The sequence below is a fragment of the Lithobates pipiens genome, unplaced genomic scaffold (assembly GCF_037356315.1).
Source record: "Lithobates pipiens isolate NorthernLeopardFrog02 unplaced genomic scaffold, aLitPip1_a1.2 Scaffold_25, whole genome shotgun sequence".
NCBI classification, from domain to species: domain Eukaryota; kingdom Metazoa; phylum Chordata; class Amphibia; order Anura; family Ranidae; genus Lithobates; species Lithobates pipiens.
Window position 1 is genome coordinate 109,116,180 of NW_027507787.1, and position 113,123 is coordinate 109,229,302.

The following is a 113,123-nucleotide window of genomic DNA, read 5'->3' on the forward strand; positions in this document are numbered from 1 at the left end:
CAAAGACTAGAGGAGGCGTTTCATCGAGACCCCTCACATGACACAGCAAATAATCTTAAGATTCAGTTACGGCAGGTCTCCCAACTGCATACGGAGAAGGCCAAGCAGCGCATTTTTTTCTGTAGGCAAAGGATATTTGAGTACGGGGAAAGATCGGGCAAACTACTTGCTTACCTCGCCCACTTAGATTCCCGTCCCCCAGTTGTGGTATCACTGAAAGACATCCAGGGGAATGATGTTACTGATCCACAACAAGTGGCGGAGGAGTTTGCGAGATTTTATCGCGCACTCTACGCCACCCGGGTCACTCATACCCCCCAAGACACCAGAGACTACTTAGCGAGAATTACATTTCCCAAACTGACAGATGCCCAACGCGAGCTCTTAGAGGCCCCCATTACTGAGGAGGATATTTCCGGGGCTATCTCCTCTCTGGCCACCTCTAAAGCACCTGGACTGGACGGTCTACCGCTTGAATTTTATGCCACCTACTCTGAAATTTTGACCCCTAAACGTCACAATCTATATGAATCGATATTTGACACGGGAATCCTACCCCCCTCTATGAGAGAAGCTCAAATAGTAGTAATTCCCAAGCCCGGGAAGGACCCACACTATCCGGAATCATATAGACCCATCTCCCTACTACAGGTCGACATTAAAATATTGGCTAAGATTCTTGCCTCCCGCCTTAACCAGGTCATCCTTTCACTGATCCACCCAGACCAGACTGGCTTTATGCCAGGAAAACAAACCGCCATGAATATCCGCCGTTTACTCATGAATATTCAGGGATCCCATGATGAAGTCGGCTCGCGGGTCGTGGTGGCTCTAGATGCTGCCAAGGCCTTCGACTCCGTGGAGTGGAACTACCTGTGGGAGTGCCTTTCGGGATTTGGACTTGGCCCCAATTTTATTCGATGGGTCCAACTCCTGTATCAATCCCCTAAGGCCAAGGTGTTAGTAAATGGCTGGCTCTCTGACCAGTTCCCGCTGGAGAGAGGGACCAGACAAGGCTGCCCCCTCTCTCCCATGCTATATGCTTTGGCTGTGGAACCACTTGCTATTATGGTTCGCGCAGACACCAGAATCCGTGGCCTTAAGATAGGGAGTCTGGAGGAAAAGATCGGGATGTATGCTGACGATACACTCCTCTACTTAGCCGATTCGGGTCCCTCCCTTCTTGCAGCCCTTCACACCATTGACATTATTGGTAGTCACTCGGGTCTGAGTATCAACTGGTCCAAATCGCAGATCCTCCCACTCGATCATTTCCCCCCTGTACCCACTTCCCCTCCTCTGAATCTCCCTAGAGTCTCTGTGATCAAGTATCTAGGAGTGCAGGTCACTAGATCACTGACAGACTACGTGCCTCTAAACGTTGAACCCCTGTATACCCTGATCAAGAACAAGACACAAACCTGGGCCAGACTACCTCTAGGTGTTATGGGACGCATCAGTCTGGTCAAAATGATACTTCTACCTAAGATACTTTATTTGGTGTGGCATGCACCCCTATACATACCACAACATTTTTTCAAAACAATCGAGTCAATTCTTAATTCATTCGTATGGGGTCACAGCAGACACAAATTGTCTTGGAACATTCTGAAGAATCCAACGACATTGGGAGGGGCTGCTCTTCCAGATTTCCAGGATTACTATCTTGCCTCCCAATTGTCCCACTTTTATCATTTTGACAAGAGCGAGCTACCAAGATACCAGACACTACTTTGCCAACGTCCGGGCGACCCGGCCCATACCCCACTTCAGTCGGTCCTTCTGGCCCCATTGTCAGGACATTCCCCCCATCACAAAGTAGACATGCTCACACATCACCGGAGGATCTGGCGGACGGCCCTGAAAAAAATCGGGACCCCGCAGGTCCATTCCTATACACCTCTCTGGTTTAACACTCATTTGCCCGAACTGTTGTCCGTTCCAGACCCTGCAGTCTGGATACGTTATGGGATCCTATACGTGCACCAAACTATGACTAACGCTGGGCTCAAATCATTTCAAACGTTAAAGGAAGAATTCTCACTCCCTAACCATGTCCTTTTCAGGTACTTACAGCTCCGACATGCTTTACAGACTCAATTCGCCGGCTCCAACCCAACCCTGACAGTCCCTCCTATAGTTGATATAATTAAAGGTGATGAGCCAACCAGGTTGATTTCCGCCCTCTACTCCACCATCCGTCTCCCAGGCACCGTGAAATTGGCATATGCTGCTAAGACCGGATGGGAGGTGGATGTTGGACTAATTGAGGATGAGGAGTGGGATGAAGTCTTGGGGGATGTGAAGAGAGTTTCCCCCAAGCTGTCGGACCGCCTTACGCAGTTGTACATCATTCATAGGACATACTTGACTCCCCAGAGGATAGCACGGTTTAAACCAATGTATAATCCGGGATGCCGCTTATGCGACCACACCCCAGGCACCTTCTATCACCTTATATGGTCCTGTCCAGTCATCCAAACATACTGGATACAGGTGATTCGCTTTCTCCATGATCAGATGGGCTCTCCTGCTAGCCTTGACCCGAAGATGTGCCTGCTTGGTCTGTTGTCGGAGTTAGACGCTGACAAACCTCTTCGCACCTTTTTACATGAAACGCTGTTCCTGCCGAGAAAAGGGATTGCTCGTGGCTGGATGCAGGCCCTCCCCCCCACTGTCCAGTGCTGGAAGAAGGAGATTAACGATACCCTTCCATATAAGAAATTGATTTATGCACATAGAGGATGTCCACTTAAATATGAGCAGATCTGGGGTAGATGGTTGGAAGATGGGGAGACATGTACCTGATTTGCTGCTATATTTTTCTCTCTGCTTACTCCCCCTACCCTGGCTGATACACAATGGCTCTATAATGACTTTGCCAATGATGAGTGTTTATTTTTCTACAGCACAGCTAATCTAATGTACTCATATAGGCAATACTGTCTTGGCCATGTTGGCCTATGTTACCCTCTGTACCGATGGCATGTTTGCTATGTCTGCTTTTTACCCTGTTTTCTGCTCCTTTCAATAAAGTTTGTTTTTCAATAAAAAAAAAAAAAATATGAGCCAGTCGTGTCCAGAACCCTGGGGTTCTTCTGGGTCCCAAAGGCTAGTAAGGAGACAAGGCATAGTGAAAAGGGAGGACGGGGGAAGAAGAGAGTGCAAAGACGGAGAGAGAGGAGAGGGGGGGATGGCGGCGGGGAAAAAAAGAAAAATAAAGACAAAAAGGGAGGGGGGGGGGATGCCACCCAGGGCAGACACGGCCTACGTAGGTAAACGTTAGATGTTCAGTCGTTTTCTGGGACAGGGGCGCTGCTCACCTCCCGAATGTAGTCTCAACTACCAGTAAAATACCTCCAGGGCCTCCCTGTAACACTAAATGCCTCTTCAGTGATGTGAAGGGTGGCCATCAATTCTTCCATCCGGAGAATATGATTGACTTTGGAATACCACAGCACCTTGGATGGGGGCTGAGGCTGCCTCCACAGTGTGGGAATGCAGGCCCGGGCGGCGTTCAGGAGTTGCATCGTGAGGGTTTTTTTGTATTTTCGAACAGGCTGTTCGGTCAAGTGTAGAAGGCACGCTGCTGGGTTGTCTGCGATATCTACATTTCTGAGAGTTTTTATCGTCCCGGTCACCTCCACCCAAAAGTTCCTCAAGGCCGGGCATGCCCAGAAAATGTGTCCCATGGTCCCCGTATCTGAATTGCACCTCCAACAAACATCCGGAATCGATCTATTCATTTTATTCAGAAGGTATGGGACTCTATACCAGCGTGAGACTATCTTGTATCCTGATTCTTGATATTGGTTTGCGATGGAAGCTTTATGTACTAATGTCAGGATCTTGCCTATTTGTTGTGGGGTAAATGTGATGCCAAAGTCCCTCTCCCATTTGTGGATAAATGGTGGGGTCGACTCCTCCTCCTGACTACTTAATAGGTTGTAGAGGAGGGAGAGGGTGTGTCGCACAGGTTCCTTTTTGTGACAGATGGATTCATAGGGCGTCAGCTCTCTAGGAGTGTAGAGGGCCCTTTGTATGGCCAGAAGAAAGTGACAAAGTTGATAAGCATTAAAGAAGTCAAGCGGAGGGTCAGAAAGCTCGGCGACAGTTTGCGTGGTCGGGAGCCCTCCCGAGGGCCACACGTCTCCCAGACGTTGTTTCCCCACCACTGTCAACTGTCGCAGTTTCTTGTTGGTAAATCCCGGTGGGAAGTCTAGATTACCTATAACCGGAGTCATTGGTGACGGCAGGGGAGCAATGTGTGTGCAGCGGAACAACCTCCACACAACAGCCAACGTAGCTCCCACTACGGGGTGATCTCTGAGGTCTTTTGGTAGGGTGGACAGGAGCCACGGGGAGGTCAATAGGGGAATGGATCCATCCTCAATCTCCATCTCCACCCACTGCTTGTGTGGGCCATTACAATGCCAATCAACGACTCTCGCTAGCAGAGTCGCTCTGTTGTATTGTCTCAGATCTGGGAGACCCAGACCCCCCTTGTCCTTTGGTCTGGCAAGCAATTGCAAATGGGCTCTGGGCGGTTTGTGCACCCAAATAAAGTCCCGGAGCAGCACCTGCAGTTGTCTGAAAAAAATTGGGGGTAACCGGATCGGTAATGTCTGGAACAAGTATAAGATCCGCGGGAGGGCCGTCATTTTGAATGCATTACAGCGCCCGAACCAGGTCAGTGTTAAAGCATGCCAGTTTCCCAAATCAGATTTCAGTCTATTCAGGAGAGGGACAAAATTAAGCGGGTACAATTGCGCCAAATCCGCTGCGATGTCAACGCCCAGGTAACGTATAGATTTTTCAGCTCAGTAGAATGGAAAAGCGGAGCGTAGCCTCTTGGCCTCACCATCCGGGACCGATATATTCAATACAGCCGACGGTGCAATTGATTTTATAGTTTGATAGGCTGCCGTATCGCCGGAGAGCCGCGAGTATATTGGGAAGCGAAATGTGTGGATTGGAGACGAAAAAAATTAGATCGTCAGCGTACGCCGCAAGTTTTTGGTGTGCCGAGGGTTTGGATATATATATAAGTGGTTCCAGTGTCAGAATAAAAATTAGGGGAGACAGAGGGCACCCCTGCCTTGTCCCATTAGTGATGGGGAAAGAGTCCGAGCACTCTGAAAGCACCCAATCTCGTCTGATCTTGGAGGCTAAGAAGAGTCAGGCCTGGTTAGTACCTGGATGGGAGACCACCTGGGAATACCAGTTATTGTAGGCTTCTTTTTATGTTGTTGGCGTTGATTCGTTTTGTTTTTTTTTCGCTTGTTTCCCAAGGTGACCATCTTGGCATTTGTCAAGAGGGTTGAGAGTGCCCAAAGAGTTAGCTTACAGCAGAATCACCCTGAAAGAGCCCTATCTCTTCTAATCTCTGAGGCTAAGAAGGGTTGGGCCCAGTTAGTCCCTGGATGGGAGATGGCTTTGGAATACCAGGTGCCGTAGTCTTCTTTTTATGTTGTTGACATTGACCTGTTTTTTTTTCGCTTGTTTCCCAAGGTGACTATCTTGGCATTTGTCAAGAGGGTTGAGAGTGCCCAAAGAGATTGCCTATGGGCACATAAGCCTGAAAGCGCCCGATCTCCTCTGATCTCAGAGGCTAAACAGGGTCGGGCCTTGCTAGTACCTGGATTGGAGACCACCTGGGAATACTAGGTGCTGAAGGCTTCTTTTTATGTTGTTGGCGTTGACTTGTTTTTTTTTTTTTGTTTGTTTACCAAGGTGACCATCTTGGTGTTTGTCAAGAGGGTTGAGAGTGCCTGAAGAGCTCGCCTATGGCCACATAACCCTGAAAGCACCAGATCTCGTCTGATCTCAGAAACTAAACAGGGTCGGGCCTTGTTAATACCTGGATGGGAGACCACCTGGGAATACTAGGTGCTGTAGACTTCTTCTCATGTTGTTGGCGTTGACTTGATTTTTTTGTTTGTTTCCCAGTGCCTGAAGAAATCTCCTACAGCCACACCACCCTGAAAGAGCCCAATCTCATCTGATCTCAGAGGCTAAGCAGGGTTGGGACCAGTTTAGTACCTGGATGGGAGACCGCCTGGGATTTCCAGATGCCGTAGGCTTCTTTTTATGTTGTTGCCGTTGACCTATTTTTTTCCGCTTGTTTCCAAGGTGACCATCTTGGTGTTTGTTAAGAGAGTTGAGAGTGCCTGAAGATATTGGCTATGGCCACATCACCCTGAATCTGTTCCATCTCGACTGATCTTGGAGGCTAAGCAGGGTCGGGCCTGGTTAATGCCTGGATGGGAGACCGCCTGGGAATACCAGGTGTCGTAGGCTTCTTTTTTTTTCCAAATATAATTTTTTCTCCAAATAGGGGAAGACGGTCCCCCGAGTACATAATGCAACAGAGAAATACAGAGCAAAAAGCAGCTGAACAATACTTGATACAGGTATATTCGCAACTGTGAGTCTGCCTTCCATCAATCACAATGATTCGAGGCACGGATAAAGTACTGTACCAAGATCCAGGGTCACACAAACCCCAGGTCCCTCCGGCATAATCCATCCAGAGGGGGGGGGTGGGGCCGTCATTCCCAATTTTCCACTCTTTCCAAAAGAGAGAGGGGGTGGAGAGGGTGAGAGATAGGGGAGGAAGGCAGAAAAGAGAAGGGTTGAAAGATCAGAAAAGGAGAAGAGGGGACGAGACACGGTGGCAGCCACTGTCCAAGGGGCCAGTCAAGGAAAGCTCAGAGCACTAAGGCGACAGCAGGCGACATCCTTCCAGCGAGAATATAAAGGTATTCCAGATGTCCCAGGTTTGTTTAAAAAATTCTTGTTTACCTTGTGATGTGAGGATCAAGTCCTCCATTTTTTTTAATGTCCTCTATTTTCCTAAGCCAGTGAGTAATGAAAGGGGGGGAACATTTTTTCCAATAGAGAGGGATGCAGGATTTCGCCGCATTTATCACATGCCGTAAAATTGATTTTTTTTGTACTTCTTAATGGGAATCTGTGAATGGTGCAAGAGAAAGAATGCAGCCTCTTCCTGGATGGAGAAATCTGTGAATTTTTGTGTTATGCATCGGATCTCTGTCCAGAAGTCCACCAAGCTGGGGCAGGACCAAAAAATGTGCAGCAACGTGCCCTCTTCTTCTCCACACCTCCAGCATATGTTCGAGGAAGAGGGGAAACATTTCTGCAGCTTTGATGGTGTCAAATACCACCTGGTGAGAAGTTTAAAATTCGTCTCCTGTATCTTCGTGCACAGCGACATTTTGAGAGCCAAAGTGATAATGTGTTGTCTCTGTGCTGGGGAAAATGAGCAATTAAGGTCTTTTTCCCAGTTGGACAGACAGGTTAAGTGTGGGTAATCTGTTTGAGAGAGAATGTGGGCCAAAGGGCCTTCGCTCCTGCATAGAGTCTCAAACTCCGTCTGAGGGCGGGCAAACGTTTGAGGATTGGGGATGGAATGGAGAAAATGATGTCGTTGCGCCGCTCTCCAAAAAGGCAGTTGTAAAAGCCCTGTCGGATCTGTTAGGGTTGAGAAAGAAGGCCATTTTCCATTAATGACGAATTTATACGCATTGTCTAGGTTGGAATTTCTAAGTGGGTCCCCAGTTCAAAGGTTGGATGGCCACGTATAGGGAATAGGGGGGAAGTCAAAGACGTGAGTGTGTTTTGGGTAGCGATCAGGTGACTGACTTTCAACTAAGCCCCTATAGTGGGATGTGACATAAATTCTGTGGGTAAATACTTATAGCACCACATGGCGCTTCTTTTTTTTTTTTTTTAACAGCACAAGTTTATTGAACAACTCAGTTATAACAAGATATTACAGTAGGTACAAACATTAGCCTCTTCATAGGTGAAGGACAGTAATACATCTTACATTAAGGAAAATTCCTGACAATGATAGTATAGACTCCAATATAGCTCACTCCACACACGTATGCAGATTCTCCACCCACTTATCCCATATTTTGTGGTATTTGGCTGGACACCCACGATTTCTATACACCAGTTTAATCAAGCGTAGCTTACTATTAATGCCCATTACCCATTCCCGCATAGTAGGCATGGTTGGACGCATCCAGTATTTAGCCACAAGCTTTCGTGCGGTAAACAGCGTAGAGTGCAAAAATGTAGCCAAGTATTGATCAACAGAGGTATCAGGAAATATACTAAGTAGGCAACTCTTAGGGTCAAGTTGAAGGGGTGAACCCATGTGGTCATGTAGAAACCTGACAATCTGCCCCCAATACTCCTGGACCAATGGGCATTGCCAGAGAAGATGGTAGAAAGTACCAGTCATACAAGAGCAACGGGGACACTTCGAGTTATAGTCAGGATGATACTTAGCTATCCGGATAGGGGTGAGATAGGACCTGTGTATCACATAGTATTGCGTTAGTCGGTCAGGTAGGCTAAGCGAAGCCTGTTGAACGTTCTCAAGGGCATCCTCCCATTCCTCCCCATCAAAGGGACCTATGTCCTCTTCCCATCTCAACCTGGCCCGTTCAGTGGTTTTCGCCACCAAGCGGGCCCGGAGTAGGCCGTATAGAGTCGAGATCAATTTAGCCGGTTCGTCTCCCATAATTACATCTGTCAAAGCCAGCGACTGTACATTCGGGAAGTCCTGAGCAAATTGCGCACGAAGCGCGTGTCGCAATTGCAAGTAGCGAAAGTGCATATGAGGGGGTATGTTAAATTCCACTTGTAGGGAGGGAAAATCCCTTACGCCCATAGGAGTCCCCACCTGATACAGAAAAAGTATCCCTCTAGAAGCCCACAAGTCTACATCTGGTAAGCCAGTCAACTCACGAAGCAGGGGGTTGCGCCATAGCGGTGTATGTGAGGGGTAATAGTCAGCTCCCAGTAATCTAAGGGCTAGTTTCCAAATACTCCGGTGGTGTGGCAGGATCTGGGACCGGGCATCCCTAACCCCACCACCCCGAAAAATCATCTGAAGGGGAGTATCAACAAGGGATTCAGCCCTCCCGCCCACCAAGGCCTGATATCTGTGACTATCCGCTCTATGGAGGTGATAAAAATGGGAAATCTGGGCTGCTATGTAGTATGTGTGGAAATCAGGGAGAGCCAGTCCCCCCATAGAGGTCGGGTTTTTAAGTGTGTTCCATGCCAACTTATGTCTAGATGGGCCCCAGATAAAGGTGTTTAAGACACCGTCTAATGTTTTAAAGAACGCCACGGGGACCATGACAGGGGAATGCCAAAGTACATAAAGGAGTTTCGGCAGGAGGATCATTTTAGTAATATTGATCCGTCCCATAACCCCAATGGGGAGACGGGACCATGCCTTAGTCTTCTCCCGCACATACAGAAGCAGTGGTTCAAGATTAAGATGAATATACTCCCCAGGTTCCCTCGTAACCTGCACTCCCAAATACTGAATGGAGGATACCCTGGAGAGCGGGAGAGAAGCTGCATCCCGGTCCGGGGAGAACAAGTCAATGGGTAGAACCTGCGACTTGGTCCAATTAATACGCAGAACGGAATGACCACCAAACTCCTCTATGACCCCCAGGGCAGCCTCCAACGACCGACCCGAGTCCTCTAAATACAGTAAAGTATCGTCCGCATACCTACTTACCGATTCCACCAGAGAACCGCGTCGGAGGCCTACTACAGCCGGGTGTGCCCGAAGTGCAGCAGCCAACGGTTCTGCCGCCAAAGCATATAACATAGGAGACAACCCTGACGTGTGCCACGGCCCAGCTGAAAGGGGTCCGACACCCATCCGTTAACTGCTACTCTAGCCATTGGGCGATAGTATAGGAGAGTAATCCATTTAACAAAATTGGGGCCAAACCCAAATTTACCCAAGCATTCCCAAAGATAATTCCACTCAATGGAATCAAACGCCTTAGCGGCATCCAGTGACAACACCACCCTCGAGCCTACTTTGTCATGCTCAGCCTGGATATTCATATATAACCGGCGGATATTAATGGCCGTGTTTTTCCCGGGGATAAATCCCGTTTGATCCGGGTGAACAAGTGATAGGATGACTCCACTCAGACGGGTGGCAAGTACTTTAGCCAAAATTTTAATATCTGCTTGGAGCAGCGAGATGGGGCGATAGGAATCCGGGCAGTGGGGATCCTTTCCTGGCTTGGGTATCACTATAATAACTGCCTGCCGTGGAGTATCAGGTAGGGACCCGAAGTCAAATATGTGTGTATATAATCTCAACAATTCTGGCACTAGTGTCTCAGAGTAGTGGGCATAGAAATCCAGGGGAATACCATCCAGTCCAGGGGCCTTAGCCGTTGCAAGGGATGCCACCGCTAGCCTAATCTCATCTGCCGATATCGGGGCCTCAAGAGACTCAACCTGAGCCTCAGACAGGTGGGGAAGAGAGATATCTTGGAGGTACGCCCCCGTCTCAGTCCTCGGCCTATGTACCTGCGACTCATAAAGGGCAGCATAGTAAGCATGAAACATGGTGGCCACTGTTGGCGGATCAGTCACCTCCTCACCCCCATTGTCAGTCAACGAAACCACCACCGGGGGCTTGGAGTCCCGATGCGCCAAGTAGGCCAGCAACTTTCCCGCCCTCTCTCCTTGTTCAAACACCCGTTGCTTAACAAAAAACAACTTTTGCTTAGCCTGTTCAATGTGGAGGTGATCTACTAGCCTTATGTGGTGTCGTAATACCTGGGCCTTAGCAGGTGTGGGGTCAGTAGTGAAGTCAGTGGTCACCGAGGCCAGCTCCCGTAGGGCATTAGATAGCAAAGTCTTGGAGGTACGCTTCAACCGGTTAATCCGGTGTGTTAAAGGGGAGCGTATGTGCAGTTTAAAAGCCTCCCAGGTACAGTCAACCGGAGGCGTCCCCTGATTAGTAGTAAAGAAAAAACCCCATTCGTCCCCTAAGTCTTCGCTGTCACTCAAGGCGGTTAACCAGAAGGGGTGAAGCCGCCATGGTTTCGGTCCAGTAGGTCGGGTCAAGGAAAAAGTTGCCCAGCAAGGAGCGTGGTCTGACAATGATCTAGCATAATAGCCTGTGTCTACTAGCCTGGGTAACAACTGGGCGGACACAGCAATATAATCTATACCTGACATGGTGGAGTGAGTTGCAGAGAAACAGGAGTAAACACGTTTAGCCTGATATTTAAATCGCCACAGATCTGTAAGAGAGAATTCCTGAAACGTGCGACCTAGTCCAGTATCTCCCGGTAAATGATCCCCTCGAGTAGAGCTCATTCTATCCACCCCCGGATTCAAAACCATATTAAAATCACCCAGCCAAATTGCTGGGACATTAGGGTGTTGAGCCATAAAAGATAATCCCTCTGTAATTAGTCTATGATCGTAAAGGCGGGGGTACATAATAGGCGAGAATAATGTACTGTTCTCCGTGCAATAAGCAGTGTATAAATATATATCTGCCCTGCGGGTCTGTCTGCAAAGAAACCAAGGAAAACTGTGCCGTTTTAGATATCAATACAGACACCCCGCGAGAATAGGACGTATGGGTGGCGTGGTAGGCCCATCCAATCCACGGGCGACGCAAAGCTATTTGCAATCTCCCAGTTACATGCGTCTCCACCAGGACTGTGATATCCGCTCTATAAGTTTTGAGACACCCAAACACTGCCGCCCTCTTAATTTTATCCCGAATCCCCCTGACATTCCACGTCAGCAACTTCAGGGTACCCATGGCGTGGTCTCAGCCAATATCACAAGGAGGAAAATAGTATCCAAACCACCCGTCAAAGCAGTATCCATTCCCATATTCATCAGAGTATACATGAAAAAGAGACATTTGTCTGTTCCATAACCAAATAAAGCTTGTGCTATAAACTAAGCATAAAACATAACATACTATAACATAATAACTACAACCCATCCCCACCCTCCCTGCTCTCAGCCACCCCAACTTGGCTGGAGCTCCCTTCCCAAAACAAACCATAGAACACTAGGCAATGTCAATAACAATAAGCCACTGGACCCAGTGACAAGACCAAGTCTTCTCCCGTCATAACCCGGCTTGTAGGCTGGAGCCGGACCATGCGTCCATTTCCCACCCCACTCCCATTGGTGCGGTGCCCAGTTCAGCAGCGGGACATAACAGTCCAGTAAAGGGCATGTATCAGGAGAAAGTCAAAGTTCTGCAGTCCCATGCAGCAAGTCCAGATGACCCGCGTCCCCCCCACCCCCCCAGGGAAAGGGCACAATAGAGCCCGCCAAGCGGGTCCCCCAAACTAAGAGGGAGGGGGAAGGGGTATTGTGTAACGAACCAGGGGGATGTCCGCAGAGCGTGGCCATAGGCAGCAGTACATGTTCAGTCAACAAGAGCAACGGCCATCCCTGTTAGAGAGGGGGAACAGAAGCATCAATTCAGGGACTGAGGATAATGAACCACGCATAGGCAGTCCAACAGTGATCTGCTTGCACACGGGCAAATAGAAAGGGGGGAGCAGATAGAGTACTCACAAATCTTCCAATGATTTTAGTCTCGAGGTGGCCGATTTCGAGCCGCGTCTCTCTGGTCCAACCAGGAAACTGCCATCTCAGGATCTTCAAAAAAGTAGGCCCTATCTTCCCCCACTACGCGGAGTCTGGCCGGGTACAACATGGCGTACTTGAGGTGATGTGCCCTGAGGCGCCTCTTGACTTCCACGAATCGGGAACAATGTTTTTGAACTTCTGCGGAGAAGTTGGGAAACACTGAGATATGTCCGTTCTGAAACGGGATGTTGCCTTTTTCACGAGTAAGGCGAAGGATGGCATCCCTATCCCGGTAATTTAGCAGCTTAGCAATGCACGTGCGAGGAGGTGCCCCCTCCGGCGGCGGGCGGGCAGGCATTCTGTGGGCCCTTTCAATAATAAATGAGGTAGAAAACGCCTCCCTACCGTAGGCTTTAATCAGGAGATTCCAAAAATGTCGCCGGGTCAGCCCCCTCGGAGCCCTCCGGGAAGGCCGATAAAGCGGAGGTTAGATCTGCGGGCCCTATTCTCAAGGTCGTCCTGTTTCTGGGCCAGCTGCTGGAGCTGCTTTTGCACATCCTCCTGGGCATGCTGCAGAGGGAACAGGACATCTTCGGCCTGACTGATCCGGGTTTCAGTTTCCTTCACTCTGTCACGCAGTTTAGCCATGTCCTGTCGGATAAGTGAGACATCCACCTTAACCTCCTCAAGCTTAGTTGTCAGTGTGGTCTGGCAGGTAGAAATTGCCTCAAGCACCTTCGCCGTGTCTGAGGTAGCAGGTTCTGCAGCCGGAGTGGACTGTCCGCCATGTTGGCCCTCATGGTCCCGCCGGAACTTTTCAAGAGATGCCGCCGCTGCAGACTGCTTCTTCGTCGGAGACATCGTCCCAATGTATGCACGAGAAAGTAGCGGGTATTACACTGGTAAGATCGTAGGTAAAATAGTCAGTGGGCACCCAGGATCACTACAGGAGATCGCGGTAGGAGCGGAGCTCAGGTCACAAGCGTCCTACTCCATTGCTGTCCAGGCCACGCCCCCCCCCCCCCCACATTGCGCTTCTTAGCGGAATTCGGGAGTGAGCTTAGAAAGTTTGTTTCGAATCCAGTCCAATACACGCCCCAGATAGGAGGCCAGGTAGTAGCGTCGCAAGTCAGGGAGAACCAACCCTCCCTGTTGTTTAGACAATGTCAGCTGTGACCGCTTAAGTCTGGGATTTTTGTGGGCCCAGTTAAATTGAGTGAGCAAGGATTGAGCTTGCTTAAAAAACGGGACTGGAATCTGGATCGGGAGAGCTTGGAAAAGATAAGTAAATTTAGGGAGTATGTTCATTTTAATGAGATTGCATCTCCTGAACCAGGAATGGAGGCCAGAATGCCACCCGTGAAGCAAACTGCGGATCTTAGTGACAAGGGGTGGGGGGATGTTCAACATAAACGTACGCGCGATGTCCGGTGGAATGTAAGTACCTAAGTACTTAAGGGTTGTATGGGTCCATTTAAATAGAAAATTGGACTGCAAGTCTATTAACGTTTGCGGGGGGACTGCAACCCCCATGGCCTTTGATTTCAAGAAGTATCCCGTAGATCTGGAATTCCCGAAGGAGATTTGGCAAGGAAACTCTGGGATTCGTCAGCGAGAACAGCATGTCATCCGCGTAGGCAGATATCTTGCACTCAATAGTACCCATTTGGAGTCCCGTTATGTCTGAGTTTTGTCGAATTGTGGAGAGAAAGGGTTCCAATGACAGTGCGAATAATAGGGGCGACAGGGGGCAACCCTGTCTGGTCCCATTCCCCATGTCAAGGGGAGATGAGAGAACCACATTCGCTTTGACTTGAGCTGAAGGGCGTGAGTATATCTTACTTATCCATGCCAGCATCCGTTCACTCAGACCTATATGGCGAAGGACCGAGAACATTAATGTCCATTTGACCCGATCAAAAGCCTTCTCGGCATCAGTACTCATGAAAAGACAAGGGGTCCCAGATGACTTTGCTTTATGGATCAGGGTAAGCACCTTAATGGTGTTGTCCCTATCTTCCCTGGTGGAAATAAAACCTAACTGGTCAATATGTATAAGGGACTGCAAGTGATGTGCCAATCACGTGGCGAGGATTTTAGAGAATAGTTTTAGGACCGAATTTAGGAGGAAAATGGTTCTGTAGCTCCCACATAGGCCCGGGTCTTTGCCCTCCTTAGGTATCAACGAGATGTGGGCTCTAAGGGTATCCTCAGGAAAATCCCCATTTGAGCTCAGAGTATTAAATAAATTCACCAAGCGCGGGCCGAGAATAGGGAGGAAGGTCTTAAAGTATTGTGCGGTATATCCGTCAGGGCCCGGAGCCTTACCCACCTTCGGAGGTCCCACGGCTGTCTGGACTTCTTCCAGTGTGATCGGGTCCTCCAAGTACTCCCGTGATTCCGATGAGAGGGTTGGTAGACCAGAACCGGTTACATATCTGTCTATATTGTCCTGTCCAGACCCTGAATCGGGCAGGTTGTAGAGATCAGAGTAACATTTTTCAAAGACTTCGGCTATTTGGGTTGGGGTAGAGGCCCTCTGGCCATTCTCATCTATCAACTGTGGTATGTAAGAGCCAGATTTCAACTCCTTTACCGACCTGGCTAAGATTTTTCCGCATTTGTCCCCTGACTCCTACATCAGTTTACGACAAAACTGGAGTGCCGCTTTCGCTTTATAATGGAGTAGGTCAGCAATATGGGTACGGAGTGTCCCCAATTCAATCTCTAAGGTCCATGAGGGGGAATGTTTATGTTTCGCTTCCACAGAGCTTTCACGAAACAGATTAGCAAGCTGTTCCTTCCGTGTTCGTTTGATGCGCGCCCCGTGCCTGATAAGTACCCTGCGGAGTACTGACTTGTGAGCCTCCCAAATTATCCCCGGGTCACAGTCCTGCGTTTTGTTTTCTTGGAAATAAAGGTCCAATTCCCTGGTTACATCTGCTAAAACTTCTGGTATCTGGAGGAGGCTCTCATTAAGGTGCCAGAATAGAGACCTAGGTGAGGGGTTCCTAGAGAGGGTGTAGGTAAGGGCTACAGGAGCGTGGTCGGACCAAGTAATATGGCCGATGGAGGAAGAGCTCACCAAGTGCAGTTGGTCATGTGGAATCAAGAAGAAGTCTATCCTCAAGTATAATTTGTGAGGGGAAGAGCAAAAAGAGTAGTCCCTTTCCCCAGAGTGTTGCAGACGCCAGACATCAACTAATTGGTCATTCAGTAAACACTTAGTAGTCCGCTTTCTAGAGGAAATGAGGAGCGAGGAGCAAGAGGCAGAAGTGTCAACCAATGGCGAAAAGGGACATTAAAGTCCCCACCTAATATCAACTGGCCCTCCCGAAAGTCACATAATCTGTGCAGGGTAGTTCTGAGGAACGTGTCTTGGTGATCACTGGGAGCGTACACAGTGGCAAATGTAAAAAGGCGCTCTCCAATGTGGCCCCTAAGAAAAAGATATCGGCCCCCAGGGTCCACCAGAGAATCCTGGAGAACCCAGGGGAGCCTGCTAGAGATCAGAATGGAGACTCCCTTGGTCTTAGAGGAGGGGTTAGTAGAGTGGTTGTCCGCACTCAACAGTACAGGAAGGGTATACTAAAACAGCACAATTATGCTATAGCGCTTACCAGATGTACACTGGGTTTAAAGTGCTGTCCTACTTGGGTTGGTGGGTAGACAGGTCGGAGAGGGAGCCCCCGAATCCTAGTCCCCCCAGTCCCGGCAGTGGTAAATGTCACGTCTGATACCGGTATGCAAATAAAAGACAATCAGTAACATCATAGAACCAAAAAACAATAGTATAACCAAAACAGAGGTAGAGCATATAACTGTCAGCACTGAGGGGTCTCCTCGGCTCGCCCTAAACGTAGGCATGCACGAGGGAGCCCATCACAACAGAAAAGGCATCACAGAATGGGATCCACCACCCCCCGTCCCATACCCCTAAAGTGCATGCAGTCCCCGAACAAATGCATTTCTCCCTTTGGCAGATTGTCCTCTCCTTACCCCCTCTCCACCGTCCACGCCCCGGGGGGAAAAGGGGCAGGGAAAGGGGGAGTGGAAGGGGGAAAGGGGGAGGAAAAGGAAGGAAGGGAAGGGTGGGAAGGGGGGAAGGGAGGGGGGAAACAGGGGAAAGGGGACAAACATGCGGAAATGTCAAGTCCTTTAGCGCACTCCCACCAGCACACACCCAGACCCCATAAATTTCAACTCCTCCCCTCCATGGTCACCACATCAAGATGAAAGAGGAGCAGCCCTGGTCGGTGCATGGAAAATCCAGCAGGCAAGGGGCTGGGGCCACCATCCCTCCATCCAACTGGAGACTTCACCCGAGCAGCAGTCCTGGGGCCCGCCAATTAGTGTCTCTCCTGCATCGCCATTGGGGGCTGTGTAGAGCATCCAGAGGGAGGCTGGGACTGCCCAAACAGTAAGGGGTAAATCCTCCAGGGGGGTCCAGAGTCACCCTGGAGGGAAGCAGTGTCTCGTACCAATAGGCTCAATAAATAAGTCATCCAGGGTCCCCGAAAGCTGCAGAAGGCAATGTCGGCAAAGAGTAGGTGGGAGCCAGAGGGCAGGACGAGGGGCGTACACCCTAGCACTGTAGCAGTGCTAGGTTCCTGTATTACAGATACAGGAACACCAGCAATAAGGTGTATACTGTGCAGGAGGCACACAACACCCACTCTAACTTATTGCAGAAATTGAACAGCAGTAATAAAGGGTAGCTTCAGGTGTGTACTGTGCAGGAGGCACATAACACCCACTGTAACAGTGCTAGGTTCCCAAGCAGTAAAGACACTGTCCCTGCCTATCGTCCTCTTTCCCTGACCACCGCAACACACTATACAAGGCCGCCGCGCTGGCAGCCTTATATAGTGTGGGGTGTGTACTAAACCCCCCTGAGCTATAATTGGCCACAGGAATCCTGCCTGTGGTGAATTGTGGCTCTCCTCACAGAGGATGTCACATCTGTTCTTATTATATAGAACCTATTATGCTCCTCGGAAACTTTTTCAGTTTGGCCGAACGGCCGGACGCAAGTTGCCCCCGGTGCGGGAACATGGGGGGAGACATGATGCACATGTTTTGGAGATGCCCGAAGTTGATCGGCTACTGGACAGAGGTGACAGGAACCATTGATCGGGTGTTTGGAACCTCCACCAGGATGGAGGCGAAGTATTGTCTCCTGGGATTAGTTGAAGGAGTTGGAAACCCGGGAAGTAGCCAGATGGCAGTTCTGAGATGCCTATTTCAGGCAAGGAAACTGATTGCCCAACCCTGCTTAGCCTCCAATGTTGGCAATTACTTGTTTTTTTTCGCTTGTTTCCCAAGATGACCATGTTGGCGTTTGTCAAGATGGTTGAGAGTGCATGAAGAGATCGCCTATGGCCCCATCACCTTGAAAGTGCCTGATCTTGTCTGATCTCAGAGGCTAAAAATTGTCGGGCCTGATTAGTAACTGGATGGGAGACCAACTGGGAATACCAGGTGCCGTAGGATTCTTTTTATGTTGTTGGCGTTGACATGGTTTTGTTTTTCCGCTTGTTTCCCAAGGTGGTCATCTTGGCATTTGTCAAGAGGGCTGAGAGAGCCCAAAGAAATCTCCTACGGCCACATCCCCCTGAAAGCGCCCGATCTCATCTGATCTCAGAGGCTAAGCAGGGTCCGGCCTGGATAGTACCTAATTAAAGGTGCCGTAGGAATCTTTTTATATTGTTGGCTTTGACCTGTTTTTCTTTCGCTTGTTTCCCAAGGTGACCATTTTAGCATCAGTCAAGAGTATTGAGTATGTCCCAAAGCGTTCGCCTGAGGTCACATCACCCTGAAAGCACCCGATCTCAGAGGCTAAGCAGGGTTTGGGTCAGATGGGAGACCGCCAGGGACTATGTTGTTGGTGTTGACCTGTTTTTTTTCACTTGTTTGCCAAGATAACCATCTTGGTATTTGTCAAGAGGGTTGAGAGTGTCTAAATAGAACACCTATGGCCACATCACCGTGAAAGCGCACAATCTCATCTGATCTCGGAGGCCTAGCAGTGTACGGCCTGGTTAATACCTGTATGGGAGACCATCTGTGAATACCAGGTGCCGTAGGCTTCTTTTTATGTTGTTGGCGTTTACCTGTTTATTTTCGCTTGTTTACCAAGGTGACCATCTTGGCGTTTAACAAGAGGGTTGAGAGTGCCCAAAGAGATCACCTACGGCCCCATCACCCTGAAAGCGCCCAATCTCATCTGATCTCAGAGGCTAAACAGTGTCGGGCCTGGTTAGTACCTGGATGGGAGACCGCCTGGAAATACCAGGTGCCATAGGCTTCTTTTTATGTTGTTGGCTTTGAACTGTTTATTTCGCTTGTTTCTCAAGGCGACCATCTTGGCGTTTCTCAAGAGGGTTGGGGGTGTCTTGAAGAGAACACTTACGGCCACATCACCCTGAAAGCACCCGATCTCGTCTGATTTCAGAGGCTTAGCAGCGTCAGGCCTGGTTAGTACTTGGATGGGAGACTGCCTGGGAAGACCAGGTGACATAGAAGGATCTGGCCTGGTTAGTGTCTTGATTGGGAGATCGCCTGGGAATACCGGATGCCGTAGGATTCTTTTTATGTTGTTGGCTTTGACCTGTTTTTTTCCCTTGTTTCCCAAGGTGACCATCTTGGCATTTGTCAAGAGGGTTGAGAGTGCACAAAGAAATTGCCTACGGGCGCAACACCCTGAAAGCGCCCAATCTCGTTTGGTCTCAGAGGCTAAGCAGGGTTGGACCTGGTTTGTACCTGGATGGTAGACCGCCTGGGTTTTCCAAATGCCGCAGGCTTCTTTTTATGTTGTTGGCGTTGACTTGTTTTTTTTGTCTGTTTCCCAAGATGACCATCTTGGCGTTTGTCAAGAGGGTTGAGCGTGCATTTGATCTCAGAGGCTAAGCAGGGTTGGGACCTGGTTAGTACCTGGATGGGAGACCGCCTGGGATTTCTCGATGCCATAGGCTTTAGTTTTAAGTTGTTGGCATTGACTTATTTTTTTTTTTTATTATTCTTTTATTAAGTAGAACAACATAAATATAACAGTCAACCATACAGCATGACCCAGGGTCACAATTACATTGTAACAAAAAATAGGCAGCCAAATAACTCTGGGTTCTCAGAGAGGAGTCCTACAGTTTCATGCAGAAAAGAGAGAAACCCCACCTCCGACATGTAGTACAGAAGTACTGAGTAACGGAGTAGTGCAGCTCCGTTCAGACAAATGTAATCATGGAGAACAACTGGGACCACAGCGAGCCAGCTTATCATGACCTACGTGAACCAGAGTAAAATATGAGCCGGTCATGTCCAGAACCCTGGGGTTCTTCTGGGTCCCGAAGGCTAGTAAGGAGACAAGGCATAGTCAAAAGGGAGGACGGGGGAAGAAGAGAGTGCAAAGACGGAGAGAGAGGAGGTGGGGGGATAGCGGCGGGAAAAAAAAGAAAAATAAAGACAAAAAGGGAGGGGGGAATGCCACCCAGGGCAGACATGGCCTACGTAGGTAAACATTAGATGTTCAGTCGTTTTCTGGGACAGAGGCACTGCTCACCTCCCGAACGTAGTCTCGAGTACCAGTAAAATACCTGCAGGGCCTCCATGTAACACTAAATGCCTCTTCAGTGTTGTGAAGGGTGGCGGTCAATTCTTCCATCCGGAGAATATGATTGACTTTGGAATACCACAGCACCTTGGATGGGGGCTGAGGCTGCCTCCACAGTGTGGGAATGCAGGCCCGGGCGGCATTCAGGAGTTGCATCGTGAGGGTTTTTTTGTATTTTCGAACAGGCTGTTCGGTCAAGTGTAGAAGGCACGCTGCTGGGAACCCAAAAGTTCCTCAAGGCCGGGCATGCCCAGAAAAGGTGTCCCATGATCCCCGTATCTGAATTTCACCTCCAACAAACATCCGGGATCGATCTATCCATTTTATTCAGAAGGTATGGGACTCTATACCAGCGTGAGACTATCTTGTATCCTGATTCTTGATATTGGTTTGCGATGGAAGCTTTATGTACTAAGGTCAGGATCTTCCCTATCTGTTGTGGGGTAAATGTGATGCCTAAGTCCCTCTCCCATTTGTGGATAAATGGTGGGGGTCGACTCCTCCTCCTGACTACTCAATAGGTTGTACAGGAGGGAGAGGGTGTGTCGCACAGGTTCCCTTTTGTGACAGATGGATTCATAGGGTGTCAGGTCTCTAGGAGTGTAGGGGGCCCTTTGTATGGCCAGAAGAAAGTGACGAAGTTGATAAGCACTAAACAAGTCAAGCGGAGGGTCAGAAAGCTCGGCGACAGTTTGCGTGGTCGGGAGCCCTCCCGAGGGCGACACCTCTCCCAGTCGCTGTTTCCCCACCACTGTCAACTGTCGCAGTTTCTTGTTGGTAAATCCCGGTGGGAAGTCTGGATTACCTATAACCGGAGTCATTGGTGATGGCAGGGGAGCAATGTGTGTGCAGCGGAACAACCTCCGCACAACAGCCAACGTAGCTCCCACTACGGGGTGACCTCTGAGGTCTTTTGGTAGGGAGGACAGGAGCCACGGGGAGGTCAATAGGGGAATGGATCCATCCTCAATCTCCATCTCCACCCACTGCTTGTGTGGGCCATTACAATGCCAATCAAAGACTCTGGCTAGCAGAGTCACTCTGTAGTATTGTCTGAGATCTGAGAGACCCAGACCCCCCTTGTCCTTTGGTCTGGCAAGCAATTGCAAACGGGCTCTGGGCAGTTTGCGCGCCCAAATAAAGTCCCGGAGCAGCACCTGCAGTTGTCTGAAAAAAATTGGGGGTAACCGGATCGGTAATGTCTGGAACATGTGTAAGATCCGCGGGAGGGCCGTCATTTTGAATGCATTACAGCGCCCGAACCAGGTCAGTGTTAAAGCATGCCATTTTCCCAAATCAGATTTCAGTCTATCCAGGAGGGACAAAATTAAGCGGGTACAATTGCGCTAAATCCGCTGCGATGTCAACGCCCAGGTAACATATCGATTTTTCAGCCCAGTAGATGGAAAAGCGGAGCGGAGCCTCTTGGCCTCACCATCCGGGACCGATATATTCAATACAGCTGACTTGGCGCAATTGATTTTATAGTTTGATAGGCTGCCGTATCGCTGGAGAGACGCAAGTATATTGGGAAGCAAAATATGTGGATTGGAGATGGAAAAAAATAGATCGTCAGCCTACGCCGCAATTTTGTGGTGTGGTGTGCCGAAGGTTTGGATATGCCAGTAATATTCGGGTCATTCCGAACGTGACACATAAGTGGTTCCAGTGTCAGAATAAAAATGAGGGGAGACAGAGGGCACCCCTGCCTCGTCCCATTAGTGATGGGGAAAGAGTCCGAGCACCACTCGTTCACCCGTACCGCTGCCGACGGCGTGGAGTAAAGCGGGTTGAGAGTGCCTGAAGAGATTGCCTATGGCCACATCACTCTGAAAGCACCCAATCTCGTCTGATCTTGGAGGCTAAGAAGAGTCGGGCCTGGTTAGTACCTGTAGGCTTCTTTTTATGTTGTTGGCGTTGATTCGTTTTTTTTTTTTTGCTTGTTTCCCAAGATGACCATCTTGGCATTTGTCAAGAGGGTTGAGAGTGCCCAAAGAGATGGCTTACAGCAGCATCACCCTATCTCTTCTCTTCTCTGAGGCTAAGAAGGGTTGGGCCTAGTTAGTACCTGGATGGGAGATGGCGTTGGAATACTAGGTGCCGTATTCTTCTTTTTATGTTGTTGACATTGACCTGTTTTTTTTCGCTTGTATCTCAAGGTGACTATCTTGGCATTTGTCAAGAGGGTTGAGAATGCCCAAAGAGATTGCCTATGGGCACATAACCCTGAAAGCACCCGATCTCCTCTGATCTCAGAAGCTAAACAGGGTTGGGCCTTGCTAGTACTTGGATTGGAGACCACCTGGGAATACTAGGTGCTGTAGGCTTCTTTTTATGTTGTTGGCCTTGACCTGTTTTTTTTTCACTTGTTTCCCAAGGTGACCATCTTGGCGTTTGTCAAGAGGGTTGAGAGTGCCCGAAGAGATCACCTACGGCCCCATCACCCTGAAAGCGCCCAATCTCGTCTGATCTTGAATGCTAAACAGTGTCGGGCCTGGTTAGTACCTGGATGGGAGACCGCCTGGGAATACCAGGTGCCATAGGCTTCTTTTTTTTTTATTTAGTAGTATGCGACGTACAATGCAAAGGCAACTTCACAGAATGTGTGTTACAAATAGTTACAAACAAACGATAATATTGCATGGATATCAGAGCCAATGGTAAGAAATTCGAGGAGAATAGCACGTGTACAGCTTTGCGGTCATATGAAGATGAGATTAAAGCTCCATCTCGTTGGGATCCTCTACCACTTAAAATATTATTGACACTAGCCCTGCTACCCTCGAAGAGTTTAGATATCCATAGATAGGGGAAGAGTATTGTGTAGTAGTCAAATGGGGTCGGAACATACCATTTTCTTTTCCCTTTTTTGAGTTAAGAAGGGAAATAGTAGAACTGAAAGGAGGGAGAAAGGGAAAGAGAAGATTGGGGAAGGAAATGGCAGAAAAGGAAAATAAGGGGTAAGGGGGTGTCGTGGGTAGAGTGGATAGGGTGGGCTCCCCTCCCAGGGAGCAAGAGACGCCCTCGGCTCACCAGCTCATCAGCTGTCCAACGTTTGGAACAGCGATCTTGTGGATGAGTCTCAGGACAGGCTGCCAGAATGTTTGTAATTTAGGGCATTCCCAAAAAATTTGGAGAATGGTACCAGCCTGTTGCCCACAGCGACAGCAGCGGTCAGATTGACCGGGGAATATTTTGGCCAACACCACCGGTGTACGATACCAGCGTGTGATCAGCTTATATGAGATCTCCTGATATTTACTGCAGAGTGACGACTTATGGGCGAAAAAGAGTATTCTGTCCTTCTGTGGTTTGGAGAATGTAGTTTGTAAGTCCCTTTTCCATTTAGCTAGGAAGGGTGGATCCGTGGAGGATTGTGCATCTGTCAGGATTTGGTAGGACCTAGAGAGGGAACCACGAATTGGGCCATCATCCAGGCAAAGTTCCTCGAAGGGGTGGAATTGTCTAGAGAAGAACGAATGGTTAGGTAGTGATCCGAGGAAATGGATTAGCTGTCTAGCTCTCCAGCTATCCATTGCAACAGGTACTTGCTCTAGCAGTATGGTCCCCATGGGAATCAAGCCCGTGGGTCCAAGAAATAGGGCTGCTCTCAGAAGCCCTTTCGGGGCTTGCCTGGTAAAGGCCTGGTCAGACAGGCCCGGAGGGAATCTAGGATGTCCAATAATTGGGGTCATAGGAGAAGGGAAGTTAGTCAGGTGGGAAAGGTGAAAATACTATCCATCTCGGCGAGCGAGAGGCCAATTAACGGGTGAGTAGTCACACAGGGCTCCAATGGCCTCCCCGCCCAAGGCAGACCAGCCAGTGGAACCCACGCCATCTCCTGCTCTAGCTTGACCCATAGCTTCAGTTCCCCACGCCGGTGTCTTATCACATATGGTCCCCCATCGCATATTGTCCGCTGTGTACTGCGCATGCGCAGTACACAGCAACACAGATTCTGAAATTTGCCGAGCATGAACGGCGCCTGCGCACTGAGTCCAGGTTCTATCCCCACTATCCAAGTGGACACAGAGTAAGAATATAAAAGAGCCGAGCGCAGCAAGGCCGAACCCGAAGCGCGGCGAGCGAACCTCGCCTACGAGGGGCCCTCTAATATTCACAGCCCTATGTCCGCTTGGATGGTGGGGCTACCACCTCCACTCACCGTGCAGGCGCCGTTCAGCTTCGGAGATTTTCCGAAGCTTCGTCGTCTCCGTACTGCGCATGCGCAGTACGGCGCAGACACTATATCATGGCCGGACAGTATATGGCAGAACACCGGCACCAGTCAACCACCGGTGTCATGTGCGTTGCTGTGTAATATAGAGCAGGGTCCGGGAAGCCAATACCTCCCCTCAATTTCGGTCGCAATAGCATTGCCCTACCAATACGCATATGTTTTCTTCTTGGCTTCTTTTTATGTTGTTGGCTTTGACCTGTTTTTTTTAGCTTGTTTCCCAAGGTGACCATCTTGGCCTTTGTCAAGAGGCTTCAGAGTGCCCAAAGAGAGTGCCTACGGCCAAATCACCCTGAAAGAGCCCAATCTCATCTGATCTCAGAGGCTAAGCAGCGATGGGCCTGGTTAGTACCTGGATGGGAGACAGCTTGGGAATACCAGGTGCCGTAGGCTTCTCATTGTGTTGTCGGCGTTGACCTGTTTTTTCCCCCTTGTTTCCCAAGGTGACCATCTTGGCATGTGTCAAGAGGGTTGAGAGTGCACAAAGAAATTGCCTAGGAGCACAACACCCTGAAAGCACCCAATCTCGTTTGGTCTCAGAGGCAAAGCAGGGTTGGGCCTGGTTTGTACCTGGATGGGAGACCGCCTGGGTTTTCCAGATGCCACAGGCTTATTTTTATGTTGTTGGTGTTGACCTGTTTTTTTCGCTTGTTTCCCAAAGTGATCATCTTGGCATTTGTCAAGAGGGTTGAGAGTGCCTAAAGAGATCGCTTACAGCCGCATCACCCTGAAAGCACCCTATCTCTTCTGATCTCAGAGGCTAAGAAGGGTTGGGCCTAGTTAGTACTTGAATGGGAGACGGCCTTGGAATACCAGGTGCCGTATTCTTCTTTTTATGTTGTTGGCGTTGACCTGTTTTTTTCCGCTTGTTTCCCAGGGTGACTATCTTGGCATTTTTCAAGAGGGATGAGAGTGCCCAAAGAGATTGCCTATGGGCACATCACCCTGAAAGCGCCTAATCTCCGCTGATCTCAGAGGCTAGAAAGGGTCGCGCCTTGTTAATACCTGGATGGGAGACCGCCTGGAAATACTAGGTGCGGTAGGCTTCTTTTTATGTTGTTGGCGTTGACTTGTTTTTTTTGTTTGTTTCCCAAGGTGACCATCTTGGCGTTTGTCAAGAGGGTTGAGCATGCCTGAAAAAATCTACTATGGCTGCATCAGCCTGAAAGAGCCAAATCTCATTTGATCTCAGAGGCTAAGGCCGCGTACACACGGGCGGACTGTTCGTCCAACTTTGTCCGCTGAACAGTGTTTCAGCGGACAGTCCGCTCGTGTGTGGGCTTCAGCGGACAGTTTCAGCGGACAGTCTAATGAACAAAGTTTTTCGGAATTTCCGTAAGACTGTCCGCTGAAACTTGGTTTGAGCGGACAGTCCGCTCATGTGTAGGCTTGTTCGTCAAACTAAGTTCCGCGCATGCTCAGAAAGGATTTACACGCCGAAGGTTGCATTGCAGTGTATAGGACTTCGAATCTCTCGTCCCGTCGTACGTGCCGTTCATGTCATCGCGCAAGTTTTCAGCGGACTGTTCGTTCGTCGTGTGTGGTCAAGTCCGCTCATGCAAATTTTGAACGGACTGTTTGTCAAACTGTTTGACGAACCTAGTTGGGCGGACAGTCCGCCCGTGTGTACGCGGCCTAAGCAGGGTTGGGACCTGGTTAGTACCTGGATGGGAGACCGCCTGGGATTTCTCGATGCCATAGGCTTTTTTTTTAAGTTGTTGGCATTGACTTATGTTTTTTTTTTGTTTTATTCTTTTATTAAGTATAAGTAGAACAACATAAATATAACAGTCAACCATACAGCATGACCCAGGGTCACAATTACATGGTAACAAAAAATAGGCTGCCAAATAACTCTGGGTTCTCAGAGGGGAGTCCTAGAGTTTCATGCAGAAAAGAGAGAAACCCCACCTCCGGCATGTAGTACAGTATAACTAATGCAGCTCCGTTCGGACAAATGTAATCATGGAGAACAACTGGGACCACAGCGAGCCAGCTTATCATGACCTATGTGAACCAGAGTAAAATATGAGCCGGTCGTGTCCAGAACCCTGGGGTTCTTCTGGGTCCCAAAGGCTAGTAAGGAGACAAGGCATAGTGAAAAGGGAGGACGGGGGAAGAAGAGAGTGCAAAGACGGAGAGAGAGGAGGGGGGGGGGGATGGCGGCGGGGAAAAAAAGAAAAATAAAGACAAAAAGGGAGGGGGGGGGGGGGAATGCCACCCAGGGCAGACTTGGCCTACGTAGGTAAACGTTAGATGTTCAGTCGTTTTCTGGGACAGGGGCGCTGCTCACCTCCCGAATGTAGTCTCAAGTACCAGTAAAATACCTCCAGGGCCTCCATGTAACACTAAATGCCTCTTCAGTGTTGTGAAGGGTGGGGGTCAATTCTTCCATCCGGAGAATATGATTGACTTTGGAATACCACAGCACCTTGGATGGGGGCTGAGGCTGCCTCCACAGTGTGGGAATGCAGGCCCGGGCGGCGTTCAGGAGTTGCATCGTGAGGGTTTTTTTGTATTTTCGAACAGGCTGTTTGGTCAAGTGTAGAAGGCACGCTGCTGGGTTGTCTGCGATATCTACATTTCTGAGAGTTTTTATCGTCCCGGTCACCTCCACCCAAAAGTTCCTCAAGGCCGGGCATGCCCAGAAAATGTGTCCCATGGTCCCCGTATCTGAATTGCACCTCCAACAAACATCCGGAATCGATGTATTCATTTTATTCAGAAGGTATGGGACTCTATACCAGCGTGAGACTATCTTGTATCCTGATTCTTGATATTGGTTTGCGATGGAAGCTTTATGTACTAAGGTCAGGATCTTCCCTATCTGTTGTGGGGTAAATGTGATGCCAAAGTCCCTCTCCCATTTGTGGATAAATGGTGGGGTCGACTCCTCCTCCTGACTACTTAATAGGTTGTAGAGGAGGGAGAGGGTGTGTCGCACAGGTTCGTTTTTGTGACAGATGGATTCATAGGGCGTCAGGTCTCTAGGAGTGTAGGGGGCCCTTTGTATGGCCAAAAAAAAGTGACGAAGTTGATAAGCACTAAACAAGTCAAGCGGAGGGTCAGAAAGCTCGGCGACAGTTTGCGTGGTCGGGAGCCCTCCCGAGGGCCACACATCTCCCAGATGCTGTTTCCCCACCACTGTCAACTGTCGCAGTTTCTTGTTGGTAAATCCCGGTGGGAAGTCTGGATTACCTATAACCGGAGTCATTGGTGATGGCAGGGGAGCAATGTGTGTGCAGCGGAACAACCTCCACACAACAGCCAACGTAGCTTCCACTACGGGGTGATCTCTGAGGTCTTTTGGTAGGGTGGACAGGAGCCACGGGGAGGTCAATAGGGGAATGGATCCATCCTCAATCTCCATCTCCACCCACTGCTTGTGTGGGCCATTACAATGCCAATCAACGACTCTCGCTAGCAGAGTCGCTCTGTTGTATTGTCTCAGATCTGGGAGACCCAGACCCCCCTTGTCCTTTGGTCTGGCAAGCAATTGCAAAAGGGCTCTGGGCGGTTTGCGCACCCAAATAAAGTCCCGGAGCAGCACCTGCAGTTGTCTGAAAAAAATTGGGGGTAGCCGGATCGGTAATGTCTGGAACAAGTATAAGATCCGCGGGAGGGCCGTCATTTTGAATGCATTACAGCGCCCGAACCAGGTCAGTGTTAAAGCATGCCAGTTTCCCAAATCAGATTTCAGTCTATTCAGGAGAGGGACAAAATTAAGCGGGTACAATTGCGCCAAATCCGCTGCGATGTCCACGCCCAGGTAACGTATAGATTTTTCAGCTCAGTAGAATGGAAAAGCGGAGCGTAGCCTCTTGGCCTCACCATCCGGGACCGATATATTCAATACAGCCGACGGTGCAATTGATTTTATAGTTTTATAGGCTGCCGTATCGCCGGAGAGCCGCGAGTATATTGGGAAGCGAAATGTGTGGATTGGAGACGAAAAAAATTAGATCGTCAGCGTACGCCGCAATTTTGTGGTGTGCCCAGGGTTTGGATATACCAGTAATATTCCGGTCATTCCGAACGTGACACATAAGTGGTTCCAGTGTCAGAATAAAAATTAGGGGAGACAGAGGGCACCCCTGTCTCGTCCCATTAGTGATGGGGAAAGAGTCCGAGCACTCTGAAAGCACCCAATCTCGTCTGATCTTGGAGGCTAAGAAGAGTCAGGCCTGGTTAGTACCTGGATGGGAGACCACCTGGGAATACCAGTTATTGTAGGCTTCTTTTTATGTTGTTGGCGTTGATTCGTTTTTTTTTTTTTTCGCTTGTTTCCCAAGGTGACCATCTTGGCATTTGTCAAGAGGGTTGAGAGTGCCCAAAGAGTTAGCTTACAGCAGCATCACCCTGAAAGAGCCCTATCTCTTCTCATCTCTGAGGCTAAGAAGGGTTGGGCCTAGTTAGTCCCTGGATGGGAGATGGCTTTGGAATACCAGGTGCCGTAGTCTTCTTTTTATGTTGTTGACATTGACCTGTTTTTTTTCCGCTTGTTTCCCAAGGTGACTATCTTGGCATTTGTCAAGAGGGTTGAGAGTGCCCAAAGAGATTGCCTATGGGCACATAAGCCTGAAAGCGCCCGATCTCCTCTGATCTCAGAGGCTAAACAGGGTCGGGCCTTGCTAGTACCTGGATTGGAGACCACCTGGGAATACTAGGTGCTGAAGGCTTCTTTTTATGTTGTTGGCGTTGACTTGTTTTTTTTTTTTGTTTGTTTACCAAGGTGACCATCTTGGTGTTTGTCAAGAGGGTTGAGAGTGCCTGAAGAGCTCGCCTATGGCCACATAACCCTGAAAGCACCAGATCTCGTCTGATCTCAGAGACTAAACAGGGTCGGGCCTTGTTAATACCTGGATGGGAGACCAGTTGGGAATACTAGGTGCTGTAGACTTCTTCTCATGTTGTTGGCGTTGACTTGATTTTTTTTTTTGTTTCCCAGTGCCTGAAGAAATCTCCTACGGCCACACCACCCTGAAGGAGCCCAATCTCATCTGATCTCAGAGGCTAAGCAGGGTTGGGACCAGTTTAGTACCTGGATGGGAGACCGCCTGGGATTTCCAGATGCCGTAGGCTTCTTTTTATGTTGTTGCCGTTGACCTATTTTTTTCCGCTTGTTTCCAAGCTGACCATCTTGGTGTTTGTCAAGAGAGTTGAGAGTGCCTGAAGATATTGGCTACGGCCACATCACCCTGAATCTGTTCCATCTCATCTGATCTTGGAGGCTAAGCAGGGTCGGGCCTGGTTAATGCCTGGATGGGAGACCGCCTGGGAATACCAGGTGTCGTAGGCTTCTTTTTTTTTTCAAATATAATTTTTTCTCCAAATAGGGGAAGACGGTCCCCCGAGTACATAATGCAACAGAGAAATACAGAGCAAAAAGCAGCTGAACAATACTTGATACAGGTATATTTGCAACTGTGAGTCTGCCTTCCATCAATCACAATGATTCGAGGCACGGATAAAGTACTGTACCAAGATGCAGGGTCACACAAACCCCAGGTCCCTCCGGCATAATCCATCCAGAGGAGGGGGGTGGGGCCGTCATTCCCAATTTTCCACTCTTTCCAAAAGAGAGAGGGGGTGGAGGGGGTGAGAGATAGGGGAGGAAGGCAGAAAAGAGAAGGGTTGAAAGATCAGAAAAGGAGAAGAGGGGACGAGACACGATGGCAGCCACTGTCCAAGGGGCCAGTCAAGGAAAGCTCAGAGCACTAAGGCGATAGCAGGCGACATCCTTCCAGCGAGAATATAAAGGTATTCCAGATGTCCCAGGTTTGTTTAAAAAATTCTTGTTTACCTTGTGATGTGAGGATCAAGTCCTCCATTTTTTTTAATGTCCTCTATTTTCCTAAGCCAGTGAGTAATGAAAGGGGGGAACATTTTTTCCAATAGAGAGGGATGCAGGATTTCGCCGCATTTATCACATGCCGTAAAATTGATTTTTTTGTACTTCTTAATGGGAATCTGTGAATGGTGCAAGAGAAAGAATGCAGCCTCTTCCTGGATGGAGAAGTCTGTGAATTTTTGTGTTATGCATCAGATCTCTGTCCAGAAGTCCACCAAGCTGGGGCAGGACCAAAAAATGTGCAGCAACGTGCCCTCTTCTTCTCCACACCTCCAGCATATGTTCGAGGAAGAGGGGAAACATTTCTGCAGCTTTGATGGTGTCAAATACCACCTGGTGAGAAGTTTAAAATTCGTCTCTTGTATCTTCGTGCACAGCGACATTTTGAGAGCCAAAGTGATAATGCGTTGTCTCTGTGCTGGGGAAAATGAGCAATTACGGTCCTTTTCCCAGTTGGACAGACAGGTTAAGTGTGGGTAATCTGTTTGAGAGAGAATGTGGGCCAAAGGGCCTTCGCTCCTGCATAGAGTCTCAAACTCCGTCTGAGGGCGGGCAAACGTTTGAGGATTGGGGATGGAATGGAGAAAATTATGTCGTTGCGCCGCTCTCCAAAAAGGCAGTTGTAAAAGCCCTGTCGGATCTGTTAGGGTTGAGAAAGAAGGCCATTTTCCATCAATGACGAATTTAGATGCATTGTCTAGGTTGGAATTTCTAAGTGGGTCCCCAGTTCAATGGTTGGATGGCCACATATAGGGAATAGGGGGAAGTCAAAGACGTGAGTGTGTTTTGGGTAGCGATCAGGTGACTGACTTTCAACTAAGCCCCTATAGTGGGATGTGACATAAATTCTGTGGGTAAATACTTATAGCACCACATGGCGCTTCTTTTTTTTTAACAGCACAAGTTTATTGAACAACTCAGTTATAACAAGATATTACAGTAGGTACAAACATTAGCCTCTTCATAGGTGATGGACATCTTACATTAAGGAAAATTAATGACAATGATAGTATAGACTCCAATATAGCTCACTCCACACATGTATGCAGATTTTCCACCCACCTATCCCATATTTTGTGGTATTTGGCTGGACACCCACGATTTCTATACACCAGTTTAATCAAGGGTAGCTTACTATTAATGCCCATTACCCATTCCCGCATAGTAGGCATGGTTGGACGCATCCAGTATTTAGCCACAAGCTTTCGTGCGGTAAACAGCGTAGAGTGCAAAAATGTAGCCAAGTATTGATCAACAGAGGTATCAGGAAATATACTAAGTAGGCAACTCTTAGGGTCAAGTTGAAGGGGTGAACCCATGTGGTCATGTAGAAACCTGACAATCTGCCCCCAATACTCCTGGACCAATGGGCATTGCCAGAGAAGATGGTAGAAAGTACCAGTCATACAAGAGCAACGGGGACACTTCGGGTTATAGTCAGGATGATACTTAGCTATCCGGATAGGGGTGAGATAGGACCTGTGTATCACATAGTACTGCGTTAGTCGGTCAGGTAGGCTAAGCGAAGCCTGTTGAACGTTCTCAAGGGCATCCTCCCATTCCTCCCCATCAAAGGGACCTATGTCCTCTTCCCATCTCAACCTGGCCCGTTCAGTGGTTTGCGCCACCAAGCGGGCCCGGAGTAGGCCGTATAGAGTCGAGATCAATTTAGCCGGTTCGTCTCCCATAATTACATCTGTCAAAGCCAGCGACTGTACATTCGGGAAGTCCTGAGCAAATTGTGCACGAAGCGCGTGTCGCAATTGCAAGTAGCGAAAGTGCATATGAGGGGGTATGTTAAATTCCACTTGTAGGGAGGGAAAATCCCTTACGCCCATAGGAGTCACCACCTGATACAGAAAAAGTATCCCTCTAGAAGCCCACAAGTCTACATCTGGTAAGCCAGACAACTCACGAAGCAGGGGGTTGCGCCATAGCGTTGTATGTGAGTGGTAATAGTCAGCTCCCAGTAATCTAAGGGCTAGTTTCCAAATACTCCGGTGGTGTGGCAGGATCCGGGACCGGGCATCCCTAACCCCACCACCCCGAAAAATCATCTGAAGGGGAGTATCAACAAGGGATTCAGCCCTCCCGCCCACCAAGGCCTGATATCTGTGACTATCCGCTCTATGGAGGTGATAAAAATGGGAAATCTGGGCTGCTATGTAGTATGTGTGGAAATCAGGGAGAGCCAGTCCCCCCATAGAGGTCGGGTTTTTAAGTGTGTTCCATGCCAACTTATGTCTAGATGGGCCCCAGATAAAGGTGTTTAAGACACCGTCTAATGTTTTAAAGAATGCCACGGGGACCATGACAGGGGAATGCCAAAGTACATAAAGGAGTTTCGGCAGGAGGATCATTTTAGTAATATTGATCTGTCCCATAACCCCAATGGGGAGACGGGACCATGCCTTAGTCTTCTCCCGCACATACAGAAGCAGTGGTTCAAGATTAAGATGAATATACTCCCCAGGTTCCCTTGTAACCTGCACTCCCAAATACTGAATGGAGGATACCCTGGAGAGCGGGAGAGAAGCTGCATCCCGGTCCGGGGAGAACAAGTCAATGGGTAGAACCTGCGACTTGGTCCAATTAATACGCAGACCGGAATGACCACCAAACTCCTCTATGACCCCCAGGGCAGCCTCCAACGACCGACCCGAGTCCTCTAAATACAGTAAAGTATCATCCGCATACATACTTACCGATTCCACCAGAGAACCGCGTCGGAGGCCTACTACAGCCGGGTGTGCCCGAAGTGCAGCAGCCAACGGTTCTGCCGCCAAAGCATATAACATAGGAGACAACCCTGACGTGTGCCACGGCCCAGCTGAAAGGGGTTCGACACCCATCTGTTAACCGCTACTCTAGCCATTGGGCGATAGTATAGGAGAGTAATCCATTTAGCAAAATTGGGGCCAAACCCAAATTTACCCAAGCATTCCCAAAGATAATTCCACTCAATGGAATCAAACGCCTTAGCGGCATCCAGTGACACGACCACCCTCGAGCCTACTTTGTCATGCTCAGCCTGGATATTCATATATAACCGGCGGATATTAATGCCCGTGTTTTTCCCGGGCATAATCCGGGTGAACAAGTGATAGGATGACTCCACTCAGACGGTGGCAAGTACTTTAGCCAAAATTTTAATATCTGCTTGGAGCAGCGAGATGGGGCGATAGGAATCCGGGCAGTGGGGATCCTTTCCTGGCTTGGGTATCACTATAATAACTGCCTGCCGTAGAGTATCAGGTAGGGACCCGGAGTCAAATATGTGTGTATATAATCTCAACAATTCTGGCACTAGTGTCTCAGAGTAGTGGGCATAGAAATCCAGGGGAATACCATCCAGTCCAGGGGCCTTAGCCGTTGCAAGGGATGCCACCGCTAGCCTAATCTCATCTGCCGATATCGGGGCCTCAAGAGACTCAACCTGAGCCTCAGACAGGTGGGGAAGAGAGATATCTCGGAGGTATGCCCCAGTCTCAGTCCTCGGCCTATGTACCTGCGACTCATAAAGGGCAGCATAGTAAGCACGAAACATGGTGGCCACTGTTGGCGGATCAGTCACCTCCTCACCCCCATTGTCAGTCAACGAAACCACCACCGGGGGCTTGGAGTCCCGATGCGCCAAGTAGGCCAGCAACTTTCCCGCCCTCTCTCCTTGTTCAAACACCCGTTGCTTAACAAAAAACAACTTTTGCTTAGCCTGTTCAATGTGGAGGTGATCTACTAGCCTTGTGTGGTGTCGTAATACCTGGGCCTTAGCAGGTGTGGGGTCAGTAGTGAAGTCAGTGGTCACCGAGGCCAGCTCCCATAGGGCATTAGATAGCAAAGTCTTGGAGGTACGCTTCAACTGGTTAATCCGGTGTGTTAAAGGGGAGCGTACGTGCAGTTTAAAAGCCTCCCAGGTACAGTCAACCGGAGCCGTCCCCTGATTAGTAGTAAAGAAAAAACCCAATTCGTCCCCTAAGTCTTCGCTGTCACTCAAGGCGGTTAACCAGAAGGGGTGAAGCCGCCATGGTTTCGGTCCAGTAGGTCGGGTCAAGGAAAAAGTTGCCCAGCAAGGAGCGTGGTCTGACAATGATCTAGCATAATAGCCCGTGTCTACTAGCCTGGGTAACAACTGGGCGGACACAGCAATATAATCTATACGTGACATGGTGGAGTGAGTTGCAGAGAAACAGGAGTAAAAACGTTTAGCCTGATATTTAAATTGCCACAGATCTGTAAGAGAGAATTCCTGAAACGTGCGACCTAGGCCAGTATCTCCCGGTAAATGATCCCCTCGAGTAGAGCTCATTCTATCCACCCCCGGATTCAAAACCATATTAAAATCACCCAGCCAAATTGCTGGGACATTAGGGTGTTGAGCCATAAAAGATAATCCCTCTGTAATTAGTCTATGATCGTAAGGCGGGGGTACATAATAGGCGAGAATAATGTACTGTTCTCCGTGCAATAAGCAGTGTATAAATATATATCTGCCCTGCGGGTCTGTCTGCAAAGAAACCAAGGAAAACTGTGCCGTTTTAGATATCAATACAGACACCCCGCGAGAATAGGACGTATGGGTGGGCCCATCCAATCCACGGGCGACGCAAAGCTATTTGCAATCTCCCAGTTATATGCGTCTCCACCAGGACTGTGATATCCGCTCTATAAGTTTTGAGACACCCAAACACTGCCGCCCTCTTAATTTTATCCCGAATCCCCCTGACATTCCACGTCAGCAACTTCAGGGTACCCATGGCGTGGTCTCAGCCAATATCACAAGGAGGAAAATAGTATCCAAACCACCCCTCAAAGCAGTATCCATTCCCATATTCATCAGAGTATACATGAAAAAGAGACATTTGTCTGTTCCATAACCAAATAAAGCTTGTGCCATAAACTAAGCATAAAACATAACATACTATAACATAATAACTACAACCCATCCCCACCCTCCCTGCTCGCAGCCACCCCAACTTGGCTGGAGCTCCCTTCCCAAAACAAACCATAGAACACTAGGCAATGTCAATAACAATAAGCCACTGGACCCAGTGACAAGACCAAGTCTTCTCCCGTCATAACCCGGCTTGTAGGCCGGAGCCGGACCATGCGTCCATTTCCCACCCCACTCCCATTGGTGCGGTGCCCAGTTCAGCAGCGGGACATAACAGTCCAGTAAAGGGCATGTATCAGGAGAAAGTCAAAGTTCTGCAGTCCCATGCAGCAAGTCCAGATGACCCGCGTCCCCCCCACCCCCCCAGGGAAAGGGCCCAATAGAGCCCGCCAAGCGGGTCCCCCAAACTAAGAGGGAGGGGGAAGGGGTATTGTGTAACGAACCAGGGGGATGTCCGCAGAGCGTGGCCATAGGCAGCAGTACATGTTCAGTCAACAAGAGCAACGGCCATCCATGTTAGAGAGGGGGAACAGAAGCATCAATTCAGGGACTGAGGATAATGAACCACGCATAGGCAGTCCAACAGCGATCTGCTTGCACACGGGCAAATAGAAAGGGGGGAGCAAATAGAGTACTCACAAATCTTCCAATGATTTTAGTCTCGAGGTGGCCGATTTCGAGCCGCGTCTCTCTGGTCCAACCAGGAAACTGCCATCTCAGGATCTTCAAAAAAGTAGGCCCTATCTTCCCCCACTACGCGGAGTCTGGCCGGGTACAACATGGCGTACTTGAGGTGATGTGCCCTGAGGCGCCTCTTGACTTCCACAAATCGGGAACAACGTTTTTGAACTTCTGCGGAGAAGTCGGGAAACACTGAGATATGTCCGTTCTGAAACGGGATGTTGCCTTTTTCACGAGTAAGGCGAAGGATGGCATCCCTATCCCGGTAATTTAGCAGCTTAGCAATGCACGTGCGAGGAGGTGCCCCCTCCGGCGGCGGGCGGGCAGGCATTCTGTGGGCCCTTTCAATAATAAATGAGGTAGAAAATGCCTCCCTACCGTAGGCCTTAATCAGGAGAGATTCCAAAAATGTCGCCGGGTCAGCCCCCTCGGAGCCCTCCGGCAGGCCGATAAAGCGGAGGTTAGATCTGTGGGCCCTATTCTCAAGGTCGTCCTGTTTCTGGGCCAGCTGCTGGAGCTGCTTTTGCACATCCTCCTGGGCATGCTGCAGAGGGAACAGGACATCTTCGGCCTGACTGATCCGGGTTTCAGTTTCCTTCACTCTGTCACGCAGTTTAGCCATGTCCTGTCGGATAAGTGAGACATCCACCTTAACCTCCTCAAGCTTAGTTGTCAGTGTGGTCTGGCAGGTACTGTAGAAATCGCCTCAAGCACCTTCGCCGTGTCTGAGGTAGCAGGTTCTGCAGCCGGAGTGGACTGTCCGCCATGTTGGCCCTCATGGTCCCGCCGGAACTTTTCAAGAGATGCCGCCGCTGCAGACTGCTTCTTCGTCTGAGACATCGTCCCAATGTATGCACGAGAAAGTAGCGGGTATTACACCGGTAAGATCGTAGGTAAAATAGTCAGTGGGCACCCAGGATCACTACAGGAGATCGCGGTAGGAGAGGAGCTCAGGTCACAAGCGTCCTACTCCATTGCTGTCCAGGCCACGCCCCCCCCCACATTGCGCTTCTTAGCGGAATTCGGGAGTGAGCTTAGAAAGATTGTTTCGATTCCAGTCCAATACACGCCCCAGATGGGAGGCCAGGTAGTAGCGTCGCAAGTCAGGGAGAACCAACCCTCCCTGTTGTTTAGACAATGTCAGCTGTGACCGCTTAAGTCTGGGATTTTTGTGGGCCCAGTTAAATTGAGTGAGCAAGGATTGAGCTTGCTTAAAAAACGGGACTGGAATCTGGATCGGGAGAGCTTGGAAAAGATAAGTAAATTTAGGGAGTATGTTCATTTCAATGAGATTGCATCTCCTGAACCAGGAATGGAGGTCAGAATGCCACCCGTGAAGCAAACTGCGGATCTTAGTGACAAGGGGTGGGGGGAAGTTCAACATAAACGTACGCGCGATGTCCGGTGGAATGTAAGTACCTAAGTACTTAAGGGCTGTATGGGTCCATTTAAATCGAAAATTGGACTGCAAGTCTATTAACGTTTGCGGGGGGACTGCAACCCCCATGGCCTTTGATTTCAAGAAGTATCCCGTAGATCTGGAATTCCCGAAGGAGATTTGGCAAGGAAACTCTGGGATTCGTCAGCGAGAACAGCATGTCATCCGCGTAGGCAGATATCTTGCACTCAATAGTACCCATTTGGAGTCCCGTTATGTCTGAGTTTTGTCGAATTGTGGAGAGAAAGGGTTCCAATGACAGTGCGAATAATAGGGGTGACAGGGGGCAACCCTGTCTGGTCCCATTCCCGATGTCAAGGGGAGATGAGAGAACCCCATTCGCTTTGACTTGAGCTGAAGGGCGTGAGTATATCTTACTTATCCATGCCAGCATCCGTTCACTCAGACCTATATGGCGAGAACATTAATGTCCATTTGACCCGATCAAAAGCCTTCTCGGCATCAGTACTCATGAAAAGACATGGGGTCCCAGATGACTTTGCTTTATGGATCAGGGTAAGCACCTTAATGGTGTTGTCCCTATCTTCCCTGGTGGAAATAAAACCTAACTGGTCAATATGTATAAGGGACTGCAAGTGATGTGCCAATCACGTGGCGAGGATTTTAGAGAATAGTTTTAGGACCGAATTTAGGAGGAAAATGGTTCTGTAGCTCCCACATAGGCCCGGGTCTTTGCCCTCCTTAGGTATCAACGAGATGTGGGCTCTAAGGGTATCCTCAGGAAAATCCCCATTTGAGCTCAGAGTATTAAATAAATTCACCAAGCGCGGGCCGAGAATAGGGAGGAAGGTCTTAAAGTATTGTGCGGTATATCCGTCAGGGCCCGGAGCCTTACCCACCTTCGGAGGTCCCACGGCTGTCTGGACTTCTTCCAGTGTGATCGGGTCCTCCAAGTACTCCCGTGATTCCGATGAGAGGGTTGGTAGACCAGAACCGGTTACATATCTGTCTATATTGTCCTGTCCAGACCCTGAATCGGGCAGGTTGTAGAGATCAGAGTAACATTTTTCAAAGACTTCGGCTATTTGGGTTGGGGTAGAGGCCCTCTGGCCATTCTCATCTATCAACTGTGGTATGTAAGAGCCAGATTTCAACTCCTTTACCGACCTGGCTAAGATTTTTCCGCATTTGTCCCCTGACTCCTACATCAGTTTACGACAAAACTGGAGTGCCGCTTTCGCTTTATAATGGAGTAGGTCAGCAATATGGGTACGATCCCCAATTCGATCTCTAAGGTCCGTGAGGGGGAATGTTTATGTTTCGCTTCCACAGAGGCAAGTTCATGAAACAGATTAGCAAGCTGTTCCTTCCGTGTTTGTTTGATGCGCGCCCCGTGCCTGATAAGTACCCTGCGGAGTACTGACTTGTGAGCCTCCCAAATTATCCCCGGGTCACAGTCCTGCGTTTAGTTTTCTTGGAAATAAAGGTCCAATTCCCTGGTTACATCTGCTAAAACTTCTGGTATCTGGAGGAGGCTCTCATTAAGGCGCCAGAATAGAGACCTAGGTGAGGGGTTCCTAGAGAGGGTGTAGGTAAGGGTTACAGGAGCGTGGTCGGACCAAGTAATATGGCCGATGGAGGAAGAGCTCACCGAGTGCAGTTGGTCATGTGGAATCAAGAAGAAGTCTATCCTCAAGTATGATTTGTGAGGGGAAGAGCAAAAAGAGTAGTCCCTTTCCCCAGAGTGTTGCAGACGCCAGACATCAACTAATTGGTCATTCAGTAAACACTTAGTAATCCGCTTTCTAGAGGAAATGAGGAGCGAGGAGCAAGAGGCAGAAGTGTCAACCGATGGCGAAAGGGGACATTAAAGTCCCCACCTAATATCAACTGGCCCTCCCGAAAGTCACATAATCTGTGCAGGGTAGTTCTGAGGAACGTGTCTTGGTGATCATTGGGAGCGTACACAGTGGCAAATGTAAAAAGGCGCTCTTCAATGTGGCCCCTAAGAAAAAGATATCGGCCCCCAGGGTCCACCAGAGAATCCTGGAGAACCCAGGGGAGCCTGCTAGAGATCAGAATGGAGACTCCCTTGGTCTTAGAGGAGGGGTTAGTAGAGTGGTAGACCTTAGGGAAGGATCTCGACCATAGAAAGGGGAGGCTAGTATTTTTAAAATGTGTTTCTTGTATAAAGGCCACATCAGTACAGGAAGTCTTCAGTTCTCACAGGAGGATCCACCGTTTTTCAGGGGAGTTCAGTCCCTTAACGTTTAGAGAGGTGACCTTGACTGAGTCTGCCATCGCTCCTCGGGGAGGGGGACGTCAGAGAAAAGCAAAGAAAGTTGAACCAAGGTAGGTTTTGGGTAGGTAATGCATGGCGGGAACTAAGGGGGAGAAAGGAAGGGCAAATGGAAGGAAAGGTAAAGGGAAAAAGAGGCCGGGCACCTCAACCCCAGGGGGAGAGGGAAATTAAGGGTTGTCCGCACTCAACAGTACAGGAAGGGTATACTAAAACAGCACAATTATGCTATAGCGCTTACCAGATGTACACTGGGTTTAAAGCGCTGTCCTACTTGGGTTGGTGGGTAGACAGGTCGGAGAGGGAGCCCCCGAATCCTAGTCCCCCCAGTCCCGGCAGTGGTAAATGTCACGTCTGATACCGGTATGCAAATAAAAGACAATGAGTAACATCATAGAACCAAAAAACAATAGTATAACCAAAACAGAGGTAGAGCATATAACTGTCAGCACTGAGGGGTCTCCTCGGCTCGCCCTAAACGTAGGCATGCACGAGGGAGCCCGACACAACAGAAAAGGCATCACAGAATGGGATCCACCACCCCCCGTTCCATACCCCTAAAGTACATGCAGTCCCCGAACAAATGCATTTCTCCCTTTGGCAGATTGTCCTCTCCTTACCCCCTCTCCCCCGTCCACGCCCCGGGGGGAAAAGGGGCAGGGAAAGGGGGAGTGGAAGGGGGGAAAGGGGGAGGGAAAGGAGGGAAGGGAAGGGTGGGAAGGGGGGAAGGGAGGGGGGAAACAGGGGAGAGGGGACAAACATGCGGAAATGTCAAGTCCTTTAGCGCACTCCCACCAGCAAACACCCAGACCCCATAAATTTCAACTCCTCCCCTCCATGGTCACCACATCAAGATGAAAGAGGAGCCGCCCTGGTCGGTGCATAGAAAATCCGGCAGGCAAGGGGCTGGGGCCACCATCCCTCCATCCAACGGGAGACTTTACCCGAGCAGCAGTCCTGGGGCCCGCCAATTAGTGTCTCTCCTGCATCGCCATCGGGGGCTGTGTAGAGCATCCAGAGGGAGGCTGGGACTGCCCAAACAGTAAGGGGTAAATCCTCCAGGGGGGTCCAGAGTCACCCTGGAGGGAAGCAGTGTCTCGTACCAATAGGCTCAATAAATAAGTCATCCAGGGTCCCCGAAAGCTGCAGAAGGCAATGTCGGCAAAGAGTAGGTGGGAGCCAAAGGGGGGGACGAGGGGCGCAACCAGGGGGAGGGGACACATATGCGGGAATGTCAAGCCCTTCCAGTACAGCGCACTAGGTATCACTCAAACCCCCCAAAGTGCAACTCCCCCATCTAAGGTCAAGACTCCAGAAGGGAAGATGAGCCGCCCTGGTCTGTACATGAAAGAACTTGCTGCCAAGGGGTTGGGGCCATCATCCCTTCCTCCAATGGGAGATGCCACCGGCATGACAGCCCCGTGTCCTGTCAAGTGGTGCCCCTCTGACAATGTCGTTTTGGTATATGTGGAGCATCCAGGGAGAGGCAGGGGCCACCCAAACAGTGAGGGGTAAAGCCTCCAAGGGGGACCGGTGTCAGACAGGAGGATAGCGGTGTCTTGTACAAGTTGGTTAATTAGACAAGTCATCCAGTGTGTTCCTGTGAGCAGCGGAAGGAAAGGTCGGTAAGGATTATGAATGGGTGGGGGCCAGGGAGTGCATAAAACTGCCACCAGATGACCGGGGCAGAGAGGGCAAGGGGATGAAAGTCAGATCTGGTAGGTGGGGGCGGGGGTGAGGAGTTTCCCTCATATTACTCACATTGGCCATCCCTTGAAGCTGAGCGCTCTGCATACCCAGGACGTTCTTCTGTATAATCTAGCCTATGTGTATACAGTAGCCTGTCTTTTGTACACATTAGCCGGTCCTCTGTATACACTAGTCTTTCTGTATACACTAGTGTATACAGATAGGCTAGATTATACAGAAGAACGTCCAGGGTATGCAGAGATGGAGGCTAGGGTATACAGAGAGAGAGGCTAGAGTATGCATACTTGCTAGTGTAGTTTATATAGGGAGGCTAATGTGTGCAAAAGACAGGCTAGTGTATACAAATAGGCTAGATTATAGAGAAGAACATCTTGGGTATGCAGAGAGAGAGGCTGGGTTACACAGAGAGGATGGTGTATGCAGACTTTCTAGTGTATACAGACGGACTAGTGTATACAGAGAGGCTTGGGTATACAGAGAGCTAATGTATAAAGAGCAGCTAGTGTATACAAAAGACATCCAAGGGTATACAGAGAGACTTGTGTATGCAGAAGACCGGCTAGTTTATACAGAGAGGCTAAAGTGTACAAAACACCGGCTAGTGTATATAGATAGGCTAGATTATACAGAAGACCGTCCTGGGTATGCAGAGATGGAGGCTAGGGTATACAGAGAGAGAGTGAGAGGCTGGGTTACACAGAGAGGCAGGAGTATGCAGACTTGCTAGTGTATACAGATGGACTAGTGTATACAGTAGACCGGCTAGTTTACACAGAGAGGCTAATGTGTACAAAAGACAGGCTAGTGTATACAGATAGGCTAGATTATACAGAAGAAGGTCCTGGTTTATGCAAGAGATGGAGGCTAGGGTATGCAGAGAGAGAGGCTTGGTTACACAACTTGATAGTGTATACAGACGGACTAGTGTATACAGAGGACCGGCTAGTTTATACAGAGAGGCTAATGTGTACAAAAGACAGGCTAGTGTATACAGATAGGCTAGATTATAGAGAAGAACGTCCTGGGTATGCAGAGATGGAGGCTGGGTTACACAGAGAGGCTAGTGTATGCAAGCTTGCTAGTGTATACAGACGGACTAGTGTATACAGTAGACCAGCTAGTTTATACAGGGAGGCTAATGTCTACAGAATACCGGCTAGTGTATACACATAGGCTAGATTATAGAGAAGAACGTCCTGGGTATGCAGAGATGGAGGCTAAGGTATACAGAGAGAGAAGTTGGGTTACAAGGAGAGGCTAGTGTATGCAGACTTGCTAGTGTATACCGGTGGACTAGTGTATACAGAGAGGCTTGGCTATACAGAGAGCTAATGTATAAAGAGATGCTATACAAAAGACAAGGGTATGCAGAGATGGAGGCTAGGGAATCCAGAGAGAGACTGTGTTACACAGAGAGGCTGGAGTATGCAGAAGACCGGCTTTTTTTTTTTTACAGATAGGCTTGTGTATACAGAAGACAGTCTGGGGAATTCAGTGAGGCTAGTGTATGCAGAGAGGCTGGGACACCGAGACTATTGTAAAAAGAAGGCAGGCTAGTGTATATAGATTACGGGCACGTGTATACAGAAGACAGAGAGGCTAGTCTATACAGAGTGGCTGGTGTACACAGAGAGATTAATGTATAACGAAAAGCTAGGGTGTAAAGAAGACAGGACTTTATTTTTTGCTAATGCAACTACTTCTGAAACATGTAAAGTGTTTTTTTCATATTTTGGTGCTGTTAAAAAGTGGTGTGTTGTCAGTGGTGAAATCAATGTGACAGTTAATGTGGAGAACTACAAATATACAAAATAGAGCAAAAGAGTGCTAAGTTTATTTTGTTAAGTCATTGACCGTTATTGGTTTGGCAGTACATGGTTTATTTTGATGTAAGATCGTTTTATTCTCTACTTATAGCCGAGTTTTAGACGACTTTATTATTAGCATTATTCGCATTATTCCTATTTATTATGCAGAGTGTAAGTATTGCAGTGAGACGATATTGCTTTTGAAAGATTTGTATTATTATACATAGCATTGTTAGCAGACCAATAGGACAATTTACATGGCTTAATATTGCAGAGCGTAATTTATCAGGAAAGAGATCCAAAGCGTTAGTTGCAGTAGCTTCATAAAACTGAGAAATCGTTGCATTACTCTAAATTTAAAAGTTGTTCCGGTAGCACTGAAAAGACGATATTAGATGAGTGATCTACACATTTCGTTTACTATTGCAGAGAGATATTGTAATATGTGCTGCGTGTAAGGTAGAAATAAGATGGTTAAGTGTGAGCTGGTTTACCAGGATTTAGAGATAGTAATCTGTTTATTCTAATAATAAATATAGCAAAATAACTCTAAAATTAATATTGAGACATTATATACAGGTCGGGTTTAAGTGGAAATACACGAAATAACAGCAACGACGTGTGTAGGTTTTTATCAATCAGGTTCATTACGTGTCATGTATCATGTAATCATGTAGTGAATATACCTCAAATATAGCATAAGGATGAGAAAGGATAATAACTGGCAGAGGATGACATGTCAAAAAGACAAACTGCATTAGAAATGTGAATATGAATTAGAGATGAAATGCCAATCCCCACGGCTACGTACAGTAAAGCAGCTAAATATTCAGCTAAATAGTCTGCAATAGCAGAGATTAAGTATTGCAGTCGAAATGAGATCGGAAGCGTTAGTTGCAGTAGCTCCAAAATGACTGAGAAATCATTTCATTACTCTAAATGTAAAAGTTATCCCGGTAGCAGAGTGGACTGATATTAGATGAGTGATCGTTGTAGTACAAATTCAGTTTCCTATAGCAGAGCAAAGTATGAAACTGCTTTGGAAATGTGAATGTGAATTAGAGATGAAATGTCAATCCCCATTGGTTACTTACAGGTTACCATTAATACAGTTAACACGGCTACGTACAGCAAAGTGTGAGCTAAGCAGCTAAATATTACTTAATATTGCAGAGATTAAGTATTGCAGTTGAAAAGAGATCGGAAGCGTTGTTTGCAGTAGCTTCAAAATGACTGAGAAATCATTTCATTACTCTAAATGTAAAAGTTATCCCGGTAGCACTGTGATCCGGTAGTTGAGTGATCGTTGTGGTACAAATTCAGTTTCCTATAGCAGAGAGATACCAGCTAAATGTGAGAAGAGCAATTAAACTGTTCACATCGGTAGCATTGTATTACTCTTAACATGTGCAGCGTGTATAAAAGCAATAAGATGGTTTTGCATTATCCTAAAATTAGCAGTATACGTAATAAAGGTGAGAAGGTAACCTGGATTTAGACATAGCAAACTCCATAATCGAATTTAGCAAAATTAGAAAGGATCATATTGAGACAGTATATACAGGTCGAGTTTAAGCGGAAATACACAAAATATCTAGCTTACCTTTACATTGTTCAATAGAGCGTTGCAAAGTAATACCAAGGCAGAATTTCGGAATAGCAATTAGATGAGATGATTGCTGTAATCATGAAATATCAGCAACGACTAGGTTTCTATCGGATGAGAAAGTATAATAAATGGCAAAGTATGACATGGCAAAGAGACAAATTGCATTACATGAAATGTCAATCCCCACTGGTTACTTACATGTAAACGCGGCTACATACAGCAAAGTGTGAGCTAAGCAGCTAAAGGGTATTTAAGAGTAAATTGACTTAGCTTGAAAATTCCAACGTGTAAATCGTTCCATTAATTTTGTTACGCACGAAGACGGCTTACACTGACTGTTTTCCGTTTCCACTGGTTTTGGCATAATGTATCAGTAACCATGAACATTAATAGTGATAGACAGCTTACATTAGGATGTATGCATGAGGTGAATGTAAAATAGTTGCATTATGTGTTATTAATGTAATCAAACTGTATTGCTATGCTTTGCTACTGCAACCACTTCTCAATCAAGTAAACCGGCCCAATGCTTTTCTCACTTTTTGCTGCTGTTAAAAAATGTGTTGCAAGTGTTATATGTTACAAATGGTTATCAGTGTGACAGTTAATGTAGAGAAGAAGTAATACACAAAATAGAGTCAGAAAGAGAATCCTATTGCATAGAGGTAGCGAGAGATGGTTGGTTTACTCTTAATGTGCAGTGTGTAAAAGGTTTTAAAAAGATGGTTTTGTGTGACTTTTGCTTTAACGTAAAATTAGCTGTAGACATTATAACTTATTACAATGATTTAGAGATAGTAATCTCTATAAAATAATAATAATAAGTATAGCAAAACAAATTAGGAAAATATTGAGGCAGTATATATAGGTCGAGATATAGTGTTTACACAAAAGGGATCTAGGGATAGTTGCAAAGTCAAGGGATAGTTTCAAAGGTACATTATTTAAGAGTAAATTGACGTAGCTTGCAAATTCCAACGTGTAAATCGTTCCATTAATTTTGTTACGCACGAAGACGGCTTACACTGTTTTCCGTTTCCACTGGAAAGAGAATCCTATTGCATAGAGGTAGCGAGCGATGGTTGCATTACTCTTAATGTGTAAAGGTTTTAAAAAGATGGTTTTGTGTGAATTTTGCTTTAACGTAAAATTAGCTGTAGACATTATAACTATGGTTAGGTTTACAATGATTTAGAGATAGTACAGTGGAAACGTTTATTTGTCATGACAGCTGATACTGGTTGAGCAATAAAACTGTTTTATTAAGATGTAAGACTAGTTTTATTCTCTACATATAGGCTTTTCAGAGAGTTGTATAATATAGACGACCAATAGGACATTAGGCTTAATATTGTAGGGGGGAAGTATCGCTGTTCAAAGGTAAGAGATTGAAAGCTTAGCTTGAAAATGGCCGAGAATAGTTGCGTTAGTCTAAATTTAAAGGATATGCCGTTACCAATGAGAAAGCTTATATTAGACTAGTTAATCTTTGCATTACACAATCCTATTATTATTATTATTATTATGATCATAGTGCAGAGAGATACTCAGTTAATGTCAGAGATACTCGGTTAATGTCAGAAAAGCAATAAAACTGTTTACATCGTTAGCGAGCGATAGTTACATTACTCTTAGTATGTGCAGCATCTCTGGTAGCAAATAGATGGTTTTGTGAACATTTTGCATTACGGTACAATTAGCGGTAGAAATCGAAGTGAATAGATTTAACCGGATTTTGAGTGAATGAAAAGGCATAACATGGCAATGAGACAAACTCCATTAGAGATGTGCGCTAGATGAAATGATGAAATGTCTCTGTATAGCCCAGATTGTCTTCTGTTATCACTTAGCCTACCCTCTAAATTCACTAGCCTCTCTATAGCCTCTCTATATACACCAGCATGTTTACAATAGCCTGTCTTCGATATACACTAGCCTATGTTCTGAATACACTAGCCCGTCTTCTGTCTTCTGTATGCCCTAGCCTGTGTTCTGTATACATTAGTCTCTCTGTATAAACTAGCATCTCTGTATACCCCAAACTGTCTTCTGTAAAAACTTGTCTCTCTTTATTGTACACACTAGCTTCTCTGTATACACTAACCAGGCTTCTATATACAATAGCTTCACTCTATACACTAGCCTCTCTGTATAATCTAGCCTCTCTATATACCCTAGATAGTGTTCTGCATACTAGCCACCCCGTAGAAGCCAGCCTTTATTTTGTATTCACTAGCCTTTCTTCTGTATTCTGTAGTCTTCTGTATATACTAGCTTCTCTGTACACCCTTGCATCTCTGTAATACACTAAACCCTCTGTATACCACAGCCTGTCTTCTGTATACACTAGAATGTAAAAACTAGCTAGAATACACCAGCCTGTCTTCTGTACCCACTAGAATCTCTGTATACACTACCCAGTCTTCTGTATACACTGTCAGCTTGGATATATACCCAAGCCTGTCTTCTGTATACACTAGTCTCTCTATATGCTCTGTCCTATCTGTATACACTCGACTCTCTCTATACACTAAACTCTCTATATACACTAACATCTTTGTATATACTAGCTTCTCTTTAAGCTAGCCTCTCTGTGTACCCCAGCCTCACTGTTTACTCTAGCATCTCTGTATACTCAAGCCTATCTACATACACGAGTCTGTATTCTGTATTCACTAGCCTTTCTTCTGTATGCTGTAGTCTTCTATATATACCAGCTTCTCTGTACACCCTAGCACTGTAACAGTGATAGGTTCCTGTATTACAGAAACAGAACACCAGCAATAAGGTGTATACTGTGCAGGAGGCACACAACACCCACTCTAACTTCTGCACTGCAGATGCATGTATTGCAGAAATTGAACAGCAGTAATAAAGGGTAGCTTCAGGTGTGTACTGTGCAGGAGGCACATAACACCCACTGTAACAGTGCTAGGTTCCCAAGCAGTAAAGACACTGTCCCTGCCTATCGTCCTCTTTCCCTGACCACCGCAACACACTATACAAGGCCGCCGCGCTGGCGGCCTTATATAGTGTGGGGTGTGTACTAACCCCCCTGAGCTATAATTGGCCACAGGAATCCTGCCTGTGGTGAATTGTGGCTCACCTCACAGAGGATGTCACATCTGTTCTTATTATATAGAACCTATTATGCTCCTCGTAAACTTTTTCAGTTTGGCTGAACGGCCGGACGCAAGTTGCCCCCAGTGTGGGAACATGGGGGGAGACATGATGCACATGTTTTGGAGATGCCCGAAGTTGATCGGCTACTGGACAGAGGTGACAGGAACCATTGATCGGGTGTTTGGAACCTCCACCAGGATGGAGGCGAGGTATTGTCTCCTGGGATTAGTTGAAGGAGTTGGAAACCCGGGAAGTAGCCAGATGGCAGTTCTGAAATGCCTATTTCAGGCAAGGAAACTGATTGCCCAACCCTGCTTAGCCTCCAATGTTGGCAATGACTTGGTTTTTTTCGCTTGTTTCCCAAGATGACCATGTTGGCGTTTGTCAAGATGGTTGAGAGTGCCCGAAGAGATCGCCTATGGCCCCATCACCTTGAAAGTACCTGATCTTGTCTGATCTCAGAGGCTAAGCATTGTCGGGCCTGATTAGTAACTGGATGGGAGACCAACTGGGAATACCAGGTGCCGTAGGATTCTTTTTATGTTGTTGGCGTTGACATGTTTTGTTTTTCCGCTTGTTTCCCAAGGTGGTCATCTTGGCATTTGTCAAGAGGGCTGAGAGAGCCCAAAGAAATCTCCTACGGCCACATCCCCCTGAATGCGCCAAATCTCATCTGATCTCAGAGGCTAAGCAGGGTCCGGCCTGGATAGTACCTAATTAAAGGTGCCGTAGGAATCTTTTTATATTGTTGGCTTTGACCTGTTTTTCTTTCGCTTGTTTCCCAAGGTGACCATTTTAGCATCAGTCAAGAGTTTTGAGTATGTCCCAAAGCGTTTGCCTGAGGTCACATCACCCTGAAAGCGCCCGATCTCAGAGGCTAAGCAGGGTCTGGGTCAGATGGGTCAATAAAAAAAATAGGTCAACGCCAACAACATAGACCCTGGCGGTCTCGCCAGGGTCTATGTTGTTGGCGTTGACCTATTTTTTTTCACTTGTTTGCCAAGATAACCATCTTGGTATTTGTCAAGAGGGTTGAGAGTGTCTAAATAGAACACTTATGGCCACATCACCCTGAATGAAAGCGCACAATCTCGGAGGCCTAGCAGTGTACGGCCTGGTTAATACCTGTATGGGAGACCATCTGTGAATACCAGGTGCTGTAGGCTTCTTTTTATGTTGTTGGCGTTTACCTGTTTATTTTCGCTTGTTTACCAAGGTGACCATCTTGGCGTTTAACAAGAGGGTTGAGAGTGCCCAAAGAGATCACCTACGGCCCCATCACCCTGAAAGCGCCCAATCTCATCTGATCTCAGAGGCTAAACAGTGTCGGGCCTGGTTAGTACCTGGATGGGAGACCGCCTGGGAATATCAGGTGCCATAGGCTTCTTTTTCTGTTGTTGGCTTTGAACTGTTTATTTCGATTGTTTCTCAAGGCGACCATCTTGGCGTTTGTCAAGAGGGTTGGGCGTGTCTTGAAGAGAACGCTTACGGCCACATCACCCTGAAAGCACCCGATCTCGTCTGATTTCAGAGGCTTAGTAGCGTCAGGCCTGGTTAGTACCTGGATGGGAGACTGCCTGGGAAGACCAGGTGACATAGAAGGATCTGGCCTGGTTAGTGTCTTGATTGGGAGATCTCCTGGGAATACCGGATGCCGTAGGATTCTTTTTATGTTGTTGGCTTTGGCCTGTTTTTTTTCCCTTGTTTCCCAAGGTGACCATCTTGGCATTTGTCAAGAGGGTTGAGAGTGCACAAAGAAATTGCCTACGGGCACAACACCCTGAAAGCGCCCAATCTCGTTTGGTCTCAGAGGCTAAGCAGGGTTGGGCCTGGTTTGTAGAGGACCCTGGGCCTGGGCCTGGTTTGGGTGGACCCCCTTACAGACATCGCTACTTTCTGACTATGTTATTACGATTGAACCAAATGTGAGTGTAATTTTATTATTATTTTTTAATAAATTGGATGTTAAAACGGTATCACGCTATGCTAGTTTTCTACTTCCATGGTCTTTGATACCTGAGCCCCCTATTTTCGTGGGATGAGCACTATAGGAGGATCGCTACGGATGATTTCATGACCTGAAGACTTGCGGGAGATTACATACTAGATGTATGATTATCTGGTTTGCTAACCTACAGGCCCATATGACTCGAGCGGTGTAAGCCTTCCTCTGAGTCCACGTCATTTGGTAAGCCTCCTCTCCCCTTCTTTATCACGGTGGTGGTGGTATTCTACACATCAGAAGTTGAATTTCACCTTTTTTCACGTCACCTCAAGTTTGGAATTGTGATTGATATTACACATTTCAAGGACTGTTAGACGTTCACTTGATGGACTGTATATGTTAAATTAATTTTATTTACCTTAACCTTTTGTGTGCATGAGGTTCATGCACTCTTCCACCTGGGAGTAAAATCTCTTAATATACAACGGAATTTACACATAATTTCTTTTTTTTGAAGTGTATGTAATTTTCTTTGCTTGAATTAGTGCCTTACTGGTTCATGTGGTTTGTTGCCACCTAAGCGCCACACTTTTTTGTTTTAATTTGGGCCTGGTTTGTACCTGGATGGGAGACCGCCTGGGTTTTCCAAATGCTGCAGGCTTCTTTTTATGTTGTTGACTTGTTTTTTTTGTTTGTTTCCCAAGGTGACCATCTTGGCGTTTGTCAAGAGGGTTGAGCGTGCATTTGATCTCAGAGGCTAAGCAGGGTTGGGACCTGGTTAGAACCTGGATGGGAGACCGCCTGGGATTTCTCGATGCCATAGGCTTTAGTTTTAAGTTGTTGGCATTGACTTATTTTTTTTAATTTTATTATTCTTTTATTAAGTAGAACATAAATATAACAGTCAACCATACAGCATGACCCAGGGTCACAATTACATGGTAACAAAAAATAGGCAGCCAAATAACTCTGGGTTCTCAGAGGGGAGTCCTACGGTTTCATGCAGAAAAGAGAGAAACCCCACCTCCGACATGTAGTACAGAACTACTGAGTAACGGAGTAGTGCAGCTCCGTTCAGACAAATGTAATCATGGAGAACAACTGGGACCACAGCGAGCCAGCTTATCATGACCTACGTGAACCAGAGTAATATATGAGCCGGTCATGTCCAGAACCCTGGGGTTCTTCTGGGTCCCGAAGGCTAGTAAGGAGACAAGGCATAGTCAAAAGGGAGGACGGGGGAAGAAGAGAGTGCAAAGACAGAGAGAGAGGAGGTGGGGGGATGGCGGCGGGAAAAAAAGAAAAATAAAGACAAAAAGGGAGGGGGGGAATGCCACCCAGGGCAGACATGGCCTACGTAGGTAAACGTTAGATGTTCAGTCATTTTCTGGGACAGAGGCACTGCTCACCTCCCGAACGTAGTCTCGAGTACCAGTAAAATACCTCCAGGGCCTCCATGTAACACTAAATGCCTCTTCAGTGTTGTGAAGGGTGGCGGTCAATTCTTCCATCCGGAGAATATGATTGACTTTGGAATACCACAGCACCTTGGATGGGGGCTGAGGCTGCCTCCACAGTGCGGGAATGCAGGCCCGGGCAGCATTCAGGAGTTGCATCGTGAGGGTTTTTTTGTATTTTCGAACAGGCTGTTCGGTCAAGTGTAGAAGGCACGCTGCTGGGAACCCAAAAGTTCCTCAAGGCCGGGCATGCCCAGAAAAGGTGTCCCATGGCCCCCGTATCTAAATTTCACCTCCAACAAACATCCGGGATCGATCTATCCATTTTATTCAGAAGGTATGGGACTCTATACCAGCGTGAGACTATCTTGTATCCTGATTCTTGATATTGGTTTGCGATGGAAGCTTTATGTACTAAGGTCAGGATCTTCCCTATCTGTTGTGGGGTAAATGTGATGCCTAAGTCCCTGTCCCATTTGTGGATAAATGGTGGGGGTCGACTCCTCCTCCTGACTACTCAATAGGTTGTACAGGAGGGAGAGGGTGTGTCGCACAGGTTCCCTTTTGTGACAGATGGATTCATAGGGTGTCAGGTCTCTAGGAGTGTCGGGGGCCCTTTGTATGGCCAGAAGAAAGTGACGAAGTTGATAAGCACTAAACAAGTCAAGCGGAGGGTCAGAAAGCTCGGCGACAGTTTGCGTGGTCGGGAGCCCTCCCGAGGGCCACACCTCTCCCAGACGCTGTTTCCCCACCACTGTCAACTGTCGCAGTTTCTTGCTGGTAAATCCCGGTGGGAAGTCTGGATAACCTATAACCGGAGTCATTGGTGATGGCAGGGGAGCAATGTGTGTGCAGCGGAACAACCTCCGCACAACAGCCAACGTAGCTCCCACTACGGGGTGACCTCTGAGGTCTTTTGGTAGGGAGGACAGGAGCCACGGGGAGGTCAATAGGGGAATAGATCCATCCTCAATCTCCATCTCCACCCACTGCTTGTGTGGGCCATTACAATGCCAATCAACGACTCTCGCTAGCAGAGTCACTCTGTAGTATTGTCTGAGATCTGGGAGACCCAGACCCCCCTTGTCCTTTGGTCTGGCAAGCAATTGCAAACGGGCTCTGGGCGGTTTGCGCGCCCAAATAAAGTCCCGGAGCAGCACCTGAGTTGTCTGAAAAAAATTGGGGGTAACCAGATCGGTAATGTCTGGAACATGTATAAGATCCGCGGGAGGGCCGTCATTTTGAATGCATTACAGCGCCCGAACCAGGTCAGTGTTAAAGCATGCCAGTTTCCCAAATCAGATTTCAGTCTATCCAGGAGAGGGACAAAATTAAGAGGAGCGGAGCCTCTTGGCCTCACCATCCGGGACAGATATATTCAATACAGCTGACTTGGCGCAATTGATTTTATAGTTTGATAGGCTGCCGTATCGCTGTAGAGACGCAAGTATATTGGGAAGCAAAATGTGTGGATTGGAGACGGAAAAAATTAGATCGTCAGCGTACGCCGCAATTTTGTGGTGTGGTGTGCCGAGGGTTTGGATATGCCAGTAATATTCGGGTCATTCCGAACGTGACACATAAGTGGTTCCAGTGTCAGAATAAAAATGAGGGGAGACAGAGGGCACCCCTGCCTCGTCCCATTAGTTATGGGGAAAGAGTCCGAGCACCACTCGTTCACTCGTACCGCTGCCGGCGGCGTGGAGTAAAGCGGGTTGAGAGTGCCTGAAGAGATTGCCTATGGCCACATCACTCTGAAAGCACCCAATCTCGTCTGATCTTGGAGGCTAAGACGAGTCGGGCCTGGTTAGTACCTGTAGGCTTCTTTTTATGTTGTTGGCGTTGATTCGTTTTTTTTTTTTTTGCTTGTTTCCCAAGGTGACCATCTTGGCATTTGTCAAGAGGGTTGAGAGTGCCCAAAGAGATCGCTTACAGCAGCATCACCCTGAAAGAGCCCTATCTCTTCTCTTCTCTGAGGCTAAGAAGGGTTGGGCCTAGTTAGTACCTGGATGGGAGATGGCGTTGGAATACCAGGTGCCGTATTCTTCTTTTTATGTTGTTGACATTGACCTGTTTTTTTTTTCACTTGTTTCCCAAGGTGACCATCTTGGCATTTGTCAAGAGGGTTGAGAGTGCCCGAAGAGATCACCTATGGCCCCATCACCCTGAAAGCACCCAATCTCGTCTGATCTTGGATGCTAAACAGTGTCGGGCCTGGTTAGTACCTGGATGGGAGACCGCCTGGGAATACCAGGTGCCATAGGCTTTTTTTTTTATTTAGTAATATGCGACATACAATGCAAAGACAACTTCACAGAATGTGTGATACAAATAGTTACAAACAAACGATCATATTGCATGGATATCAGAGCCAATGGTAAGAAGTTCGAGGAGAAAACAATCAAATGAGAACACAGTGCTATAAGAAGCTAGGAGGGTGCTGCTCACCCCAAGTAGATACAAATAGAACTAGTTCCCCCACAAACGGGGTTTTTAGGCAGCAAGAGACAGTAATAAAGGCCAATAGAAGTAGTATAAAAGGTATTTTAATAATAATAATTGGTAAAAACAAGCATGAGCTTCACCTGAACACTTGAATAACAGACAAAATCATGTATATAAAGTACATATGATGTCACATGGAAGTAAAATAACAGACACAACTATGTTACACTGTCTGAGTAGATATCAGTGAAAGCATAAAGCTAACGCGTTTCGACCCCAGAGGGGGTCTTCTTCAGAGACGGTGGTCTGTTAAAAGAAAAACAAAATTACACTGAATAAATAAATCCGGTGTTATACATATTAGGGATACCCAATATCAATTTAAAAGTGGTTTACCCAATAATGTACTTCCAGGTAGGTAAGATGGATTGTAGTGCTTCAGAAAAAAGGTTTTCCCATAAGGCAATGTCTCAGGTTCCTTTACACATCTTGAGTGGTACTTGGTCCGTATGTATTGCCAAGGTGCCAGATGGAAGAAGAGGCAAAGCATGCCAGTTTCCCAAATCAGATTTCAGTCTATCCAGGAGAGGGACAAAATTAAGAGGAGCGGAGCCTCTTGGCCTCACCATCCGGGACAGATATATTCAATACAGCTGACTTGGCGCAATTGATTTTATAGTTTGATAGGCTGCCGTATCGCTGTAGAGACGCAAGTATATTGGGAAGCAAAATGTGTGGTTTGGAGACGGAAAAAATTAGATCGTCAGCGTACGCCGCAATTTTGTGGTGTGGTGTGCCGAGGGTTTGGATATGCCAGTAATATTCGGGTCATTCCGAACGTGACACATAAGTGGTTCCAGTGTCAGAATAAAAATGAGGGGAGACAGAGGGCACCCCTGCCTCGTCCCATTAGTTATGGGGAAAGAGTCCGAGCACCACTCGTTCACTCGTACCGCTGCCGGCGGCGTGGAGTAAAGCGGGTTGAGAGTGCCTGAAGAGATTGCCTATGGCCACATCACTCTGAAAGCACCCAATCTCGTCTGATCTTGGAGGCTAAGACGAGTCGGGCCTGGTTAGTACCTGTAGGCTTCTTTTTATGTTGTTGGCGTTGATTCGTTTTTTTTTTTTTTGCTTGTTTCCCAAGGTGACCATCTTGGCATTTGTCAAGAGGGTTGAGAGTGCCCAAAGAGATCGCTTACAGCAGCATCACCCTGAAAGAGCCCTATCTCTTCTCTTCTCTGAGGCTAAGAAGGGTTGGGCCTAGTTAGTACCTGGATGGGAGATGGCGTTGGAATACCAGGTGCCGTATTCTTCTTTTTATGTTGTTGACATTGACCTGTTTTTTTTTTCACTTGTTTCCCAAGGTGACCATCTTGGCATTTGTCAAGAGGGTTGAGAGTGACCGAAGAGATCACCTATGGCCCCATCACCCTGAAAGCACCCAATCTCGTCTGATCTTGGATGCTAAACAGTGTCGGGCCTGGTTAGTACCTGGATGGGAGACCGCCTGGGAATACCAGGTGCCATAGGCTTTTTTTTTTTTTTTTTTTATTTAGTAATATGCGACATACAATGCAAAGACAACTTCACAGAATGTGTGATACAAATAGTTACAAACAAACGATCATATTGCATGGATATCAGAGCCAATGGTAAGAAGTTCGAGGAGAATAGCACGTGTACAGCTTTGCGGTCATATGAAGATGAGATTAAAGCTCCATCTCATTGGGATCCTCTACCACTTCAAATATTATTGATACTAGCCCTGCTACCCTCGAAGAGTTTAGATATCCATAGATAGGGGAAGAGTATTGTGTAGTAGTCAAATGGGGTCGGAACAAATACATTTTCTTTTCCCTTTTTTGAGTTAAGAAGGGAAATAGTAGAACTGAAAGGAGGGAGAAGGGGAAAGAGAAGATTGGGGAAGGAAATGGCAGAAAAGAAAAATAAGGGGTAAGGGGGTGTCGTGGGTAGAGTGGATAGGGTGGGACCCCACCCCTCCCAGGGAGCAAGAGACGCCCTCGGCTCACCAGCTCATCAGCTGTCCAACGTTTGGAACAGCGATCTCCAACGATCACCATGAGCTTACTATGTCTCGCGGAGGTATTCTTCCGAAAAGCGAAACTGGGTCCAGTAGAACCATCTGTTCCCATGCTCCTCCGTTTTATCCCTCATTGCGGCAGTCAGGTCTTCCATTTGTTCAATATCATTTACCCTTGCGAACCACTGGGTCACCATTGGAGCAGATTGCTCTTTCCACTGACTTGGGATGCAGGCCCTAGCTGCATTGAGGAGATGTTTAAGTAAGGACTTATGATAACGCTTTCTCGACATAGGAGTTAGATTGAGAAGAACTGCTGCGGGATCATTGGCTAAGGAAATGTCTGTGAACTTGTGGATGAGTCTCAGGACAGGCTGCCAGAATGTTTGTAATTTAGGGCATTCCCAAAAAATGTGGAGAATGGTGCCAGCCTGTTGCCCACAGTGACAGCAGCGGTCAGATTGACCTGGGAATATTTTGGCCAACACCACCGGTGTACGATACCAGCGTGTGATCAGCTTATATGAGATCTCCTGATATTTACTGCAGAGTGACGACTTACAGTGGTGTGAAAAAGTGTTTGCCCCCTTCCTCATTTCCTGTTCCTTTGCATGTTTGTCACACTTAAGTGTTTCGGAACATCAAACCAATTTAAACAATAGTCAAGGACAACACAAGTAAACACAAAATGCAATTTGTAAATGAAGGTGTTTATTATTAAAGGTGAAAAAAAATCCAAACCATCATGGTCCTGTGTGAAAAAGTGATTGCCCCCTAAACCTAATAACTGGTTGGGCCACCCTTAGCAGCAACAACTGCAACCAAGCGTTTGCGATAACGTGCAATGAGGCTTTTACAGCGTCCTGGAGGAATTTTGGCCCACTCATCTTTGCAGAATTGTCCTAATTCAGTTACATTAGAGGGTTTTCGAGCATGAACGGCCTTTTTAAGGTCATACCACAACATCTCAATAGGATTCAGGTCAGGACTTTGGCTAGGCCACTCCAAAGTCTTCATTTTGTTTTTCTTCAGCCATTCGGTGGTGGACTTGCTGGTGTGTTTAGGATCATTGTCCTGCTGCAGAACCCAAGTTCGTTTCAGCTTGAGTACACGAACAGATGGTCGGACATTCTCCTTCAGGATCTCTTGGTAGACAGCAGAATTCATAGTTCCTTTTATCACGGCAAGTCTTCCAGGTCCTGAAGCAGCAAAACAGCCCCAGACCATCACACTACCACCACCACATTTTACTGTTGGTATAATGTTCTTTTTCTGAAATGCAGTGTTCCTTCTACGCCAGATATACTTGGACACACACCTTCCAAAGAGTTCCACTTTTGTCTCATCGGTCCACAGAATGTTGTCCCAAAAGTCTTGGGGATCATCAAGATGTGTTGTGGAGAAATTGAGACGAGCTTTGATGTTCTTTTTGCTCAGCAGTGGTTTTCTCCTTGGAACTCTGCCATGCAGGCCATTTTTGCCCAGTCTTTTCCTGATGGTGGAGGCATGAACGCTGACCTTAACTGAGGCAAGTGAGGCCTGCAGTTCCTTGGACGTTGTTGTGGGGTCTTTTGTGACCTCTTGCATGAGTCGTCGCTGCGCTCTTGGGGTAATTTTGGGTGGCCGGCCACTCCTGTGAAGGTTCACCACTGTTCCATGTCTTCGCCATTTGTGGATAATGGCTCTCACTGTGGTTCGCTGGATTCCCAAAGCTTTGGAAATGGCTTTATAACCCTTTCCAGGCTGATAGATCTCAATTACTTTCTTTCTCAATTGTTACTGAATTTCTTTGGGTCTCGGCATGATGTGTAGCTTTTAAGGATCTTCTAGTGGACCTTACTGTGTCAAGCAGGTCCTATTTAAGTGATGCCTTGATTGTGAACAGGTGTGGCAATAATCAGGCCTGGGTGTGGCTAGAGAAATTGAACTCAGGTGTGGACAACCACAGTTATTTTTTAAACAAGGGGGGCAATCACTTTTTCACACAGGGCCATGATGGTTTGGATTTTTTTTCACCTTTAATAATAAACACCTTCATTTACAAATTGCATTTTGTGTTTACTTGTGTTGTCCTTGACTATTGTTTAAATTGGTTTGATGTTCCGAAACACTTAAGTGTGACAAACATGCAAAGGAACAGGAAATGAGGAAGGGGGCAAACACTTTTTCACACCACTGTATGGGCGAAAAAGAGTATTCTGTCCTTCTGTGGTTTGGAGAATGTAGTTTGTAAGTCCCTTTTCCATTTAGCTAGGAAGGGTGGATCCGTGGAGGATTGTGCGTCTGTCAGGATTTGGTAGGACCTAGAGAGGGAACCACGAATTGGGCCATCATCCAGGCAAAGTTCCTCGAAGGGGTGGAATTGTCTAGAGAAGAACGAATGGTTAGGTAGTGATCTGAGGAAATGGATTAGCTGTCTAGCTCTCCAGCTATCCATTGCAACAGGTACTTGCTCTAGCAGTATGGTCCCCATGGGAATCAAGCCCGTGGGTCCAAGAAATAGGGCTGCTCTCAGAAGCCCTTTCGGGGCTTGCCTGGTAAAGGCCTGGTCAGACAGGCCCGGAGGGAATCTAGGATGTCCAATAATTGGGGTCATAGGAGAAGGGAAGTTAGTCAGGTGGGAAAGGTGAAAAAAACTATCCATCTCGGTGAGCGAGGGGCCAATTAACGGGTGAGTAGTCACACAGGGCTCCAATAGCCTCCCCGCCCAAGGCAGACCAGCCAGTGGAACCCACGCCATCTCCTGCTCTAGCTTGACCCATAGCTTCAGTTCCCCATGCCGGTGTCTTATCACATATGGCCCCCCATCGCATAGTGTCCGCTGTGTACTGCGCATGTGCAGTACACAGCAACACAGATTCTGAAAATTGCAGAGCATGAACGGCGCCTGCGCACTGAGCCCAGGTTCTATCCCTACTATCCAAGTGGACATAGAGTAAGAATATAAAAGAGCCGAGCGCAGCGAGGCTGAGCCCGAAGCGTGGCGAGCAAAGCTCGCCTGCGAGGGGCCCTCTAATATTCACAACCCTATGTCCGTTTGGATGGTGGGGCTACCACCTCCACTCACCGCGCAGGCGCCGTTCAGCTTCAGAGATTTTCCGAAGCTTCGTCTGCTCCGTACTGCGCATGCGCAGTACGGCGCAGACACTATATCATGGCCGGACAGTATATGGCAGAACACCGGCACCAGTCAACCACTGGTTTCATGTGCGTCGCTGTGTAATATAGAGCAGGGTCCGGGAAGCCAATACCTCCCCGCAATTTCGGTCGCAATAGCATTGCCCTACCAATACACATATGTTTTCTTCTTGGCTTATTTTTATGTTGTTGGCTTTGACCTGTTTTTTTTAGCTTGTTTCCCAAGGTGACCATCTTGGCCTTTGTCAAGAGGCTTCAGAGTGCCCAAAGAGAGTGCCTACGGCCAAATCACCCTGAAAGAGCCCAATCTCATCTGATCTCAGAGGCTAAGCAGCGATGGGCCTGGTTAGTACCTGGATGGGAGACAGCTTGGGAATACCAGGTGCCGTAGGCTTCTCATTGTATTGTCGGCGTTGACCTGTTTTTTTCCCCTTGTTTCCCAAGGTGTCAAGGTGGCATGTGTCAAGAGGGTTGAGAGTGCACAAAGAAATTGCCTAGGAGCACAACACCCTGAAAGCGCCCAATCTCGTTTGGTCTCAGAGGGTTGGGCCTGGTTTGTACCTGGATGGGAGACCGCCTGGGTTTTCCAGATGCCACAGGCTTATTTTTATGTTGTTGGTGTTGACCTGTTTTTTTCGCTTGTTTCCCAAAGTGATCATCTTGGCATTTGTCAAGAGGGTTGAGAGTGCCTAAAGAGATCGCTTACAGCCGCATCACCCTGAAAGCACCCTATCTCTTCTGATCTCAGAGGCTAAGAAGGGTTGGGCCTAGTTAGTACTTGAATGGGAGACGGCCTTGGAATACCAGGTGCCGTATTCTTCTTTTTATGTTGTTGGCGTTGACCTGTTTTTTTTCGCTTGTTTCCCAGGGTGACTATCTTGGCATTTTTCAAGAGGGATGAGAGTGCCCAAAGAGATTGCCTATGGGCACATCACCCTGAAAGCGCCCAATCTCCGCTGATCTCAGAGGCTAGAAAGGGTCGTGCCTTGTTAATACCTGGATGGGAGACCGCCTGGAAATACTCGGTGCGGTAGGCTTCTTTCTATGTTGTTGGCCTTGACTTGTTTTTTTTGTTTGTTTCCCAAGGTGACCATCTTGGCGTTTGTCAAGAGGGTTGAGCATGCCTGAAAAAATCTACTATGGCTGCATCAGCCTGAAAGAGCCAAATCTCATTTGATCTCAGAGGCTAAGCAGGGTTGGGACCTGGTTAGTACCTGGATGGGAGACCGCCTGGGATTTCTCGATGCCATAGGCTTTTTTTTTAAGTTGTTGGCATTGACTTATTTTTATTTTATTTTTGTTTTATTCTTTTATTAAGTATAAGTAGAACAACATAAATATAACAGTCAACTATACAGCATGACCCAGGGTCACAATTACATGGTAACAAAAAATAGGCAGCCAAATAACTCTGGGTTCTCAGAGGGGAGTCCTAGAGTTTCATGCAGAAAAGAGAGAAACCCCACCTCCGACATGTAGTACAGTATAACTAATGCAGCTCCGTTCGGACAAATGTAATCATGGAGAACAACTGGGACCACAGCGAGCCAGCTTATCATGACCTATGTGAACCAGAGTAAAATATGAGCCGGTCGTGTCCAGAACCCTGGGGTTCTTCTGGGTCCCAAAGGCTAGTAAGGAGACAAGTCATAGTCAAAAGGGAGGACGGGGGAAGAAGAGAGTGCAAAGACGGAGAGAGAGGAGGGGGGGGGATGGCGGCGGGGAAAAAAAGGAAAAATAAAGACAAAAAGGGAGGGGGGGGGAATGCCACCCAGGGCAGACATGGCCTACGTAGGTAAACGTTAGATGTTCAGTCTTTTTCTGGGACAGGGGCGCTGCTCACCTCCCGAATGTAGTCTCAATTACCAGTAAAATACCTCCAGGGCCTCCATGTAACACTAAATGCCTCTTCAGTGTTGTGAAGGGTGGCGGTCAATTCTTCCATCCGGAGAATATGATTGACTTTGGAATACCACAGCACCTTGGATGGGGGCTGAGGCTGCCTCCACAGTGTGGGAATGCAGGCCCGGGCGGCGTTCAGGAGTTGCATCGTGAGGGTTTTTTTGTATTTTCGAACAGGCTGTTTGGTCAAGTGTAGAAGGCATGCTGCTGGGTTGTCTGCGATATCTACATTTCTGAGAGTTTTTTTATCGTCCCGGTCACCTCCACCCAAAAGTTCCTCAAGGCCGGGCATGCCCAGAAAATGTGTCCCATGGTCCCCGTATCTGAATTGCACCTCCAACAAACATCCGGGATCGATCTATTCATTTTATTCAGAAGGTATGGGACTCTATACCAGCGTGAGACTATCTTGTATCCTTATTCTTGATATTGGTTTGCGATGGAAGCTTTATGTACTAAGGTCAGGATCTTCCCTATCTGTTGTGGGGTAAATGTGATGCCTAAGTTCCTCTCCCATTTGTGGATAAATGGTGGGGGTCGACTCCTCCTCCTGACTACTCAATAGGTTGTACAGGAGGGAGAGGGTGTGTCGCACAGGTTCCCTTTTGTGACAGATGGATTCATAGGGTGTCAGGTCTCTAGGAGTGTAGGGGGCCCTTTGTATGGCCAGAAGAAAGTGACGAAGTTGATAAGCACTAAACAAGTCAAGCAGAGGGTCAGAAAGCTCGGCGACAGTTTGCGTGGTCGGGAGCCCTCCCGAGGGCCACACCTCTCCCAGACGCTGTTTCCCCACCACTGTCAACTGTCGCAGTTTCTTGTTGGTAAATCCCGGTGGGAAGTCTGGATTACCTATAACCGGAGTCATTGGTGATGGCAGGGGAGCAATGTGTGTGCAGCGGAACAACCTCCGCACAACAGCCAACGTAGCTCCCACTACGGGGTGACCTCTGAGGTCTTTTGGTAGGGAGGACAGGAGCCACGGGGAGGTCAATAGGGGAATGGATCCATCCTCAATCTCCATCTCCACCCACTGCTTGTGTGGGCCATTACAATGCCAATCAACGACTCTCGCTAGCAGAGTCACTCTGTAGTATTGTCTGAGATCTGGGAGACCCAGACCCCCCTTGTCCTTTGGTCTGGCAAGCAATTGCAAACGGGCTCTGGGCGGTTTGCACGCCCAAATAAAGTCCCGGAGCAGCACCTGCAGTTGTCTGAAAAAAATTGGGGGTAACCGGATCGGTAATGTCTGGAACATGTATAAGATCTGCGGGAGGGCCGTCATTTTGAATGCATTACAGCGCCCGAACCAGGTCAGTGTTAAAGCATGCCAGTTTCCCAAATCAGATTTCAGTCTATTCAGGAGAGGGACAAAATTAAGCGGGTACAATTGCGCTAAATCCGCTGCGATGTCAACGCCCAGGTAACGTATAGATAACGTATATTCAGCCCAGTAGAATGGAAAAGCGGAGTGGAGCCTCTTGGCCTCACCATCCGGGACCGATATATTCAATACAGCTGACTTGGCGCAATTGATTTTATAGTTTGATAGGCTGCCGTATCACTGGAGAGACGCAAGTATATTGGGAAGCAAAATGTGTGGATTGGAGACGGAAAAAATTATAACATCAGCGTACGCCGCAATTTTGTGGTGTGCCGAGGGTTTGGATATGCCAGTAATATTCGGGTCATTCCAAACGTGACACATAAGTGGTTCCAGTGTCAGAATAAAAATTAGGGGAGACAGATGGCACCCCTGCCTCATCCCATTAGTGATGGGGAAAGAGTCCGAGCAGCACTCGTTCACCCGTACCGCTGCCGACTGTGTGGAGTAAAGCGACATCATCATGTTGGGGCCAAGACCTATATGTTCCAGGGTGGCCTGCATAAAGTGCCAGGCCACCCTGTCAAAGGCCTTCTCCGCGTCCGTTGACAACATAAGCAAGGGCCTTCCCTGTACATGCGCCGCATGGATTAAATTGAGGACTCGGGCCGTATTGTCTCTAGCTTTCGACTTATTTTTATTTTTTTTGCTTGTTTCCCAAGGTGACCATCTTGGCGTTTGTCAAGAGGGTTGAAAGTGCCTGAAGAGATTGCCTACGGGCACATCACCCTGAAAGCACCTGATCTCGTTTGATGTTGGAGGCTAAGAAGAGTCGGGCCTTGTTTAGTACCTGGATGGAAGACCGCCTGGGAATACCAGGTGTCGTAGACTTCTTTTTATTTTGTTGGCGCTGACCTGTTTTTTTTTCGCTTGTTTCCCAAAGTGACCATCTTGGTGTTTCTCAAGAGGGTTGAGAGTGCCTGAAGAGATTGCCTATGGCCACATCACTCTGAAAGCACCCAATCTCGTCTGATCTTGGAGGCTAAGAAGAGTCGGGCCTGGTTAGTACCTGGATGGGAGACCACCTGGGAATACCAGTTATTGTAGGCTTCTTTTTATGTTGTTGGCGTTGATTCGTTTTTTTTTTGCTTGTTTCCCAAGGTGACCATCTTGACATTTGTCAAGAGGGTTGAGAGTGCCCAAAGAGATCGCTTACAGCAGCATCACCCTGAAAGAGCCCTATCTCTTCTCTTCTCTGAGGCTAAGAAGGGTTGGGCCTAGTTAGTACCTGGATGGGAGATGGCGTTGGAATACCAGGTGCCGTATTCTTCTTTTTATGTTGTTGACATTGACCTGTTTTTTTTCACTTGTATCTCAAGGTGACTATCTTGGCATTTGTCAAGAGGGTTGAGAATGCCCAAAGAGATTGCCTATGGGCACATAACCCTGAAAGCACCCGATCTCCTCTGATCTCAGAAGCTAAACAGGGTTGGGCCTTGCTAGTACCTGGATTGGAGACCACCTGGGAATACTAGGTGCTGTAGGCTTCTTTTTATGTTGTTGGCCTTGTCCTGTTTTTTTTTTCACTTGTTTCCCAAGGTGACCATCTTGGCGTTTGTTAAGAGGGTTGAGAGTGCCCGAAGAGATCACCTACGGCCCCATCACCCTGAAAGCGCCCAATCTCGTCTGATCTCGGATGCTAAACAGTGTCGGGCCTGGTTAGTACCTGGATGGGAGACCGCCTGGGAATACCAGGTGCCATAGGCTTTTTTTTTATTTATTTATTTTTTATTTAGTAGTATGCGACATACAATGCAAAGGCAACTTCACAGAATGTGTGATACAAATAGTTACAAACAAACGATCATATTGCATGGATATCAGAGCCAATGGTAAGAAGTCCGAGGAGAATAGCACGTGTACAGCTTTGTGGTCATATCAAGATGAGATTAAAGCTCCATCTCGTTGGGATCCTCTACCACTTAAAATATTATTGATACTAGCCCTGCTACCCTCGAAGAGTTTAGATATCCATAGATAGGGGAAGAGTATTGTGTAGTAGTCAAATGGGGTCGGAACAAATACATTTTCTTTTCCCTTTTTTGAGTTAAGAAGGGAAATAGTAGAACTGAAAGGAGGGAGAAGGGGAAAGAGAAGATTGGGGAAGGAAATGGCAGAAAAGGAAAATAAGGGGTAAGGGGGTGTCGTGGGTAGAGTGGATAGGGTGGGTCTCGTGGGTAGAGTGGATAGGGTGGGGTCCCCTCCCAGGGAGCAAGAGACGCCCTCGGCTCACCAGCTCATCAGCTGTCCAACGTTTGGAACAGCGATCTCCAACGATCACCATGAGCTTACTATGTCTCGCGGAGGTATTCTTCCGAAAAGCGAAACTGGGTCCAGTAGAACCATCTGTTCCCATGCTCCTCTGTTTTATCCCTCATTGTGGCAGTCAGGTCTTCCATTTGTTCAATATCATTTACCCTTGCGAACCACTGGGTCACCATTGGAGCAGATTGCTCTTTCCACTGACTTGGGATGCAGGCCCTAGCTGCATTGAGGAGATGTTTAAGTAAGGACTTATGATAACGCTTTCTCGACATAGGAGTTAGATTGAGAAGAACTGCTGCGGGATCATTGGCTAAGGAAATGTCTGTGAACTTGTGGATGAGTCTCAGGACAGGCTGCCAGAATGTTTGTAATTTAGGGCATTCCCAGAAAATGTGGAGAATGGTGCCAGCCTGTTGCCCACAGTGACAGCAGCGGTCAGATTGACCGGGGAATATTTTGGCCAACACCACCGGTGTACGATACCAGCGTGTGATCAGCTTATATGAGATCTCCTGATATTTACTGCAGAGTGACGACTTATGGGCGAAAAAGAGTATTCTGTCCTTCTGTGGTTTGGAGAATGTAGTTTGTAAGTCCCTTTTCCATTTAGCTAGGAAGGATGGATCCGTGGAGGATTGTGCGTCTGTCAGGATTTGGTAGGACCTAGAGAGGAAACCACGAATTGGGCCATCATCCAGGCAAAGTTCCTCGAAGGGGTGGAATTGTCTAGAGAAGAACGAATGGTTAGGTAGTGATCCGAGGAAATGGATTAGCCGTCTAGCTCTCCAGCTATCCAATGCAACAGGTACTTGCTCTAGCAGTATGGTCCCCATGGGTATCAAGCCCGTGGGTCCAAGAATTAGGGCTGCTCTCAGAAGCCCTTTCGGGGCTTGCCTATTAAAGGCCTGGTCAGACAGGCCCGGAGGGAATCTAGGATGTCCAATAATTGGGGTCATAGGAGAAGGGAAGTTAGTCAGGTGGGAAAGGTGAAAAAAACTATCCATCTCGGCGAGCGAGGGGCCAGTTAACGGGTGAGTAGTCACACAGGGCTCCAATGGCCTCCCCGCCCAAGGCAGACCAGCCAGTGGAACCCGCGCCATCTCCTGCTCTAGCTTGACCCATAGCTTCAGTTCCCCATGCCGGTGTCTTATCACATATGGTCCCCCATCAGATAGTGTCCGCTGTGTACTGTGCATGCGCAGTACACAGCAACACAGATTCCGAAAATTGGCGAGCATGAACGGCGCCTGCGCACTGAGTCCAGCTTCTATCCCCACTATCCAAGTGGACATAGAGTAAGAATATAAAAGAGCCGAGCGCAGCGAGGCCAAGCCCGAAGCGTGGAAGCAAAGCTCGCCTGCGAGGGGCCCTCTAATATTCACACCCCTATGTCCGTTTGGATGGTGGGGCTACCACCTCCACTCACCGCGCAGGCGCCGTTCAGCTTTGGAGATTTTCCGAATCTTTGTCTGCTCCGTACTGCGCATGCGCAGTACGGCGCGGACACTATATCATGGCCGGACAATATATGGCAGAACACCAGCACCAGTCAACCGGTGTCATGTGCGTCGCTGTGTAATATAGAGCAGGGTCCGGGAAGCCAATACCTCCCCGCAATTTCGGTCGCAATAGCATTGCCCTACCAATACGCATATGTTTTCCGCGCCAGAGGAACTTGATAAAGATTGAGCGAACCGCTTGAAATAAAGTCTGGGATATTTTGATAGGTAAGGCTTGTAGTAGATACAGAAGTCGTGGCATCGCGTTCATCTTCAACACATTACAGCGTCCGAACCATGACAGAGCTAGTGGGTCCCATCTTTTAAGGTCCGCTGTAAGCCCATAGGCTTCTTTTTATGTTGTTGGCTTTGACCTGTTTTTTTTGCTTGTTTCTCAAGGCGACCATCTTGGCGTTTGTCAACAGGGTTGGGCGTGGCTTGAAGAGAACGCTTATGGCCACATCAACCTGAAAGCACCCAATCTTGTCTGATTTCAGAGGCTAAGCAGCATCAGGCCTAGTTAGTACCTGGATGGGAGACTGCCTGGGAAGACCAGGTGCCATAGAAGGATCTGGTCTGGTTAGTGTCTTGATTGGGAGATCGCCTGGGAATACTGGATGCCGTAGGCTTCTTTTTATGTTGTTGGCTTTGACCTGTTTTTTTTAGCTTGTTTCCCAAGGTGACCATCTTGGCTCTTATCAAGAGGCTTCAGAGTGCCCAAAGAGAGTGCCTACAGCCAAATCACCCTGAAAGAGCCTAAAAGCCTAAAAAGGGGCGCTGCTCACCTCCCGAATGTAGTCTCAAGTACCAGTAAAATACCTCCAGGGCCTCCATGTAACACTAAATGCCTCTTCAGTGTTGTGAAGGGTGGCGGTCAAATCTTCCATCCGGAGAATATGATTGACTTTGGAATACCACAGCTCCTTGGATGGGGGCTGAGGCTGCCTCCACAGTGTGGGAATGCCGGCCCGGGTGGCGTTCAGGAGTTGCATCGTGAGGGTTTTTTTGTATTTTCGAACAGGCTGTTCGGTCAAGTGTAGAAGGCACACTGCTGGGTTGTCTGCGATATCTACATTTCTGAGAGTTTTTATCGTCCCGGTCACCTCCACCCAAAAGTTCCTCAAGGCCGGGCATGCCCAGAAAATGTGTCCCATGGTCCCCGTATCTGAATTGCACCTCCAACAAACATCCGGAATCGATCTATTCATTTTATTCAGAAGGTATGGGACTCTATACCAGCGTGAGACTATCTTGTATCCTGATTCTTGATATTGGTTTGCGATGGAAGCTTTATGTACTATTGTCAAGATCTTCCCTATCTGTTGTGGGGTAAATGTGATGCCAAAGTCCCTCTCCCATTTGTGGATAAATGGTGGGGTCGACTCCTCCTCCTGACTACTTAATTGGTTGTACAGGAGGGAGAGGGTGTGTCGCACAGGTTCCATTTTGTGACAGATGGATTCATAGGGCGTCAGGTCTCTAGGAGTGTAGGGGGCCCTTTGTATGGCCAGAAGAAAGTGACGAAGTTGATAAGCATTAAACAGGTCAAGCGGAGGGTCAGAAAGCTCGGCGACAGTTTGCGTGGTCGGGAGCCCTCCCGAGGGCCACACCTCTCCCAGACCCTGTTTCCCCACCACTGTCAACTGTCGCAGTTTCTTGTTGGTAAATCCCGGTGGGAAGTCTGGATTACCTATGATCAGAGTCATTGGTGACGGCAGGGGAGCAATGTGTGTGCAGCGGAACAACCTCCGCACAACAGCCAACGTAGCTCCCACTACGGGGTGATCTCTGAGGTCTTTTGGTAGGGAGGACAGGAGCCACGGGGAGGTCAATAGGGGAATGGATCCATCCTCAATCTCCATCTCCACCCACTGCTTGTGTGGGCCATTACAATGCCAATCAATGACTCTCGTTAGCAGAGTCGCTCTGTTGTATTGTCTCAGATCTGGGAGACCCAGACCCCCCTTGTCCTTTGGTCTGGCAAGCAATTGCAAACGGGCTCTGGGCGGTTTGCGCGCCCAAATAAAGTCCCGGAGCAGCACCTGCAGTTGTCTGAAAAAAATTGGGGGTAGCCGGATCGGTAATGTCTGGAACAAGTATAAGATCCGCGGGAGGGCCGTCATTTTAAATGCATTACAGCGCCCGAACCAGGTCAGTGTTAAAGCATGCCAGTTTCCCAAATCAGATTTCAGTCTATTCAGGAGAGGGACAAAATTAAGCGGGTACAATTGCGCCAAATCCGCTGCGATGTCAACGCCCAGGTAACGTATAGATTTTTCAGCTCAGTAGAATGGAAAAGCAGAGCGTAGCCTCTTGGCCTCACCATCCGGGACTGATATATTCAATACAGCCGACTTGGCGCAATTGATTTTATAGTTTGATAGGCTGCCGTATCGCCGGAGAGCCGCGAGTATATTGGGAAGCGAAATGTGTGGATTGGAGACGAAAAAAATTAGATCGTCAGCGTACGCCGCAATTTTGTGGTGTGCCGAGGGTTTGGATATGCCAGTAATATTCGGGTCATTCCGAACGTGACACATAAGTGGTTCCAGTGTCAGAATAAAAATTAGGGGAGACAGAGGGCACCCCTGCCTCGTCCCATTAGTGATGGGGAAAGAGTCCGAGCACTCTGAAAGCACCCAATCTCGTCTGATCTTGGAGGCTAAGAAGAGTCAGGCCTGGTTAGTACCTGGATGGGAGACCACCTGGGAATACCAGTTATTGTAGGCTTCTTTTTATGTTGTTGGCGTTGATTCGTTTTGTTTTTTTTCCGCTTGTTTCCCAAGGTGACCATCTTGGCATTTGTCAAGAGGGTTGAGAGTGCCCAAAGAGTTCGCTTACAGCAGCATCACCCTGAAAGAGCCCTATCTCTTCTCATCTCTGAGGCTAAGAAGGGTTGGGCCTAGTTAGTCCCTGGATGGGAGATGGCTTTGGAATACCAGGTGCCGTAGTCTTCTTTTTATGTTGTTGACATTGACCTGTTTTTTTTTCGCTTGTTTCCCAAGGTGACTATCTTGGCATTTGTCAAGAGGGTTGAGAGTGCCCAAAGAGATTGCCTATGGGCACATAAGCCTGAAAGTGCCCGATCTCCTCTGATCTCAGAGGCTAAACAGGGTCGGGCCTTGCTAGTACCTGGATTGGAGACCACCTGGGAATACTAGGTGCTGAAGGCTTCTTTTTATGTTGTTGGCGTTGACTTGTTTTTTTTTTTTTTTTGTTTTCCAAGGTGACCATCTTGGTGTTTGTCAAGAGGGTTGAGAGCGCCTGAAGAGCTCGCCTATGGCCACATAACCCTGAAAGCACCAGATCTCGTCTGATCTCAGAGACTAAACAGGGTCGGGCCTTGTTAATACCTGGATGGGAGACCACCTGGGAATACTAGGTGCTGTAGACTTCTTCTCATGTTGTTGGCGTTGACTTTTTTTTGTTCGTTTCCCAAGGTGACCATATTGGCGTTAGTCAAGGTTGAGAGTGCCTGAAGAAATCTCCTACGGCCACACCACCCTGAAAGAGCCCAATCTCATCTGATCTCAGAGGCTAAGCAGGGTTGGGACCAGTTTAGTACCTGGATGGGAGACCGCCTGGGATTTCCAGATGCCGTAGGCTTCTTTTTATGTTGTTGCCGTTGACCTATTTTTTTCCGCTTGTTTCCAAGGTGACCATCTTGGTGTTTGTCAAGAGAGTTGAGAGTGCCTGAAGATATTGGCTACGGCCACATCACCCTGAATCTGTTCCATCTCGTCTGATCTTGGAGGTTAAGCAGGGTCGGGCCTGGTTAATGCCTGGATGGGAGACTGCCTGGGAATACCAGGTGTCGTAGGCTTCTTCTTTTTTTTCAAATATAATTTTTTCTCCAAATAGGGGAAGACGGTCCCCCGAGTACATAATGCAACAGAGAAATACAGAGCAAAAAGCAGCTGAACAATACTTGATACAGGTATATTCGCAACTGTGAGTCTGCCTTCCATCAATCACAATGATTTGAGGCACGGATAAAGTACTGTACCAAGATCCAGGGTCACACAAACCCCAGGTCCCTCCGGCATATTCCATCCAGAGGGGGGTGTGGGGCCGTCATTCCCAATTTTCCACTCTTTCCAAAAGAGAGAGGGGGTGGAGGGGGTGAGAGATAGGGGAGGAAGGCAGAAAAGAGAAGGGCTGAAAGATCAGAAAAGGAGAAGAGGGGACGAGACACGATGGCAGCCACTGTCCAAGGGGCCAGTCAAGGAAAGCTCAGAGCACTAAGGCGATAGCAGGCGACATCCTTCCAGCGAGAATATAAAGGTATTCCAGATGTCCCAGGTTTGTTTAAAAAATTCTTGTTTACCTTGTGATGTGAGGATCAAGTCCTCCATTTTTTTTAATGTCCCCTATTTTCCTAAGCCAGTGAGAGGGATGCAGGATTTCGCCGCATTTATCACATGCCGTAAAATTGATTTTTTTGTACTTCTTAATGGGAATCTGTGAATGGTGCAAGAGAAAGAATGCAGCCTCTTCCTGGATGGAGAAGTCTGTGAATTTTTGTGTTATGCATCGGATCTCTGTCCAGAAGTCCACCAAGCTGGGGCAGGACCAAAAAATGTGCAGCAACGTGCCCTCTTCTTCTCCACACCTCCAGCATATGTTCGAGGAAGAGGGGAAACATTTCTGCAGCTTTGAATGTGTCAAATACCACCTGGTGAGAAGTTTAAAATTCATCTCCTGTATCTTCGTGCACAGCGACATTTTGAGAGCCAAAGTGATAATGTGTTGTCTCTGTGCTGGGGAAAATGAGCAATTAAGGTCCTTTTCCCAGTTGGACAGACAGGTTAAGTGTGGGTAATCTGTTTGAGAGAGAATGTGGGCCAAAGGGCCTTCGCTCCTGCATAGAGTCTCAAACTCCGTCTGAGGGCGGGCGAACGTTTAAGGATTGGGGGTGGAATGGAGAAAATGATGTTGTTGCACCGCTCTCCAAAAAGGCAGTTGTAAAAGCCCTGTCGGATCTGTTAGGGTTGAGAAAGAAGGCCATTTTCCATCAATGACGAATTTAGACGCATTGTCTAGGTTGCAATTTCTAAGTGGGTCCCCAGTTCAAAGGTTGGATGGCCACGTATAGGGAATAGGGGGGAAGTCAAAGACGTGAGTGTTTTGGGTAGCGATCAGGTGACTGACTTTCAACTAAGCCCCTATAGTGGGATGTGACATAAATTCTGTGGGTAATTACTTATAGCACCACATGGCGCTTCTTTTTTTTTTTTTTTTTAACAGCACAAGTTTATTGAACAACTCAGTTATAACAAGATATTACAGTAGGTACAAACATTAGCCTCTTCATAGGTGACGGACAGTAATACATCTTACATTAAGGAAAATTCCTGACAATGATAGTATAGACTCCAATATAGCTCACTCCACACACATATGCAGATTTTCCACCCACCTATCCCATATTTTGTGGTATTTGGCTGGACACCCACGATTTCTATACACCAGTTTAATCAAGGGTAGCTTACTATTAATGCCCATTACCCATTCCCGCATAGTAGGCATGGTTGGACGCATCCAGTATTTAGCCACAAGCTTTCGTGCGGCAAAACAGCGTAGAGTGCAAAAATTTAGCCAAGTATTGATCAACAGAGGTATCAGGAAATATACTAAGTAGGCAACTCTTAGGGTCAAGTTGAAGGGGTGAACCCATGTGGTCATGTAGAAACCTGACAATCTGCCCCCAATACTCCTGGACCAATGGGCATTGCCAGAGAAGATGATAGAAAGTACCAGTCGTTCAAGAGCAACGGGGACACTTCGGGATATAGTCAGGATGATACTTAGCTATCCGGATAGGGGTGAGATAGGACCTGTGTATCACATAGTACTGCGTTAGTCGGTCAGGTAGGCTAAGCGAAGCCTGTTGAACGTTCTCAAGGGCATCCTCCCATTCCTCCCCATCAAAGGGACCTATGTCCTCTTCCCATCTCAACCTGGCCCGTTCAGTGGTTTGCGCCACCAAGCGGGCCCGGAGTAGGCCGTATAGAGTCGAGATCAATTTAGCCGGTTCGTCTCCCATAATTACATCTGTCAAAGCCAGCGACTGTACATTCGGGAAGTCCTGAGCAAATTGCACACGAAGCGCGTGTCGCAATTGCAAGTAGCGAAAGTGCATATGAGGGGGTATGTTAAATTCCACTTGTAGGGAGGGAAAATCCCTTACGCCCATAGGAGTCACCACCTGATACAGAAAAAGTATCCCTCTAGAAGCCCACAAGTCTACATCTGGTAAGCCAGACAACTCACGAAGCAGGGGGTTGCGCCATGGCGGTGTATGTGAGTGGTAATAGTCAGCTCCCAGTAATCTAAGGGCTAGTTTCCAAATACTCCGGTGGTGTGGCAGGATCCGGGACCGGGCATCCCTAACCCCACCACCCCGAAAAATCATCTGAAGGGGAGTATCAACAAGGGATTCAGCCCTCCCGCCCACCAAGGCCTGATATCTGTGACTATCCGCTCTATGGAGGTGATAAAAATGGGAAATCTGGGCTGCTATGTAGTATGTGTCGAAATCAGGGAGAGCCAGTCCCCCCATAGAGGTCGGGTTGTAAGTGTGTTCCATGCCAACTTATGTCTAGATGGGCCCCAGATAAAGGTGTTTAAGACACCGTCTAATGTTTTAAAGAACGCCACGGGGACCATGACACGGGAATGCCAAAGTACATAAAGGAGTTTCGGCAGGAGGATCATTTTAGTAATATTGATCCGTCCCATAACCCCAATGGGGAGACGGGACCATGCCTTAGTCTTCTCCCGCACATACAGAAGCAGTGGTTCAAGATTAAGATGAATATACTCCCCAGGTTCCCTCGTAACCTGCACTCCCAAATACTGAATGGAGGATACCCTGGAGAGCGGGAGAGAAGCTGCATCCCGGTCTGGGGAGAACAAGTCAATGGGTAGAACCTGCGACTTGGTCCAATTAATACGCAGAACGGAATGACCACCAAACTCCTCTATGACCCCCAGGGCAGCCTCCAATGACCGACCCGAGTCCTCTAAATACAGTAAAGTATCATCCGCATACATACTTACCGATTCCACCAGAGAACCGCGTCGGAGGCCTACTACAGCCTGGTGTGCCCGAAGTGCAGCAGCCAACGGTTCTGCCGCCAAAGCATATAACATAGGAGACAACCCTGACGTGTGCCACGGCCCAGCTGAAAGGGGTCCGACACCCATCCGTTAACCGTTACTCTTTCCAAAAGAGAGAGGGGGTGGAGGGGGTGAGAGATAGGGGAGGAAGGCAGAAAAGAGAAGGGTTGAAAGATCAGAAAAGGAGAAGAGGGGACGAGACACGATGGCAGCCACTGTCCAAGGGGCCAGTCAAGGAAAGCTCAGAGCACTAAGGCGATAGCAGGTGACAACCTTCCAGCGAGAATATAAAGGTATTCCAGATGTCTCAGGTTTGTTTAAAAAATTCTTGTTTACCTCAAGTCCTCCATTTTTTTTAATGTCCTCTATTTTCCTAAGCCAGTGAGTAATGAAAGGGGGGGAACATTTTTTCCAATAGAGAGGGATGCAGGATTTCGCCGCATTTATCACATGCCGTAAAATTGTTTTTTTTGTACTTCTTAATGGGAATCTGTGAATGGTGCAAGAGAAAGAATGCAGCCTCTTCCTGGATGGAGAAGTCTGTGAATTTTTGTGTTATGCATCGGATCTCTGTCCAGAAGTCCACCAAGCTGGGGCAGGACCAAAAAATGTGCAGCAACGTGCCCTCTTCTTCTCCACACCTCCAGCATATGTTCGAGGAAGAGGGGAAACATTTCTGCAGCTTTGATGGTGTCAAATACCACTTGGTGAGAAGTTTAAAATTCGTCTCCTGTATCTTCGTGCACAGCGACATTTTGAGAGCCAAAGTGATAATGCGTTGTCTCTGTGCTGGAGAAAATTAGCAATTAAGGTCCTTTTCCCAGTTGGACAGACAGGTTAAGTGTGGGTAATCTGTTTGAGAGAGAATGTGGGCCAAAGGGCCTTCGCTCCTGCATAGAGTCTCAAACTCCGTCTGAGGGCGGGCGAACGTTTGAGGATTGGGGATGGAATGGAGAATATGATGTCGTTGCGCCGCTCTCCAAAAAGGCAGTTGGAAAAGCCCTGTAGGATCTGTTAGGGTTGAGAAAGAAGGCCATTTTCCATCAATGACGAATTTAGACGCATTGTCTAGGTTGGAATTTCTAAGTGGGTCCCCAGTTCAAAGGGTGGATGGCCACGTATAGGGAATAGGGGGGAAGTCAAAGACGTGAGTGTGTTTTGGGTAGCGATCAGGTGACTGACTTTCAACTAAACCCCTATAGTGGGATGTGACATAAATTCTGTGGGTAAATACTTATGGCACCACATGGCGCTTCTTAGCGGAATTCGGGAGTGAGCTTAGAAAGTTTGTTTCGATTCCAGTCCAATACACGCCCCAGATGGGAGGCCAGGTAGTAGCGTCGCAAGTCAGGGAGAACCAACCCTCCCTGTTGTTTAGACAATGTCAGCTGTGACCGCTTAAGTCTGGGATTTTTGTGGGCCCAGTTAAATTGAGTGAGCAAGGATTGAGCTTGCTTAAAAAACAGGACTGGAATCTGGATCGGGAGAGCTTGGAAAAGATAAGTAAATTTAGGGAGTATGTTCATTTTAATGAGATTGCATCTCCTGAACCAGGAATGGAGGCCAGAATGCCACCCGTGAAGCAAACTGCGGATCTTAGTGACAAGGGGTGGGGGGAAGTTCAACATAAACGTACGCGCGATGTCCGGTGGAATGTAAGTACCTAAGTACTTAAGGGCTGTATGGGTCCATTTAAATCGAAAATTGGACTGCAAGTCTATTAACGTTTGCGGGGGGACTGCAACCCCCATGGCCTTTGATTTTAAGAAGTATCCCGTATATCTGGAATTCCCGAAGGAGATTTGGCAAGGAAACTCTGGGATTCGTCAGCGAGAACAGCATGTCATCCACGTAGGCAGATATCTTGCACTCAATAGTACCCATTTGGAGTCCCGTTATGTCTGAGTTTTGCCGAATTGTGGAGAGAAAGGGTTCCAATGACATTCCTGATGTCAAGGGGAGATGAGAGAACCCCATTCGCTTTGACTTGAGCTGAAGGGCGTGAGTATATCTTACTTATCCATGCCAGCATCCGTTCACTCAGACCTATATGGCGAAGGACCGAGAACATTAATGTCCATTTGACCCGATCAAAAGCCTTCTCAGCATCAGTACTCATGAAAAGACAAGGGGTCCCAGATGACTTTGCTTTATGGATCAGGGCAAGCACCTTAATGGTGTTGTCCCTATCTTCCCTGGTGGGAATAAAACCTAACTGGTCAATATGTATAAGGGACTGCAAGTGATGTGCCAATCACGTGGCGAGGATTTTAGAGAATAGTTTTAGGACCGAATTTAGGAGGGAAATGGGTCTGTAGCTCCCACATAGGCCCTCCTTAGGTATCAACGCGATGTGGGCTCTAAGGGTATCCTCAGGAAAATCCCCATTCGAGCTCAGAGTATTAAATAAATTCACCAAGCGCGGGCCAAGAATAGGGAGGAAGGTCTTAAAGTATTGTGCGGTATATCCGTCAGGGCCCGGAGCCTTACCCACCTTCGGAGGTCCCACCGCCGTCTGGACTTCTTCCAGTGTGATCGGGTCCTCCAAGTACTCCCGTGATTCTGATGAGAGGGTTGGTAGACCAGAACCGGTTACATATCTGTCTATATTGTCCTGTCCAGACCCTGAATCGGGCAGGTTGTAGAGATCAGAGTAACATTTTTCAAAGACTTCGGCTATTTGGGTTGGGGTAGAGGCCCTCTGGCCATTCTCATCTATCAACTGTGGTATGTAAGAGCCAGATTTCAACTCCTTTACCGACCTGGCTAAGATTTTTCCGCATTTGTCCCCTGACTCCTACGTCAGTTTACGACAAAACTGGAGTGCCGCTTTCGCTTTATAATGGAGTAGGTCAGCAATATGGGTACGGAGTGTCCCCAATTCAATCTCTAAGGTCCGTAAGGGGGTATGTTTATGTTTCGCTTCCACAGAGGCAAGTTCACGAAACAGATTAGCAAGCTGTTCCTTCCGTGTTCGTTTGATGCGCGCCCTGTGCCTGATAAGTACCCTGTGGAGTACTGACTTGTGAGCCTCCCAAATTATCCCCGGGTCACAGTCCTGCGTTTAGTTTTCTTGGAAATAAAGGTCCAATTCCCTGGTCACATCTGCTAAAACTTCCGGTATCTGGAGGAGGCTCTCATTAAGGTGCCAGAATAGAGACCTAGGTGAGGGGTTCCTAGAGAGGGTGTAGGCAAGGGCTACAGGAGCGTGGTCGGACCAAGTAATATGGCCAATGGAGGAAGAGCTCACCAAGTGCAGTTGGTCATGTGGAATCAAGAAGAAGTCTATCCTCAAGTATGATTTGTGAGGGGAAGAGCAAAAAGAGCAGTCCCTTTCCCCAGAGTGTTGCAGACGCCAGACATCAACTAATTGGTCATTCAGTAAACACTTAGTAATCCGCTTTCTAGAGGAAATGAGGAGCGAGGAGCAAGAGGCAGAAGTGTCAACCAATGGCGAAAGGGGACATTAAAGTCCCCACCTAATATCAACTGGCCCTCCCGAAAGTCACATAATCTGTGCAGGGTAGTTCTGAGGAACGTGTCTTGGTGATCATTGGGAGCGTACACAGTGGCAAATGTAAAAAGGCGCTCTCCAATGTGGCCCCTAAGAAAAAGATATCGGCCCCCAGGGTCCACCAGAGAATCCTGGGGAACCCAGGGGAGCCTGCTAGAGATCAGAATGGAGACTCCCTTGGTCTTAGAGGAGGGGTTAGTAGAGTGGTAGACCTTAGGGAAGGATCTCGACCATAGAAAGGGGAGGCTAGTATTTTTAAAATGTGTTTCTTGTATAAAGGCCACATCAGTACAGGAAGTCTTCAGTTCTCACAGGAGGATCCACTGTTTTTCAGGGGAGTTCAGTCCCTTAACGTTTAGAGAGGTGACCTTGACTGAGTCTGCCATCGCTCCTCGGGGAGGGGGAGGGGGAGGGGGACGTCAGAGAAAAGCAAAGAAAGTTGAACCAAGGTAGGTTTTGGGTAGGTAATGCATGGCGGGAACTAATGGGGAGAAAGGAAGGGCAAATGGAAGGAAAGGTAAAGGGAAAAAGAGGCCGGGCACCTCAACCCCAGGGGGAGAGGGAAATTAAGGGTTGTCCGCACTCAACAGTACAGGAAGGGTATACTAAAACAGCACAATTATGCTATAGCGCTTACCAGATGTACACTGGGTTTAAAGCGCTGTCCTACTTGGGTTGGTGGGTAGACAGGTCGGAGAGGGAGCCCCCGAATCCTAGTCCCCCCAGTCTCGGCAGTGGTAAATGTCACGTCTGATACCGGTATGCAAATAAAAGACAATCAGTAACATCATATAACCAAAAAACAATAGTATAACCAAAACAGAGGTAGAGCATATAACTGTCAGCACTGAGGGGTCGCCTCGGCTTGCACTAAACGTAGGCATGCACGAGGGAGCCCGTCACAACAGAAAAGGCATCACAGAATGGGATCCACCACCCCCCGTCCCATACCCCTAAAGTACATGCAGTCCCCGAACAAATGCATTTCTCCCTTTGGCAGATTGTCCTCTCCTTACCCCCTCTCCCCCGTCCACGCCCCGGGGGGAAAAGGGGCAGGGAAGGGGGGAAAGGGGGAGTGGAAGGGGGCAAAGGGGGAGGGAAAGGAGGGGAGGGAAAGGAGGGGAGGGAAAGGAGGGAAGGGAAGGGTGGGAAGGGTGGGAAGGGGGGGGGAGGGAGGGGGGAAACAGGGGAGAGGGGACAAAAATGCGGAAATGTCAAGTCCTTTAGCGCACTCCCACCAGCAAACACCCGGACCCCATAAATTTCAACTCCTCCCCTCCATGGTCACCACATCAAGATGAAAGAGGAGCAGCCCTGGTCGGTGCATAGAAAATCCAGCAGGCAAGGGGCTGGGGCCATCCAACGGGAGACTTCACCCGAGCAGCAGTCCTGGGGCCCGCCAATTAGTGTCTCTCCTGCATCGCCATCGGGGGCTGTGTAGAGCATCCAGAGGGAGGCTGGGACTGCCCAAACAGTAAGGGGTAAATCCTCCAGGGGGGTCAAGAGTCACGATGAAGGGAAGCAGTGTCTCGTACCAATAGGCTCAATAAATAAGTCATCCAGGGTCCCCGAAAGCTGCAGAAGGCAATGTCGGCAAGAGTAGGTGGGAGCCAGAGGGGGGGACGAGGGGCGCAACCAGGGGGAGGGGACACATATGCAGGAATGTCAGGCCCTTCCAGTACAGCACACTAGGTATCACTCAGACCCCCCAAAGTGCAACTCCTCCATCTAAGGTCAAGACTCCAGAAGGGAAGATGAGCCGCCCTGGACTGTACATGAAAGAACTTGCTGGCATGGGGTTGGGGCCATCATCCCTTCCTCCAATGGGAGATGCCACCGGCATGACAGCCCCGTGTCCTGTCAAGTGATGCCCCTCTGACAATGTCGTTGTGGTATATGTGGAGCATCCAGGGAGAGGCAGGGACCACCCAAACAGTGAGGGGTAAAGCCTCCAAGGGGGACTGGTGTCAGACAGGAGGATAGCGGTGTCTTGTACAAGTTGGTTAATTAGACAAGTCATCCAGTGTGTTCCTGTGAGCAGCCGAAGGAAAGGTCGGTAAGGATTATGAATGGGTGGGGGCCAGGGAGTGCATAATACTGCCACCAGATGACCGGGGCAGAGAGGGCAAGGGGATGAAAGTCAGATCTGGTAGGTGGGGGCAGGGGTGAGGAGTGTCCCTCATATTACTCACGTTGGCCATCCCTTGAAGCTGAGCAGCTAGTTTATACAGGGAGGCTAATGTCTACAGAAGACCGGCTAGTGTATACACATAGGCTAGATTATAGAGAAGAACGTCCTGGGTATGCAGAGATGGAGGCTAAGGTATACAGAGAGAGAAGTTGGGTTACAAAGAGAGGCTAGTGTATGCAGACTTGCTAGTGTATACCGGTGGACTAGTTTATACAGAGAGGCTTGGGTATACAGAGAGCTAATGTATAAAGAGATGCTAGTGTATACAAAACACAACCAAGAGTAGACAGTGAGGCTCGTGTATACAGAAGACCGGCTACAGAGAGGCTAATTTGTACAAAAGACAGGCTAGTGTATACAGATAGGCTGAGAAAAGCTAGAGAGGCTAAAGTGTACACAACACAGGCTAGTGTATATAATTAGGCTAGATTATACAGAAGACCGTCCTGGGTATGCAGAGATGGAGGCTAGGGTATACAGAGAGAGAGACTGTGCTGGGTTACACAGAGAGGCAGGAGTATGCAGACTTGCTAGTGTATACAGATGGACTAGGGTATACAGTAGACCGGCTAGTTTATACAGAGAGGCTAATGTGTACAAAAGACAGGCTAGTGTATACAGATAGGCTAGATTATACAGAAGAAGGTCCTGGTTATGCAAGAGATGGAGGCTAGGGTATGCAGAGAGAGAGGCTTGGTTACACAGACTTGCTAGTGTATACAGACGGACTAGTGTATACAGAGGACCGGCTAGTTTATACAGAGAGGCTCATGTGTACAAAAGACAGGCTAGTTTATACAGATAGGCTAGATTATACAGAAGAACGTCCTGGGTATGCAGAGATGGAGGCTAGGGTATACAGAGAGAGAGAGGCTGGGTTACACAGAGAGGCAGGAGTATGCAGACTTGCTAGTGTATACAGATGGACTAGTGTATACAGTAGACCGGCTTGTTTACACAGAGAGGCTAATGTGTACAAAAGACAGGCTAGTGTATATAGATAGGCTAGATTATACAGAAGACAGTCCTGGTTTATGCAAGAGATGGAGGCTAGGGTATGCAGAGAGAGAGGCTTGGTTACACAGACTTGCTAGTGTATACAGACGGACAAGTGTATACAGAGGACCGGCTAGTTTATACAGAGAGGCTAATGTGTACAAAAGACAGGCTAGTGTATACAAATAGGCTAGATTATAGAGAAGAACGTCCTGGGTATGCAGAGATGGAGGCTGGGTTACACAGAGAGGTTAGTGTATGCAAGCTTGCTAGTGTATACAGACGGACTAGTGTATACATTAGACCAGCTAGTTTATACAGGGATTATACATGGAGGCTAGGGAATCCAGAGAGAGACTGTGTTACACAGAGAGTGTATGCAGAAGACCGGCTATTTTTTTTTACAGATAGGCTTGTGTATACAGAAGACAGTCTGGGGAATTCAGTGAGGCTAGTGTAAGCAGAGAGGCTGGGACACCGAGACTATTGTAAAAAGAAGGCAGGCTAGTGTATATAGATTACGGGCACGTGTATACAGAAGACAGAGAGGCTAGTCTATATAGAGTGGCTGGTGTACACCGAGAGATTAATGTATACAGAAAAGCTAGCGTGTAAAGAAGACAGGACTTTATTTTTTGCTAATACAACTACTTCTGAAACATGTAAAGTGCTTTTTTCATATTTTGGTGCTGTTAAAAAGTGGTGTGTTGTCAGTGGTGATATCAATGTGACAGTTAATGTGGAGAACTACAAATATACAAAATAGATCAAAAGAGTGCTAAGTTTATTTTGTTAAGTCATTGACTGATAGACGTTAAGTAATTGGCCGTTATTGGTTTGGCAGTACATGGTTTATTTTGATGTAAGATAGTTTTATTCTCTACTTATAGCCGAGTTTTAGACAGCTTTATTATTAGCATTATTCGCATTATTCCTATTTACTATGCAGAGTGTAAGTATTGCAGTGAGACGATATTGCTTTTGAAAGATTTGTATTATTATACATAGCATTGTTAGCAGACCAATAGGACAATTTACATGGCTTAATATTGCAGAGCGTAATTTATCAGGAAAGAGATCCAAAGCGTTAGTTGCAGTAGCTTCATAAAACTGAGAAATCGTTGCATTACTCTAAATTTAAAAGTTGTTCCGGTAGCACTGAAAAGACGATATTAGATGAGTGATCTACACATTTCGTTTACTATTGCAGAGAGATACCGGCTAAATGTTAATATGTGCTGCGTGTAAGGTAGAAAAAAGATGGTTAAAGTGTGAGCTGGTTTACCAGGGTTTAGAGATAGTAATCTGTTTATTCTAATAATAAATATAGCAAAATAACTCTAAAATTAATAATGAGACATTATATACAGGTCGGGTTTAAGTGGAAATACACGAAATAACAGCAACGACGTGTGTAGGTTTTTATCAATCAGGTACATTACGTGTCTTTAATCATGTAGTGAATATACCCCAAATATAGCATAAGGATGAGAAAGGATAATAACTGGTAGAGGATGACATGGCAAAAAGACAAACTGCATTAGAAATGTGAATATGAATTAGAGATGAAATGACAATCCCCACGGCTACGTACAGCAAAGCAGCTAAATATTCAGCTAAATAGTCTGCAGTAGCAGAGATTAAGTATTGCAGTCGAAATGAGATCGGAAGCGTTAGTTGCAGTAGCTCCAAAATGACTGAGAAATCATTTCATTACTCTAAATGTAAAAGTTATCCCGGTAGCACTGAGTGGACTGATATTAGTTGAGTGATCGTTGTGGTACAAATTCAGTTTCCTATAGCAGAGAGATACCAGCTAAATGTGAGAAGAGCAATTAAACTGTTCACATCGGTAGCATTGTATTACTCTTAACATGTGCAGCGTGTAAAAAAGCAATAAGATGGTTTTGTATTATCCTAAAATTAGCAGTATACGTAATAAAGGTGAGTAGGTAACCTGGATTTAGACATAGCAAACTCCATAATCGAATTTAGCAAAATTAGAAAGGATCATATTGAGACAGTATATACAGGTCGAGTTTAAGTGGAAATACACAAAATATCCAGCTTACCTTTACATTGTTCAATAGAGCGTTGCAAAGTAATACCAAGGCAGAATGTCGGAATAGCAATTAGATGAGATGATTGCTGTAATCATGAAATATCAGCAACGACTAGGTTTCTATCGGATGAGAAAGTATAATAAATGGCAAAGTATGACATGGCAAAGAGACAAATTGCATTACATGAAATGTCAATCCCCACTGGTTACTTACATGTAAACGCGGCTACATACAGCAAAGTGTGAGCTAGGCAGCTAAAGGGTATTTAAGAGTAAATTGACTTAGCTTGAAAATTCCAACGTGTAAATCGTTCCATTAATTTTGTTACGCACGAAGACGGCTTACACTGACTGTTTTCCGTTTCCACTGGTTATCGGCATAATGTATCAGTAACCATGAAAATTAATAGTGATAGACAGCTTACATTAGGATGTATGCATGAGGTGAATGTAAAATAGTTGCATTATGTGTTATTAATGTAATCAAACTGTATTGCTATGCTTTGCTACTGCAACCACTTCTCAATCAAGTAAACCGGCCCAATGCTTTTCTCAATAGAGCGTTGCAAAGTAATACCAAGGCAAAATGTCGGAATAGCAATTAGATGAGATGATTGCTGTAATCATGAAATATCAGCAACGACTAGGTTTCTATCGGATGAGAAAGTATAATAAATGGCAAAGTATGACATGGCAAAGAGACAAATTGCATTACATGAAATGTCAATCCCCACTGGTTACTTACATGTAAACGCGGCTACATACAGCAAAGTGTGAGCTAGGCAGCTAAAGGGTATTTAAGAGTAAATTGACTTAGCTTGAAAATTCCAACGTGTAAATCGTTCCATTAATTTTGTTACGCACGAAGACGGCTTACACTGACTGTTTTCCGTTTCCACTGGTTATCGGCATAATGTATCAGTAACCATGAAAATTAATAGTGATAGACAGCTTACATTAGGATGTATGCATGAGGTGAATGTAAAATAGTTGCATTATGTGTTATTAATGTAATCAAACTGTATTGCTATGCTTTGCTACTGCAACCACTTCTCAATCAAGTAAACCGGCCCAATGCTTTTCTCACATTTTGCTGCTGTTAAAAAATGTGTTGCAAGTGTTATATGTTACAAATGGTTATCAGTGTGACAGTTAATGTAGAGAAGAAGTAATACACAAAATAGAGTCAGAAAGAGAATCCTATTGCATAGAGGTAGCGAGAGATGGTTGGTTTACTCTTAATGTGCAGTGTGTAAAAGGTTTTAAAAAGATGGTTTTGTGTGACTTTTGCTTTAACGTAAAATTAGCTGTAGACATCATAACTTATTACAATGATTTAGAGATAGTAATCTCTATAAAATAATAATAATAAGTATAGCAAAACAAATTATGAAAATATTGAGGCAGTATATATAGGTCGAGATATAGTGAATACACAAAAGGGATCAAGGGATAGTTGCAAAGTCAAGGGATAGTTGCAAAGGTACATTATTTAAGAGTAAATTGACGTAGCTTGCAAATTCCAACGTGTAAATCGTTCCATTAATTTTGTTACGCACGAAGACGGCTTACACTGACTGTTTTCCGTTTCCACTGGAAAGAGAATCCTATTGCATAGAGGTAGCGAGCGATGGTTGCATTACTCTTAATGTGTAAAGGTTTTAAAAAGATGGTTTTGTGTGAATTTTGCTTTAACGTAAAATTAGCTGTAGACATTATAACTATGGTTAGGTTTAAATGATTTAGAGATAGTACAGTGGAAACGTTTATTTGTCATGACAGCTGATACTGGTTGAGCAATAAAACTGTTTTATTAAGATGTAAGACTAGTTTTATTCTCTACATATAGGCTTTTCAGAGAGTTGTATAATATAGACGACCAATAGGACATTAGGCTTAATATTGTAGGGAGGAAGTATCGCTGTTCAAAGGTAAGAGATTGAAAGCTTAGCTTGAAAATGGCCGAGAAATAGTTGCGTTAGTCTAAATTTAAAGGATATGCCGTTACCAATGAGAAAGCTTATATTAGACTAGTTGATCTTTGATTACACGATCCTATTATTATTATTATTATTATTATTAAGATTATAGTGCAGAGAGATACTCAGTTAATGTCAGAGATACTCGGTTAATGTCAGAAAAGCAATAAAACAGTTTACATCGTTAGAGAGCGATAGTTACATTACTCTTAGTATGTGCAGCATGTCTGGTAGCAAATGGATGGTTTTGTGAACATTTTGCATTACCGTACAATTAGCGGTAGAACTCATCGAAGTGAATAGATTTAAGCGGATTTTGAGATAGTACTCTCTATTTCTAATAAGAAATAAATAAAAATAATTCAGGATGGTGTGTCAGGACTGTCACATACTCAATGTGACAGTTGATGTGGAGAATTACAAATATGCAAAATAGAGCAAAAAGAGTACATGGTTTATTTTGATGTATGATAGTTTTATTGAATGCTTCATGTGGATGATTAAAATCTTGTAGTGATCTATATTTAGCATAAGAATGAAAAGGCATAACATGGCAATGAGACAAACTCCATTAGAGATGTGAGCTAGATGAAATGATGAAATGTCTCTGTATAGCCCAGATTGTCTTCTGTTATCACTTAGCCTACCCTCTAAATTCACTAGCCTCTCTATATACACCAGCATGTTTACACTAGCCGGTCTTCTGCATACAATAGCCTGTCTTCGATATACACTAGCCTATGTTCTGAATACACTAGCCCGTCTTCTTTCTTCTGTATGCCCTAGCCTGTCTTCTGTATACATTAGTCTCTCTGTATAAACTAGCATCTCTGTATAACCCAAACTGTCTTCTGTAAAAACTTGTCTCTCTTTATAGCCTGTCTAGCCTTTCTTCTGTACACACTAGCTTCTCTGTATACACTAACCAGGCTTCTATATACAATAGCTTCACTATATGCACTAGCCTCTCTGTATAATCTAGCCTCTCTATATACCCTAGATAGTGTTCTGCATACACTAGCCTCTCCGTAGAAGCCAGCCTTTATTCTGTATTCACTAGCCTTTCTTCTGCATGCTGTAGTCTTCTATATATACTAGCTTCTCTGTACACCCCTGCATCTCTGTCATACATTAAACCCTCTGTATACCACAGCCTGTCTTCTGTACCCACTAGACTCTCTGTATACACTACCCAGTCTTCTGTATAGAATTTCAGCTTTGATGTATACCCAAGCCTGTCTTCTGTATACACTAGCTTCTCTATATGCACTGTCCTTTCTGTATACACTCGACTCTCTCTATACACTAACCTCTCTATATACACTAACATCTTTGTATATACTAGCCTCTCTTTAAACTAGCCTCTCTGTGTTTACTCTAGCATCTCTGTATACTCAAGCCTATCTACATACACGAGTCTGTATTCTGTATTCACTAGCCTTTCTTCTGTATGCTGTAGTCTTCTATATATACCAGCTTCTCTGTACACCCTAGCACTGTAACAGTGCTAGGTTCCTGTGTTACAGAAACAGAACACCAGCAATAAGGTGTATACTGTGCAGGAGGCACACAACACCCACTCTAACTTCTGCACTGCAGATGCATGTATTGCAGAAATTGAACACCAGTAATAATGGATAGCTTCAGGTGTGTACTGTGCAGGAGGCACATAACACCCACAGTAACAGTGCTAGGTTCCCAAGCAGTAAAGACACTGTCCCTGCCTATCGTCCTCTTTCCCTGATCACCGCAACACACTGTACAAGGCCACCGCGCTGGCGGCCTTATATAGTGTGGGGTGTGTACTAAACCCCCCTGAGCTATAATTGGCCACAGAAATCCTGCCTGTGGTGAATTGTGGCTCTCCTCACAGAGGATGTTACATCTGTTCTTGTTATATAGAACCTATTATGCTCCTCGTAAACTTTTTCAGTTTGGCCGAACGGCCGGACGCAAGTTGCCCCTGGTTGCGGGAACATGGGGGGAGACATGATGCACATGTTTTGGAGATTCCCGAAGTTGATCCGCTACTGGACAGAGGTGACAGGAACCATTGATTGGGTGTTTGGAACCTCCACCAGGATGGAGGCGAAGTATTGTCTCCTGGGATTAGTTGAAGGAGTTGGAAACCCGGGAAGCAGCCAGATGGCAGTTCTGAGATGCCTATTTCAGGCAAGGAAACTGATTGCCCAACCCTGCTTAGCCTCCAATGTTGGCAATGACTTGCTTTTTGTCGCTTGTTTCCCAAGATGACCATGTTGGCGTTTGTCAAGATGGTTGAGAGTGCCCGAAGAGATCGCCTATGGCCCCATTATCTTGAAAGTGCCTGATCTTGTCTGATCTCATAGGCTAAGCATTGTCGGGCCTGATTAGTAACTGGATGGGAGACCAACTGGGAATACCAGGTGCCATAGGATTCTTTTTATGTTGTTGGCGTTGACATGGTTTTTTTTTTCCGCTTGTTTGCCAAGGTGATCATCTTGGCATTTGTCAAGAGGGCTGAGAGAGCCCAAAGAAATCTCCTACGGCCACATCCCCCTGAAAGCGCCCGATCTCATCTGATCTCAGAGGCTAAGCAGGGTCCGGCCTGGATAGTACCTAATTAAAGGTGATTAAAGATTCCTACGGATCTTTTTATATTGTTGGCTTTGACCTGTTTTTCTTTCGCTTGTTTCCCAAGGTGACCATTTTAGCATCAGTCAAGAGTTTTGAGTATGTCCCAAAGGGTTCGCCTGAGGTCACATCACCCTGAAAGCGCCCGATCTCAGAGGCTAAGCAGGGTCTGGTTCAGATGGGAGACCGCCATGGTCTATGTTGTTGGCGTTGACCTGTTTATTTTCACTTGTTTCCCAAGATAACCATCTTGGTATTTGTCAAGAGGGTTGAGAGTGTCTAAATAGAACACCTATGGCCACATCACCCTGAAAGCGCACAATCTCATCTGATCTCGGAGGCCTAGCAGTGTACGGCCTGGTTAATACCTTTATGGGAGACCATCTGTGAATACCAGGTGCCGTAGGCTTCTTTTTATGTGGTTGGCGTTTACCTGTTTATTTTCGCTTGTTTCCCAAGGTGACCATCTTGGCGTTTAACAAGAGGGTTGAGAGTGCCCAAAGAGATCACCTACGGCCCCATCACCCTGAAAGCGTGATCTGATCTCAGAGGCTAAACAGTGTCGGTTAGTACCTGGATGGGAGAAAGCCTGGAAATACCAGGTTCCATAGGCTTCTTTTTATGTTGTTGGCGTTGACTTGTTTTTTTTGTTTGTTTCCCACGGTGACCATCTTGGCGTTTGTCAAGAGGGTTGAGCATGCCTGAAAAAATCTACTATGGCTGCATCACCCTGAAAGAGCCAAATCTCATTTGATTTCAGAGGCTAAGCATGGTTGGGACCTGGTTAGTACCTGGATGGGAGACCGCCTGGGATTTCTAGATGGCATAGGCTTTTTTTAAGTTGTTGGCATTGACTTATTTTATTTTTTTGTTTTATTCTTTTATTAAGTATAAGTAGAACAATATAAATATAACAGTCAACCATACAGCATGACCCAGGTTTACAATTACATGGTAACAAAAAATAGGCAGCCAAATAACTCTGGGTTCTCAGAGGGGAGTCCTAGAGTTTCATGCAGAAAAGAGAGAAACCCCACCTCCGACATGTAGTACAGTATAACTAATGCAGCTCCGTTCAGACAAATGTAATCATGGAGAACAACTGGGACCACAGCGAGCCAGCTTATCATGACCTATGTGATCCAGAGTAAAATATGAGCCGGTCGTGTCCAGAACCCTGGGGTTCTTCTGGGTCCCAAAGGCTAGAAAGGAGACATGGCATAGTGAAAAGGGAGGACGGGGGAAGAAGAGAGTGCAAAGACGGAGAGAGAGGAGGGGGGGGGATGGCAGCGAGGAAAAAAAGAAAAATAAAGACAAAAAGGGAGGGGGGGGGGGAATGCCACCCAAGGCAGACATGGCCTACGTAGGTAAACGTTAGATGTTCAGTCGTTTTCTGGGACAGAGGCACTGCTCACCTCCTGAATGTAGTCTCGAGTACCAGTTAAATACCTCCAAGGCCTCCATGTAACACTAAATGCCTCTTCAGTGTTGTGAAGGGTGGCGGTCAATTCTTCCATCCGGAGAATATGATTGACTTTGGAATACCACAGCACCTTGGATGGGGGCTGAGGCTTCCTCCACAGTGTGGGAATGCAGGCCCGGGCGGCGTTCAGGAGTTGCATCGTGAGGTTTTTTTTGTATTTTCGAACAGGCGGTTTGGTCAAGTGTAGTAGGCACGCTGCTGGGTTGTCTGCAATATCTACATTTCTGAGAGTTTTTATCGTCCCGGTCACCTCCACCAAAAATGTCCTCAAGGCCGGGCATGCCCAGAAAATGTGTCCCATGGTCCCCGTATCTGAATTGCACCTCCAACAAACATCCGGGATCGATCTATTCATTTTATTTAGAAGGTATGGGACTCTATACCAGCGTGAGACTATCTTGTATCCTGATTCTTGATATTGGTTTGCGATGGAAGCTTTATGTACTAATGTCAGGATCTTCCCTATCTGTTGTGGGGTAAATGTGATGCCAAAGTCCCTCTCCCATTTGTGGATAAATGGTGGGGGTCGACTCCTCCTCCTGACTACTTAATAGGTTGTAGAGGAGGGAGAGGGTGTGTCGCACAGGTTCCCTTTTGTGACAGATGGATTCATAGGGCGTCAGGTCTCTAGGAGTGTAGGGGGCCCTTTGTATGGCCAGAAGAAAGTGATGAAGTTGATAAGCACTAAACAAGTCAAGCGGAGGGTCAGAAAGCTCGCGACAGTTTGCGTGGTCGGAGCCCTCCCGAGGGCCACACCTCTCCCAGACGCTGTTTCCCCACCACTGTCAACTGTCGCAGTTTCTTGTTGGTAAATCCCGGTGGGAAGTCTGGATTACCTATAACCGGAGTCATGGGTGACGGCAGGGGAGCAATGTGTGTGCAGCGGAACAACCTCCGCACAACAGCCAACTTGGCTCACACTACGGGGTGATCTCTGAGGTCTTTTGGTGGGGAGGACAGGAGCCACGGGGAGGTCAATAGGGGAATGGATCCATCTTCAATCTCCATCTCCACCCACTATTTGTGTGGGTCATTACAATGCCAATCAACGACTCTCGCTAGCAGAGTCGCTCTGTAGTATTGTCTGAGATCTGGGAGACCCAGACCCCCCTTGTCCTTTGGTCTGGCAAGCAATTGCAAACGGGCTCTGGGCGGTTTGCGCGCCCAAATAAAGTCCCGGAGCAGCACCTGCAGTTGTCTGAAAAAAATTGGGGGTAACCGGATCGGTAATGTCTGGAACAAGTATAAGATCCGCGGGAGGGCCGTCATTTTGAATGCATTACAGCGCCCGAACCAGGTCAGTGTTAAAGCATGCCAGTTTCCCAAATCAGATTTCAGTCTATTCAGGAGAGGGACAAAATTAAGCGGGTACAATTGCGCCAAATCCGCTGCGATGTCAACGCCCAGGTAACGTATAGATTTTTCAGCTCAGTAGAATGGAAAAGCGGAGAGTAGCCTCTTGGCCTCACCATCCGGGACCGATATATTCAATACAGCCGACGGTGCAATTGATTTTATAGTTTGATAGGCTGCCGTATCGCCGGAGAGCCGCGAGTATATTGGGAAGCGAAATGTGTGGATTGGAGACGAAAAAATTTAGATCGTCAGCGTACGCCGCAATTTTGTGGTGTGCCGAGGGTTTGGATATGCCAGTAATATTCGGGTCATTCCGAATGTGACACATAAATGGTTCCAGTGTCAAAATAAAAATTAGGGGAGACAGAGGGCACCCCTGCCTCGTCCCATTAGTGATGGGGAAAGAGTCCGAGCACTCTGAAAGCACCCAATCTCGTCTGATCTTGGAGGCTAAGAAGAGTCAGGCCTGTTTAGTACCTTGTGGGAGACCACCTGGGAATACCAGTTATTGTAGGCTTCTTTTTATGTTGTTGGCGTTGATTCGTTTTCTTTTTCCGCTTGTTTCCCAAGGTGATCATCTTGGCATTTGTCTAGAGGGCTGAGAGAGCCCAAAAAGTTCTCCTATGGCCACATCCCCCTGAAAGCGCCCAATCTCATCTGATCTCAGAGGCTAAGCAGGGTCCGGCCTGGATAGTACCTAATTAAAGGTGCCGTAGGAATCTTTTTATATTGTTGGCTTTGACCTGTTTTTCTTTCGCTTGTTTCCCAAGGTGACCATTTTAGCATCAGTCAAGAGTTTTGAGTATGTCCCAAAGCGTTCGCCTGAGGTCACATCACCCTGAAAGCGCCCGATCTCAGAGGCTAAGCAGGGTCTGGGTCAAATGGGAGACCGCCATGGTCTATGTTGTTGGCGTTGTCCTATTTTTTTTCACTTGTTTCCCAAGATAACCATCTTGGTATTTGTCAATAGGGTTGAGAGTGTCTTAATAGAACACCTATGGCCACATCACCCTGAAACGCACAATCTCATCTGATCTCGGAGGCCTAGCAGTGTACGGCCTGGTTAATACCTGTATGGGAGACCATCTGTGAATACCAGGTGCCGTAGGCTTCTTTTTATGTTGTTGGCGTTTACCTGTTTATTTTCGCTTGTTTCCCAAGGTTACAATCTTGGCGTTTAACAAGAGGGTTGAGAGTGCCCAAAGAGATCACCTATGGCCCCATCACCCTGAAAGCGCCCAATCTCATCTGATCTCAGAGGCTAAACAGTGTCGGGCCTGGTTAGTACCTGGATGGGAGACCGCCTGGGAATACCAGGTGCCATAGGCTTCTTTTTATGTTGTTGGCTTTGAACTGTTTTTTTCGCTTGTTTCTCAAGGCGACCATCTTGGCGTTTGTCAAGAGGGTTGGGCGTGTCTTGAAGAGAACGCTTACGGCCACATCACCCTGAAAGCACCCGATCTCGTCTGATTTCAGAGGCTTAGCAGCGTCAGGCCTGGTTAGTACCTGGATGGGAGACTGCCTGGGAAGACCAGGTGACATAGAAGGATCTGGCCTGGTTAGTGTCTTGATTGGGAGATTGCCTGGGAATACCGGATGCCGTAGGATTCTTTTTATGTTGTTGGTTTTGACCTGTTTTTTTTCCCTTGTTTCCCAAGGTGACCATCTTGGCATTTGTCAAGAGGGTTGAGAGTGCACAAAGAAATTGCCTACGGGCACAACACCCTGAAAGCGCCCAATCTCGTTTGGTCTCAGAGGCTAAGCAGGGTTGGGCCTGGTTTGTACCTGGATGGGAGACCGCCTGGGTTTTCCAAATGCCGCAGGCTTCTTTTTATGTTGTTGGCGTTGACTTGTTTTTTTTGTTTGTTTCCCAAGGTGACCATCTTGGCGTTTGTCAAGAGGGTTGAGCGTGCATTTGATCTCAGAGGGTAAGCAGGGTTGGGACCTGGTTAGTACCTGGATGGGAGACCGCCTGGGATTTCTCGATGCCATAGGCTTTTTTTTTAACTTGTTGGCATTGACTTATTTTTTTTTTTTTGTTTTATTCTTTTATTAAGTAGGACAACATAAATATAACAGTCAACCATACAGCATGACCCAGGGTCACAATTACATGGTAACAAAAAATAGGCAGCCAAATAACTCTGGGTTCTCAGAGGGGAGTCCTACAGTTTCATGCAGAAAAGAGAGAAACCCCACCTCCGACATGTAGTACAGTATAACTAGTGCAGCTCCGTTCGGACAAATGTAATCATGGAAAACAACTGGGACCACAGCGAGCCAGCTTATCATGACCTACGTGAACCAGAGTACAATATGAGGCGGTCATGTCCAGAACCCTGGGGTTCTTCTGGGTCCCGAAGGCTAGTAAGGAGACAAGACATAGTCAAAAGGGAGGACGGGGGAAGAAGAGAGTGCAAAGACGGAGAGAGAGGAGGTGGGGGGATGGCGGCGGGGAAAAAAAGAAAAATAAAGACAAAAAGGGATGGGGGGGGGAATGCCACCCAGGGCAGACATGGCCTACGTAGGTAAACGTTAGATGTTCAGTCGTTTTCTGGGACAGAGGCACTGCTCACCTCCCGAATGTAGTCTCGAGTACCAGTTAAATACCTCCAGGGCCTCCATGTAACACTAAATGCCTCTTCAGTGTTGTGAAGGGTGGCGGTCAATTCTTCCATCCGGAGAATATGATTGACTTTGGAATACCACAGCACCTTGGATGGGGGCTGAGGCTGCCTCCACAGTGCGGGAATGCAGGCCCGGGCGGCATTCAGGAGTTGCATCGTGAGGGTTTTTTTGTATTTTCGAACAGGCTGTTCGGTCAAGTGTAGTAGGCACGCTGCTGGGAACCCAAAAGTTCCTCAAGGCCGGGCATGCCCAGAAAAGATGTCCCATGGACCCCGTATCTGAATTTCACCTCCAACAAACATCCGGGATCGATCTATCCATTTTATTCAGAAGGTATGGGACTCTATACCAGCGTGAGACTATCTTATATCCCGATTCTTGATATTGGTTTGCGATGGAAGCTTTATGTACTAAGATCAGGATCTTCCCTATCTGTTGTGGGGTAAATGTGATGCCTAGGTCCCTCTCCCATTTGTGGATAAATGGTGGGGGTCGACTCCTCCTCCTGACTACTCAATAGGTTGTACAGGAGGGAGAGGGTGTGTCGCACCGGTTCCCTTTTGTGACAGATGGATTGATAGGGTGTCAGGTCTCTAGGAGTGTAGGGGGCCCTTTGTATGGCCAGAAGAAAGTGACGAAGTTGATAAGCACTAAACAAGTCAAGCGGAGGGTCAGAAAGCTCGGCGACAGTTTGCGTGGTCGGGAGCCCTCCCGAGGGCCACACCTCTCCCAGACGCTGTTTCCCCACCACTGTCAACTGTCGCAGTTTCTTGTTGGTAAATCCCGGTGGGAAGTCTGGATTACCTATAACCGGAGTCATTGGTGATGGCAGGGGAGCAATGTGTGTGCAGCGGAACAACCTCCGCACAACAGCCAACGTAGCTCCCACTACGGGGTGACCTCTGAGGTCTTTTGGTAGGGAGGACAGGAGCCACGGGGAGGTCAATAGGGGAATGGATCCATCCTCAATCTCTATCTCCACCCACTGCTTGTGTGGGCCATTACAATGCCAATCAACGACTCTCGCTAGCAGAGTCACTCTGTAGTATTGTCTGAGATCTGGGAGACCCAGACCCCCCTTGTCCTTTGGTCTGGCAAGCAATTGCAAACGGGCTCTGGGCGGTTTGCGCGCCCAAATAAAGTCCCGGAGCAGCACCTGCAGTTGTCTGAAAAAAATTGGGGGTAACCGGATCGGTAATGTCTGGAACATGTATAAGATCCGCGGGAGGGCCGTCATTTTGAATGCATTACAGCGCCCGAACCAGGTCAGTGTTAAAGCATGCCAGTTTCCCAAATCAGATTTCAGTCTATCCAGGAGAGGGACAAAATTAAGCGGGTACAATTGCGCTAAATCCGCTGCGATGTCAACGCCCAGGTAACGTATAGATTTTTCAGCCCAGTAGAATGGAAAAGCGGAGAGGAGCCTCTTGGCCTCACCATCCGGGACCGATATATTCAATACAGCCGACTTGGCGCAATTGATTTTATAGTTTGATAGGCTGCCGTATCACTGTAGAGACGCAAGTATATTGGGAATGTGTGGATTGGAGACGGAAAAAATTAGATCGTCAGCGTGACACATAAGTGGTTCCAGTGTCAGAATAAAAATTAGGGGAGACAGAGGGCACCTCTGCCTCGTCCCATTAGTGATGGGGAAAGAGTCCGAGCACCACTCGTTTACCCGTACCGCTGCCGACAGCATGGAGTAAAGCGACATTACCCAGCTCATCATGTTGGGGCCAAGACCTATATGTTCCAGGGTGGCCTGCATAAAGTGCCAGGCCACCCTGTCAAAGGCCTTCTCCGCGTCCATTGACAACATAAGCAAGGGCCTTCCCTGTACATGCGCCACATGGATTAAATTGAGGACTCGGGCCGTATTGTCTCTAGCTTCCGACTTATTTTTATTTTTTTTGCTTGTTTCCCAAGGTGACCATCTTGGCGTTTGTCAAGAGGGTTGAAAGTGCCTGAAGAGATTGCCTACGGGCACATCACCCTGAAAGCACCCAATCTCGTTTGATGTTGGAGGCTAAGGAGAGTCGGGCCTTGTTAGTACCTGGATGGGAGACCGCCTGGGAATACCAGGTGTCGTAGACTTCTTTTTATGTTGTTGGCGTTGACCTGTTTTTTTTTTCGCTTGTTTCCCAAAGTGACCATCTTGGTGTTTGTCAAGAGGGTTGAGAGTGCCTGAAGAGATTGCCTATGGCCACATCACTCTGAAAGCACCAAATCTCGTCTGATCTTGGAGGCTAAGAAGAGTCGGGCCTGGTTAGTACCTGCATGGGAGACCACCTGGGAATACCAGTTATTGTAGGCTTCTTTTTATGTTGTTGGCGTTGATTCGTTTTTTTTTTTTTTGCTTGTTTCCCAAGGTGACCATCTTGGCATTTGTCAAGAGGGTTGAGAGTGCCCAAAGAGATCGCTTACAGCAGCATCACCCTGAAAGAGCCTTATCTCTTCTCTTCTCTGAGGCTAAGAAGGGTTGGGCCTAGTTAGTATCTGTATGGGAGATGGCGTTGGAATACCAGGTGCCGTATTCTTCTTTTTATGTTGCTGACATTGACCTGTGTTTTTTCGCTTGTATCTCAAGGTGACAATCTTGGCATTTGTCAAGAGGGTTGAGAATGCCCAAAGAGATTGCCTATGGGCACATAACCCTGAAAGCACCCGATCTCCTCTGATCTCAGAAGCTAAACAGGGTTGGGCCTTGCTAGTACCTGGATTGGAGACCACCTGGGAATACTAGGTGCTGTAGGCTTCTTTTTATGTTGTTGGCCTTGACCTGTTTTTTTTTTCACTTGTTTCCCAAGATGACCATCTTGGCGTTTGTCAGAAGGGAAATAGTAGAACTGAAAGGAGGGAGACGGGGAAAGAGAAGATTGGGGAAGGAAATGGCAGAAAAGGAAAAGAAGGGGTAAGGGGGTGTCGTGGGTATAGTGGATAGGATGGGGTCCCCTCCCAGGGAGCAAGAGACGCCCTCGGCTCACCAGCTCATCAGCTGTCCAACGATTGGAACAGCGATCTCCAACGATCACCATGAGCTTACTATGTCTCGCAGAGGTATTCTTCCGAAAAGCGAGAAGGGAAGTTAGTCAGGTGGGAAAGGTGAAAAAAACTATCCATCTCGGCGAGCGAGGGGCCAATTAACGGGTGAGTAGTCACACAGGGCTCCAATGGCCTCCCTGCCCAAGGCAGACCAGCCAGTGGAACCCGCGCCATCTCCTGCTCTAGCTTGACCCATAGCTTCAGTTCCCCATGCCGGTGTCTTATCACATATGGTCCCCCATCGGATAGTGTCTGCTGTGTACTGCGCATGCGCAGTACACAGCAACACCGATTCCGAAAATTGCCGAGCATGAACGGCGCCTGCACACTGAATCCAGGTTCTATCCCCACTATCCAAGTGGACATAGAGTAAGAATATAAAAGAGCCGAGCGCAGCGAGGCCAAGCCCGAAGCGTGGCGAGCGAAGCTCGCCTGCGAGGTGCCCTCTAATATTCACAACCCTATGTCCGCTTGGATGGTGGAGCTACCACCTCCACTCACCGCGCAGGCGCCGTTCAGCTTCAGAGATTTTCCGAAACCTCGTCTGCTCCGTACTGCGTGGACACTATATCATGGCCGGACAGTATATGGCAGAACACCGGCACCAGTCAACCACCGGTGTCATGTGCGTCGCTGTGTAATATAGAGCAGGGTCCAGGAAGCCAATACCTCCCCGCAATTTCGGTCGCAATAGCATTGCCCTACCAATACGCATATGTTTTCCGCGCCAGAGGAACTTGATAAAGATTGAGCGAACCGCATGAAAGAAAGTGATGATAGGTAAGGCTTGTAGTAGATACAGAAGTCGTGGCATCGCGTTCATCTTCAACACATTACAGTGTCCGAACCATGACAGAGCTAGTGGGTCCCATCTTTTAAGGTCCGCTGTAAGCCCATAGGCTTCTTTTTATGTTGTTGGCTTTGACCTGTTTTTTTTGCTTGTTTCTCAAGGCGTTTGGCGTTTGTCAAGAGGGTTGGGCGTGTCTTGAAGAGAACGCTTATGGCCACATCAACCTGAAAGCACCCGATCTCGTCTGATTTCAGAGGCTAAGCAGCGTCAGGCCTGGTTAGTACCTGGATGGGAGACTGCCTGGGAAGACCAGGTGCCATAGAAGGATCTGGTCTGGTTAGTGTCTTGATTGGGAGATCGCCTGGGAATACTGGATGCCGTAGGCTTCTTTTTATGTTGTTGGCTTTGACCTGTATTTTTTAGCTTGTTTCCCAAGGTGACCATCTTGGCCTTTGTCAAGAGGCTTCAGAGTGCCCAAAGAGAGTGCCTACAGCCAAATCACCCTGAAAGAGCCCAATCTCATCTGATCTCGGAGGCTAAGTAGCGATGGGCCTGGTTAGTACCTGGATGGGAGACAGCTTGGGAATACCAGGTGCCGTAGGCTTCTCATTATGTTGTCGGGGTTGACCTGTTTTTTTTCCCTTGTTTCCCAAGGTGACCATCTTGGCATGTGTCAAGAGGGTTGACAGTGCACAAAGAAATTGCCTACGGGCACAACACCCTGAAAGCGCCCAATCTCTTTTGGTCTCAGAGGCTAAGCAGGGTTGGGCCTGGTTTGTACCTGGATGGGAGACCGCCTGGGTTTTCCAGATGTCGCAGGCTTCTTTTTATGTTGTTGGTGTTGACCTGTTTTTTTCGCTTGTTTCCCAAAGTGATCATCTTGGCATTTGTCAAGAGGGTTGAGAGTGCCTAAAGAGATCGCTTACAGCCGCATCACCCTGAAAGCACCCTATCTCTTCTGATCTCAGAGGCTAAGAAGGGTTGGGCCTAGTTAGGCCTTGGAATACCAGGTGCCGTATTCTTCTTTTTATGTTGTTGGCGTTGACCTGTTTTTTTTTGCTTGTTTCCCAGGGTTATTATCTTAGCATTTTTCAAGAGGGATGAGAGTGCCCAAAGAGATTGCCTATGGGCAAATCACCCTGAAAGCGCCCAATCTCCGCTGATCTCAGAGGGTAGAAAGGGTCGCGCCTTGTTAATACCTGGATGGGAGACCGCCTGGAAATACTAGGTGCGGTAGGCTTCTTTTTATGTTGTTGGCGTTGACTTGTTTTTTTTGTTTGTTTCCCAAGGTGACCATCTTGGCGTTTGTCAAGAGGGTTGAGCGTGCCTGAAAAAATCTACTATGGCTGCATCACCCTGAAAGAGCCAAATCTCATTTGATCTCAGAGGCTAAGCAGGGTTGGGACCTGGTTAGTACCTGGATGGGAGACCGCCTGGGATTTCTCGATGCCATAGGCTTTTTTTTTAAGTTGTTGGCATTGACTTATTTTTATTTTATTCTTTTATTAAGTATAAGTAGAACAACATGAATATAACAGTCAACCATACAGCATGACCCAGGGTCACAATTACATGGTAACAAAAAATAGGCAGCCAAATAACTCTGGGTTCTCAGAGGGGAGAAAAGAGAGAAACCCCACCTCAGACATGTAGTACAGTATAACTAATGCAGCTCCGTTCGGACAAATGTAATCATGGAGAACAACTGGGACCACAGCGAGCCAGCTTATCATGACCTATGTGAACCAGAGTAAAATATGAGCCAGTCGTATCCAGGTGGCGGCGGGGAAAAAAAGAAAAATAAAGACAAAAAGGGAGGGAGGGGGGGATGCCACCCAGGGTAGACATGGCCTACGTAGGTAAACGTTAGATGTTCGGTCATTTTCTGGGACAGGGGCGCTGCTCACCTCCCGAATGTAGTCTCAAGTACCAGTAAAATACCTCCAGGGCCTCCATGTAACACTAAATTCCTCTTCAGTGTTGTGAAGGGTGGCGGTCAATTCTTCCATCCGGAGAATATGATTGACTTTGGAATACCACAGCACCTTGGATGGGGGCTGAGGCTGCCTCCACAGTGTGGGAAAGCAGGCCCGGGCGGCGTTCAGGAGTTGCATCGTGAGGGTTTTTTTGTATTTTCGAACAGGCTGTTCGGTCAAGTGTAGAAGGCACGCTGCTGGGTTGTCTGTGATATCTACATTTCTGAGAGTTTTTATCGTCCCGGTCACCTCCACCCAAAAGTTCCTCAAGGCCGGGCATGCCCAGAAAATGTGTCCCATGGTCACCGTATCTGAATTGCACCTCCAACAAACATCCAGAATCGATCTATTCATTTTATTCAGAAGGTATGGGACTCTATACCAGCGTGAGACTATCTTGTATCCTGATTCTTGATATTGGTTTGCGATGGAAGCTTTATGTACTAATGTCAGGATCTTCCCTATCTGTTGTGGGGTAAATGTGATGCCAAAGTCCCTCTCCCATTTGTGGATAAATGGTGGGGTTGACTCCTCCTCCTGACTACTTAATAGGTTGTACAGGAGGGAGAGGGTGTGTCGCACAGGTTCCTTTTTGTGACAGATGGATTCATAGGGCGTCAGGTCTCTAGGAGTGTAGGGGGCCCTTTGTATGGCCAGAAGAAAGTGACGAAGTTGATAAGCATTAAACAAGTCAAGCGGAGGGTCAGAAAGCTCGGCGACAGTTTGCGTGGTCGGTAGCCCTCCCGAGGGCCACACGTCTCCCAGACGCTGTTTCCCCACCACTGTCAACTGTCGCAGTTTCTTGTTGGTAAATCCCGGTGGGAAGTCTGGATTACCTATAACCGGAGTCATTGGTGACGGCAGGGGAGCAATGTGTGTGCAGCGGAACAACCTCCGCACAACAGCCAACGTAGCTCCCACTACGGGGTGATCTCTGAGGTCTTTTGGTAGGGAGGACAGGAGCCACGGGGAGGTCAATAGGGGAATGGATCCATCCTCAATCTCCATCTCCACCCACTGCTTGTGTGGGCCATTACAATGCCAATCAACGACTCTCGCTAGCAGAGTCGCTCTGTAGTATTGTCTCAGATCTGGGAGACCCAGACCCCCCTTGTCCTTTGGTCTGGCAAGCAATTGCAAACGGGCTCTGGGCGGCTTGCGCGCCCCAATAAAGTCCCGGAGCAGCACCTGCAGTTGTCTGAAAAAAATTGGGTGTAACCGGATCGGTAATGTCTGGAACAAGTATAAGATCCGCGGGAGGGCCGTCATTTTGAATGCATTACAGCGCCCGAACCAGGTCAGTGTTAAAGCATGCCAGTTTCCCAAATCAGATTTCAGTCTATTCAGGAGAGGGACAAAATTAAGCGGGTACAATTGCGCCAAATCCGCTGCGATGTCAACGCCCAGGTACCATATAGATTTTTCAGCTCAGTAGAATGGAAAAGCGGAGCGTAGCCTCTTGGCCTCACCATCCGGGACCGATATATTCAATACAGCCGACGGTGCAAATGATTTTATAGTTTGATAGGCTGCCGTATCGCCGGAGAGCCGCGAGTATATTGGGAAGCGAAATGTGTGGATTGGAGACGAAAAAAATTAGATCGTCAGCGTACGCCGCAATTTTGTGGTGTGCCGAGGGTTTGGATATGCCAGTAATATTCGGGTCATTCCGAACGTGACACATAAGTGGTTCCAGTGTCAGAATAAAAATTAGGGGAGACAGAGGGCACCCTTGCCTCGTCCCAATAGTGATGGGGAAAGAGTCCGAGCACTCTGAAAGCACCCAATCTCGTCTGATCTTGGAGGCTAAGAAGAGTCAGGCCTGGTTAGTACCTGGATGGGAGGCCACCTGGGAATACCAGTTATTGTAGGCTTCTTTTTATGTTGTTGGCGTTGATTCGTTTTTTTTTTTTCGCTTGTTTCCCAAGGTGACCATCTTGGCATTTGTCAAGAGGGTTGAGAGTGCCCAAAGTGTTCGCTTACAGCAGCATCACCCTGAAAGAGCCCTATCTCTTCTCATCTCTGAGGCTAAGAAGGGTTGGGCCTAGTTAGTCCCTGGATGGGAGATGGCTTTGGAATACCAGGTGCCGTAGTCTTCTTTTTATGTTGTTGACATTGACCTGTTTTTTTTCCGCTTGTTTCCCAAGGTGACTATCTTGGCATTTGTCAAGAGGGTTGAGAGTGCCCAAAGAGATTGCCTATGGGCACATAAGCCTGAAAGCGCCCGATCTCCTCTGATCTCAGAGGCTAAACAGGGTCGGGCCTTGCTAGTACCTGGATTGGAGACCACCTGGAGAGCACCTGTCAATACTAGGTGCTGAAGGCTTCTTTTTATGTTGTTGGCGTTGACTTGTTTTTTTTTTTTGTTTGTTTACCAAGGTGACCATCTTGGTGTTTGTCAAGAGGGTTGAGAGTGCCTGAAGAGCTCGCCTATGGCCACATAACCCTGAAAGCACCAGATCTCGTCTGATCTCAGAGACTAAACAGGGTCGGGCCTTGTTAATACCTGGATGGGAGACCACCTGGGAATACTAGGTGCTGTAGACTTCTTCTCATGTTGTTGGCGTTGACTTGATTTTTTTGTTTGTTTCCTAAGGTGACCATATTGGCGTTAGTCAAGGTTGAGAGTGCCTGAAGAAATCTCCTACGGCCACACCACCCTGAAAGACTCCAATCTCATCTGATCTCAGAGGCTAAGCAGGGTTGGGACCAGTTTAGTACCTCGATGGGAGACCGCCTGGGATTTCCAGATGCCGTAGGCTTCTTTTTATGTTGTTGCCGTTGACCTATTTTTTTCCGCTTTTTTCCAAGGTGACCATCTTGGTGTTTGTCAAGAGAGTTGAGAGTGCCTGAAGATATTGGCTACGGCCACATCACCCTGAATCTGTTCCATCTCGTCTGATCTTGGAGGCTAAGCAGGGCCTGGTTAATGCCTGGATGGGAGACCGCCTGGGAATACCAGGTGTCGTAGGCTTCTTTTTTTTTTCAAATATAATTTTTTCTCCAAATAGGGGAAGACCGTCCCCCGAGTACATAATGCAACAGAGAAATACAGAGCAAAAAGCAGCTGAAAAATACTTGATACAGGTATATTCGCAACTGTGAGTCTGCCTTCCATCAATCACAATGATTCGAGGCACAGATAAAGTACTGTACCAAGATCCAGGGTCACACAAACCCCAGGTCCCTCCGGCATAATCCATCCAGAGGGGGGTGTGGGGCCGTCATTCCCAATTTTCCACTTTTTCCAAAAGAGAGAGGGGGTGGAGGGGGTGAGAGATAGGGGAGGAAGGCAGAAAAGAGAAGAGTTGAAAGATCAGAAAAGGAGAAGACGGGACGAGACACGATGGCAGCCACTGTCCAAGGGGCCAGTCAAGGAAAGCTCAGAGCACTAAGGCGACAGCAGGCGACATCCTTCCACCGAGAATATAAAGGTATTCCAGATGTCCCAGGTTTGTTAAAAAAATTCTTGTTTACCTTGTGATGTGAGGATCAAGTCCTCCATTTTTTTTAATGTCCTCTATTTTCCTAAGCCAGTGAGTAATGAAAGGGGGGGAACATTTTTTCCAATAGAGAGGGATGCAGGATTTCGCCGCATTTATCACATGCCGTAAAATTGATTTTTTTTGTACTTCTTAATGGGAATCTGTGAATGGTGCAAGAGAAAGAATGCAGCCTCTTCCTGGATGGAGAAGTCTGTGAATTTTTGTGTTATGCATCGGATCTCTGTCCAGAAGTCCACCAAGCTGGGGCAGGACCAAAAAATGTGCAGCAACGTGCCCTCTTCTTCTCCACACCTCCAGCATATGTTCGAGGAAGAGGGGAAACATTTCTGCAGCTTTGATGGTGTCAAATACCACCTGGTGAGAAGTTTAAAATTCGTCTCCTGTATCTTCGTGCACAGCGACATTTTGAGAGCCAAAGTGATAATGTGTTGTCTCTGTGCTGGGGAAAATGAGCAATTAAGGTCTTTTTCCCAGTTGGACAGACAGGTTAAGTGTGGGTAATCTGTTTAAGAGAGAATGTGGGCCAAAGGGCCTTCGCTCCTGCATAGAGTCTCAAACTCCGTCTGAGGGCGGGCAAACGTTTGAGGATTGGGGATGGAATGGAGAAAATGATGTCGTTGTGCCGCTCTCCAAAAAGGCAGTTGTAAAAGCCCTGTCGGATCTGTTAGGGTTGAGAAAGAAGGCCATTTTCCATCAATGACGAATTTAGACGCATTGTCTAGGTTGGAATTTCTAAGTGGGTCCCCAGTTCAAAGGTTGGATGGCCACGTATAGGGAATAGGGGGGAAGTCAAAGACGTGAGTGTGTTTTGGGTAGCGATCAGGTGACTGACTTTCAACTAAGCCCCTATAGTGGGATGTGACATAAATTCTGTGGGTAAATACTTATAGCACCACATGGCGCTTCTTTTTTTTTTTTTTTATCAGCACAAGTTTATTGAACAACTCAGTTATAACAAGATATTACAGTAGGTACAAACATTAGCCTCTTCATAGGTGATGGACAGTAATACATCTTACATTAAGGAAAATTCCTGACAATGATAGTATAGACTCCAATATAGCTCACTCCACACACGTATGCAGATTTTCCACCCACCTATCCCATATTTTGTGGTATTTGGCTGGACACCCACGATTTCTATACACCAGTTTAATCAAGGGTAGCTTACTATTAATGCCCATTACCCATTCCTGCATAGTAGGCATGGTTGGACGCATCCAGTATTTAGCCACAAGCTTTCGTGCGGTAAACAGCGTAGAGTGCAAAAATGTAGCCAAGTATTGATCAACAGAGGTATCAGGAAATATACTAAGTAGGCAACTCTTAGGGTCAAGTTGAAGGGGTGAACCCATGTGGTCATGTAGAAACCTGACAATCTGCCCCCAATACTCCTGGACCAATGGGCATTGCCAGAGAAGATGGTAGAAAGTACCAGTCATACAAGAGCAACGGGGACACTTCGGGTTATAGTCAGGATGATACTTAGCTATCCGGATAGGGGTGAGATAGGACCTGTGTATCACATAGTACTGCGTTAGTCGGTCAGGTAGGCTAAGCGAAGCCTGTTGAACGTTCTCAAGGGCATCCTCCCATTCCTCCCCATCAAAGGGACCTATGTCCTCTTCCCATCTCAACCTGGCCCGTTCAGTGGTTTGCGCCACCAAGCGGGCCCGGAGTAGGCCGTATAGAGTCGAGATCAATTTAGCCGGTTCGTCTCCCATAATTACATCTGTCAAAGCCAGCGACTGTACATTCGGGAAGTCCTGAGCAAATTGCGCACGAAGCGCGTGTCGCAATTGCAAGTAGCGAAAGTGCATATGAGGGGGTATTTTAAATTCCACTTGTAGGGAGGGAAAATCCCTTACGCCCATAGGAGTCACCACCTGATACAGAAAAAGTATCCCTCTAGAAGCCCACAAGTCTACATCTGGTAAGCCAGACATCTCACGAAGCAGGGGGTTGCGCCATAGCGTTGTATGTGAGTGGTAATAGTCAGCTCCCAGTAATCTAAGGGCTAGTTTCCAAATACTCCGGTGGTGTGGCAGGATCCGGGACCGGGCATCCCTAACCCCACCACCCCGAAAAATTATCTGAAGGGGAGTATCAACAAGGGATTCAGCCCTCCCGCCCACCAAGGCCTGATATCTGTGACTATCCGCTCTATGGAGGTGATAAAAATGGGAAATCTGGGCTGCTATGTAGTATGTGTGGAAATCAGGGAGAGCCAGTCCCCCCATAGAGGTCGGGTTTTTAAGTGTGTTCCATGCCAACTTATGTCTAGATGGGCCCCAGATAAAGGTGTTTAAGACACCGTCTAATGTTTTAAAGAACGCCACGGGGACCATGACAGGGGAATGCCAAAGTACATAAAGGAGTTTCGGCAGGAGGATCATTTTAGTAATATTAATCCATCCCATAACCTCAATAGGGAGACGGGACCATGCCTTAGTCTTCTCCCGCACATACAGAAGCAGTGGTTTAAGATTAAGGTGAATATACTCCCCAGGTTCCCTCGTAACCTGCACTCCCAAATACTGAATGGAGGATACCCTGGAGAGCGGGAGAGAAGCTGCATCCCGGTCCGGGGAGAACAAGTCAATGGGTAGAACCTGCGACTTGGTCCAATTAATACGCAGACCGGAATGACCACCAAACTCCTCTATGATCCCCAGGGCAGCCTCCAACGACCGACCCGAGTCCTCTAAATACAGTAAAGTATCATCCGCATACATACTTACCGATTCCACCAGAGAACCGCGTCGGAGTCCTACTACAGCCGGGTGTGCCCGAAGTGCAGCAGCCAACGGTTATGCCGCCAAAGCATATAACATAGGAGACAACCCTGACGTGTGCCACGGCCCAGCTGAAAGGGGTTCGACACCCATCTGTTAACCGCTACTCTAGCCATTGGGCGATAGTATAGGAGAGTAATCCATTTAGCAAAATTGGGGCCAAACCCAAATTTACCCAAGCATTCCCAAAGATAATTCCACTCAATGGAATCAAACGCCTTAGCGGCATCCAGTGACACGACCACCCTCGAGCCTACTTTGTCATGCTCAGCCTGGATATTCATATATAACCGGCGGATATTAATGGCCGTGTTTTTCCCGGGCATAATCCGGGTGAACAAGTGATAGGATGACTCCACTCAGACGGTGGCAAGTACTTTAGCCAAAATTTTAATATCTGCTTGGAGCAGCGAGATGGGGCGATAGGAATCCGGGCAGTGGGGATCCTTTCCTGGCTTGGGTATCACTATAATAACTGCCTGCCGTAGAGTATCAGGTAGGGACCCGGAGTCAAATATGTGTGTATATAATCTCAACAATTCTGGCACTAGTGTCTCAGAGTAGTGGGCATAGAAATCCAGGGGAATACCATCCAGTCCAGGGGCCTTAGCCGTTGCAAGGGATGCCACCGCTAGCCTAATCTCATCTGCCGATATCGGGGCCTCAAGAGACTCAACCTGAGCCTCAGACAGGTGGGGAAGAGAGATATCTCGGAGGTATGCCCCAGTCTCAGTCCTCGGCCTATGTACCTCATAAAGGGCAGCATAGTAAGCACGAAACATGGTGGCCACTGTTGGCGGATCAGTCACCTCCTCACCCCCATTGTCAGTCAACGAAACCCCCACCGGGGGCTTGGAGTCCCGATGCGCCAAGTAGGCCAGCAACTTTCCCGCCCTCTCTCCTTGTTCAAACACCCGTTGCTTAACAAAAAACAACTTTTGCTTAGCCTGTTCAATGTGGAGGTGATCTACTAGCCTTGTGTGGTGTCGTAATACCTGGGCCTTAGCAGGTGTGGGGTCAGTAGTGAAGTCAGTGGTCACCGAGGCTAGCTCCCGTAGGGCATTAGATAGCAAAGTCTTGGAGGTACGCTTCAACCGGTTAATCCGGTGTGTTAAAGGGGAGCGTACGTGCAGTTTAAAAGCCTCCCAGGTACAGTCAACCGGAGCCGTCCCCTGATTAGTAGTAAAGAAAAAACCCCATTCGTCCCCTAAGTCTTCGCTGTCACTCAAGGCGGTTAACCAGAAGGGGTGAAGCCGCCATGGTTTCGGTCCAGTAGGTCGGGTCAAGGAAAAAGTTGCCCAGCAAGGAGCGTGGTCTGACAATGATCTAGCATAATAGCCCGTGTCTACTAGCCTGGGTAACAACTGGGCGGACACAGCAATATAATCTATACGTGACATGGTGGAGTGAGTTGCAGAGAAACAGGAGTAATTTGATTATATCCGCTATTTTGTCAGTGTTGTCCTTATCCGTGAGCAGGGAGGGGTTTAATCTCCACGAGTGGGGGCCGCGGTGTATGTTCATTTTGTGAAATTGCAACGATATAGGGGCGTGGTCAGAGAGGGTCTGCACACCTATTTTAGCAGATTTTATACGGGATATATCCCTTTGAGTAACAAAGATGTAGTCTATGCGTGTAAATTTATTATGTAAGGAAGAGAAGAATGTGTAATCCCTACCTGAGGGGTTTGCCAAACGCCAAGTATCTACTAAAGTAAGGGAAGCTAAAAGTGTCTTGATTTTGCGCAACTTTTTATACGGAATGCTGGACCTGCCATCTGATGTATCCTGAAGGGGATTTAGCGCTAGATTGAAATCTCCCCCCAACACCACACATCCAGATGCAAATCCCTTCAGTTCATCTACCATATGTTGACAAAAAGTGACCTGTGCAGTGTTGGGGAAGTAAACGTTGGCCAAGGTAACCGGAGTTCCCGCCCAGATCCCCTTCAAAAATAGGTACCTTCCGGCAATGTCCGCCATCTGCTGGTGTAAAGTGAAATCAGCTTTTTTATGTATCAAAATTGTCACCCCCTTAGATTTGGCCTCGGGATTTGTTGCATGGAAAACATGTGGATAATGTCTATCATGCAATCTAGGAGTCTTGCCGGACCGGAAGTGGGTCTCCTGGAGAAACACCGCTGCCGGTTTCTGCTTGTGGAGTTCCCTAAGCACCGCCATTCGCTTCTCCGGTGTATTTAGACCTCTAACGTTATGGGAGATCACAAAAGCATGTTCATCTAACATAGAGTACGCCATATTAAATACAATAGCTAAATAAATACAAGAAGGGAGAAAAAAAAGATTAGATAAGAAACAACAGCAAAAAAAAAAAAAAAACGTCACTTAGGTGGATAGACACCCAAATGTAGTGACTAGGTAAAATGTCTCCTCCTATCAACTGTAGGAGAGGAGAAGAAAGAAAAAACGTTGTGAATCCCCGTCTGGATAAAACCAGATAGCGATGCACATGTGGAAGCAATGGGAGGACTTTCCTTCAGAAAATGGTAATAAATTAATACCCAGAATACAAAAACGATTAATTATCTGTTTAAATAAATATAAGGAAAAACCACTCCAATCCTTCCGTGACACAAAAATTAAGCACATATTAAGACCACATATAAACCCTTCCAGCCAGAAGGATGAGATCATGAACAGAATTATGAACATGAAATTTATTTTAATATTGCGCTATAGGCGCCTTTAATAAGCAACAACTATAATGAAAGCTATAATGAAAACTGCAGTAGTCACCAACTACCATACCACCCATAATACTCTGGCTGATCCTAGTGCTCAATATACCCCCAGCTGCCACACTTAACACCCCCACGGTCCCCCTATAGCGGTGTGTGATTCCTTCCCTAGATTACAATATCTAAGAGTGAAATAATCGGATCACAGCTACTTCCCGGCCCCACACCCCAGCGTATAAACATAACTAAGGTACCAGGAAATAAAAATAATAAAAATAAAACCCCCCCTCCCTCCCCCCCACTGCGTGTGCACAAAAAAAAAAAAAATGTATCCTTATATCCATATCCTTATGCCACTCAGGCCATTCCCCTTATAAACATATTCAGTTCAGCTACTATAAAGTCAGTATGGAGAAAAAGCAAAAAAAAAAAATTATATTTTACAGAAAATGTCTCTGAAGAATTGTCGCCGTTTACAATTTGGGGGTTTACAATTTGGGCGGCCCATAAATGCGTGGTTCGGGGGGAGCTCATACGGCTGGGGGCCGCGAGAAAAAGGGTTGCAGAAAGGGAGATTAACGATCTTATACAGACTATTAGAGACCTAGAGGGGAAGCATAAACAATCCTTAGCAACTGACACAGCAGTAACCTTATTAGATTTGAGGAGAAAATTACAAGCTCATTTGAACCTTAAAGCACAGAAGATCCTTTTCTTTAAGAAGGGGTTCTTCTATGAACACAATGATAAAACAGGCAAACTTTTAGCGAAGGCCCTTAAAGAAACATTATTATCGACGAATATTGCTGCAATTAAAACCAGTGACGGTCAGACAATACAGGATGCTGCAAAAATCGCGCAAAGATTTCAGGAATATTACTCCAATTTGTATAATTTAACGCAGCTACATAAACCTAGCGACTTAAGGGGGACGCCAGCAGAGATTACTAATAAATTTCTGGCTGACAGCAGACTCCCCAAACTTACTAAGGAGGAAGCGCTGTCGCTGGAAGACCCGATAATTGAAGGTGAACTCACCGCAGCTATTAAGGAATTAAAAAAGGGGAAAAGCCCTGGACCGGACGGTTTAACAGCCCATTATTATAAAACCTTTAGGGAATTATTGATTCCATACATGATTAAGACATTTAACCACTTTCGAGACCCACAAACGTTACCAGAAGATTTTCTGAGAGCGCATGTTACAGTATTGCCTAAACCTAATAAAGACCCTCTAGATTGTGCCAGTTATAGGCCGATTTCTTTATTGAATGTGGACCTAAAAATTTATACGAAAATACTGGCGAACAGACTGCGCCCATTGTTGCATAAACTTATAGGTCCCGAGCAGGTAGGTTTTATGCCTGGTAGGGAGGCGAAAGATAACGTGATTAAAGCCCTTAATCTTATACACAGGGCCCAAACAGAACAATTTGAAGGCATGCTCTTATCTACAGATGCAGAGAAGGCCTTCGACCGTGTGTCGTGGGACTTCCTGTATGCGACTTGCTCTCATATAGGTCTGAGAGCACATATGCTATCCTGGATTAAAACTATTTATTATAACCCTACGGCACAAATTAAGGTGAATGGGACACTGTCAGACAAGGTGCAGATACGGAATGGGACTAGGCAAGGGTGTCCTCTTTCGCCCTTGCTGTTTATACTCACCTTGGAACCGTTAATCCGCACAGTTAATTTATCATCCTCTATACATGGTTTCCACGTAGGCGATAAGGAATACAAGTGTGCTGCGTATGCGGATGATCTATTGTTTTTTATAACTCAGCCGCATGTTACTATGCCCAATTTGTGCACTATATTTAAGCATTACAGCTATATAGCGAATTTCAAAATTAATTATAAAAAATCTGAGGCCCTCAATCTTACGCTACAAGAGACTACGCGGGAGGCTGTTTTACGCAACTGTAAATTTAAGTGGGAATCCCGCTCTCTTAAATACTTAGGAGTTTATTTGACTCCCAGTTTAAATGAGATATATAGCCAAAATTTTTTGCCACTGTTACAAAACGTGAAAAAAGACCTGGAGAGATGGACACTCAAACATTTCTCCTGGTTCGGTAGGGCAGCTATTGTCAAAATGACAATCCTGCCCAGATTTCTGTATTTCTTTCAGACTCTGCCCATATGGCTACCTGCAAATTTTTTTCGGTCATTGAATGCTATTTTTAGACACTTTTTATGGGCATCTAAAAAGCCACGTATAAGCCTTACAATACTCACTAGAGATAAAGGCAGTGGGGGAATGGGATTCCCCAATTTCAAAAATTATTACAAGGCCACTCATCTTACCAGAATGATTGACTGGACCTGTCATGCGGATAATAAAGATTGGGTGAAACTTGAAAACGATGTAGGTCCTACTCCAGTGACATATTCCCCTTGGATTCCGTGGGATTTATGCCCTAAACAGCATAAGCAACATCCCCTTATAGGGACCACTTTAAGACTATTACAAACAGTGTCTCAAACGACGGGTTTGACTACTTCACCTGGCCCATTAACACCGCTAGTAGATAATCCTGACTTTATACCAGGCATGCATAAACCTATCCGGCACTTCATATGTGGGAATCTGCCCTTATTAGCCACTCATTGTCTTGAGGGTAACAAGATTAAATCAATGACGGACTTACAACATACTTTGGGCTTAACCGTTTTGGGACATTGGACGTATAGACAAATACACGATTATATTTCGAGCCCACGGAGGCTCAAACATTTTATACGACCATTAACGCCATTTGAGGCGGTTTGCCTTCGTGCCAACGCTTCTACGAAAAATATCTCTCTCACGTATGCTTGGTTACAATCCGCAGCACGTCTGGAACCTAATAAACATAAGCTTTTCTGGGAAGCAGCATTAAATGCATCATTTACAAACGATCAATGGCTACAGGCATGTGTATTTGCTCATAAATGTGCAATTAGCACTAGATTACAGGAAACTTCTTTTAAACTTTTGACGAATTGGTATAATACGCCAATTAAATTGCACAAGTGGTTCCCCGCTGTTCCAGACATATGTTGGCGTTGTAATCAAGCTAAGGGCACTTTACAACATATATGGTGGGAGTGTGACCTAATCAGACCATATTGGGCCCAAGTGATTAGTATTATACAACAAATAACTGATACACAGATCCCCCTAGACGCTAAATGTTGTCTACTACACATCACTGACCTCTCAATGAGAGAATATAAAAAATCGCTGATTAGATTCCTACTAACTGCCGCCAAGACAGTGATACCGAGATATTGGAGGAACACTACGACTCCCTCAATTACGGAATGGCTGGGAGAGATAGGATACTTGCACAAAATGGAAGAAATTAGGGCTATAGCCCATGAAAGCACGGGCAAGTACATAGTTGTATGGCGACCTTGGGTAGTGTTTAGCTATTCCTCTGTATACGTCTCTCTGATACAAACATGAGGTGGAGGGGGCGTTGTGTGTTTGGGCTAGTAATGCCCGCTTGTTTCTTAGGGACAACTGCATTATTTTTTTTATTTTTTATTTTTTTTCTTCTTTCCCTTTCTCTCCTTTTTTCTAAGGTGCTAGCCTTGAGATAGGCTGTCACCTCTTTTTTTATATCCATTAGTCACATTTGGCTTTTGTATGATAGGTAACAGGGTGTATTTAGAGTGGTATAAAGTTATAATGCAGACATGCCGGGACAGGCTTTTACAATCCATTGATATATATGTTCAGGTCCTATTGACGCTTTGGGAATGGTAATGTACCTATCCTTTTACTAAGAGGTCTTTCCTTTTTTTTTTTTTTTTTTGGAGGGGCTTATTAGTTTAATGGGATCTCCTGTCAATCTGTGCATATGCAAACAAGAGGGCTAAAAATATGAGTCTGTAACGCTATTGCTACCCTGTTGTACACACAGGCAATTGTATTTGCGATTATTATGTATTGTTATATTTGTATTGTAACTGGCTAATTCTTTAATAAATTCTAATTGTTAAAAAAGAGAAACAGGAGTAAACACGTTTAGCCTGATATTTAAATTGCCACAGATCTGTAAGGCCGCGTACACACGCGCGGACTGTTCGCCCAACTTTGTCCGTCCAACAGTTTCAGCAAACAGTCCGCTCAAATTAGCATGGACGGACATGCCCACACACGACGAACGAACAGTTTGCTGAAACCGTGCGCGATGACGTGAACAGCACGTACGACGGGACGAAAAATACGACGTCCTATACACTGCATTATAGCTTTCGGCGTGAAAATCCTTTCTGAGCATGCGCGCAACTTTGTTTGACGAACAAGCCTACACACGAGCGGGCTGTTCGCTGAAACAAGGTTTCAGCGGACATTTTTTCGGAAATTCCGAAAAACCTTGTCCGTCCAACTGTCCGCTGAAACTGTCCGCTGAAAGCCCAAACACTGTTCAGCGGACAAAGTTGGGCGAACAGTCCGCCCGTGTGTACGCGGCCTCAGAGAGAATTCCTGAAACGTGCGACCTAGGCCAGTATCTCCCGGTAAATGATCCCCTCGAGTAGAGCTCATTCTATCCACCCCCGGATTCAAAACCATATTAAAATCACCCAGCCAAATTGCTGGGACATTAGGGTGTTGAGCCATAAAAGATAATCCCTCTGTAATTAGTCTATGATCATAAGGCGGGGGTACATAATAGGCGAGAATAATGTACTGTTCTCCGTGCAATAAGCAGTGTATAAATATATATCTGCCCTGCAGGTCTGTCTGCAAAGAAACCAAGGAAAACTGTGCCGTTTTAGATATCAATACAGACACCCCGCGAGAATAGGACGTAAAGCTATTTGCAATCTCCCAGTTATATGCGTCTCCACCAGGACTGTGATATCCGCTCTATAAGTTTTGAGACACCCAAACACTGCCGCCCTCTTAATTTTATCCCGAATCCCCCTGACATTCCACGTCAGCAACTTCAGGGTACCCATGGCGTGGTCTCAGCCAATATCACAAGGAGGAAAATAGTATCCAAACCACCCCTCAAAGCAGTATCCATTCCCATATTCATCAGAGTATACATGAAAAAGAGACATTTGTCTGTTCCATAACCAAATAAAGCTTGTGCCATAAACTAAGCATAAAACATAACATACTATAACATAATAACTACAACCCATCCCCACCCTCCCTGCTCTCAGCCACCCCAACTTGGCTGGAGCTCTCTTCCCAAAACAAACCATTGAACACTAGGCAATGTCAATAACAATAAGCCACTGGACCCAGTGACAAGACCAAGTCTTCTCCCGTCATAACCCGGCTTGTAGGCCGGAGCCGGACCATGCGTCCATTTCCCACCCCACTCCCATTGGTGCGGTGCCCAGTTCAGCAGCGGGACATAACAGTCCAGTAAAGGGCATGTATCAGGAGAAAGTCAAAGTTCTGCAGTCCCATGCAGCAAGTCCAGATGACCCGCGTCCCCCCCACCCCCCCAGGGAAAGGGCCCAATAGAGCCCGCCAAGCGGGTCCCCCAAACTAAGAGGGAGGGGGAAGGGGTATTGTGTAACGAACCAGGGGGATGTCCGCAGAGCGTGGCCATAGGCAGCAGTACATGTTCAGTCAACAAGAGCAACGGCCATCCATGTTAGAGAGGGGGAACAGAAGCATCAATTCAGGGACTGAGGATAATGAACCACGCATAGGCAGTCCAACAGCGATCTGCTTGCACACGGGCAAATAGAAAGGGGGGAGCAAATAGAGTACTCACAAATCTTCCAACGATTTTAGTCTCGAGGTGGCCGATTTCGAGCCGCGTCTCTCTGGTCCAACCAGGAAACTGCCATCTCAGGATCTTCAAAAAAGTAGGCCCTATCTTCCCCCACTACGCGGAGTCTGGCCGGGTACAACATGGCGTACTTGAGGTGATGTGCCCTGAGGCGCCTCTTGACTTCCACAAATCGGGAACAACGTTTTTGAACTTCTGCGGAGAAGTCGGGAAACACTGAGATATGTCCGTTCTGAAACGAGATGTTGCCTTTTTCACGAGTAAGGCGAAGGATGGCATCCCTATCCCGGTAATTTAGCAGCTTAGCAATGCACGTGCGAGGAGGTGCTGCCTCCGGCGGCGGGCGGGCAGGCATTCTGTGGGCCCTTTCAATAATAAATGAGGTAGAAAACGCCTCCCTACCGTAGGCCTTAATCAGGAGAGATTCCAAAAATGTCAGCCCCCTCGGAGCCCTCCGGCAGGCCGATAAAGCGGAGGTTAGATCTGTGGGCCCTATTCTCAAGGTCGTCCTGTTTCTGGGCCAGCTGCTGGAGCTGCTTTTGCACATCCTCCTGGGCATGCTGCAGAGGGAACAGGACATCTTCGGCCTGACTGATCCGGGTTTCAGTTTCCTTCACTCTGTCACGCAGTTTAGCCATGTCCTGTCGGATAAGTGAGACATCCACCTTAACCTCCTCAAGCTTAGTTGTCAGTGTGGTCTGGCAGGTACTGTAGAAATCGCCTCAAGCACCTTCGCCGTGTCTGAGGTAGCAGGTTCTGCAGCCGGAGTGGACTGTCCGCCATGTTGGCCCTCATGGTCCCGCCGGAACTTTTTAAGAGATGCCGCCGCTGCAGACTGCTTCTTCATCTGAGACATCGTCCCAATGTATGCACGAGAAAGTAGCGGGTAT

General features: G+C 47.3%; 28 pseudogenes; all 28 read left to right on the forward strand.

Moving 5' to 3' along the window:
* The first annotated feature begins 5,782 nt into the window (after window positions 1–5,782).
* On the forward strand, window positions 5,783–5,901 carry LOC143932651 (5S ribosomal RNA; annotated as a pseudogene).
* A 62-nt stretch (window positions 5,902–5,963) lies between these two features.
* LOC143932062 (5S ribosomal RNA) lies at window positions 5,964–6,083 on the forward strand (annotated as a pseudogene).
* A 12,540-nt stretch (window positions 6,084–18,623) lies between these two features.
* LOC143931360 (5S ribosomal RNA) lies at window positions 18,624–18,742 on the forward strand (annotated as a pseudogene).
* A 3,510-nt stretch (window positions 18,743–22,252) lies between these two features.
* On the forward strand, window positions 22,253–22,371 carry LOC143932683 (5S ribosomal RNA; annotated as a pseudogene).
* Window positions 22,372–22,471: 100 nt separating this feature from the next.
* LOC143932303 (5S ribosomal RNA) lies at window positions 22,472–22,590 on the forward strand (annotated as a pseudogene).
* A 1,965-nt stretch (window positions 22,591–24,555) lies between these two features.
* Window positions 24,556–24,674, forward strand: LOC143931072 (5S ribosomal RNA; annotated as a pseudogene).
* Window positions 24,675–29,062: 4,388 nt separating this feature from the next.
* On the forward strand, window positions 29,063–29,181 carry LOC143931862 (5S ribosomal RNA; annotated as a pseudogene).
* A 62-nt stretch (window positions 29,182–29,243) lies between these two features.
* On the forward strand, window positions 29,244–29,363 carry LOC143931803 (5S ribosomal RNA; annotated as a pseudogene).
* A 98-nt stretch (window positions 29,364–29,461) lies between these two features.
* LOC143931789 (5S ribosomal RNA) lies at window positions 29,462–29,580 on the forward strand (annotated as a pseudogene).
* An 18,486-nt stretch (window positions 29,581–48,066) lies between these two features.
* LOC143931322 (5S ribosomal RNA) lies at window positions 48,067–48,185 on the forward strand (annotated as a pseudogene).
* A 732-nt stretch (window positions 48,186–48,917) lies between these two features.
* On the forward strand, window positions 48,918–49,036 carry LOC143931135 (5S ribosomal RNA; annotated as a pseudogene).
* A 4,165-nt stretch (window positions 49,037–53,201) lies between these two features.
* Window positions 53,202–53,320, forward strand: LOC143932356 (5S ribosomal RNA; annotated as a pseudogene).
* Window positions 53,321–54,912: 1,592 nt separating this feature from the next.
* LOC143932368 (5S ribosomal RNA) lies at window positions 54,913–55,031 on the forward strand (annotated as a pseudogene).
* A 3,922-nt stretch (window positions 55,032–58,953) lies between these two features.
* Window positions 58,954–59,072, forward strand: LOC143931073 (5S ribosomal RNA; annotated as a pseudogene).
* Window positions 59,073–62,892: 3,820 nt separating this feature from the next.
* On the forward strand, window positions 62,893–63,011 carry LOC143932080 (5S ribosomal RNA; annotated as a pseudogene).
* A 318-nt stretch (window positions 63,012–63,329) lies between these two features.
* Window positions 63,330–63,448, forward strand: LOC143931105 (5S ribosomal RNA; annotated as a pseudogene).
* A 101-nt stretch (window positions 63,449–63,549) lies between these two features.
* LOC143932282 (5S ribosomal RNA) lies at window positions 63,550–63,668 on the forward strand (annotated as a pseudogene).
* A 5,332-nt stretch (window positions 63,669–69,000) lies between these two features.
* LOC143931418 (5S ribosomal RNA) lies at window positions 69,001–69,119 on the forward strand (annotated as a pseudogene).
* A 92-nt stretch (window positions 69,120–69,211) lies between these two features.
* LOC143931544 (5S ribosomal RNA) lies at window positions 69,212–69,331 on the forward strand (annotated as a pseudogene).
* Window positions 69,332–69,429: 98 nt separating this feature from the next.
* LOC143932102 (5S ribosomal RNA) lies at window positions 69,430–69,548 on the forward strand (annotated as a pseudogene).
* A 20,703-nt stretch (window positions 69,549–90,251) lies between these two features.
* Window positions 90,252–90,370, forward strand: LOC143932396 (5S ribosomal RNA; annotated as a pseudogene).
* A 3,277-nt stretch (window positions 90,371–93,647) lies between these two features.
* LOC143931708 (5S ribosomal RNA) lies at window positions 93,648–93,766 on the forward strand (annotated as a pseudogene).
* A 101-nt stretch (window positions 93,767–93,867) lies between these two features.
* On the forward strand, window positions 93,868–93,986 carry LOC143931022 (5S ribosomal RNA; annotated as a pseudogene).
* Window positions 93,987–94,308: 322 nt separating this feature from the next.
* On the forward strand, window positions 94,309–94,427 carry LOC143931106 (5S ribosomal RNA; annotated as a pseudogene).
* A 1,283-nt stretch (window positions 94,428–95,710) lies between these two features.
* On the forward strand, window positions 95,711–95,829 carry LOC143932048 (5S ribosomal RNA; annotated as a pseudogene).
* A 160-nt stretch (window positions 95,830–95,989) lies between these two features.
* LOC143931336 (5S ribosomal RNA) lies at window positions 95,990–96,108 on the forward strand (annotated as a pseudogene).
* Window positions 96,109–99,908: 3,800 nt separating this feature from the next.
* Window positions 99,909–100,027, forward strand: LOC143931419 (5S ribosomal RNA; annotated as a pseudogene).
* Window positions 100,028–100,122: 95 nt separating this feature from the next.
* On the forward strand, window positions 100,123–100,242 carry LOC143932153 (5S ribosomal RNA; annotated as a pseudogene).
* Window positions 100,243–113,123: the final 12,881 nt, after the last annotated feature.